Source organism: Oreochromis niloticus, linkage group LG16 (assembly GCF_001858045.2).
Source record: "Oreochromis niloticus isolate F11D_XX linkage group LG16, O_niloticus_UMD_NMBU, whole genome shotgun sequence".
Classification (NCBI taxonomy): Eukaryota; Metazoa; Chordata; class Actinopteri; order Cichliformes; family Cichlidae; genus Oreochromis; species Oreochromis niloticus.
The window spans coordinates 19,162,069-19,305,642 of record NC_031987.2 but is presented as its reverse complement, the minus strand read 5'-3'; the positions used below and the strand labels follow the sequence as shown (position 1 = coordinate 19,305,642).

The window sequence follows — 143,574 nt, the reverse complement described above, 5'->3', positions numbered from 1 at the left end:
TTTTATGTGTTGTGGGTAGTTTTGTGTTGTGTTTCAGAACAATGATGCGACTGCTGTCTCCAGGTAGAAAACAGGAGAAATGATAGACCGGCTGCTGTCAGGCCTGCAGGTATCAGGCTGTGATGTTCTCCTTTATAGTGGACAGAAATTCTTGGAGTGGCACATGAATGCAGAACAGCTGATTGTTATGTAAATAATTTGAAAGATTATAAAAAAAAAGGTAAAAGGTAAATGGCTGCAAATAACATTGTTGTTTGCAAAACTTGTGCATTTAAAAATTAACAATTTATATTTGCATTTAAAGTTATGAAATATGATTCAGTAAACATGTTTGTGGTTGTTACAGTAAAAAATGTGTTTTCATTTTGACATACTGTATTAACACAATTGGTCTAAAATCAGACAAAAAAAACCATAAAATCCAAGTAGAAAAAGTTATAACTATAAATTCAGACACGTGAGGTTGTGCTGAAAAGGATGATACCAAACAAGGCAAAGTAAATGGTTTTTAAAAGTGAAATGTAGAGGGAAAATCAAAAGTCGTTAAAAATGGGCAATTATACTCTCGACTGGGTTTCGCTCCAAGTCCAGCATCCAGGGTGAGATCCTGTGGGACTTCCAGATACAGACGTACAAACTGTTGATGGCTAACCAACCAGACATAGTAGTGGTGGACAAGCAGAGAAAGACGGCCATAGTGATAGACGTAGCAATACCAAATGACAGCAACATCTGGAAGAAGGAACACATAAAGCTTGTGAAGTACCAAGGGCTGAGAGAAGAGCTGGAGAAGATGTGGAGGGTGAAGGTAACAGTGGTCCCAGTGGTAATCGCAGCACTCAGTGCAGTAACCCCCAAGCTAGGTGAGTGGCTCCAGCAGATCCAAGGATCAACATCTGAGATCTCTGTCCAAAAGAGCACAGTTGTAGGAACAGCAAAGATACTGTGCAGGGCCCTTGAGCTCCCAGACCTGTGGTAGAGAACCTGAGCTTGAAGGATAAAGACCGCCCACAGAGGCGACAGGGGAATTTGTCAAAAACATTTACAATATTATTCAACCTGTTAGTTCAATTCCATCCATCCATCCATCCTTCTTCTTCTTCCACTTATCCAGGGCCAGGTCACGGGGTCAGCAGCCTAAGCAGAGAAGCCCAAACCTCCCTCTCGCCAGCCACCTCCTCCAGCTTGTCCGGGGGAACACCAAAATGGTAAATGGTAAATGGCCTGTATTTATATAGCGCTTTACTAGTCCCTAAGGACCCCAAAGCGCTTTACATATCCAGACATCCACCCATTCACACACACATTCACACACTGGTGATGGCAAGCTACATAGTAGCCACAGCCACCCTGGGGCGCAATGCATTCCACCAAGGCATTCCCAGGCCAGTCAAGAGATATAATATCTCCAGCATGTCCTGGATCTGCTCCGGGACCTCCTCCCAGTGGGACATGCCCGGAACACCTCACCCAGGAGGCGCCCAGGAGGGATCCTTGTCAGATGCCTGAACCACCTCAACTGGCTCCTCTTGATGTGGAGGAGCAGCGGCTCTACTCTGAGCTCCTCCCAGATGGCTGAACTTCTCACCCTATCTCTAAGGGAGAGGCCAGCCACCCTTTTACACTCAGCTCTCTCTTCACCATAATGGACCGGCACAGCGTCCGCATCACTGCAGCCGCAGCACCAATCTGTCTGTTGATCTCATGCTCCCTTCTACCGTCACTCATGAACAATACACCGAGATACTTAAACTCCTCCACTTGGGGCGGGAACTTGTCCCTGATCAGTCCACCCTTTTCTGGCTGAGGACCATGGCCTCAGATTTGGAGGTGCTGATTCTCATTCCCACCGCTTCACATTTGGCTGCGAACCATTCCAGTGCGAGCTGGAGGCCATCAGCCGATGAAGCCAACAGGACCACATCATCCGAGAAAAGCAGAGATGAGATTCTGAGACCACCCAAATAAAAGCCTTCTGCCACTTGGCTGCACCTATGAATTCTGTCCATAAAAATTCTGAACAGAATCGGTGACAAAGGGCAGCCCTGCCATCGCCCACTAGGAAAGTGTCCGACTTATTGCTGGCTATGCGAACCATGCTCTTGCAGCTGTTGTATAGGGATCGAATGGCCCATAGCAATGGGCCAAACACCCCATACTCCCAGAGCACCCCCTACAGGACACTCTGAGAGACACGATCAAAAGTCTTCTCCAAGTCCACAAAACACATGTAGACTGGTTGGGCAAACTCCCATGCACCCTCAAGTATCCTTGAGAGGATAAAGAGCTGGTCCAGTGTTCCACGACCAGGACGAAAACCACATTGTTCCAATTAGAGATTGACAGACCACGTGACTTTCGCGCATTGCATGCCGGTAACTGGTGGCAAAACAATCCAAGTACCGCATCAAATGCAAGCATTTGCAGCACCGCAAAACGTTTATTCTCCGGTTCCAGTACCTTCTTGGTTTTTCTTTCCTCACCAAAAAAGGAATGTACAAAACGAAGGAGAACAATGCCGGTCCGTACAAAGACACACTCAATGAAAAGGCAAAGAAAAGGTACGAGGAAAAAATCAAAGGAGTGAAAGGGTTAGACCCTTACGAGCACACAGAGTGGACAAAAGACGTCAGCGTGCTGCCCAACTTTCACCACTCTCAGATTTATAATTATATAGTTTTTGGAGTGAGTGCATACACTCATGAAGTTTAGTAACTTCAGGTCACTGCAACAAGCCCAGGTACAGTTTACCGACGGATGGGTACAGGACCTTGAAATGCACCGTGTAGAACGAAAGACCATCGTACGAACAAAGGTAAGTTTACCAGTCTCACAAATCGTCTTCATAAATACACATTCGTTAACCGTTTATTAATAGGACCTTTGAGCTCAACGGTAATTAATTAGTAGTAGAAATAATTTCTAGTACGCATTACAGAAATGTAGCAGTGACAATAATATTGTATGCTGTAATCGTACTGGGCAATTAGTGATACAAAAAAACTGTTTTATCCTGTGAATAAAAGTATATGTTTTTGTCAATGTACCATGGTAATAACAGAAGCGAAACGCAATATTCTGTCAGGACAATTCACTATTTATGCACAATAAACAAAGGAGCATAGTGCGACAATTTCTGTTCAGCGCCAGACTTGCTTGTAACCTATATCACCAATTATGTTATGAAAAATGACGCATTAACTACTACAAAACACTGACCTTTGTGGGAATGCTTGGAGCAGACTAACATGTGAGCTGGAGTGTTCTGGGACGTTATATTTGGTATATTCAGGCCATCCGTCGGCTCTTTGTTACTTCGGAAACATGGCTTAAACAATTCCTCTTCCACGACGTAATCTGATAAAAACCGATCTCTTTACCCGTCGGCTTCCCGTGGCTGTCATGCGACCAGCTATTGCAGTTAATAATACAACAGCTTCTTGCCATTTTTTGTGTTTCTTTTTATCGCTGTGTAACTGATTTCAATTGAAAGCCTGCGTGCGCTAGTACTTCTTGCCACCAGTTCCCAGAATCCTTTGCGGTTTTACCCCTGAATGACGTCACATTTTCAATCTCTATAGGTTTTTCAAGGGTGTGAAGCCGAGTCTTCAATTCAGTGATCCTGGCCTCCAGAGCTGCAAATAGGCTACATTTATTACAAGGAGGAGTAACTAAATATCTGACACAATGAGGAGGAAAGTGCAGGGGGGACAGGTGAAGAGGCCATGCTGCTAGCGAGTCGGCTATAAGTTAAGTTAAGCTAAGCTAGCGAAACAGCTAGCTTGGCTATAAGTTAAGTTAAGCTAAGCTAGCGAAACAGCTAGCTTAGACAGACACAGTGAGTGAATACTTTGGTTATAAATTAGCGAGTGAGTACACAGAGTGTGCTTCAGATGAAGCACGTGAAGATTATACTATGAAATAAGAAGTTATCTCAAAGTTTGTAATTAAATTTCTAAGCAGATAAGCTATTAAAAAACACCAGTGTGTTCGAACAGGAACAGGAAGTAATACTCTACTGCAGAGAGAGCGAACACCAAGTGACAGAGCCACCCAAAGGACAGGAATGATCATGCTATTCATGCTACAAATGCTATTAGTGATACTATATATTTGTGAAAACCCATATGTGGGCATTTTTGTTGAGAAGCACATACTTATTTTCACTCTTCAGTTTAATTCACATCTACAACAACAATCAACAACAATCTTTATTTATAGAGCACATTTAAAAACCAACGGTATACCAAAGTGCTTAACAAAGAGCAAGGAAATAACACAAGTATTATAAGGCCTTAATAAAAGTGTGAGATTATGTTCACAGGAAAATGCCACAAATACACAATGGTAATATAACATACACAGCACAAATAAAAGCATAATAAAACACCAGTCAAAGAATGAGTAGGAAATTTAAAAGAATAAATCTATGCAACAACTGCAAGCATTAACAGGTAGAAAAGGCAAGATTAAACAAATACGTTTTGAGCCGTGATTTAAAAGATTGAATAGAATCAGACGCCCGGATCCCAATCGGAAGGTTGTTCCACAACTCTGGTGCAGCCAGGGCAAACGCCCGGTCACCTCTAGACTTCAGCCGAGATCTAGGCTGCACCAATAGTAACTGAGTAGATGATCTCAGAGCCCTGGCAGGAACATATGAGTTAAGGAGTTCCTTAAGGTAGCTCGGTGCTGTATTGTTAGTGATTTTAAAAGTAAGCAGCAAAATTTTAAATTGGATACGGTATTTCACAGGCAGCCAGTGCAAATCGGCTAGGACGGGAGTGATGTGGGCAAACTTCCTAGTTTTGGTTAGAATGCGTGCTGCAGCATTTTGGACTGTCGGCAATCTATGAAGGAGGGCAGAATGGAGACCAAAATAGAGTGAGTTGCAGTAGTCCAGCCTCGAGGTCACAAAGGCATGGATGAGCTTTTCCAGGTCTTTATGCGGGATATACTGCCTAACCTTAGAAATAAGGCGGAGTTGGTAAAAACTGGATCTAACAACAGCAGACACTTGTTTATCAAGTTTAAACGAGCTGTCAAGTAACACGCCCAGATTCCTAGCAGTGTCAGAAAAGGAGCTAGTAAGAAAACCAAAAGCATCACGAAGTTGGCCACGAGGAACGTTACTGCCAAAGACCACAATTTCAGTTTTCTTATCATTAAGGATAAGAGTATTTGCTAGGAGCCATTCCTTGACCTCGCACATGGACTCTCGAAAACAATTCAAGGACAAAGCAAGGTCATCATTCAGCTCAAAGCAAATCTGAATGTCGTCAGCATAGCAATGGAAAGAGATGTGGTATTTCTCGAAGATTGCACTTAGAGGAAGCATGTACAGTGAGAACAGGGTAGGGCCTAACACAGATCCTTGTGGAACACCACAGCAGACAGGTGCAGCATAGGAAAAGCAAGTGCCCAGGTTGACCGAGGAAAGCCGATTGGAGAGGTATGATTTAAACCAATCCAAGGCAGAACCTTTGATGCCTACAGTATGCTCAAGCCTCGCTAATAAGATGTTATGATCAACCATGTCGAATGCCGAAGATAAATCCAATAGCACTAGGACCGCGGAGCGTCCATTATCAGCCATTAGTAGAAGGTCATTAAGGACTCGAAGCAGCACCGTCTCAGTGCTATGATGTGGTTTGAAGGCCGATTGGAATTTATCATTAATGTTATTCTCATCCAGGTATGCCTGGAGTTGCAGCAAAACTATCTTCTCAAGGATTTTGGCCAGGAACGGAAGCTTGGAGATCGGCCTGTAGTTCGCATAATCATTATAATCAAGGTTCCTTTTTTTAAGAACAGGTTGAACTATAGCATGTTTAAAGGCTGACGGGACACAGCCGGAGAGTAAGAAAGAATTCAATAGCGACAATATACTGGGTCCAATTACACTGAAGCAGTCCTTAACTATGCGAGATGGGAGAATATCATATATGGGATTAGTATTGTTCAGTTGTTCAACTAAACGCTTAAGAGTAGGAAGTGACACGGGTTCAAACTGATGGAAAGCAGACGAACAGTCAGGGATAAACGCAGGGCCTGTCATTAAAGGAAGTGAGGATTTAAGAGATGAGACTTTATCTAAAAAGTGATTTAAAAATTGTTCACAAAGAACTGGGGAGCACGGCAGTGGCATAATAGGGCAGGGGTTGACCACAGAATTAAAAATTTTAAATAGAATTCGAGGATTGTGACCATTGGTTGAGATAATTTTTGATAGAAAAGCTGCTTTGGCCATTTTGGCAGCAATTTGAAACTTCGAGCGGCTGGTACGTAGAATATCATAGGATGCCTGGAGTTTATCTTTCCTCCACCTCCTCTCATCACGCCAACACACACGTCGTAGGGCGCGAACAGAGTCGCTTAACCAACATTGTGAATAAGTTCTGGGGCGCTTCAATAATAGGTGCAACAATGTCGAGGATAGAGGAACATGTGGTTAACAGGGTGTTGGCAAAATTCTCAACTATATGAGGGGTAAAACAATCTAACGTAGTGAATGCAGAATTCAAAAAAGAAGCAGAAAAATTCGCCACAGTATCAGCATTAACTGTGCGCATAGGGCAAAGAAGGGCCTCAAGGTGCAATTCGGTATTACCTAGATCAACATCAAAGATGACCGGGGAGTGGTCAGAGAAACCAGCATTTCTAATGTCCTTGATGCACATGTCCACGCCATATGAAAAGACCAAATCAAGGGTATGGCCTTTAACATGGGTTGGTTCATTTACCCACTGAGTAAGATTAAAAGAGTCAGTCAGTGCAAGAAAATCTTTAACCAATGGGTCATTCATACAGCAGACGTGTATATTAAAATCACCATATTTAAAAAGAATATTCACAGAGGACTGCATCATTAGTGGCCCCTGTTGAAATCCAGCCAATAAGGAACTGGAGCACACACAACAGACTGTCTTGTGTAAAATTTTATGATCATCTTTTATTTACATAGGGAGTGTTCAGTATCTCATACAATTACTGTTTGTCTTTCTCCTGAGTTCCACACCTGAATAAATAATAACCTCCACTGGGCAGTTTCCATACAATCACTGCCAGTGTCCAGCATCACTCATCAGCCTTTGTGTTTTAACATCCTGCTGGGGTCAATTTCTTTATGTTATTTTAGAAAAGAGAACAGAAATAAAACTAAACAACAAAACTTTGGACCCTTTTGGACTAAATCCAAGAAAATATTAATTTAAAAATGTTTAAAAGTAGTTTGCACATTATAAGAAGCTACTGTATCACCTAACACATTTTTTTCACGCTCCTACAATACAGTGAATGAGATCTGAAGACCCTTTCGCGAACCACCATTATTTGTGTGTCCCGGGGATCCCAAGGGGTATGTTGTCTGTGGGCTTTTGCCCCCTGTCAGGGTCACCCATGGCAAACTGGTCCTGGGTGAGGAATCAGACGACTATGAATAGAACATTGAGTGAACAGTTTACCCTGCCCGGAATAGGGATACTGGGGCCCTGCCCTGCAGCCAGGCCCTGCAGCCATGGGCCCATCCTCCTTTAGGCCCACCACCCGTGGGAGCCGCCGTAGGCGTCAGGTGCAATGTGTTTTGGGTGGCCATATGAGCCCCTGAAACGAGACCCAGGAAGAGGTTACATGAAGAGGGTGATGGATTGCCTGAAGCAGTTAGAACAAGACAATGCTACTGACTGGACCTCATACCACAGGCTATATACCCAGGGAAATCTACACCAAGTCTGTAAAAAGAGTGCACCTTTAAGACCAATTGTCTGTATGATCAATTTGGTCACCTATAACATCTTCGATCCTCAACCCTTTGGTAGGCTGCTCTGACCACCACACCCAGAACACTTTGGATTTTGTTGAGAAGGTGAGAGATGTCATTATGGAGGCAGATGAAACAATGGTCTCGTACGTGGTTACATCTCTCTTCACTCGCGTTCCAGTCACTGAAGTGTTGGAGGTAGTTCATAAGACTTGCAGATGGCGCTGGAGTGACGGCAGCCTTTCCAAGTAGCTCTGCAACACCGCACCTTTTCTTAACTTTTAACTTTTTTTAGATTATGTCACGACTCGGCTGGTAGTCGTGTGGAGGTGAGAAAGGAGGATCCAAAAGCAGACAGTGGCGGAGATGCAAGTGGGTTTATTTACAGTGCACAAAACCCAAGGTGTGGGCAGGACCGAACAAAAACCTAAACTGGGAAAACTAATACAAAAAGGAGGACATGGAGCGAGGAGCAGCGAGACACAGAGAAACACGGAATGATGTTGAATACACGGAAGGTTCACAGAGAAACACAGACGACGCGACGAGGAGCACAGGCAGACACACAGTATAAATACACACACCAGGTAATTAGGAAATGGTAAACAGGAGGGGACACAGCTGGAACTAATGAACATAACGAGACACAAATCTACAAAGTAAAACAGGAAACACGCAGACTGTTTTACAAACAAAACTCGGGGACCCGAACAGAGCACAGAGGGAAGACACAGGTAGGGATGATGGAGACACAAAGAACAAATACAAAACAGAATAAACTAGAAACTAATAATAGAAACACAAAGCGCTGGGTCAGCGACCCAGGACCATGACAGTACCCCTCCCCTAAGGGCTGGCCCCCGACAGCCCCAGAACACAAATGAACCACCAAGCCCGGGCGGGTGGTGGGAGGCCCAGGATGGAGGGTCCGGACCAGGACCAAAACAGAGGCCTCAGAGTCCCAAACAAAATGTCCCTAACAAACATAGGGGAGCAGAGTCCAAAACAAAGTTCAGGTGGACGGCCGTGAAGAAGGCAGTGGCAGTGATAGAAGTCTGGAGGCCGGCCACGCAGAAGGCGGTGGCGTCGAAACAGTTCTGGGGGCCGACCGTGCGGATGGCAACGGCATAGAAACAGTTCTGGGGTCCGACCGTGTGCGCGGCAGCGGCGGCGGCCAAGCAAGTCCGGAGGCCGGCCACGCGGAAGGCAGTGGCGGCGTTCAGGAGGTTGTCCACAGTGGCGACGATCCCAACAAGCGGCCTGGCCGATGACCGACGATGCTGAGGCGGAAGTTGGGGACCTGAAGGCTGCGTGGCCCCGCAGCACCAGGCGAGGCGGAGGCTGGACTAGACGAAGCTGAAACAGAGGCTGGACCAGACGAAGCTGACGAAGATGAAGCAGAGGCCGGACCAGACGGAGCCGAAGCGGATGATGAGGCCGGACCAGGCGACGCTGAAGCTGAGGGTGGACCAGGCGTAGCTGAGGCTGGACCAGGCGTAGCTGAGGCCAGACCAGGCGAGGCAGGACTGGGCGGCAGCGTGGCAGCTGCGGAAGCCAATGAAGCTGATGCTGACGTTGCAGATGTGGATGAGGATGATGATGATGAGCACGCTGCAGGCGTGGATGAGGCTAATGATGATGAGGCTGGACCAGGCGAGGAAGAAGACACGGAGGCTGGACCAGGTGAGGAAGAAGACACGGAGGCTGGACCAGGCGAGGAAGAAGACACGGAGGCTGGACCAGGCGAGGAAGAAGACACGGAGGCTGGACCAGGCGAGGCTGGACCAGGCGAGGAAGAAGACACGGAGGCTGGACCAGGCGAGGAAGAAGACACGGAGGCTGGACCAGGCAAAGGCGAAGCTGAAGCTGATGCAGAGGCTGGGCCAGGCGAAGCTGAAGCTGATGCAGAGACCGGGCCAGGCGAAGCTGAAGCTGATGCAGAGGCCGGGCCAGGCGAAGCTGAAGCTGATGCAGCAGGCGACGATAAGGATGATGAAGCTGAAGCAGAGGCCGGGCCAGGCGAAGCTGAAGCTGATGCAGAGGCCGGGCCAGGCGAAGCTGAAGCTGAAGCTGATGCAGCAGGCGACGATAAGGATGATGAAGCTGAAGCAGAGGCCGGGCCAGGCGAAGCTGAAGCTGATGCAGAGGCCGGGCCAGGCGAAGCTGAAGCTGAAGCTGATGCAGCAGGCGACGATAAGGATGATGAAGCTGATGCAGAGGCCGGGCCAGGCGAAGCTGAAGCTGAAGCAGAGGCCGGGCCAGGCGAAGCTGAAGCTGCTGCGGCAGGCGACGATGAGGATGATGAAGCTGCTGCGGCAGGTGAGGATGAGGATGATGAAGCTGCTGCGGCAGGCGAGGATGGGGATGATGAAGCTGATGCTGCCGGCGAGGGCGAAGACGCGACTGAAGCTGGACCAGGCGAGGCTGAAGGCTCTGAAGCTGGACCAGACGAGAATGTCACTGCAGGCGGTGGCGTGGAAGCCGGAGACAAAGATGCTGCAGGCGGCGCATGGAAGCCGCAGGTGGTGGCGCTGCAGGCGGCGGCGTGGGAGCCGGAGCCGGAGGCGCTGCAGGCGGCGGCGTGGGAGCCGGAGACGGAGGTGCTGCAGGCGACGGTGTGAGAGCCGGAGACGGAGGCGCTGCAGGCGATGGTGATAGCTGGATGGGCTCCTCAGTCCCCCCAGCGAAAGCAGCAGGCTGAAGCAGTTCCTGAGACCCTTCAGCGGGAGCTGCTGATGACGGTGAAGACTGGACGGGCTCCTCGGTCCCCCCAGCGAAAGCAGCAGGCTGAAGCGGTTCCTGAGCCCCCTCAGCGGAAGCTGCTGCTGATGATGAAGGCTGGATGGGGTCCACGGTCCCCCCCAGCGAAAGCAGGTTCAAAACCAGTAGGCACGGATGCCTCTGGCACACATGATGAGCACTGCAGCTGCACAGAGCACTGACCCCGCTCAGGCAGTGACAGCCGCATGCAGTCCGTAGCTGGCGTCTTGGCCTCCAGGGGTCCAGAGTTCGCCGAGGGTTGCGACTCAGCCTCTGGGGAAGCCCTGGAGTGAGCAATAGTCTCTAATGCTGCCAGCTTTTGAGGAACAAGTTTGTCTCTCTGCTTAGAGTGAGCGCTCGGAAAACAGTCCAAAATGGGCAGTGTAGGCACAGCCTCTTGAAGAGGGGCGAGTGAAGACTGTGACTGAGCCATTAACTGAGCTACTGACTGAGCCATGGACTGAAATATGGGTTGTAGTGACTCTAGTGGTGAGGATAGCTGAGTAGCTGACTGAATGTGTGGCTGAACAGGTTGCACTGACAGAAGTGGAGCAGGTGAAGTAGGGAAATCACTAGGAGAACTGTCCCCCATCACAAAACACTCAGCCCCTGAGTACAAAGTCCCAAAGTCAGAAGCAACTCGATCAGTGTCCTGCACACACACCACAGCCGGGCGCACTGTAGTCCCAAACTCTGGTGGTGGGATGATGCGCCAACGGCGCGATTGTTGCTTCCTTGTGGAAGAGGAAGCGGGGTTGCCTGAAGGGAAGGAGGTAGAACTCCGTTGCGGCTGCTCCTGCTGCGGGGTGGGAACGTCAACCGCTCCCGTCAATACCACAGGAGTGAGAGGAGGTGTGGCTGGGTGATGACGGCGAGGGTAGCTTTTCTTCTTTAAAGGTGGATCGAGTGATTTAGACACAAACCTCGGTGAAAAATGCTGCTGACGCCGAGAACACCAAGCGGCGAGTGCCTCCAGAAGGGCAGCTGAATCTTCCTGCCCTGGGCCGCCCATGCCAAACAGTTCAAAACACAAACTGGTTCTCAGAGCTGTTACTACTTGTTTTAATCCTTTAATGTCCAGAAAGGTTATGGTGAAGGTAGGGGATGACAAGAAGTTGTCAAAAAACACTACCTCTGGAAGCCTCTTGTAGTTATCCACGGCGTGAATTATGCGCCGGCAATAATCCCACAGCTGTGCAGGGTACTTTCCCTCTGAGGCAGAAGGGGAGTCCGCTGGATCCATCTTGTGGTCGCGTCGTACTGTCACGACTCGGCTGGTAGTCGTGTAGAGGTGAGAAAGGAGGATCCAAAAGCAGACAGTGGCGGAGATGCAAGTGGGTTTATTTACAGTGCACAAAACCCAAGGTGTGGGCAGGACCGAACAAAAACCTAAACTGGGAAAACTAATACAAAAAGGAGGACATGGAGCGAGGAGCAGAGAGACACAGAGAAACACGGAATGATGTTGAATACACGGAAGGTTCACAGAGAAACACAGACGACGCGACGAGGAGCACAGGCAGACACACAGTATAAATACACACACCAGGTAATTAGGAAATGGTAAACAGGAGGGGACACAGCTGGAACTAATGAACATAACGAGACACAAATCTACAAAGTAAAACAGGAAACACGCAGACTGTTTTACAAACAAAACTCGGGGACCCGAACAGAGCACAGAGGGAAGACACAGGTAGGGATGATGGAGACACAAAGAACAAATACAAAACAGAATAAACTAGAAACTAATAATAGAAACACAAAGCGCTGGGTCAGCGACCCAGGACCATGACAGATTAGGCTTTCAAACTTTATTTCCCCTTCCTCTAGCTACTCTACTTCTACCTCTTAGATATAGCGATACGAGATGGATAATGCACTTTTTAAAACTTCTGGAACCAGCTCTTCATCTATTCGAGAGCGAAGCTGCTGGCACTAAGAACAAAGGCACAGACCGGCATGCGACACAACATCCCGGCTGAGATAAAGAGGAGCTACAGAGGCTGCAAGGCTGGAGCGAGGAAAGCGGATCACCGGAGGCGATTCAAACCATCAATCCCGACAGTGATAATGGGCAACGTGAACTCGCTACAGAATAAAATGGATGAACTGTGTGCTCTGAACAACCACCGACTATGCCATGAGTGCAGTTTGTTTATCTTCACAGAGACGTGGCTAACCGAGCTAATGCCACAGGCTAACGTAGACCTATGCGGTTTCACATCTGTAAGAGCCGATAGGGACACATAGGCCAGCGGAAAAAGCAGAGGTGGGGGACTCATTGTCTACGTTAACAACAGATACTGCAACCCTGGACATGTCTCCGTTAAAGTATCGGTATGCCGTCCGGACCTGGAACTGCTAGCTGTTAGTTTGCGGCCATACTATCTACCTCGAGAGTTCAGTCATGTGATGTATGTTTATATCCCTCCAAGGGCCAACGCAGCAGCTGCCTGTGAGAAAATACACACAGTTACAGCAAGACTGCAGACACAACACCCCGAGGCTTTCATTATTATATCTGGAGACTTTAATCATGCCACACTGGATTCTACTCTGGCTGCTTTTCACCAGTTTGTGAATTGTCCCACACAGAGCAACAGGACAACTGACCTACTGTATGCTAATGTGAGAGATGCATACAGAGCTGCCCCCCTCCCCCCACTAGGGAAGTCAGACCACAACCTGGTTTACCTACAGCCACAATACACACCCCTCATCCAAAGGCAGCCTGTTACAACACCCTCCATCAGGAGATGGACCCCAGAAAAGGAGGATACTCTGAGAGACTGCTATGACACCACAGACTGGGATGTCTTTCTGAGCCCACATGATGAGGACATAGAGGGGGCGACACACTGTCTGACAGACCATCTCAACTTTTGTGTGGACATGGTCGCCCCTGCTAAGACGGTACGGTGTTATCCTAATAACAAACCGTGGGTAACACAGGAAGTCAAAGCTGTCCTCAACATGAAGAAGAAGGCTTTCAGGAGCAAAGTGAAGGAGGAGATGAAAGCAGCACAGCGGGAGGTGAAACGCTGCCTGAGGGAAGCAAAGGACACCTACAGGAGGAAGGTGGAGCAGAAGTTGGAGAGGAACAATATGAGGGAGGTCTGGAATGGTGTGAAAACCATCACAGGCCACAACACCAAGAACAGCACAGTGGGGGGGACTGTGGAGAAGGCAAACGAACTCAACAACTTCTTCAACAGGTTTGACCAGCCCACAACCCCCCCACCGTCACCTTTACTACAGTCTGACACTACATCATGTCTGACACTGTGGTCAGCAGCACAGGAGCACCACAGGGAACTGTGCTGTCCCCTCTTCTCTTCACCCTGTACACCTCTGACTTCTGCTACAACTCTGAATTATGCCATATTCAGAAGTTTGCAGACGACACAGCCATCATGGGGTGTATCTGGGATAATCAGGAAGAGGAGTACAGAAGTCTGGTGAGGAACTTCGTCACATGGAGTCACACAAACCACCTGCAACTCAACACCTCAAAGACCAAGGAACTGGTTGTGGACTTCGGGAGGTCCAGAGCAGGTCCACTGGAGGTTCAGATAGAGGAAGAGGAGGTGGAGGTGGTCAACAAGTACAAGTACCTTGGGCTGTGGGTGGACAACAAACTGGACTGGTCATGCAACACAGAGCACCTGTATAAAAAGGAAGCTCCTGAGGATGTTTTACCAGTCAGTGGTTGCTGGAGTACTTTTCTATGCTTTGGTGTGCTGGGGGAGCAGCACAGTAAAGAAGGACTCATACAGGCTGGAAAAACTGATCAGGAAGGCTGGCTCTGTGGTCGGCATGAATCTGGACACTCTGGTGACAGTGGCAGAGAAAAGGACACTAAAAAATTGCTGGGCATTATGGACAATGCTGGGCATCCTCTGCACACGGCCATAAACAACCAGAGGAGTCTGTTAAGTGACAGGTTGCTTCTCCCAAAAACAAGAACCAACAGACTTAAAAACTCCTTTGTCCCACACGCCATCAAACTGTTTAACTCCTCTCTGGAGGGGAGAGGGAGGGAAACAGGAGGACAAAGGAGGGGGTAACAACTAAGCTGTAGTGCCTTTTCACTTCACTGTGTAATACTTTTTGTGCAATACTTTTTGTTAATAGCCAATGGTGCAATAGACTTCAATACTTGAAATGTGCAATTCCCTTGTATTCTTATTCTATATTCTATTTATCCCTTTTGTATATTTTATTTATATATGTCTCTGTATTTATATATGTGTATATATAGTATTCTGCTCACATTCTGTAACTTCTGTCGGTGTTGTGCTATTGGAAACCGAATTTCCCAGAGGAACCCACCCGAGGGATTAATAAAGTTTTATCTAATCTAATCTAAGAGATTACAGGATGACGACAACCTCAGCAACAGGATTACTCTCAGCACTGACCAAGTGTGTTTGCTTTTGGAACTGTGTCTTAATTCCACCTATTTCACATACAAGGGTCAGTACTACAGGCAGACACATGGGTGTGCCATTTGTACTTGGGAGAAGTGGAAATGAGGGCTTTGTTATCCTACCCTGGAACACCACCAAGTCAAGTTCAGGTATGTGGATTACACCTGGGTGAAAATCAAATCTAATCAAAATCAAATCTAATTCTAATAACAATTCACGGATCACATTAACTCGGTGGACCAACACATTAAATTCACCAGGGAGGATATGAAAGTGGCAGGTTAGCCTTCTTAGACTGTGAGATTTCAATCAGTAGTGGGGGACAGTTAAAAGCTGATATGTACCATAAACCAATGCACATGGATCAGTATTTAAGGTTTGACTCTCATCATCCACAAACTGGGTGTCATCAGGACGCTACAACATAAAGCAAACACCATCCCCACAGACTCAAGAAGGCCCTCAGTAAATGTGGTTATCCCAGCTGGACATTTGCTGGACTTTTCTACAGTCAATGGCATTAAGCGACAGAGAGGAAATGCTCCTCTTCAAACGCGTAAACTCTCAATGTTGATGGCGCATTTCAGAAGGAAGCTGCTAATAAAGTTACACAATTACACAGTGAATTCGTGTTTATTATTATATTTACAAAATACCACAGTTTTTGTCTTGGTCGTATCATTTTATTTTGTTGTATTTATCCGTGACACCTTAAAGGCCGGTCCACTAAGATATTGTCTGACATTAAACCGGTCCATGGCGCAAAAAAGGTTAGGGACCGCTAATTTAAAATAAATGATTTGTTAGTAATTGAGCAAGCGTTAAGCAGGGCAAACCGGATCAATGACGCTTGGTTGGTGCACTCAACAGCTGACTGCAGTGGCTCTTGAATTAAGCACCTGTGCACCTGTACACCTGCCATGCCAAGCGTTGACTCTGAAGTTAGGCGATGCTAATGTGCATGATGGTACATCGCTACTGCTGGCAAAACGGCGGACAGATGATGGACATAGGGTGAGCATGCTGCCATTAAGCCATGGATCCCAGGCTGCAGACTGAAGGGTGGCGTCCCCACCAGATGTCAATAGATGAACCGATCGCAGGAGCCAGGAATCTCCCCACAACCAAGAAGCTAATCTTCGGTGCCTTCTCAGTCTCACCTAGACACCGGCCCTGGTTCCCCTTTTCCTTTTTTTCAGATTGAATCCAACTGGTATGTACAGTAGCGTGCAGTCAGGTGAGGAACACACAAAAGGAGGAGGAAAAGTTTTCATGTAACTGTCCCAGCTGTCAAAGTAGCTCTCCATTGAATCTTTAATGTGCAACAGCGTGCCCCGATCAAAAAAAAAAAGAAGACTTATTTTGATCCATTCACTCTTAACTATTGAGAAGTATCTAGTAAGCACCCCCCCCGCTTCACACCCAGCATAACTGCAGCCAATTTCTCTACAAAATGGCTGGTTTAGTTAAACTATTTGGTAGCAGACACTAGTAAAGTAATCCAGTGACTTCAAATGTGTCTGTCACAACATGTGTTTGCAATTTTGAAAAAAGTTAGATCACTGATAGCAAAGATTAAAAACAAAATAAACAAAACAAAGCTATTACCAAATTTTCAAATTGACGTCCAGCTTTTGTTCAAAATAGTAAAGATGAATGTAGACTCATAAGTGACTGATGCTAAAATATCTTAAAATGGCTTTTTCTTCTTTACCTGTATTGCACTGGAAAATGTGACTGTAACTTGCCTTCACTTAAGAAAGGATTAATATTCATTCTCTCAAAAAAATGAAGTAACCTCAAGTGAATAAACTTGAATTTATTTTTTAAAAGTGCAGTAGAATGATTACAAGATTTTAAAGAGGGATTCATTTATATATCGTTCATAACTTCTTTTTTTATTTGTTTGTTTCTTTGTACTAATGGATGCTTCTTGTTTTGTCCTGGATTATGGCTTTCTCACTCACTAATCTGTGTCCTACAGCTCTTTCCCTTGCCTCTATGTTTCAGTGTGCTGAACACTGGATGGAATGATTGCGCCGTGAGGAGTTTGTGTTTTGACGTCAGTGGCCAGGATGTTCAAGCTAATATTTGATGTATTTGATGACCTGACGAGTAAAACTTGTTTTAATGTTTACAGTTGGCCACATCCTGTTTTGCATCTCTGAAGATATATAAGTCAAGGACTTCTGAACAGGGAAGCAGAGCACAAAAGTGCAAAGATGAAGTCATTTGCAGTCCTCATTCTGGCAATCAGCAGCTGTCTTTGTGATTCTCAAATTAAAAGCGATTGTGACAAAATTTGTGATGTCTGCTCTTTCACTCGTATAACTCAAGACCTGGGAGCTGTGGGAGAGAAAGTCACAAACATTGCGGATAAAATAACACTTCTAGAGATCAAGCTTCAAAAAACTGAAAAAGAAGTCATGGATCTGCAGAAACATATTGGAGGTAACACAAGTCAACTTGGTTTGATTAACTGTAAGATTGAAATTTAATTTTGTCCTGGAAATTCTTATTAAATTTGTTGCTTTCAGGCATTCCTCAGGTAGCCTTTTCTGTAGCCCTCCTTGATTCTGGCTTTGGAAATACTGGCCCTTTTGACAGTCCTACTCCACTGCGGTACAAGAACATTTTCTCCAACATAGGCAGTGGCTACAATCCTTCAACAGGTAGTATCTCTGTAACAGAGAAAGTGTTGCATGGAGAAAGAGAAAGTCATGAAAACCTGTGAAATCTAACCAGCTTTAATTTTTTGACAGGGATTTTCACAGCAATGACCAAAGGAATGTACTTCTTTCGATTCTCAATGTTTAACAACCTCAACTCTGTTCCCAACTCCGTTGTAAGCCTCATGAAAAATGGTAAAAGACTGACATCCGTCTGGGATACCAGTGGAAGTGATGCCAATGACATGGGTAGCAATGCTGTGGTCATCCCTCTCGAAGTGGGAGACAATGTGTATGTGGAGCTCCAGGCGAACAGGATTGTCTATGACGACAGCATGAACTACAATACTTTTAGTGGTTTTCTTCTGTTTACACTGTAATGTAAAGAACATGGTTATATGCTTGCATGACTTCTTATGCACGGTAAGATAAATATATGCATTTTCTCGGCTTTTTTCCAAAGGAGTTCAAAGTTTTCAATGTTTTATTATTATTATTATTATTATTATTATTATTATTATTATTATTATTGTTGTTATTATTACGATTCCTTATTTTGTTTATTGAGTAGTGGAGAGTTCAGATCTGTTCACTGTGTCATCTAGATTACATTTTTAGTTTTGCAAGTCATAAAACCCTTTATGTCAATGAGCTTGCCACTAATAGGGTGTTTAAATCATTTTAAATTTTTTGTGTATTGACAGTTTATGCAAGACCCACATTTGAAATTATCTTGTAGGTTATGACTTATCAAGGTTATTTCTGGAGTTTTAGGGTCCTGGAAAGCTTTGTCAAGCATATCTCTAATGTTTTTACCTCTCTAATCATTGGTGGTTCTTTAAAAATCCCTGGTAAGTTTGGATCACTTTGAAGGATATGCCAATGTTTTAAAATTATTTCTTTAATGTTCCTGGTGTTTGGTGTAAAGGTTGTGCAAAAGACAAGATTTAATTTAAGTTTTGGTTCTGTCAGTCTGAGAAATAACCTCAACATCTGGTTTGGGATTTATGAGGAAGATTGTGTGCGAGAATATTTTGTTTTTGCTATTTAATTTTCTTTTAGATTGTACCTATTTATTAGATAAGATTGAAATGGATGAATTAAGAACTAGAAACAGTTTCGGTGATTTGCATTGTAAAATGTCTGAACGGTTATTATGAAATAAACTAATTTTGTCTGAAAGGTTTTGTCTACTATCTGTCTAGCTTAAGTGTTTATATTTTAATGGTTGAAGAGGGTTACAAATTAAATTTATCAGAAGAATGCAAAATTCAATTCAATTGTTTTACTTTTTATCAACACAATGGCCTCAATGCAATATATGAAAAAGTAAAGACCCTACAATAATACTGAGAAAATTATCTATGGGTAGCTATCTAAGTCAAAGTTGTTGTTGGTTTTTTTTGAAGAAAGCGCCATCTCTTGGTGACACTCTGCAAATGAATGAAAGGGGCATGTTTATAGTGGAAAGTAAATATGCTCCAAGGGAAGGAGGGGAGACTCCCACACCTGACATGACACATACACTACGAAAAACATAACCCCTTTGGATGAGGTAGTAATAAAAATATAATAAAATGTAAAAAAAAAAAACATAAGTAAAAATAAATGTGAAGCAAGATCTAATGTACTCTTATTAATTATAGTCTTCTACAAAAAAGGTAACGCAATATTGATATTTATTATTTAAATGGTCTTCTTAATTCTTGATAAAGTAAACAAACCAACTAGAACAAAATGCTAAAATTTACATATCAGTGTGTACAGAAATATGGAGAGAGAGATAAATACACTGTAAAATGTAATATTGTGTTTAATTAAAAATATTAAATAGGCTGAACTCAATTTTTTCAATTTGTTCTTAGAACTCGATTTAAATAAGCTACCAGTACTTTTTATGAAAACACGCTGATAAACTCAATTTATTTGAGTTTTCCTAACTTAGAAAAACTAAGTAAGCTGGAAGTTTTTCTTCTAAGTGCGGAAGGATGAAAGATATGGTTTGATAATGCCACGTCACTACCGTCCTCCTCCCTAGCACGGATCAGTCCGCATTTGTTATGGAATATGTTGAGCAAACCTGGAGAAGCGTCAGCTCAGGATATTATTGTTGTCATTAGGGCTGAACGATTATGGAAAATAATCTAATTGCGATTTTTTGCCCCAATATTGCAATTGCGATGCCATATGCGATTATTTTTTAAGGTCTTTGTCTTCTGTAAAGACAAGCAATACATCATATAGTATGGCCAATAGTATATTACATTAATTTTAAACTGTTCTTTCCTGGAAGACAGACCTCTGTTATGATGACATGAGGTGATGCATGAATTGATGACTGACATTTTTATTTAACTTCTTCAATCACAACAGTATATTTGAACATACACAATAGTTTATTTTTAGCTTACAAACATCTGAGCATAAAGTGCTGACAAGGAACCCTGGTGTAAACATTAAAATGAAAGTCAGTACAATGTGCAGATTGCAGAAATATACATAAAAAAATCAGTGGCTTTACCACACTCAGTTTTTCGACATCTGTGAACTACTAGACAGTCATTAAATTAAAAAATAATATTAAATAAATAAAACTAATAAATAAAAAATACACACATCTTACTGATCTCTGCAGTCAGTAACATTACACATAAAGTGCAAACATAATAGCAATTGTATAAACACACACACAAACACGCCTTTAAATTAAAACTGGCTGAACATCTTGATTATCTGCAGTAAGTAACAGCAACACAGCACAAACTAAAGTGCACAATGAGTATGGCTCAGCTAGCCATAATCATCCTAGCTCACAGGTTTTTTGCTAGGAAGACCAGCATATCTACTTTTGCTGGCTTTAAGGATGAGCGAGTGCAGGTCACTATATTCCTTCCAGTGCTGAACAGACGCTCTGAGGGGGCACTTGTGGCTGGCACACACAGATATTTGCGGGCCATCTTGCACAGTCGTGGAAAGTGAATGTTGTGCACCTTCCACCAGGCTAAGGGATCATCCTCTCCGTCAATGACAGGGGTCAACAGGTAACTATTCAACTCTGCCTCCACGACATCTTCAAGTGGCAGAGGCAAAGCTGAAGAGGCCGCACTGGTTTTAAAAAGACTACCAAGAGTCTTCTTTGCCTTTCCCCCAGAGCAGGGCTCTAGAGTGCGACCAATATGGTCGCAAATGCGACCAAATTTTTCCGTGGTGCAACTAAAAAAAACATTTGGTCGCACCTGTTTGGGTAACAAAAAAAAATCTCTGCAACTCTCCATGTTGTCAACAGCAGACACACATTATGCCCCTATCGTGGACTAAACCAATCAGAGATAGTCAGGGGCGGGACCTCTCTGATTGGCCGTGGTCCAGTGGAAAGTGCAAGTAGAAGAGGGAGGTGAGTAGCTTTAATAAGGCGATATCAATTCATTAACGGATTCCACACAAAGACGTAAACACAGAGCGACCCGACGCATCAGCTTTGTCTTTCTCACCGGACGGCCCGCAGACGGACACGCTGTCGGAGCTTAGCGATTCTGATGCGTCGGGTCCGTGCTGTGTTTACGTTTCTTTGCGCTGATTCTGAGCTGCAGGTTTTGTCTCCAACCAAAATTCGCCGAGCCAAAAAGAAGCAGCAAACTGCGCTTCACATTTGATCAATGTCGTCATGAATTCCCTCTGACTTTTGCTGTTTTGCTTCCCCACGATAAAAATTACACTTCCTACACAGCTCCCTGTGTGTACTTCAAGAACAGTTTCCCGTCTCAAATCTCTGTTTTCTGGATTATTCATTCGCTTATTACCCACCAGTCTACCGTTGTTTACAGCGCTGTCTTTTTCTTTTTTCATGTAAATGACGTCCGTAAATGCAGAATATTGCAGAATATTTTTAAGGTTATCTGCTATAAAAAGCCAGACCAGGAAAATCTCCTTCATGTTTTTCTGTGTTTTATTCTCAGTTACTATGACACAAAGGCATCTGCTGTGATGTTCACAATTCTGATGAAGTCTCACAAGTGTCAGTACTGATAAATGATCAGAATTATAATATTTCTGACTGTCTGAGGCTAAATTGAATCGAATCAGGACTTTGAGAACCGGAATCGAATGGATTATAGAAATCAGTGATGATACCCAGCCCTAGTGAGCAGCCTAGGCCTGACAGAAGTGGATGTAGCTGTGGGTAATAAGAAAAGATGAAAAGAACTATTGATAACTTTTTTGTTAAGTTAAGGCCTGATCCGTCTGAAATTCATAGCCAGTGCTCTGACACAGTGCCATCAATCTTTGAATGCTGAAAAAGCAGCAGTGTATCCAGAAAACACACTTCATGCTGCAATAAATGCACTGCCCAAGTGTCCCCTCTCCCCACTGCCTTTCAGCAGCATGCAACAGCAAACAGGTCGTCAGAGGAGGCCAAGATGATGATTAAGTTTAACATTTTCTACAATATTGACAAAGCACTTTAAGCACAACATTGTTAGTTAATAATTTAGAAATGAATATTGTCTGTATGGACCTCCCTCCAAAGAAGGTGCACATGTAAAACTGCGGTGTTAAGCGAAGCGGTTGAAAAATTTGAGTGCGCCTAACTTTTGTGCCAGTACGCCTAACTTTTGTGCCGGTACGCCTAAATTTTTGAAGTTAGGCGTACCGGTGCGCCCATGTCAAAAAGTTAGTCTAGAGCCCTGCCCCAGAGGCCTGTGCACTTGGAGAATTTTGAGCAGTTTCAGTGCGAGACCTCTTCTCCTGCCAGATGGGAAGAGAGACATTAGTTTTGCAGTTAGCTTATATATAAATATTATGTGTTTGTGGAAATATAATTTTCAAGGATTTACCTGATTATGTGTACGTCTAGCCGATTCCACCATTTCTGTCTTCAGTCGGGCCTTAATGGCAGGAAGGTTGTCTGCGCTGATGTATTGCGTTTTGAACCTAGGGTCCATGAACGATGCAACATCCAAAAGCTCCTGGGTGTTGAGGTCACTATACTTGTCGTTGAGGTATGCCAGGACCTTGGTTTTAATTGATCTAGTCAGATCAGTGTCCTCAGCATCTTCAGCCAAGACTGATGTTGCCAGAAGATGGAGAACTGGCTTGAGGTAGGAGATGCTCACATACTCTTCTCCAGAAAGAGCATCAGTAAATTCGGAGAGAGGATGCAGTGCCTTATGAATGGACTCCAACTCTTCAGCATCCTGCCAGGTTGGGATGAGGGAGCGTGCATGTCGGTCACCTGTTAATACCTGCGATATGGCTTTCATCTGTTCCAGCACTCTGGCAATCATTTTCTCTTTGGACCCCCATCTTGTAGGGCACTCAGTAATGAGAGAGTGCTCAGGAAGCTTAAGCTCCTTCTGTGCCTCAGTGAGTGCTGCCTTTTTCTTCCAACTGTGCGAGAAGTGCCCCACCAACTTCTTGCACAGCCCAATTGCTCTTGATACTCTACCATCTTTGATTGCATTTTCTGGAGGGAAAAAAAATAAAGTAAAAAGTAAAATTAGTGTTAGACATACAATTGCAGTTATGATGCAAGGTTTCACCATTTCTCTCTCTCTCTCAAATTCAAAGTTGCTTTATTAGCATGACTATGGGAACAGTGTTGCCAAAGCTATTGTTACATACATCATGACATACAAGAACATAAGACCATAAGACAAAAACAAAAAAGAAAATACATAAGAAGAGGTGGGTACATCAGTGTGGGGTTGACATAACATATCTAGAATTAACAGCAGTAAAGAACAAGATAAATAATAGTGTGGTGTGTTTGTGGGAGAGAGTGATACACAGGCTCGCGCATACATGCATGCACACGCACGCACACACTCTCTCTCTCTCGCTCTCTCTCTCTCTCTCTCTCTCACGGCAGTAACTTACCAATAGCAAGATGTAATCTGTGTCCGAAACACTGGAGCCTGGTCCATTCGTTCAGCTGTGCTGCTTTCACCATATTTGACGCGTTGTCCGTCGTTATGCAGACAAGGTTGTCTTCAGGGAGATCCCAACACGCAAGCCCCTCTCTCAGGCCAGCAGCAGTGTTTTCCCCTGTGTGGTCTTCGGGGAAGTAGGCCGTTTGTAGGCTGCGAGCTTCGAGGTGGAGGTCTTCGGTAATGTAATGCACCGTCAGATTTTGATAGGGCTCTGCTGTACGGCTTGACCACATGTCTGTTGTCGCCGCAAAAAACTCAACAGCCTTTAACTCCGCTGCAACCCTCCGCCTACATTGCATATGTAGCTCGGGTATTGCAGTCTGACTGAAATACGTGCGGGAGGGCATTCTGTACCTCTTATCCAGTGTAGTTACCAAATTATTGAACCCAGGCTTGGTCACCGTATTGACGGGCATCATGTCTTTCGCGATGCAGTGGGTTACTGCTTTGGTGATTTCCACGTGCCGTTTTGAAGTGCGTTCATATGGCGTAACACCTTCAAACAGTTCGGTCAGTGATCCTTGCCGAGTAATGTTACTAGGTTTATTCTGCACACTACTAGATTTTTTTAGCCATACATCTATCATACTCTGTTTTGTGCTGAGTCTTAAGGTGCTGGTACAAATTCGTAGTGTTTCCCCAAGATGTAGAAACTCTACCAAGACAGGTTTTACACAGTACCTGACTCTGTGCGACATCATCTCTTTTAAACCCAAAATATTCCCACACGGCTGATGTGCAGTTCCTCTTTGGTACTAGCATCCCCGCAGGCTCTGGTTCTGTTGAACCTGAGGCCATTGTGTAGGCTACAGCTTTGCTTGCTAGTTCACTCTCGGTAGACTGTTTCAAAACTTTGCTCCCCGTGTCACGTGACCAGAGTGCAGCCTCTGTGGTTAGACAATCTCGTTTGATCATATCACATGTTTTACTCGCGCATGTCACGTAAACAGAGTATAATCGCAGCCTTTGCGGTTAGAAAATTGCACTTGATCATATCACGATATTATCGCAAATGCGATATATCGTTCAGCCCTAGTTGTCATTGCTGTGGATCTTTACCTGATACACTGACTTGGTGAGTAAATGTTTACTCTTATTCAAACTGATTTGTGGCTTCTCTTAGTTTAGCACCAGGTTTAAAATCTTGCTAGCTAGTTAGTGTTAGCCTAGCGTTGCTGCTGCCGCTGGGCTCATGTTACTTAAAAATTAACACCACAGCCTTAAAAACCTTACATAAAACTATGTCGGTGAAATTTTCTGTTGATTGTTTGAGAAAAGAGCCCAGACAAAATTCTTCGGGAGGTGGGTGGGGTAGGTGTGGGGGGTGGATAACAGAGCTCTCCGAAAATTTTGATAAATTAAGTAGATATTTAAGCATTACACAGCTACATTCTCGCCTGAAAATATCTTAAAAGGTTATTTTGTGACCCAGAAAGGGTAGTCTGGGGAAAAGGAGGATCGCATTTGTCGGCCACGGTTGTCGGAGCCTGTGTACTTGTAAGCGCGGCAATGGCGGAGGAGCGCCGCTGAAAAACTTATTACTTTTTCTGGGTCACAAAATAAACTTTTAAGATATTTTCAGGCGAGAATGTAGCTGTGTAAATTTCAAATATCTGCTCAATTTATCAAGACATCACATATTTGCAGTAGCGGTTTTAGATACGGGCGACACGGGCGGTTGCCCGGGGCGGCATCGTGATGGGGGGCGGCATCACGGGCATCGGCAAAAAAAAAAAAAAAAAATGCTCGTACTCATGCTGCCCCGACGGCAGCCAGCGCATATTGGGAATGTCATAGGGACCGATCGGTTTTCTATCGCCCATTTGCTGGGAGTAAGGGCGCCCTCCGTTTGCGAGGTGCGCCTGCTGCTTGCGGCACAGGGAGGAGAGGGCGGGGCGGCGGGGGATTCTCTGGCTGGCTGGAGCAGCATCTAATAACCAACTCGCAAAATAAAACAAAATAAAAACAAAACAACAAACACGAAAACACCGGACATTATGATACAGACTTATAATTTGTACCGATGTTTTTTTCGAAATTCTATACACGAAAACTGAGCGCGAGAGCCCTCGGTGCACCTGCACGCTGCTGAAGTCAAAGTAAACTTTATTGTCATCTCCGCTACATACAGTCCAGTATATAGAGAGACGAGACGACGAGGCTCCAGTTACAGCAGTGCAAATAAACAAACAATAAATATAGAAGAGTAAGAAAATAAATATACACTTTAGGACTCGGGGTAAAGGGATCAATAACAATTTAAAATTTATAATTTACAGTTTGATGATTTAAAGTCTCACACATAACCCGTCGAAAGGGGAGGGAGACCTGCTGCTTCCAAATAGAGCACATTTCATTCATAATGTTATAAATCCAAGCCCATTATGTATTCATGATTTGAATCCTGGGTTGTGTGAAATCTCAGAAATGCACCCTAGACAAAGTGAATCTGTGAACTAAGGTGTAGGTCTGTTAGATTATGTTGTGGTGATCCTCTGGTTGAGGGATGGGTGTTCATACTGGAGTGCAAAATTAAAACCAATGGAAGATGGACAAGAAAAGTTCAAAGCCATCAGGTGCTCAGTTTAGAAAAAAGAGAAAAGAAGAGGAGGAGAAATGAACAAATGATACAGGTAAACAGATGTGTCATTGGATAATGGCAGGTCATCCTGAAACAATCAGAATCAGAATACTTTATTAATCCCTAAGGAAATAATGTGGGTTACAGTTGCCCCAAGAAGAAATGGTAAAAATAGTAACAGTAACAGACTAAACTCCAAACAATACATTATGTTACAGATTTTAATATTAATTAGTCATTGTCAATTGTTGATTTGTCCTGTTCTCATTGTATGACGAATTATGATGTCTGTTTGGTAGCCGTTTGCATACTATGCATACTCTCTCTCTTCATATGTGTGTGTGGACAACAGTTTTATGTTAATGTACAATCCTTAACGTGTTTTGTGTGTGGGGGGGGGGGCGCCGCCAGAGGGAGTGTTCGCCCAGGGCGCCAAACAGGCTAGGACCGCCACTGCATATTTGTAAAAATGCTCCCACGTTTTCAGAGACGTCCATTTTTTTCATGCTTTGTGGCAGCTTTTGAACATCTGTGGCATCTATTAATGTCAAATCTAGCCTTTATTTAACAACATAAGCAAACTCTATGTTACAATGATTGCACAGCCATTAAGGATCAAATCAGTTTCTGAAAAGTGTTCTGTTTTTTCTCCCTCTGCTTGCTTCTTACTGTCTTTGAGGCTCGGGACCAGCACTCCTGTTGTTAGACAGAAAGACATCAGTAAGTATTTTGGTTTTCCAATATATTAGCAACTGTCAGTGACATTTATATTAATCAGGCTGAACTTTAATCATACTTTAGATCAGCCTGTTTTACTTATTGTTTTGTTTGTGCTTTGGTTTGGGGAAGTTGTTTCTTTACTGATCTTTTCCTGTCTTCTGTTATTAGACTTGAGATATGACTGCACTATGCTGTTGCTGGTGACCACAGTTAATTCTACAAGACATGCTGTGTAAGTAAACAAACAACAACAGTTTGTTCTGCATTTCTTGAAAGATCACATCCCCCAAACTTAGTTTAGAGGGTCTACACTGTATATAGTGAAGTCTGCAAGTTTTCTAACAGCAAAATTTGTTTTGTGTCCAAATCATTTTGCACATCATTAGAATGAAAGTTATTGGCCATGTTTGCATAGCCCTTTTTAAAATGATGCTTTCATGACATTATTGTGTGTCGGTTGGTGGTCAGGGCTATGCAGACTGACAAGTGGGACATTGAATGTCATCTCTCTGGTGGGGATGGGGCCTGAGATTGTTTAAATTGGAGTCTGTTTTATACCAAATGCAGAAAAAATGTTTTAAGAAAGCAATTAAGTTCATGTTCCAAAAATATGATTGTTTGCTTGCAGGACAACAGGAGAGACGAGTCCTCCGTCACAGATGGTGTGGTCAGTGAAGATGGTCGCCTGCAGGTTCAAGCTCATTGCATCTTCAACCCACATCCACTGCCACTGTACTTAAGGGAAGTTAAAGACTTTCTTCTGCACCTACATTTGGATCACCTCGATCCTTGACAGTCATTCAGGCAGTAATGCCTGGACTGGAAACAAGCATCCTTAAAATAATACAACATTCCAGCTCATGTGTTGGAATGGAAAACAAATGTGTTGTTTAAATTAGAGACTGCACTTGTGACAGAACAATAAATATTTTATTTTGATTATATAAGTAATGTAAGTACAAAACAAACTTGTGGTAGGCCTAAACTTATTTTCAGAATAATTAAATCTGAGACTTTGTTTCATTGTAAGATTATAATTGTTTGTTGTTCAGCAGAACATTGTCCAGTATGTTGGCTGTTATACTTTGTTGTGTTTGAAAATAAAAGTTGGGCTCATTTTAACATCATTACAAAAAGTGTTGTAAATTATTTTTAATCATATTCAGGTTACCACAAATTGTTTTTTCATTTAGTTGAACTTGAAATGTTTGTCAGTAGGTAAACAATTAGTATTGCACAGTCAGAGATATCAAGTTATTCTTAATACTGCAGACTTGCAATGTATAAGTTGTCCTAACAGTCATCTTAAGTAAGCTTTACTTAGTTTTTTTGAGGCAACGAGTTTCCATAATTTTTTTGAGTTCTGGGAACTAACAAGGCTGTACAGTGTACTCAAAATGAGTAAGTTGCCCTAACTTGGTCATCTTACGTAAACTTGATCCAATTTTTTTCAGTTCTGGGAACAAATGAGCTTGTACAGAGTACTCAAAATAAACAAGTTGTCCTAATTTAGTCATTTTTAGCTAAGCTTTACTCTATTTTTTTGAGGCAACGAGTTTCCATAATTTTTTTGAGTTCTGGGAACTAATTAGATTTTACAGTGTAGAAAAAAACTAAGAAAAATGACCAGAACTAACACAAAACGGTAGAACATGGTTGCAGAGTCTAATTACTAATACGTTAGTTATAAAACATTACGAGAAGAGAAAAGATAAGAAAGAAAGAAACTCAGAATGAGCAGAGCTGCTGTAACAGGCTGCCGCACACGGGGGGCGCCAGAAGACAAAAAAACCCCCAAAAACATCAACAACAAAAAAAAGCATGTAGAATAGCATATGTAGGCAAGTATATTTCTCCTCTTTTTATCAAGAAGCAAAGACAAAAAGGAAAAAAAAAAGTGCAGGGTTCGGTGGTTGAATCATCCGTCCCCACCAATGCCAAAACAAAATCTACGCCCTTGGGTGTAGAACAACATCAAAAAGAATTTACAATATGAATAAGTAATAAAGGTTAACATGACTGGCTTCAAATACCCACACTACAGACCTGCTAAGGAATAGTCGTATTTGTACGTTGGAGTATTTGTGCCACATTAACAAAAAGAATAGTGTCTATTCTCAAAACATTCAAATCATTTTTTTTCTGCATGCAACCTGAATACTCCTTTGTATATTTGACTGTACAAAAATACAAAGGATATATTTTGAATAATTCTTAAATGTGTCACAAGATGGCACTCCATCACAAGGAATGAAAGCATCTATACCGAGCAGTAGTCAATTAGTCAATTAGCCTCTAAATACCAGGAATATGACTTCATAACACCTCTGCTTAACACAGTCACATAATAAAATGCTCAAATCCACATTAAAGATTAAAAGAGACCAAAAAATTACAAAATAAATCCTGGACAATTTTAAGAATATAGTCATTATTCTTAAAATTGTCCTATCACCCAAAGGATTTATTTTGTAATTTTTTGAATAATGAGCCACGCCAAATATACACCAGAGTGGCAATATAGGAGTATTTTTAACATAATACAATCAAATTCATAGTCTTAAAGGGGACATGATATAATGATAATAATGATGATACAAAGACTGATACTGTTAGGATGCCTGGGTCGTTGACCCAGGGCTTTTGAGTTTATTATATTATTTATCATTTCTAGTCTTTGGTTTCTTAGAGTTCCGTCTTATGGTTTATGTCTCTGTGTTCTCTAGTTGCTGTCTCCCCTGTCAGCTGTATCCCCTTGTCTAGTTCGCGTCTCTGTGTATCCTTTGTTGCTATATCCCCGTGTCCAGTCAGTGTCTGTGTCTGCCCTGGTCCCATGTCTCTGTTCCCTCTGTAGTGCCTGCATGTGAGTCTGTGTCTTTAGTTCAGCCTGTGTATGTTTCCTGTTTTACTTTGAAAGTCCATGTCTGATGTTTATGTGTCTGGTTTTGCTTCCCCTTGTCTCGTTTGGCCTGATTTGCCCCAGCTGTGTTTCCCTCCTGTTACCCATTCCCTGATTGCTCCCTCTGTGTATTTAAACCCTGTGTTTCTTTGAGTCAGTGTCGTGATCTACCGTTCATCTTGCTGTGTGTTCTGTCTGTCCGTGTAAGTTTATTTTGGATTCTCAGTTTGGTTACTTTTTTGAGGTTAACATTAAAGCTGTATTTTAAGTTCACCTTAAAGTCTTCTAGCATCTGCACTTTGGGTCCTCCTTACCACCACTCCTGCCTGCACACAGCCTTAACCTAACAGATACTACTGAACTGAAATATGCAAAAACCTCCTCTTTCAAAACTACATTTTATGCAGAATTCATCCAAAAAACATCCAAAGTGCTGTTGTGCCACCACTGTTAAGGCCTTGCATTGAAATGTACTTCTTGCACACCCTAGCTACAGAAAGCTGGGGTGTGCAAGCTCCTCCTCACTATATAAAATGTTACGTTTTCCCTCTCTCAATATTTTTCTTACTACACTGCCTCAAACTGATCTGAGTTCACTGTAGTTCCATTATAATCACAGTTATGCTGACATCCTTTGCAGTTCAGTTATTTTTAACTTTGGTATTGCAAAATGCAATTCCTACATGACATGTTTCAGTATCTTTAGAGTCATCGGTTTTTGCACAGATAAGCCTGGAACAGGTTATCTATATTGTCCATAGAGAAATCTTTGCTACTTTTCCCTGTCAGGTAGTACATCTGTTACCTGTTACTATGTGTTAATATTACTGGCACAACTTATAACAATAGAAACGAATTAGAAGTGAGGAAGTGGTAGGATCAACTTCACCTCCAGATCTACAGTAGATGCCAATATTACCAGCTACATTTGGTGGTGATTTTGAATTTAAAAAATCAGCTGTAATATTAAAAATAAAGGCAAAAAAGGTCATGCATTTACAGAAAAATGATAGATGCAAAGTTGTGAAACCTTTCAGTAGCTTATACAGCTGTTTAAATGCTATTATTTCATCATAGGGAAGAGGTGAACCTTGTGTCATGGAGCTGATTTGTACAACAGAGATTATCTTGATGGTAAACAACAAAAAATTCCAAATCTTCAGATGTTAACTGTAGATATAGAAACTGATGGCTGTCAAAGCACAAGTTTTGTCCAGAGGTGTCCATAAATAAACAGCACTTCACTGGAAGATGCACAATATAATGTGAATGGAACCTGAGTTAGGCAAAAACTGTTATACTGGCCATGTAGGTGAAACTCCTCCTGATCAGGACAAAGAATCTGATGAGTCTGCAGAGAATATATTGTCATAATATTATCAGATAGTAAACTACAATTTAGAGATTCAGAAGTGATACTCATACAATAACTTTTTTTCCCCTTTGGTACATGTCCCAAGTCCTTAGAAAAAACAACAACAATAATAATAATGATAATAACATATTGTTTACACACAATGTTATAGTCACACACAATGGTCCAGTGAAGTTTAAAATAAATTAGTAACAGTTTTTTTCAGTGCAAGAATTACAGAGAAAACTATGAAAGGTTTTTATTATTATTTTATGTGCAAACCAGTGTGTCCTTGTACTCTCCATTTAAACTGTTTCTCGTTTTTCATTTAGCTTTTTTCAGAACTTTCTTCTTGTAAAGTCCACAGAATGAGCTGAGTCTCTTCAAGTGCTGCCTGTCATGTACACTGCAAAACTTTGGAGTTGTGAAGAGGCCATCTATGGATTGAAAGTGCAATTAAAATTAATTTGTATTTGTTAACAGAAATAAATTAACAGAATAGCAAGCAAACACAAAAACAGCAGTAAAGCAGTAAGGAGAGAACATGAATGAAAAAGTTACTCATTATATATTTTATTATCATCATCAGATTGCTATCTAAATTGTGGTTTGCTATCAGAATTATAAGATCAAGTCCCCTCTTTAGTCTTCTGTAAGTCATACACATGACATGCACACAAAGGCACCAACTATGGATTGTAAATGTAGATAACTTTATGGAAACTACAAGTGAGAATGGAAAGCAAACTGTAAAGTGAATACATGACTGAAAACACCGTGAGAAATGACAATCTGAATAATACAAAGTTATTCTAACCTTTCCTCCAAGCTGAACATGATGCACATGATACTGGACAGAAGTCAAGGTCCTGTTCTTGTAAAGGTCCTTTTTCAGGCACCTGGTCCGGCTTTTTCTGCAAAAGTAAAACTGTGACCATGCGGCATTTTATTTCAAATTGTTTATGAATAACACTAAACTTTGTTCTACAAACTAAGTTCTGATGCTGTTGGGATGCTTTTTAAATTTTAAATAAAAACAGGATGCAATAATTTCCACATCTCATAAACTCTGATTTTATTGACAGTAGAAAATGAAAAATCCAGCAAGTGTTTAAATGAATATTTTACTTTTTCATTTAAAAAACAGTTTTAAAAAACTCTTTTTGAATTTGATGGTAGCAATGTATTTCAGAACAACTGGGATAGGGCCACAAGATGTGACATACCTTCAGTGTTGTTTATACTGCAGTATATGGTACTAACAGGGTCTCGTGGCTCAAAGAATGGCATATGGCCAGACGGGGCGGTGGTTTGTGTTAATGAGTTTAGGTCTCAATTTTAATTTCAAGACGTTTTAAAACAATTCCAAGCAATCTTCATTTCAATAACATGATCTGAATTAAAGCTGAGTAGTGTAAGAATAGGTTATTGTAGTATTAGGGATTTAGTTGTATTAACGATAGTAAAGCATTATATTAATTTAAGTAGGTCATAGGTCAAGCTGCTAAACATTCACACATAGAGCACATAGAACTGGGAGAATAAGTCAGAGGTGTATGTGAGAAGCAGAGATGACAGAGCTGCCGTTGGTGGGATAAGGAGTTGGTAAACCAAAGCAAGGAGAAGACAGTGTGCGGAGAAGTGGGCAGCAAGGTCCTGTCCTCCTTCCTATAATGCAAACTTTCTTCTAATTGCCCGCTTCTTCTAAAAACAGGGATGTGAATGATTGAAACTGCCATGCTCGAAGCCAGAGGTGGGCCCTTGGCCTGAAGAGGCTACAGTAGCAGTGTTGTCCTCCCTCTGATTGTGTTCCCTTGCAGTTCCTGCTTTGAAACAGAAAAATGTCCAAGTCTCGGTGTAACTGTATATGTGGATGTCTCGTCAGCTCAGAAGTGACCATAGATTGAATTCTGCAACTCTGTATATTGACTCCTCCATGTGTTATTTTTCAAATGAGCAGTGGTACCCTGTGGTTAAGAGAGACCCACATACAAAGACAAAAAAATACAAATTAAAATCGGGGGAGATTCTAAGATAGGAATTAAGGTAGAGATGTAAGAGTGCTAAAGATAATAAAGATCTTATGACCTCTTCGGACTCAGGAGGAAATTGATCCTCGACTGGATCCTGATTCAGTGTCCTCGTCATACCTTTTCTGCAGAGAAAAAGCAGTGACCATATTAATGCTGTCCAGCAGGTGCTTCAGGACTTTATTCTACGAGATCTGGTTAGTAAAGGCACTGTACTTATTACAGTGTATAAGAAACACAAGACATCAGTCTCTTTGAAAAGTTGCTAATAGTGATAATAATAATTATTTATGGTTGTATTTTAATATTTAAGTAGAGGAATGAATTATAGACGTAATGTATGAAACCATGGCTGTAATTACACCCACCACGATGAAAATGTGAAAAAAATAAGTGTGTCTATGAAGATAGTGGATTTAAATAGTTGCAAATACAGCATGATTACTGTTCGTCAGTTCTTTTAGGTTTTTTTTTTTATTTTTATTGTGGTTACTGCAGTAATAGGGTTTAATTATGCAATATTCTGAAAGGTCTTGATGCATGCTCATTTATCCAGGTAAGGAAATCCCAGAAAGTTGATCCTGTTCTTCTAGATGTAACATTTTCATTGGGACAAACATTTTTTCACTCATCCAACTGACTTCTTCAGTCTGAGCTGACTGCAGGTTTCCCCAACCTTATAAACAGTACATTTGCATGATGACCAGAACTAGCATCACTGGTTAACACTGGTCTGTCAGTATTAATCAGTTAATCAGAAATTCAAATTATGATTTAATTGAATAATGGAGAAAAGATATCCAAACCTACTTAGTCCTGAGTGAAAAAGTAATTGACCCTCTTATTTAATAATGAATTAACTTTAATAAAACATTCTTTTGGAAAGCTAAGTTCTGTTTCACTAACCACACTCAGGCCTGATTACTGGCACACCAGCGTGAAGAAGGCTAAAGATCTCAACAGGCAACACAACATGCCACGATCTAAAGAAACGCCTGAGAAACAAAGTAACTGACATCTTTCAGTCTGGAACAGTTACAAAGGCATTTCTAAGGCTTTGGACTTTGGTGAACCACTGTGAGAGCCATTACATGCAAATGGAGAAAACTTGGAACAGTGGTGAAGATTCCCAGGAGTGACCAGCCTCCCAAATTTACTCCAAGAGGTTTTTTTTTTGTTGCTTTTTTTTTTTTTTTTTTTTGGCATTTTAAAATATGATGGCCAAAAGTATTTAGGTTTAAGTATGAAAGTCTTAAGCCTTAAAATAACACATTGGTGTACTTTTCTGGTTGTACAATGGAAACATGCAGGCTGGGGTACGGTTACCACAAACAAAAAAAAAATGGCTTCAGAGTCAGTGTATTAAAACCACATCAAACTATTTTTATGCTACTGGCATTTCCTCTTTGCACCTTCGACTCTATAGAGAACTAGTTTGCAGTACTTACAGAAATACCAACCAAACTATGTAATTACATTTTCTTTCCTTAATTGTCAAAAAAGCATTTAGGTTTTCTCAAACCTTTGATTATTTTGTAAACTAATAACTAATAAAACTAATAATGCAACTGGTTATGAAATAAAAGATTAAGTTTAGTAATAAAATAACCTTCTGAGCTCAGTGAATTCTTGGTCAGGTGTGAGCATTCAGCCTGTGACCACTAATGTAATGATTTTGTTATTGAACTGAATTGAAAGATGTCAGTTCATTTAGACTTTATGAATCTGGATTACCCTGCAATGCAGCATAAATTTCCTTTACTAAGATTACCTTGCAATTAAATGCATGACAATTTAAATCTTCAGCTCTATGAACACCGTCAACTAATTTTTTTCTCATTTGATGCACCCTTTCAATATTTGAACACCTGGACATTAATAAATTAAAACTAAACTGCATGGTAAACATAATAATCATGCAAGAAGACACTATAGAAAATGACATGTGAGTTTTATGATGAAATCTGTCTTCCCAGCACTGACAATAAATGTACAGCAGCATAAAAAAGAGTAACGTTCTTCAATCTATTATGAAGTTAAAAAGCATTTACTCACCTGCAGAGGAAAACAGCCAACATGATGCCACATAGAATGAATCCAATTGCAGGTGATAGTATGGATAGAAAATACTTTGAAATGGATTCTGTAAAGCAGCATAGATGTAATTTTCATTGGTTATTGAAGCTTTACTAAAAGTGATTGTGAGATGTTTTTGTTCTACCTACTTTTGGGCTTCTCAGACACAGTTAAATTCCACGTAATGCTGTGTAGGCCATCTTTGCCAGTTATGCTACATGTATAAAGTCCTTCATCCTCAGGCTGAGCACTAAAAACAGTTATCTCTGGAGGTAACTGATGGTTTATTTTCAGTTTGTAAAATGAGAAATTTGAAAAGGTGCGATTCAGCACAATTGAATGTTGAAAAACAGATCTGCCGTTGGTCCAGGAGATTTGTGTTGCATTTTCCTCAGATATGTTGCAAGTCAGGGTCACAGAATCTCCTGTGATCACCATCACACCTCTGTGTCCTTTTTCAACAAACTCTATTGTTTAAAGGGAAGAAAAATGATTTAAAAATATATTTCTGTATTTGATCTGCATAAAAAGACAAATATACTCTGTACCTGCAAAGACATGCCACACCACTAATAGCTGAGTGAAGAGCAGTGCTGCTTGGTTTGGTTTCAACACCATGATCATCAGATAGAGAGAGAAGCAGGCTTGAACTTCGCTTTGAACTTTATTTGTATCTGAGGAGGAGCCACAAAAAAGGAAGTGGTTTGTTGCTGTTTTGCTGAACTCAAACTCACGTGTGTGTATGCGTTTCATTTTCGTGGAATAAAACAATACGTTTTATAGGAATAATGGATTCAGGGCATTAGCTTAACAAGAAATTGCCACAATTTAAGTGATTCCCCACTTGAAATTTAGTCACTCATGTTATAAACGGATAATCAGATGCACCCGATTAAAGGAGAAATTTTCAATTGCAGTAAAATCACATCTGCATGGTTTATCACACGTTACCCACAAGAGTATTCACAACTGTACAACATGTTGCATACTTGATCACGTAGTTGAACCCGTTACACCTGGCCTATCCTAATCTTGGTGCAATAAACATTTTTCTTTTGATATCTTGCACCATATTTTTGACCGGAAGTGTTAACACAATAGATATCGTCTCGCTGTTTAAATGTATGGTCATCTTCAAAGTTTAGAGTTTCTGTTACAGCTTGATCACATTTCTAACGTCTTGCTATCATTTGGAAACTAGTTCCACTGAGGCAGTGTGTCCTGTAGAACAGCATTATTAGAAGGCTTGTGTTTTATGGACAAAATCGGCTTCAGTGCAAAAACAAATAAATGACACAAGTGTTGTTTTATTTTGAGCAGTCCACATTAAGATAATAAAGTGTGTGCTTCTTTGTTTTGAAGCTGATAATTATTTTACCCATTTTGCGGTCTTCACTCCTGCTCATTAAGAAGTATCTTGCAAGCACCCCCTGCTGTACTCCAGCTGAACTGCAGCTAGATTCTAGAAAAAAACAAAACAAAAAGGCTTTTTGGTTTTAGCTGTTTGGTATTAAGTTGTAACGAAATCATCCAGTGTCATTAAAGGTTTCTGACTGAACATATTTCTGCAAATTTGAGAAAAAAAGAGCTAGTTCACAGCAACAAAAGATAAAAAGGTGAAAGAAAGAATTTCACTGAAAAGTGTGATAACTTGCCCTCACTTAAGTATGTGTCATGATCCTGGGTCTATGACCCAGTGTTTTGAGTTTATTGTTATTATTTTCCAGTTAGTGCTGTTTTGTATTTGTTCTTAGGGTTTGAGTGGTGTTTCTATCATCCCTACCTGTGTCTCTCCTCTGTGTTCTGTTCGTGTCCCCAGTTGGTTGTGTAAAACAGTCTGTGTGTTTCCTGTTTTACTTTGTAGGTTTGTGTCTCGTCATGTCCATTAGTTCCAGCTGTTTCCCCTCCTGTGTGCTATTTCCTGATTACCTGATGTGTGTATTTATACTGCGTCTCTGCTTGTGCTCCTCGTCGCGTCGTCTGTGTTTCTCTGTGAATCTCTGTGTACTCCGCATTATCCCGTGTTTCTCCATGTCTCTCTGCTCCTCGCTCCGTGTTCTCCTTTTTGTATTAGTTTTCCCAGTTTAGGTTTATGTTCGGTTCTGCTCCACACCTTGGTTTTGTGCACTGTAAATAAAACCCACTTGCACCTCCGCCACTGTCTGCTATTGGATCCTCCTTTCTCACCTTCATACGACTGCTGCCCCAGTCATGACAGTATGGAAATACATTACCTCAAGAAAACTAAGAAACCTCAAGTAAACACATGTTGAATCTGCAGTACAGTGACTCCACAGTTTTAAAGAGAGGTTTACTCATTTATTGTTCAGAGCCTCATTTATAGACTATTAAAATAAATAAAATAATAAAAACCAGAGTGAAAATGCATGTTCTTCCCCCCCCCTTTTAAAAATAAACTTCCTGATGTCCTCATGAATGCTTCTTCCTTCATCCTGGGTCATGTTTGCTTTTTGATCCCGAGTGTCCTGGACTTTGGACTTTGGACGAAATGTTTGCACTTTGAGGAGTTGCTGTTTTCACATCAGTGGCGCCTTTCTCTTTTTCTTGCTCCTCTGTGGCCAGCTTTTTATTCAAGCTGACTTGTAAGACCAGAAGGATTTGCATTAGGTACTTTTTTAAATTTCCCCATCAGGAGTCAATTACATGGGCAGGTTTTAATGTTTACAGTAGGTGAGTCCTGTTTTGCATCTCTGAGTGCAAAGAGGAAGACATTTGCGATCCTCGTTCTCACAATTGGCTGCTGCCTTGGCGATTATCAAAGTAAAATTGATCGTGACAAAATCTCACTGCTAAGATTCATTCATTCATTCATATGTTGTGAATTTACAAACTTGCTTTTACAGACACACTATGCTTAAGATACCATACTAATCACCACCAAAATATTGGAATGAATTAATAAAGTGGTCATTTGTATAACAATCACACATAATATTGATAAAGAAGATTATAGGACTGTATTATCCATTCATCCATCCATTCCTCTTATCCGTATGAGAGTCATGAGGTATTTACTAAATAAGAATGTAGTACTGATGCTGACCCAATCAATCTTTGGATCTCATTCATTTTGTAAGAGCATGAAAAAATGTCTAAGGTAGCTTCTTATACTATGAAAACTAAATTTAAACACTTTCTTTATCAGCCTTTTACCGACTTTAGTAGACGGTGCAGTGAAGAGAGACAGGAAAGCGGGGGAAGAGAGAAAGAGGGGAAGACCTGCGGCAAAGAGCCTCCGGTCACATTCAAACCCTCAGCCATATGTTGCCTGCTCATCCCAGAGGGTTAAACCAGCGCACTACTTTTAAACACTATTAAACTAATATTTTCTTGGATTTAGTCCAAAAGGGTCCAAAGTTCTGTTGTTTTACTTTATTTCTGTTTTGTTTTCTAAAATAACATAAATTTACTCCAGCAGGATGTACACAGGCAGATGAGTGACAGAGCGGTGGTTGTAAGCAAACTTCCCAGTGAAGGTTATTATTTATTCAGGTGTGGATCTTAGGAGATAACCCACTGAAAGACAAACAGTAATTGTATGAGATGTTGAAACCTCCCTTTGTAAATGAAATAAAATCCTCAAAGTTTACACAAGACAATCTGTTGTGTCTGCTCCACTTTCTTATTGGTTGGATTTCATCAGGAACCACTAATGATGCAGTCTTCTTTGAATAGATGTCAATGAAGCTAAACAGCTATTATGTGCTTCTTATGTGCCTCTGGGATTTAAGAACATGATATATATATATATATATATATTTTTTCTTCTTTTTACTACGGCTATGGGACCCAGTTCATTGTTGATGATCTCATGAGCAGGAGTAAAATCAGCTTTAGGGTAAGAAAAACTAAATATTTTTTTTAAACATTTAGTTTAGGTTTTTTTTGGTGTTTTTTAAACAAGCAAAAAAAAAAAAAAAGATTTATTTCATGCTGTTCATATTAATGTCACAATAAAATGTGTGCTTTTTTGTTTCGAATCTGCTAAAATTCTGACAAAATAGTTGGTTTAGTTCAGGTAAACTGTTTGGTATTAAACTCTAGTAAAGTAATCCAGTGACTGTGAATGTGTCTGACAGAACATGTGTTTGCAATTTTGAAAAAAGTTAGATCACAGATAGCAACCAATCCTAGGAGTTTGTGTGTTTTGACAACAGTGGCCAGGATATTGTTCAAGCTGATGTTTAAGACCAGTAAAACTTGGTTTTGCATCTCTGAAGAGACAAAAGTTAAGGACTTCTAAACAGAGAAGCAGAGCACAAAAGTGCAAAGATGAAGTCATTTGCAGGCCTCATTCATGCAATCGGCAGCTGCCTTTGTGATTCTCAAATTAAAAGCCATTGTGACAAAAGTTGTGATGTCTGCTCTTTCACTCGTATAATTTAAGACCTGGGAGCTTTGGGAGAGAAAGTCACAAACATTGTGGATAAAATAACACTTCTAGAGACCAAGCTGCAAAAAACTAAAAAAAGAAGTCATGGATTTGCAGAAGCTTATTGGAGGTAACATATGCTGAAATGGAGCAGGGATGCAAGTTTGATCTGACATCCTTATCTACCTAATCTACCTGTTCACTTACAGTTTATTCATTTGTTCATTCTTTACTTTACATGTAAGGAAATAATAACATGTTAGATTTAAAAAACTAAATAAATAAAAGGTATTTTTGTGACGTCTCATTATGCAATCAAAGCAATATCATCAACATCATATGACCATCTCAACCTGAATCTAGGAAATGAAACAGGCAAAATTTGTGGGAAAGCATCTGAATCCTAAAAAAGGAATACATAAATAAACACATTATTAACGGTAGTTTTAATAATAATTGATGAATGAATGAATTTTGTCCTTTAATAATATTATCATAATCACAGATTTATCCAATTTTTAGATTACTGTTGGAATACCGTTTTTAAAAGTCTGCAAACTTTGTATCATCATATTGAATTTACAACATAGTTTAACTTAAAAATATTCAGAAGTAATTTCAACTTGGTGGAATGATGTTTTTAGTTTAGGTCAGCTCAGTCATAGAAACAGGTTTCAGCGCAGAGTTGCATTCATGAAATCTGCGACATCAGAATATCACTCCTTTTATCTTGGGGTGACTGTGTGAGGATGTACTCGGCTCCTTGAAACAAATTGTCAGTTTCAAAAGAAACAACAAAAACTGAAAATGAAGTAGGAAAACCCAAAATTTATAAAATTCACACAATAGTCTAGACAGCATTTTTTAGAAGTGTTCTAATGTCCCGTTTTCTGGAAGGGACAATGAGGTTGCTCCTGTTTCCTCAGTCCTGTCACATCAACCCCCATAAAAAGTCAGCCCAAACAGCTGATACGTTACACACTGTTGGGGTTCTCTTTATCTAAGGCAAAAGAGGGTCTCAGTCGCAATCCAAATTTTCACTCATTTATATTTATTGCCTCAAGCAGTTAGAAAAAAATTAATGAATATGGATCTCTTTCCCATTAAAAAAACACAGTATGAAGAAGTTTGCTGTAGCACACTTCCAGAAGACACATAGCCCCAATTTGGCAGTAAAAAAAAAAATATAAACAAGAATGTGCTTCTATCTGATTGGTCAAAAAACCATTGGGGAGGGCCATGGTTTAGACTTTAGCCCCCCTTATTGGCGCACAGGTTGACCCTAACCTCTTGGCGCTCTTCTTCTACTCCATTGGGTGCAGCTTCACCTAGGGACGGAAACCTGCCTCTCCTGTCACTGTCTGACTATCTGTTCTTACACACACACACACACACACACACACACACACACACACACACACCCACCCACACACACACACACACACACACACACACTGTCTTGCCTCTCCTTTACATGTTATCTAGTTTCATATGGCTGAGGCATACGCCTGAGGCAGCTATTGAGTGCTATTGAGCTATTGTTTGCTTGACCTCATCCTGGTTCACTCCTGCATTCTGCAGACAGCCTGTTTTTTTAATGTTCAGTATGCAGTTAACCAGTAAAGTGATGTAAAATTAATCACAGTCCCCATACCATTTGGCAATACAGGTTTTGTAAACCAAACTTTACTAGTTACTAAAGTTACTAAAGTTAACACTTTAATTTGTACAGTTGCAAGGTTAAAATAGCACCCCCCTCTCAGTTGCATGAACTGGACTTCAAATTATTTAAAAAGCAGCCATTGTCCAAATAACAACGTTGAAACTCCTTCATAAAGCCTGAAAGGGAAATAAGGAAACTGCACACACAAGGGAGACAGAACTGAACCTAATAAGCATGACGAGACAGGGAGAAAGGTGTGAACAGTTGTTTTGAAGAAAGCACCATCTTTTGTTGACACTCTGCGGTTGAGTGAAAGGTGCGTGTTTATAGTGGAAAGTAAATATGCCCCAAAGGAATGAACCAAACGGTTGGCTGAACGTGGCAATTTTGAGTGGTTGATGTACATGTTCACTCTGACGCTTCTATCTTTCTAATAGGTGGGACAGTAACTGCGTGAGTATTTGTAAAAACGTGTAAAAACTCCAGATAGTAACATTAACAGCAACAGTATTTTGTCTATGTCATTACAGAAATTCATCTCATGTAAACAATAAAGCACAGTGTGACGTCAAAAACGGCGCACACCTTTGACGTTGCGTGACAAAATTTCTGTTTTCCTGATCCACATCTAAACGCAAAGAATTAGTTTTCGAAAATCTCCACCCTGGCCGGAGTTTTTAAAAATCTCAGTTTTCACTGACCCAAAGCGCTGTTTAGGTGTGGACAAAAGGCCCAAGCGCATAGAAAAAGCTACGCGTCATATCCAGTCACGGATATGACTCTTCTTCCACAGAAAATGATATCATAACAATGAATCATAACAATGTACCAGTATAATGCAACACAGTTGTAAAAGGGTTGGGTTAATCCAGTGATTTAGCGTGTAGAACAGTAAATTAATATTTTACTACCAGTTAATGTTTTTAAACTTTCATTTTCACTTAATGTGGAAATCTTGTTAAAGTCTAACAAGGATCTGCCAGCAATTGTTTTTATCTGAAGCTATCTTCTAAAAAGTATCTGCAGCTTTCTTTATCTGGTCTTTTCTCATATTGCAGATCTCGCCTTAAATGTGAATGTGAATGAATGATTACACCTTGTGCTGAAAATTTGAACTCATATGTAATAATTAGCTATTAACAATAGATCCTTTTGGAAAATCTTACTATTCCTGTCTAAAACATAATGTAGAACTGTGTGTGGAAGAGGACTGGTGAGAGCTGTTATCTAATTATGTCCTGAAGTTTCTCTACCCTAACACCAATCATTTTGCAGCATATTCTTAGTAGCATCATCTCTACAGATGTGGAAGTAAAATACAACGATGCTACAAACACATCATTAAAAGAGATGTTTGCATTTCTGACATGTAGTAACTGTTAAGCTTAATGGTAAATGGATTGTTAAACACTATGAAACACATCATACAAACCTCTGGATGTTAGGAGACTACTATTTTCATATTATTAATTATTGTAAAGAGAAAGGAAGTAGGCACACAGTGACACCGAGCTGACGAATACCACTATCTCACCAAGGCCCTATTCTATGAAGCGAGCTCAACATATGCAGGGTATCTTTCTGTAATGTGGATTCACTTAACCTAACATTGTCGATCAGGATAAAGGGTCACTAAGTTAACCAAGGATTTCACTTTCACATGAATTATTCCAGAGACGTTACCAAATAGTGATTAAAAATCTATAAACGACATAAAAAATATACCAGTAAAATGTAAATGTCTGAAAACGTTGGACCACTTTTGTAAAAAGACTATGTTGAAAAATTGACTGGACATGTGAAGGTTACGACACTACATCCTCAGCTAAAAAATATTAATAGTGTATTTGGTAACACAAAGGCAGTAGTACTTCAAAAAGTTACCTGTAGTTTTGGTCCAAAAGTCTAAAATGGCTGTATGTATCGAGAAACGCCCACTACAAGAATGGCCACTACGCCAAACTAATGGCATTGACTTGATCAGCCTTAACCCTGGCCCCTGACTTTGATAGGTGAGATTGATAGATAAATTAATTCATGAACACTGCAGCAGAACAAGGAGTGTACAATAATTTATTAAGTGTGTTAATAATGAATTATTTTTTGTGCATCATTTCCTCTAGCATTAATAAAATTAAAGTATTCCAATTCTGATTTAAAATAAATAATTGAAAATAATTAAATAGATAAATAATTAATTTAATGTGTCATTAATGAAAATTACAAAAATGAGAAAATAATAAATTTGTTATGAGCAATTCAAATTGAATGAAGTGATACTAAATCAATTGTTTATAAATTTTGATTATTTTTTCCAATTTAGTAACACATTAAATTCATTATTTAGTGATCTACCTTAATTTATTTTGGTACTCATGGCCCTCCATACATAATGGCATCATAATAGTTAGATACTGACTGGCTAGGTAACTTGTCAGTTAGATAATCTCTAACTGCTATTCCCTAAATGTTTTATGGATGCATGGAACTTGTACTATATTGTAACCCTAAGAGGAACGCCTCACTGATTTCTATTGAACTCAGTTTCTAGCACAAATACACGTACACACTTCTGTGTTGACACAGTACATTCAAGGTGAGTTTCCTTGTGATTGTTCTTTAGGTTCACATAATATGTCTTTCATTTCTTATCAGCAACACACGTACACACACACACACACATTTGGTGAATGTATTGTTATCAATCCATCATCATCATCATCATCATCATCATTTATTTACAGTTGTGGTCAGAAGTTTACATACACTTGTAAAGAATATAATATAATGGCTCTACTGAGTGTCCCATTATTTCTAAAACTCTGATTTTTCTCTGATAGAGTGATTGGAACAGATACTTCTTTGTCACAAAAAACATTCATGAAGTTTGGTTCTTTTATGACTTTATTATGGGTTAACAGAAAAAAGTGATCACATCTGCTGGGTCAAAAATATACATACAGCAACATGAATTAGCAATTTTGGTGACTTAGAAAGTTGTCAGTGAACTGAGCTTCATAGCATGGCCTCTTAACTTCTTGTGAGTGATTATGAGTGACTACAGCTGGTGACTTCTCTTAGGCCAGTTAAATAGGGCTCATTGGATACAAACGCCCACAAACGCTACAATGGGAAAGTCAAAGGAGCTCAGCATGGATCTGAAAAAGCGAATTATTGACTTGAACAAGTCAGGAAAGTCACTTGGGGCCATTTCAAAGTAGCTGCATGTCCCAAGAGCAACAGTGCAAACAATTGTTTGTAAGTATAAAGTGCATGGCACTGTTTCATCACTGCCAAGATCAGGAAGAAAACGCAAGCTATCACCTGCTGCTGAGAGAAAATTGGTCAGGAGGGTAAAGCGTGAACCAAGAATCACCAAAAAGCAGATCTGCCAAGAATTAGAAGCTGCTGGAACACAGGTGTCATTGTCCACAGTCAAACGTGTTTTGCATCTCCATGGACTGAGAGGCTGCCGTGCAAGAAGGAAGCCCTTGCTCCAAAAGCGGCACCTTAAGGCTCGACCGAAGTTTGCTGCTGATCACATGGACAAAGATAAGACCTTCTGGAGGAAAGTTCCTTGGTCAGACGAAACAAAAATCGAGCTTTTTGGCCACAATGCCCAGCAATATGTTTGGAGGAGAAAAGGTGAGGCCTTTAACCCCAAGAACACCATGCCTACAATCAAGCATGGTGGTGGGAGTATTATGCTGTGGGGCTGTTTTGCTGCCAATGGAACTGGTGCTTTACAGAAAGTAAATGGGATAATGAAGAAGGTGGATTACCTTCACATTCTTCAACATAACCTAAAATCATCAGCACGAAGGTTGGGTCTTGGGCGCAGTTGGGTGTTCCAACAGGACAATGACCCCAAACACACATCAAAAGTAGTAAAGGAATGGCTAAATCAGGCTAGAATAAGGGTTTTAGAATGGCCTTCCCAAAGTCCTGACTTAAACCCCATTGAAAACATGTGGACAATGCTGAAGAAACAAGTCCATGTCAGAAAGCCATCAAATTTAACTGAACTGCACCAATTCTGTCAAGAGGAGTGGTCAAAGATTTAACCAGAAGCTTGCCAGAAGCTTGTAGATGGCTACCAAAAGCGCCTAATTGAAGTGAAAATGGCTAAGGGACATGTAACCAAATATTAGCACTGCTGTATGTATATTTTTGACCCAGAAGATGTGATCACTTTTTTCTGTTAACCCATAATAAAGTCATAAAAGAACCAAACTTCATGAATGTTTTTTGTGACAAAGAAGTATCTGTTCCAATCACTCTATCAGAGAAAAATCAGAGTTTTAGAAATAATGGGACACTCAGTAGAGCCATTATATTATATTCTTTACAAGTGTATGTAAACTTCTGACCACAACTGTATATAGCACTTTAAAAACACACCAATCCATGTACAAAATATCATTCGTTTGCAGTTGTTGAAGTTGTACATGGACCATTGGTGTACATTTACATTAGCACAAGTAGACAATGAAAATAGCAAGTACTCACAAACGAGCATTTCTCATGATACAACGTCAACAAATGCAAATGAATAATGCTTTGTACACAGACCAGGTCCTGTCTTCAGAACAGTATCTCTATTAACTCTCAACAAAGTTCTTGCATATGAGTTGTTTAGAAGTCATCAATACATTTTAGCTACAGAAAATGATGTAGATTACACAGTGATGTGTTATGTGGTAGCATACATTCAAATTATGCCATGACACTGTAATACCAACACTGCAAATATAAATCTGTTAAATGGCTGTTTACAAACTAACATGGAGCAGTGTAATACTTAATGTTGCTCTTAACTATTTAATATAATAATTAAAGGATCTTGTTCTTGAACCACTGATCATACAGGTGTGTATCGGTGTTATGCAAAAGCTTTACACCTTCCAAACTGGTCAAACGTTAAACAATAGACAATTAATATGAGCACCCTACAGCAACTTTCTGTCAAAACAGTTGATATATAACTAACACGAAATTGGAAATATATTTTTTTATACACACATCAATTTGTTACACTCAAGATCAGAAAAGGCAAACAGGTATTCACAAAGCCTTAGGAGGATTAGGAGTCTTTCACAGGCAAAACAAAGGTGTGGAGAAAACAAAGGCGTGGCTGCCTCACAGGTAAGTGACGTCACACAATGCCATGGTTACTCGCTCAACCCTAGAACAGACATAGGATGGGCTGTTAATCTCTGGAAAGCTTTAACACTCCTTGGTGCCTGCTCTAGTCTGTCCCTGTGAAACAAAATGCCTGAAGCGTTGACATGAATTTTTCAGCGAAACAGCATCTCCTCATTTTTTTCTTTGTACAACTGGAGAAGGGGGAAAGCTTACATTTGTAGAAAACTGAATGGTAACATCCAATGAAGGTATGTAATCTTTTTAAATGCATTTTTTGTCTCTCATGTCTTTCAAATAAGGGAGCAGCAAAAAGCAAACTAGGCACTGTCACTGGTTGAGAGATATTTCTATAGAACATTTGAAAAAATATGATCCTCAGGGATCAGCCCGTGTGAGGTAATAGCACTCTAATAACTTGCATTTAATCATTTGATGAATTGACTTGTTTGAAAGCAAAACCACTGACAGAAAGCTATCTCAATACCTTATCTCTCCTCTAGCCAAGAAATGGTGGAAAGTGAGAAGCCAGCAGAGGATGGGAGATGGTTCAAGTTTTCCCGGAACAAGTTTTTCGTTTTTATTTTGATATTTGCAGGTCTTTTCCTGATTTACAGCAGAAATACAATGACACCAGGCGGGAACCCAAAAAAGTGGATGCAAAATCAATCAGCAAAATTGATGAATTTCTTCAGTGGTCAGATACTAAATATATCCTCACTAAACACTACAGCTAATGACAACTCCTCTTCTCAGAATACAACTCTACCACCAACTCCTGTTCCTTACGTGTCACCTGGACCATATTTAGTCGAATACCCCTACGACTACCAGTACATCATAAATGAGCCACAGAAATGTGAACAGGAGAAGCCATTTGTGGTTCTGATCGTTCCTGTGGCCCCAAACAATAGGCAACACCGTGACATCATTCGCAACACCTGGGGGAGTGAAAGTCTCGTCCTGGACAAAGTGGTGAGGCTTTTCTTCTTACTGGGGCTGCACGCGGGGGTGGAGGTGGAGCAGGTCCAACAGCAGGTACTTCAGGAGAGCAAAGAGCATCACGACCTGATCCAGAGCAACTTTGTGGACTGCTACAAGAATCTCACCATTAAGACCATGGTGATGCTGGAGTGGCTAACTGCACACTGCTCCAGCGCCTCTTATGCTATGAAGATTGATTCAGACATGTTCCTGAATGTACATAATCTTGTCAGTATGCTCTTGAATGCTCAAAAATCAAACTATATGACTGGGCTTGTGGCAAATGGCGCTACAGTACTGCGAAATCCAAGCTCTAAGTGGTACCTACCTCATAACATTTATGCTCCGCCACAGTACCCCCGCTATGCTCTGGGCCTGGGCTACATTTTGTCTTTAGACCTCCCAAAAAAGCTCACTGAGGCATCCAGACATGTTAAAGCAGTTTACATTGAGGATGTGTATTTAGGGTTGTTAATGCAGCACCTGGGCATTCCTCCCACCGACCCCCCAAACTGGGGTTACTTCTATGTATTTCCTTTGCCATATAATCGCTGTGCCTTCTCCAGGATAGTAGCCACCACAACTTCTCCACACACTAACCGCGAGCAGATTTGGAATGACTTTAAAAAACCAGGCCCGTACTGCTAACCTGAAGCTGAAAAGATAAGATAAAAATGCAACATGAAACAACAGGGCAGAATTTCCTTGACTCTTTAAAAAATATATATTTTTATATTCACATATAGGCTATTATGATATTCATGTACTATCTCCTAATCTCAAATTTTATTGAAACTGAACTAGTATTGTTCCGCTGTATATTTAAACTACACAGTCAGCCATTTTATGTAGCTTATTATTTAAGGAGTGAAATTTTTATTATCTTTGTAAATGAAGGTTAAAAAAGTGTAATAGTGAAAACATGCAGTAAGACCTGTTCTTGAGCCTTTACAAAACATGATCCCTGACCATCTTCTCAAGTTACAGTCCTCTCCTCTTTGTTCACAATTTCTGGGAAAAAGGAAGGTACACATGAAAGAAACAGAAACTCTTAAGCATATTGACATTAAACACATATTTTGTAACAGGTCAGTTTATGATATAATTTATTTCTCACTGAGCCAGCGATTAAGAAGTTAATAATTTTCCAAGGTGCATGAATAACATTATAAACAAGCTCTACCTTTGAGGTCTGCTGCATGTGTCCTGTCAAACTGTACCCATGCGTTAATTATGGGAATATACATAACACAGGGAGTGAAATAAATGTATCCTTGTGGCCCTAATTTTTTATTACTTTTTAAACTTTAGTGTAGAAAATGATTTTAGACATGAGATTTCTGTTGATGTATGTAGAAAATAGTTTAAGGGTTGAAGGAAGTTCTTCTTTAATCACTCCTTCTTCTGTTCATGTTCTAGGCCCCATCTTCACTTACCATACTGTATATATAAAGGAAATGATGTCTTCCAAAAATTCCTTCTTTTAAGTCCTGTCTGAATTTTTCTTCCACTAAAAGACCGGCTACTATCAACCAGGTCACCATATCTAGAGTAAGGTTTTGTTTTATGTTTAATAAATAAACTGTCAGAAACTACATGTTACATTTTTTATGAACTTATTATATTTTGGATATTTTAGTGATCCAAATAGGATAAAACATAAGAAAAAAATGATAGAGGTACTCACCCTAACCCTGGACGTTTTGAAAGATTTTTTTTGCTTGTTGTTCTGTACAGTAAATGCACTAACTTTTGTCTACAACTTCTGTCAAAAACATTTTATTGAATTATAATATATAATTATAATATAACTTTAGCAGGTACACTATGTATACATTCCATGTGTAAATATGGTGTTAAAATGTATATAAAAAAAGGTTACAGGGCAATATTTGTTTACCGTAACTGCTATGAAAACAGGTTTTTTTCTGTTATTACCAGTTCGAAAAATACTGTTGACTATTATATTAGACTCTTCTGAATATCTGTCTACTTTATGCCATGCAATTAAATGACCAATCACTGCTTAATGTATTTTGAAATAAAGCTGTACATGAAGCAACTGAATAGATCTTTTTTTTTACATTTACACTTCTGACATGTGATGTGTGTAACAGTGAAAATCTTAGAAAGGTTAAATGCAGACACTTTGTGGATATTTTGTACACCACAATTAAACAATGGGATAAAATGGAACGAGTTGAACCTCTATGTTGACTGATTTGTGTGTGCAATAAATAATTGATACAGCTAAGTTTTAGGAAATGTGTCTATTATATGTATTTTTTTTTTTTTACATGTATGTGTGTACTTTCATGGCTCTTTCATCATCCACTTACCTTTCATCTGGAACTACTGTTATTTTTTTTGTAAAATGTGTCAACAGCTGTTAAAAATATATCTCTTTTCATTACAAGACTTCAAAATACCTATATAAACAAAATAAAACCACTGGTCTATCTAATCATAAATCCTTTGAAGAGTTCCTACATTGGACCATTTTAAAAGACATTTTGCCTAAATTAGGTGTTAGTGTTTGACCTCAAATATGAAACTGACTCCATTTGCTCCATTTGCTCCCTCGTAGGGTCTCGCAAGGGAAGTTGGTCCTGGGTGAAGGGCCGAACAAAGCGTTTTATAAATGAGAGAAAGATCAAGGGAACAATTAATCATGGCAGGGACTCACCATGGAGCCAGGCCTTTTCTCTCTGCTTCATAATGTATCAGTGGTTATTGGGGGCCCACCACACTGCATCGAACTTACAGGTCAACTATGTACAGACTTTGTTTTCACAGTGTTTCACACATAGCTTTTTCATCCATCTCCTCTGCTCTCCTTCCTTTTTTTGCTCAATGTCACCAGTCCCACCATTCTATTAAGATCAAATAGGGAGTCATGACTTGCAGCTGTGCCAGCCAGACTCTCCTGACTCCACCCCTGAACTCTCTGCTTCACCTCTCCCCTGCAGTTGAGCCGCAAACCACACCCTGCCACCACACTCTGCTTTGTGACTTTTCTTTCTCCTATTTCTGTAAGTCCATTTCTTTGTTTTTGTCTTTGCTTGGGTTTTGCCAAATGGGTCATTGTAACCTTGGGCCAATGGAAGAGAAGATTCTACACCCTGTAGTAAAACAGTAGACTCAGTAAACTCTGTTTCAGTAAACTCTGCTTTTCTCCTGAGTATATTTTTTTGAGTGGTGTTATTTTTTTATTTGGATAAATAGATAACACATTTCACCAAAACGTTAGGGAAGGCATTTTTACAATGAGCCAACACTGCTTCCATGGGGTCAAACTGGAAATTACAACATTCACTTAACTTGATTAGATAACTGATATTTCTTGTTCTTTCATTTACAAGTTTGCGTGCGTAATCTACACAGCACAGATTTCCAGACTTTTCTGCTTTCATCCTTTGCCATGTAACAGATTTGTGGACTCAGAATGATTTAGACCCCACTTATACAAGCCTCCTCAAAGAAGTCCTGCAGTTAATTAATGGTTCAATCTTAAATATGATCAACCTATCTCTAATAATCAGTTATGTACCACAGGCCTTCAAGCTGACAGTAGTTAAACCATTTCTTAAAAAGCCATCTCTAGACCCAGCTGTCTTAGCTAATTATAGACCAACCTTCCTTTCATATACAAAATGCTTGAAAGAGTAGTTGTCAAACAGCTAACAGATCATCTGCAGAAGAATGGCTTATTTGAAGAGTTTCAGTCAGGTTTCAGAGCTCATCACAGCACAGAAACAACTTTAGTGAAGGTTACAAATGATCTTCTTATGGCCCCCTCACAGTGGACTTATCTCTGTGCTTGTCCTGCTAGACCTCAGTGCAGCTTTGATACTGTCGACCATAATATTCTATCAGAGCGATTGGAGCACGCTCTAGGTATTATAGGTACTGCACTGCAGTGGTTTGAATCACATCTATCTAACAGACTCCAATTTGTTCATATAAATGGAGAGTCCTCTTCACACACTAAGGTTATTTATGGCGTTCCACAGGGTTCAGTGCTAGGACCAATTCTGTTTACATTATACATGCTTCCCTTGGGCAGTATCATCAGAAGACATAGCATAAATTTTCACCGCTATGCAGATGACACGCAGCTCTATCTATCTATGAAGCCAGGTAACACACACCAATTAGTTAAACAGCAGGAATGTCTTAAAGACATAAAGACCTGGATGGCCTCTAACCTTCTGCTTCTAAATTCAGATAAAACTGAGGTTATTGTACTCGACCCTGAAAATCTTAGAAATATGGTATCTAACCAGATTCTTACTCTGGATGGCATTACCTTGGCCTCCAGTAACACTGTGAGGAACCTTTGACCAGGATATGTGCTTCAGTGCACATATTAAACAAATATGTAGGACTGCTTTCTTCCATTTGTGCAATATCTCTAGATTAGAAATATCCTGTCTCTTAGTGACGCTGAAAAACTAGTTCATGCATTTATTACTTCTAGGCTGGACTACTGTAATTCATTATTATTAAAGTCCCTGAAAAGCCTTCAATTATTTCAAAATGCTGGAGCAAGAGTACTGACAGGGACTAGAAAGAGAGAGCATATTTCTCCTGTATTGGCTTCCCTTCATTGGCTACCGGTTGAATCTAGAATTGAATTCATAATCCTGCTCCTCACATACAAGGTCTTAAATAATCAGGCCCCATCTTATCTTAATGACCTTGTAGTACCATATCACCCCATTAGAGCACTTCGCTCTCACACTGTGGGCTTACTTGTTAAAAAAGTAAAGGCAGAGCCTTCAGTTTTTGTATGTATTATTGTAGGCAGAGCCTTCAGTTTTCAGGCCCCTTGTCAATGGAACCAGCTTCCAGTTTGGATTCAGGAGACCGACACTATCTCTGCTTTTAAGATTAGGCTTAAAACTTGCCTTTTTGCTAAAGCATATAGTTAGGGCTGGACCAGGTGACTCTGAATCCTCCCTTAGCTATGCTGCAATAGGTGTAGGCTCCTGGGGGATTCCCATGATGCACTGAGTATTCCTTCTTCACCTTTCTCACTCACTGTGTGTTAATAGACCTCTCTGCACTAATTCATAGTTGTTATTAATCTCTGGCTCTCCTCCACAGTATGTCTTTTATCCTGTTTTCCTTCTCTCACCCCAACCGGTCACAGCAGATGGCCGCCCCTCCCTGAGCCTGATACTGCCGGAAAACAGCCACTTGTGCCAGTCCAATACAGTGCTTTATAATAAATTGACTGCAGTACAGCAAGCTAAGGTGTTTATCCCATATAGATACGTCCATAAATATTTGGACAGAGACAAAAGTTTTTCTAATTTTGGTTCTGTACATTACCACAGTAAATTTTAAATGAAATAACTCAGATGCAGTTGATGTGCCGACTTTCAGCTTTAATTCAGTGGATTTAAAAAAAAGATTGCATAAAATGTGAGGAACTAAGCCATTTTTAGCACAATCCCTTCATTTCAGGGGCTCAAAAGTAAAGTTGGACAAATTAAATACCTCAGAAAATAAAATGTTCGTTTCTAATACTTGGTTGAAAACCCTTTGATGGCAATTATATTGTGAAGTCTTGAACTTATTGACATCACCAGATGCTGGGTTTCCAACTTTTTAATGCTCTGCCAGGCCTTTATTACTACTTATTAGCAGCTTTTAGTAATTTGACTGCATTTAGTTAGATTTGAGCAGACAGTATGTCTCTGAACACCTCAGAAGATACATGTCCTGTGTCACATCATCATTAAACACTAGTGTCCCAGTGCCACTGGCAGCCATGACTTGTTGGTTCATTACTGTATTTGAAGCACATGTGTGACTGCATGTATTTGGAATGTCTCACTGTTATTTATTAGGTGACAGAGGCAGCTCTGCCATGTTGTAGCTCAGACAGAGGTGAAGAGGCGAGGTCACAGGTATTTATTATCATGACAATTGTTAGGCTGCTGATGTAAATTGATTCATTAGTGTATATTTGAAGAATCTGAATTGACATGTCTCACTTTTTATATGGCACGAATCAATGTGTTATTTTATCAGGTGGCAATATGTCCTAGTGCAGTCAGAGGGGAAGAGCCAGGGCCAAAGGTGAGGCACATCAAGCACATAATAATAATTTTAATCTGAGGATAAAACGCATGTACTGAGGCTGAAAGAAGCTTCAGTGCTCTCAGAAGATTAAAAACATGGCTAAGGTCAACATTGACTCAAATGAGATTAAACAATGCTGCTGTGTGCCATGTACACCAGGAGAGACTGGACAGTATAGATGTAAAACAAATATGCCAGCAGTTTATCTCAGTTAACAAGAGGAGAAGGCATGTGTTTGGCTCCTTCACATAGTGGACATTGAGTTGTTGTGTGGGGCACCAGTAGTCCATGTCTGTTGCTGTAACAGTAGTTCATGTTTAGAATAAAAAATCCCAGCTCACTGATTTGATCGGGGCTATAGTGCCTAAACTAATTTTGCTGAGAGATCTTTTACTTTGTGGTAATCTTAGATGAGTAGTTTTATGGACAAAAGCCACCAGGTCATTCAGTGTTCCCTTAGTGCTAATGTATCAGAGATGTTGGTGTACTATAACTGAAGTAATGTTGTTAAGTCTGTAAAGTCATATTCTTTTATTGTCATGACTCTATTTTTATTTTTGTATGATACCTGATTTATATGGAATATGGCTCAAGTAAACTAAAGTCTTAAATACTTAAGTAATTTAACATTATATAATTCACATATAAAACTATGAATTGTAATTTTAAATGGTTTAAAAGCATGTAGAATAGCATATGTAGGCAAGTATATTTCTCCTTTTTTTTTTTTTTTTATCAAGAAGCAAAGACAAAAAGGGGGGGGAAGAAACAGGGCAGGGTTCGGTGGTTGAATCATCCGTCCCCACCAATGCCAAAACAAAATCTACGCGCTTGATAGTTTTATATGCATTAGTTTTCTTGTCTTAGTAAGTGCTAAAAAAAAAAAACCTAAACTATTAATTGGTAATATATGTTTTTTTTATTTTATGTCCAGCCAGATTGGTTCACATTTTAAAAAAAAAACTTGATAAACTGAGTTCAGCTGACATGTTGTGAGTTCTCCTAACTAGTGTAGTTTAATCCAAATTGTGTTATACAGCAAATTAAATGAATAAAATGCTTATAGCATCAACTAATTTGTTTAAGTATAGTTAATTTGAAGCTTTACAAAGCTATAACTTAATTCAGTCAAAGCAACAAAATCACTTGACTGACTCAAGTTGAGTCAACAAATCCTTTTTTTACAGTGTGTGTTCACAGATTGAATGAACACAATAATACACTGCTTCCTGTGCTTGTTATTTTTAAATTAAACAGTGCCATCCTGTGGTTGAGAGTGAGTTGCTGATAAAGATACAAAGTGAAAATAAAAATCAGTGGAGATTTTGTGGAGATATGTCCAAGTAAAGCTTATTCCTGTGCTTTTGCTCGTTTAAGGCGAGTCACTAACTCTCCTGGGTGATGTTAGTAACTTAATGTGCTCCACCTTACTCGTCAAGTCTCTACTCCTCTGTATAAATAAGATGTGTGTTTTTCTTATCCTCCTCCAGATTGTTTTTGTCATGTATTCAGTGTCCCAGCAATGCTTTCCTTGATCGAGTTCCTGTATGCTTAGCGCTGAGTAGTTACATAGTGTTCCACCTACGTACAGAGAAAGTACATTATGTTTTCTCGTAAATGCAAAATTCTCTTGAGCAAGTTAACACACTGTGGTATCTAAGCCGCAAAGACAGGCAACATAATGATGGGGGAAAATATGATGACCAGCAGAGTGGTGCAGGTAACCATAATTTCCATCACCGTGGTCTTGTGGAGAATGAGACATTGTAGTGCACTCTGCTCTACTGCAGGTTTAAACTAAGGAAATGTCTGAAATGTCTCTTTAGTTCCTCTAATCACTCATTAGGTAGAAAATTATGTGTTACAATTAACAAAATTCTATTTGGAAAAAATGTGTAGAAGAGTATCACCACATGATATTTCTTTTATTTAAGTCTACACACAGGGTCTTACAGACTTAGCTGCAAAGAAAGAGCGTGAACAGGAAACCCACATTTTTCAAAGGTGTCAGAGACAAACAGTCCACATTATCAGTACAAATTAAAGAGGAGAGACTCAGGATGGATCGCAGACATGCTAAACACAAAAATATCGTTTTCTTTTAACGTTTGTCACCTGGTGTTAATATGCAATCATTTCATTAGTAATTTACAGTGTGCACTGTAAATTACAGGCTTTGAAACTTTAAGTGGAAAAACAAATCTACAAAACAAATCTTCCTTTGGAAACAATATAAAAAAAACTCAGAGAAAATATGTTTAAAACAGTCTTGTGTTGGAGCAGTCAGGTCGTTGCACACAGCTAGTAGAATAAAGATCACATAACCACAGACAGATAAAGTGAAGCTTAACCACTACTTGCACATATCTTTGTCAAGGTAGTGACAATAAAAGGAAGTGGTTACTAGCAGATGAAAAGACGCCATTCGTTTGAGGGTGCATGCTGTTTAAGCACATGGAAATTTAAAGCATAATTAATATAATATTTAAATTATAAAATCATTGCATTAAACAAGAAGGTTGATTAAACAATTCATTCTCATTAAAGAAAATTATTTCAGTTTTGCATGAAAAGTGACATCAAAATACTGCAGGATACTTTCAGTGTATGCCTGTTTTGCAATGTTTAATAAGCAGGAGTTCACATAGGAGAAGGGTTTGAACAAACAAGTTTAAATACCTTTTAAATGACAAGACACTTTCAAACTATTTCAAGAAATCCTGACATCAATAAAACAACCTGGGCCAATGACACCACTCTGCATTTAACCATTAGTTATTAATAATCTCTGACTCTCTACCACTGCATGTCTTTGTCCTGTCTCCCTTCCCTCACCCCCAACCAGTCGTGGCAGATGATTGCCCCTCCTTGATCCTGGTTCTTGCAGAGGTTATTTCCTGTTAAAAGGGAGTTTTTCCTTTCCACTGTTGCCAACTCTTGGCTCATAAGGGGACGTATGTTTTCTCTGAATTATTGTAGGTCTTTACCTTAAAATATAAAGTCCCTGAGGCCACTGTTTTTGTGGTTTGGCACTATATAAACCAAATTGAATTTTAATTGAACAACATATAAAGAAGACTGCGGAGGAATGTAGCATTAATGAATTATAACTATTTGATTTCAAATACAAAAAGGAGAACATAATGAGACCGACATAATCCATATACTTCTACTCAAAAAAAGTGGCAAAGCATCTGGTTTTCTGAGAATATTCCATATGCATGAGATGAATATTTGAAAGAAAATGCTTTAGTGAGCTTAGTTAAATAAAAAAGTTCATAGTTAAAAAAAATAAAATAATTCAAAGTCACTACTCTCAAATACTCTTCTTATTAAAGACATCTACCTCTAAAGTCTGATTCACAGTTTCAGATAATCATTATCTAATGATGGGCTTTAGTGCAGGCCCTTTATCCTGTCTCTGAAACATTATGTTTAATCCCCTTCCCCTTTCCCTTTATTCTTACTTTTTTTAAATTGACTGCTTCATTTAAACAAAGTGTTGTGAATGACTGGAACTGCTGTGCTCCCAGCCAGAGCTGTGTGTCTGAGTTGAAGATGCTGTAGCAGCCCTGTTGTCCCCTTATTCCCTGTGACTGGAAGGCTTATAAGCTCAGAAGTGATCATAGATTGAATTCCACCTCTCCATATACTGACTCCTCCGCTTGCTACGTTCACAGTGCTGATTGGCACCTTGTGGTTGAGGGAGAGCTGCCTATAAAGACAGAAAGTGAAAATGAAAGCTAGAAAATTAAGCAGAAATATGTGATTGTTAAAGGTGACAAAGTTCTTCTGACCTCTTCTCCTGACTGAGGACTATTTTTGACTGGATCCAGATTTGGTGTCCTCATTGTAACTTTTCTGAAAAGTAAAAGAAATAAAACCTCTAATCTTTCAAGCACCTCAGCATATGAGCCTAGGTTCCAAAACACTGTAGACTTTAACGTGACCATAAGAAACACAAAAAATCTTCTTCATATTACTTCTTTCATTATTGTTGATTTAAATGAAACATATTCACATGCAACACAAATGGACAGTTGATAGCAATGGGAAATGTGCAAATTGTTCTGGTGATTAAAACAAATTTCAACCATTTTACAGCATATTTACTGTATGTTTTAATAAAATTATGTGTGATAGTTCTTAAAGCATTGTTATTATTGTGGTTATTGCAGTATTAGGATTAAATTTTGGAATACTGCACTATAAATTTTTATCCCAGTAACTCTGTTTGTGCTGCTTTAGCATAACAATTCAATCTTTACATTCACATACCAACCCATTCTCAACATTTCTCACGTTTATGCATCCACTCGGAGTCAAAGCAGAGCTACATGTGCAGGCCTGGAACATATTAGCAAGTCAGATCCTTTATCTACTGTGTCAAAACTGCCGCACCAAACAACATGCACAAATTTTCACTTTTTTCTTCAATTGTGTGATTTTTTTTAATTGAATGTGAACTTTATGTTGGTAGTGTTTGAATCTATTGAGTAAAAATCCCAGTTTTTGTAGGACTGGCTATCAAACCTTAATACTTTAACACTAAATAAAATATATGAGCACAGACAGTAAATCAAATGCCGTTTTATATTTTTAAGTAAGATTGACTTAAAATCTACTTTATTTATTTTGTTTCTGAATAAACTGAAAAATGTTTGGAACATTCTGTTTTTGTTACAGAATTTAATAACAATGTGACTTATTTAACACAATGAAAGTCTGATAGACATTACTGAGTCATTAAAACAACCTGCCCATACTGAAACACCACATAAGCTCTGAGACGAGTACTGAAGGCCTGTTATTTGTTATTTTAAAACTTGATCTTCCAATCAACAAAAACCATGATACGAGCCCCACGGATCATTTTAGAACCTTCAGATATTTCAAAACTTGGACATATGAATAAAACTGAAATGCATGGTCAACATGAAAAATACTCACTTGTACTGACAACAATTCTACAACAGTACAGAAAAGAGAGATGTTCATCCATTCATTACGAAAGAGGTTTTACTCACCTACAGAAGCAGATGGCTAGCATGGTGCCACATAGAAGGAATCCAATTGCAGGTGGGAGTATGTATAGAAAAGTCTTTGATGAAGTGGATTCTGTATAAAATCAGCAGTGAATTAATTTAAATGGCTTGTTTGGCCTTTACTAGAAGTGATTCATCTGCCTTTTTTGTTCTACCTACCTTTGGGACTCTCAGACACAGTTAAATTCCATGTAATGCTGTTTAGGCCACTTTTGTCTATTATGCTACATGTATAAAGTCCTTCATCTTCAGATTGAGCACTAAAAATAATTAGCTTTGTGGGGAACTCATGATTTATTTTCAGTCTATGTGATGAGAAATTTGAAAAGTTGCGATTCAGTGCAATAGAATATTGAAAAACAGATCTGTTGTTTGTCCAGGTGATCGATGTTGCATTTTTTTTGGATATGTTGCAAGTTAATGTCACTGAGTGTCCTATGGATGCAAACACAGTTCTGTTTCCTTCTTCAGCAACCTCTGAAAGTTAAAGGGAACAATGAATCATTATATAATTATATCTGGTTTTAATTTGGATAAGAAAGATGAATCACAACCCAAAATGTGCTCTTTACCTGCAAAAACATGCCATATCACTAATAGCTGAATGAAGAACAGTGTTGCTTGATTTAGCTTGAACATCATGACCTTCCCAGAGATATAGAAACAGACCTGAACTTCACCGTCGGCTTTATTTGCATCTGAGGAGGAGCTGCAAAAAAAAAAGGAAGTGGTTAGTTGCTCTGTTGCTAAGCAGATAACTCTTGTCTACATGTAGGTGATTGACCTTAACTTTAAATAATAATGTATGTGGAAGTAACATAGGCAATATTTCATGTCAACACAAAAAGACACGTCGTTGTTTTTTATTAAATAAAAAAAATAATAAAATAAAAACAACTGGGAATACATTTATAGTATATATATAATTTTATCAGATGCATGCTGAAAAAAAGCAGGGACATTTTGCAGACTCAATGATTCTTATAAATTCTGGGCGTTACAATGGTTTTTCTTATATTGCTCAGTTTGCAACAAAGCCACTAATTCTTGCACTTATTCTGCCTCATGACATTTTTGCTACAAACTTCCACTTTAACTTAGCCATTGTTGATTCATAAAAGAATGAAGACTTGTAAAAAACCAAAAATAGTATCTAGAGGCATCTCCATCCATTTTCTTCCACTTATCCAGTTTAGGGTTTAATTTTTGAACTGTGACATAAAAAAAAATATGTTAATTTATCTATCCACCTCATGTGCAGAGCAAAGGTCCATAACCACTACAAAGGGCCACACACATGGTCTTACTGCCCTAACTGCAAAGAAAGAGCATCAACAGGAAATTCACACATTTCAAAGGTGTCAGAGTCAAATTTCACATAATTGTTACACTTTAAACATTATAGTGTCAGGATGGATCACAGATATATATTGAACATCACATCACAAACATAACTTTTTTTCTCTTTAGAAGGTGTAGCACTGTTTATTAATACTTCTACAGCCAAAATCTCTTGGTAACAAAGCAACTGGACAAGAAGCCTCTTGGATCAGAGGACAACTGTCTTGGAGACATTTAAAGAAGTCTACTTGCTTTCTTTCAATTTGCTTAAACTGTTGTTCACTTTTTTTTAGTTGTAATTTCCTCTTTTGCACACACGGTGTCGCACTTTGTTGAATAGTGCTGAATTTGTTGATTACTTCTCCTTGTCTTTGCTTCTGCTACTCCATTCAGGTTTCCTGGAGGTTGTATGATTTCTTTAGACAGACAAAAGGAGGAAAGTCAGAAGGACAAAACAAATAACAAAGAACAACAAAAGACATACATTTACCCCACTTTGCTACTTATATATATATATATATATATATATATATAAAAAAGTATATCTTAAACAGCTTTAAAAGCATGTGCTACCAAAGAATTTTCACTGTTACTTTTATCCATACTTTTTTTCCCCAGATTTGCAAGATGTTGTGCCATGCCATTTTCAAACTAAGACAGAGAACAAAGAGAACAGTAGTGGTCATAGAAACACAAAAAGCTTAACTTTAAGGACTTTAAAGACTTTTAAACACTAATCAAAAACACTTCTCAAACAGGTTTCTATCCCGTTTTTTGTTTTTTTTCTTTCAGCAGTGTGCTATATCAGATTTTCTTTTAATGGGCTGCTATACCGTTTTTTTCTTCTGCAAGTCAAGCAATCAATGTGTTGTTCACTGTCTCGGCTGGACTAATCTTACCAACGTGGAGGGCTTATTAGAAATGCTATTCTCTCTTTTTCAACTCGAAACTTCAACTTTTAAAGTGTAAAAATCTAATATTCATAAACACCACAGCTCAAAATAATTTTAGCTCCCAATAGCCTCACCGATTGGTTTCTCACAACTTAAGTTTTACAGAACAAACAACTCCACACCCAGAAAGTACAGGGAGTGCAGAATTATTAGGCAAGTTGTATTTTTGAGGAATAATTTTATTATTGAACAACAACCATGTTCTCAATGAACCCAAAAAACTCATTAATATCAAAGCTGAATGTTTTTGGAAGTAGTTTTTAGTTTGTTTTAAGTTTTAGCTATTTTAGGGGGATATCTGTGTGTGCAGGTGACTATTACTGTGCATAATTATTAGGCAACTTAACAAAAAACAAATATATACCCATTTCAATTATTTATTTTTACCAGTGAAACCAATATAACATCTCCACATTCACAAATATACATTTCTGACATTCAAAAACAAAACAAAAACAAATCAGCGACCAATATAGCCACCTTTCTTTGCAAGGACACTCAAAAGCCTGCCATCCATGGATTCTGTCAGTGTTTTGATCTGTTCACCATCAACATTGCGTGCAGCAGCAACCACAGCCTCCCAGACACTGTTCAGAGAGGTGTACTGTTTTCCCTCCTTGTAAATCTCACATTTGATGATGGACCACAGGTTCTCAATGGGGTTCAGATCAGGTGAACAAGGAGGCCATGTCATTAGTTTTTCTTCTTTTATACCCTTTCTTGCCAGCCACGCTGTGGAGTACTTGGACGCGTGTGATGGAGCATTGTCCTGCATGAAAATCATGTTTTTCTTGAAGGATGCAGACTTCTTCCTGTACCACTGCTTGAAGAAGGTGTCTTCCAGAAACTGGCAGTAGGACTGGGAGTTGAGCTTGACTCCATCCTCAACCCGAAAAGGCCCCACAAGCTCATCTTTGATGATACCAGCCCAAACCAGTACTCCACCTCCACCTTGCTGGCGTCTGAGTCGGACTGGAGCTCTCTGCCCTTTACCAATCCAGCCACGGGCCCATCCATCTGGCCCATCAAGACTCACTCTCATTTCATCAGTCCATAAAACCTTAGAAAAATCAGTCTTGAGATATTTCTTGGCCCAGTCTTGACGTTTCAGCTTGTGTGTCTTGTTCAGTGATGGTCGTCTTTCAGCCTTTCTTACCTTGGCCATGTCTCTGAGTATTGCACACCTTGTGCTTTTGGGCACTCCAGTGATGTTGCAGCTCTGAAATATGGCCAAACTGGTGGCAAGTGGCATCTTGGCAGCTGCACACTTGACTTTTCTCAGTTCATGGGCAGTTATTTTGCGCCTTGGTTTTTCCACACGCTTCTTGCGACCCTGTTGACTATTTTGAATGAAACGCTTGATTGTTCGATGATCACGCTTCAGAAGCTTTGCAATTTTAAGACTGCTGCATCCCTCTGCAAGATATCTCACTATTTTTGACTTTTCTGAGCCTGTCAAGTCCTTCTTTTGACCCATTTTGCCAAAGGAAAGGAAGTTGCCTAATAATTATGCACACCTGATATAGGGTGTTGATGTCATTAGACCACACCCCTTCTCATTACAGAGATGCACATCACCTAATATGCTTAATTGGTAGTAGGCTTTCAAGCCTATACAGCTTGGAGTAAGACAACATGCATGAAGAGGATGATGTGGACAAAATACTAATTTGCCTAATAATTCTGCACTCCCTGTAAATGCTTTTTATTATTTGTGATAAACTGGACAGTAAGGTGATTGGTCAAAACAGTTTAGGGTGGCCTTAGGTCTTATGTCGCCTCAGGTATATTCTTCTGCAGCTTTGTGTCCACTTCACCCATCACCATGGCAATCACTTCTCACCTTCTGTCAGACATGCATAAAGACAGAGTTGAGTTTATTCCATAAGAGCACATTTATGACGGAGGCCCCATTCCTGTGAAGGGTCTTAGTCTTGTGTCTGTTAGTATGAGAATAACAGTCTACTTCCAAAACTTCTGTACAATACACTGTGTGAAAAAACCCCACACACAAATGTGTGATTCTAATTATGAGATATTAGCCTTACATATAAAAATAAATCCCAACACTACGTTTTTTATAAGCTACTGTGCTGTCCACAAATAAAGCTTGAAGCAGTTCAGACTATTATAACCAGCATGGAGCCGGTTATATTTATACAGTGTCAGAGCAATTGCTGCATCTTTTAACTCTTAGTATCAGAAACTAATGTGGACTAATGTGTTTAATGTCATCATTTTAAACTTTTTAATTTAATAAAAAGCATTTTAAGCATTTTAATTTTGTTCCCAGGAAAAACATTATTTACAAGAGCCAGGTTTAATCAAAGAACACAGCAAGCGAATAAGACTGTTGACTCGTTTGTCACCGCACTTTATGCTTTGGCTGAAAACTGCAGTTATGGTGCACTGCATGACCAGTTAATAACAAAACGCCTTGTCGTGGGACTGAGGGACATCAGCTTAGAGGAGAGACTTCAAACAGACAAGGATTTGACGCTGGAGAAAGCGGTTCATCAGGCCTGGCAGACCTTACTGTCAGAAACAACAAAGTTAGATTTAAGATAGACACAGGAGCTGACATCTCTGTTTTCCCTGCCCAGATGTATTACTGCATTCATCAAAATGTGACAGAGTTATGTAAACCAGAAAGACCATTGTTTGGACAAGGTGGTACTCAACTTGATGTGTTGGGTATGTGCAGAGAAACATTATGCACAGGTGAACAAGATTATCAGAGATTTGCACATAGCGGAGGAGAAGGAGGCGCTTGGGCTAACGTGGGGATGTGAAAGATTTAAAGATTTTCTCATTGGGAGACTGACAACAAGCCAATTGTCAACCTGCTAGGACAGCAAGCCCTAACTGAGCTTCCAACCAGAATCCGGTCCGGACTGAGGCTCATGACGCTCACACACTCCAGGCAAAGCACTCCAAGACTCTACACACACACACACACACACACCGACACACACACACATATATATATATATATATATATATATATATATATATATATACACATATATACTTATTGAGTACATTTTAAATATTATAGGGTCAGGATGGATCAGAGATGTAATAAACACAAGCACATCACTTTTCATTTACCAGAGCAGGTTTTCCATTTCTATAAATGTAATTTTTAGTAAATACCAATTTATCTTTAAAAAAAAAAAAAAATAAGTATCTGATATTAAGCTGAGACAGTCTATTACAGAATGAAGTACACTAAAGGAAAGGGAAGCTCTTTCATTGTACTGTGCACCAGCAGGGTCTGTTATGTCTAGTGTGTGTCTGTCTGTATACACTGGCATTAACGTGTTACTACTGTCAAGCAGAAAAGTCTATTGCAATGTGTTTAGATAAATACTGATCTATGTCACCATCAGCTAGTTAGTGAAAGCATGAAGATAACATAACTGTAGAACTGTAGAACAATTGATCCAGTGTGTCTTTTCTCTTGTACACTTTGTTTCCAATTCAACGTTTTAACATGTTGAAAAATATTGAATTGTTTATAACATAACATATAACATATTTTGCACAGAACACCAACTGAAAATTCATACCAATGGAAAACGTGAAAACTGTCCTTGAAAGCTTTCTTTTTTTATATGGTAACACTTAGTAATACAGTTCACTTTGTTATACGTAAGTTCAATATTCTAACTATATACTGTTAGACTCCTGTGCTTACTAACATGCTGTAATTTACCAATAAAACAACACATTATTTGGACTGTTTGTCTCTGACACCTTTGAAAACTGTTCATGTTCTTTCTTTGCAGTTAAAGATGTAAGACTCTGTGTCTGGGTGTATGTTTCTGTTTTACTTTTTAATCACCCTTGACTCTTATGGCTAGTCTTTCACCTCCTGTATTCCTGTTTTACATGTGGAATTCTACCATAATATGCTGCCACCATCGCTCCCCTCCTCTCTGCATATAAGCTGTGAGTTATCCTTGTCTTCTCTTAGATTATCTGAATTCATGAATTCAGCATTCCAATTTTGTTGTCCTTCTTGTTGCCTGAATCTGTTTTGTTTCCTGGTGCATTGTTGGATTGGTTACCTGTATACCACACTGTGATTTACAAATATCAGGGTTTTTTTGGGAATATATTTCAGGTTTTATTTTCCTCAAATTGAGACACGAAACTAATATCCAGACTCAAGACTTGTTCTTTTTATTTTAAAATTTGTTCTCCAAAACTTTTAGGTTTAAGTATGATGATCCTCTGCAGACTGGGCTCAGAATCTTTGAAAATAACCAGCTGGGATACTTTTCTAGTTGTAGGAAGTGAACATACAGGGTATGTTACAGATTTTAATATTAATTAGTCATTGTCAATTGTTGATTTGTCCTTTCTCATTGTATGAAAATTATGATAGCTGTTTGGTAGCCGTATGCATACAATGCATACTCTCTCTCTTCATATCTGTGTGTGTGTGTGTGTGTTTCTCTGGCGAAATTCAGTATGGTTCCGACAACAGTTTTATGTTAATGTATAATCCTTAATATGTTTTATGTGCGTGTGTGTGTGGGGGGGGGGCAAGAGGGCGTGTTCGCCCGGGGGCGCCAAACAGGCTAGGATTGATGATTTATTGTGGTATGCATTGCGGACCGTTCTCCCAAGCATTTCTAAGAAAATGAACGAAAACCTGTAGATTGAGTCCAAACGATTCTCATATTTCCTCATTTTTCCGATCTTGTCATTTAGGAACGTGTTGGGTGGCCGAAAACATAATATTGTAGCGACCGTGGGTTAGTAGAGCTGAACTGGCTAAACTGCTCACTAGCTAAAACGGCTAGCAGGGCGCTAGCAGCTATCGCTGAACTTCGCGGCGAATGGAGAGCGCTCGTGCCTCATACACCGCACGACCCCGAGCATCTCAGCAGCAGGCTTGTAATCCCCAAACGATCCAGCAGGAGGCAGTAGTGGTTCACACCAGTCATTTATTCAACAATTTTACAACCACTGTAACGCTGCTGACACCGAACCCCTATCACGCTCCCACCACATAGGGTCGCGGTGTCAGCCAACCATACCAACTCACTCCACAGAACACACATCAACTTCACTGTGGCTTACATTAACATAACACTAACACAACATGCGAATCAAACACATAGGAACTAGCAGAACGATAGAAAACACAGACAACACAATACCCAGAATGCACCTGGCTAACAACCCCAGCCAGGTCATTACACAGCCCCCCCCCAAGAGGTTTAGTGTCCCCACAACCTTAACTGTCCACTCTGTAGTCCAGCAAATGTCCGGGCTGGCGTCGAATACGCTTCGGCCTTGACTGGGAATCCATGGCGCCCCCATTTGGGCCGGGCGTAGGGGGCAAGGAGTCCCCAGGCTGCACACCAGTCTGTGGGTTGGGGGCAAGCGGATGGTATGGCGCCAGCCGGTCCTTGTGTAGCACCACCCGCCTTCCCCGCCCCGGCATCCGGACTCGGAAGACCACCTCCGATAGCTGTTCCAGGATCTCGCCCGGGCCTTGCCAGTGGCTCATGAGCTTGGGGGTCAGCCCCCGCTTCCTCTGGGGGCAGAACACCCAGACCCGATCTCCGGCCCCCAGCATAGGACCGTGCGCACGGGTATCGTACGCCCGTTTCTGGCGGGCCCCGGCTCCCTCCAATGTCCGTCTTGCCAGCTGATGCACCGTGTACAACCGCTCCCTGAGCCGCCGGAAGTAGTCCATCTCTGGTCCACCAGCAATCTCCGGCTCAGGGGGCGCCCCGAACACCAAGTCCACCGGGGTTCGGAGCTCCCTTCCGAACATTAACGCTGCAGGAGTACACTGACTTGACTCCTGCACTGCTGTTCGATACGCCCACAAAACAAGGGGCAGGTGTTGGTCCCAGTCCCTCTGATGTTGGCTGGTCAGGATGGCCAGCTGGGTGGCCAGCGTGTGGTTGAACCGCTCAACCAGACCATCGCTCTGAGGATGGAGGGGGGTGGTCCTCGTTTTTCTCACCCCCAGCCTCCGACACACTTCTCCCAGCACCTGGCTCTTAAAATTCCTCCCTTGGTCGCTATGGAGCTCCTCTGGTACACCAAACCGCGTGAACATCTCATCCACCAGGGTCCGCGCCGTCGTCACCGCACTCTGATCCGGCACCGCGTATGCCTCTGGCCACTTTGAGAAATAATCCATCGCGACCAGGACATACCGGTTGCCGGCATCAGTAACAGGGAACGGACCCAGGATGTCCACTCCGATCCGCTCCATTGGCGCCCCAACTAGGTATTGCTGCAATGGGGCATGGGAGCGCTGGCTGGGACCTTTCTGCGCCGTGCAGTCGTCACAGCAGTGGACATGGATCTCCACGTCCTGACGACACCCCGGCCAGTAGAACCGCCGTCTCAGCCGCCGCACCGTCTTGCCATTCCCAAAATGGCCAGTACCTGCAGCCCCATGAACCCAGCGGAGGACCTCAGGCCGCAAGGCCCGGGGAACCAGGAGCTGGAGTATGTTGCCTCCCCCGTCTGGCGCTCGCCACCGCCGGTAGATTACACCACCATGGAGCTCCAGGTTGTTCCACTGGGAGTACAGCGACTTCGTCTCGGGCCCCTGGGAAGACACGGCGGACCAGTCTGGCCGTGTCCCTGCCTCCATCCAGTCCCTCACCATCCCCAGCGCTGGATCGCTCACCTGGTGCTGCTGCAGCTCCGCCGCGGTGAAAGGTTCCTGCCCTTCATCCTCACCCTCGGGTTCTGCTGCTGCCGATGTCGGACCCCGGTCCAGCTCCTCCAGGCGCCTGCAGTACCAGCACTCATCCGCAGAACAGGGGCGCCTGGACAGGGCGTCAGCGTTGGCGTGCTACCGCCCTGGTCGGTGCTGGGCCTCAAAGTCGTACTCTTGTAGTATTTCCAGCCACCAGGCCACCTGACCCTCCGGCTGGCGAAAGTTCAGCATCCAGGTTAGGCTGGCGTGGTCGGTCCTGAGCAGGAACTTAGTGCCCAGGAGGTAAGGTCGGAAATGACGAACCGCCAGGACCACAGCCAACAGTTCACGCCGGGTAACACAGTAATTCCTCTCGGCCCGGCTGAGGCTGCAGCTGTAGTATGCCACCACTCGCTCCTCAGCCTCTCCTCTCTGGGAGAGCACAGCTCCGACCCCCACGTTGCTGGCGTCAGTGTCCAAAAGGAAAGGCTGGCTGGGGTCAGGATACGCCAAGACCGGGGCACTCACAAGGGCAGTTTTCAGCTGTTCGAAAGCCGCTGCACAGTCCTCAGTCCAACCAAACCGCTGACCCTTGTTTGTCAACTGATGCAAGGGGCTAGCGACGGTGGCAAAGTCTTTTACAAACCTCCTATAATAGGAGGCCAGCCCCAGGAAGCTTCGTAGCTCGGCGACATTCGATGGGGAGGCCAGTCCCCCACAGCAACCACCTTCTCGGGGTCAGTAGCCACCCCCTTTTCGCTCACCACATGTCCCAGGAACTTCACCTGGCGAGCAAGAAGGTTGCACTTGGCTGGGTTCAGCTTTAGTCCGGCCCCGCGGATGGCAGTCAGGACCTCTCGCAGGTTAGCAACAGCCTGTTCAAAGTCCTTGGCATGAGTCAGCAAGTCATCCAAATAGACCACGCAGCGGGCACGGGGAATGTCTTTGAGGACCCTTTCCATTAACCTTTCAAACGTGGCTGGTGCATTGCATAGTCCAAAAGGCATCACCCTAAACTGCCACAGTCCTTGCCCTATGGTGAATGCAGTCTTGGGCCGTGCCTCAGCAGCAAGCTCCACCTGCCAGTACCCACTGCGGAGGTCTAGCGAGCTGAACCAACTGGACCCAGCGATGTAATCCAGTGCGTCATCGATGCGAGGTAGCGGGTAAGAGTCCTTGCGGGTGACCGCGTTCAGACGCCTGTAGTCCACACAAGGGCGCCAACCCCCTGTTTTCTTCCGCACCATAACCACAGGTGCGGCCCATGGACTATCCAAGGGTTCAATGACACCATTAGCTGCCATCTCTTTTATCAGTTCCTCGGCAGCTTGGCGTTTGGCGAGGGGCAGGCGGTGGGGCCGCAGCCGGATTGGAGCAGCTGCTCCAGTGTCGATTGCCTGGCGGCAAAAATGTCCATGAACTCTGCCAAGAGGCTCTGCAGCTGCCGCTGCGGTGTCGCACCGAGGTGCACCCCACTCCGCCGCCCAAGCTCCTCTACTGCTGTGACAGTCCCAGGTGACGGGGAGACTGCCGAGCTAGGTGGCGACTCTGGCTGCGGGATGTTGGCCCTGCTTACGTTCACCCCTGGGTCCTCTTCCGCACCCTTGCCGCCCTCGACCCCTGGCTGTGGCTTGGAGCTGTGGGGCGCGAGGGCTTTGGGGGTGCTGGTGGGGTGGGGTCTGTCCCTGGCTACTGCGGCCCACTTGGAGCTGCACGGTCTCAGCACCAAGGTGGATGGCAACTCCGGGCACATCGACCCGTGCCCCCCAGTGGGCCAGCAAGTCCAGTCCAACAATGCACTCGTCTGTTATGTCGGCAAGCCAGAACTCATGGTTCACACTGTTCGTTCCCACCACCACCTGCAGAGTCTTTTTCCCCGGCATCACAGTCTTTTCTCCTGTGACAGTGTACAACGCTGTGTGAGTAGGGGTCCAATCTTTCGGCAATGAACCGCCCGTCTCCGGAAGCACCCCCCTCCGCAGCAAGCAGATGGTGGACCCCGTGTCCACCAGGGCCCGGCAAGACCGTCCATCAATTATACAGTCCAGGTATAGTCCACGGGTGGACCCACAGCGGCCCACCACAGGATGAGTGTCACAGAGAGGGTTTAATGATTGGGGTGGGGGTTCCCTCACTGTCCCGCCCCGTGGCCGTTTCCCGTCGGTGATGTCACTCGGGCCCGAGGACTAGGTGCAGGACAGTTCCGGGCGAGGTGACCGGGCTCCCCGCACCGATAACAGCAGTCCGTCCGGCGCCTCCGACGGGGGACTGCCTCTGGTTGGGCTCGTCTGGCCTCTTCCTCCTCATCCGACTGGGTCGCGCTCATCTCTCGCTCGACCCCCTGGCCGATCGTCGGGTCACTGGCTCGCCCCGCAGCACCTCCTCAGCCCGCTCAGCCTCCCTCAATGCCTCCTCCAGGTCTCGGGGGATGACAGCCGGACATGCTGTCGCAGCCTCTCCGGTGTGAGGCCCCTCAGGAAGGCGTGGAGACCCAGCTCCTCTCGTGCCGCTCCTGGGAACGTTGGATAGCCCCGTCGGGCATAGAGGCGGACGTCCGCAGCAAAGGACCCCAGGCTCTCTCCCTCGCGTCGGCGTCGGCGAGCCAGCTCCTCCCTGCTCTGTTCGGCTGGTGGTCTCTGTCCAAACCGTCTGCTGAGCGCCGTGGTCAGAGCCCGGAGGTCGCGCTGCTCCTCTAGGGGCAAGTCCAGCAGAACCTGGAGCGCTGGGCCCTCCAGTGCGAGCGCCAGGTGGGTGGCAGTCTCTTCTTGACCCCACCCGTTGTGAGTGGCAGCCAGCGTGACTTGGGCCAGGTACGGCTCTAGCTGCGTCGCCCCAGTGTAGTGCTGTAGCTTAGCAGCCGTCCTGCCAGGAAGCTGTGGTGCAGCCCCAGGAATCCCCTCCGGCCGCGGGGAGAGCAGGGGGTGGCTGTTCCGGGGCGCGCTGTGGCCCTCTGGCCGCCCCAGCTCGGGTCTTCTCCGCTGGGTCTCGGCAGCCATGCTTTCCAGAAGCGAGCAGTTGTCTCGGATTAGACGCTCTAATTCGCCTATGGTCGGCTCCATAGTGTCTGCTAGACACTCATGCATCCCACTTCTGACACCAATTGTAGCGACCGTGGGTTAGTAGAGCTGAACTGGCTAAACTGCTCACTAGCTAAAACGGCTAGCAGGGCACTAGCAGCTATCGCTGAACTTCGCGGCGAATGGAGAGCGCTCGTGCCTCATACACCGCACGACCCCGAGCATCTCAGCAGCAGGCTTGTAATCCCCAAACGATCCAGCAGGAGGCAGTAGTGGTTCACACCAGTCATTTATTCAACAATTTTACAACCACTGTAACGCTGCTGACACCGAACCCCTATCACGCTCCCACCACATAGGGTCGCGGTGTCAGCCAACCATACCAACTCACTCCACAGAACACACATCAACTTCACTGTGGCTTACATTAACATAACACTAACACAACATGCGAATCAAACACATAGGAACTAGCAGAACGATAGAAAACACAGACAACACAATACCCAGAATGCACCTGGTTAACAACCCCAGCCAGGTCATTACAATATGTTGACAATTTGTCACCTAGCGTAAAATGTTATGCTTTGGGATGAGAACGTGTTGGCATTGCGAACATATACAAAGTACCTCTGACCTCAAAACACTGATCTAAAGGTGGAAGTGATAAAAATGTTTGAGGTATTTTCCTTAGGACTATTCTCTGTATTGACAAAATACAGGAATTTAGGAAATGATATAAGGGGATTGTGAATATATTTTATTATTTTATTAAATTGCAGTAACCATTATAACTGTTTAAATACATAAATGTACAATCAGGGCTCTAGAGTGCGACCAATTTGGTCGCAAATGCGACCAAATATTTCAGTGGTGCGACTAAAAAAAAATATTTGGTCGCATCGCTGCGACCAACTGTTCGGCAGTGGCGTGTCCAGCGGGGTAGCCTGGGGGGCACAGGCCACCCCCCAACCAGACTGGCCACCCCAGGTGCCACCCCGAAGCTAAAACAATAAAATTCAATGAAATATCAAATGTACGATTATGTTTTCACAGTGAAGCTCAGATATCCGAGTGTAAGTGAATGCAGCATCGGCTTCTGCGCTATGAGCGTCATGTTAGCAAAGGTAGGAGAGCCAAGACGGCACCGCAGAAAACAATTTTTCGGCGAAAGATTAACAGGTCAACATAGCTGGACTGCGATGACCTATTTATTTATTTTTTTGTAATGAACAATGAGAGGTGGATGGATGCACCAGATGCTGGCCGATGTGTCAACATAACTCAGTTGTTTGGTGGTGGCTATGGCGGAGCTTCCACAGAGGCCAGCAGGTGGATGAGGGAAAGGGAGGCAGGAGGAGCAGAGACCCGAGGCGGCCGCCAGTCTGAGTGTCAGGTGAACTGAACTTCAGGTAAGAAGTTATGACCTGCAGTATATCCGGGTCAGATATAAACCAAGTTTAGGTGGAGTTTATTTTCGTTGTGCTGACTTTTTACAGTCAGTTACAATAACTCGTACTGCGTACTAGCTAGCATGACGGAGTTTCTATACAGCTGGGTGGGTGCTATGATGTTACTGATGTTGAACTTTATTTTATTCATAAGGTTAGTTAGTAGAGTTGCCAACAGCTCCTTAAAAATGGAATGGTCCCTGATTCAGAGAAAATATTACACGTTTCGTATTGAGCTGAGAAGAGACGCAGTTTGTCCCGTACTTCAGCTATAATGAAAAAAAAGACACAAAGCTGGATTTATTCTGTGTCTTTACGCTGTCAGCTGCCTCTTCTCCTCTCATTCTCTCCCCCTCTCTCTCCTGTTGCTACTTCAATCATGAAACTGATCAATGATCAGCTGATCAGCTTTTCTCTCTTGTTTGTTTATCTCCCACTTTGCACCAGAAAGAGGAAACCAGTGGATGTCGCACTAAACAACAGCAGCACCTATAAGCTTGATCAGCTGTTGTTAGAATTTATTTAATATTAATTTCTAGTATCAGCTGATGTTTGCTGGAGCCACAGCTGTAAAAGCTGCTGGTCATGATGTCGGTTTGGATATGTGGTGAGAGGGAAACATGAAGATGAAACCAGGAGATGTCCTTACTGAATCATCAGAGCTGAACAGGTGATGGAGAAACAGGTTTACCTTTTAGGTGACATGAATGAGTTGAAGGGAAGTTATGAACTGTTTCTGAGAGACAAATAACACCAGGATCCTTTTCTACGTAGCTGACAGCTGGTAACTGTGCAGGGGCGGATCTAGCAAAGTTATGCCAGGGGGCCAGGTAGGGCATTAACAGGGAAAGGTGGACACAAAGAAATACTTTTCTTTCTTATTCTCATTTAAAATATCTAGCTTTTAAAAAAATAATTATCTGAATCTTGCGAACAAAGTTTTTATCTGACGTAAAATGTCTAGAAATCATACATATACCAACAAGACTTTACATCACTGTCACAACAACGTTTGTTTTCATTCAAAGGCTTTATGGCTTTAATACCTGGTGGGCCGGTCTCTGGTCAAAATGCCCAATTTTTTGTCCCAGTCCAGCCCTGCAGGTTAATACTGGCAGTGTCACCATGCCAGCTGACTGTGTTTCATCATCAGCCAGTGTTGTTCTTTATACATCAATATTACCAAAGTTTACCATAAGGCAGCATAGAAAGTATTTACTTGCTTTCAGGTTTCATTCAAATGTTAGTCTTTTCATTTGTTTCCCCACTTTTTTCCTGTTTCAAAATCAAACACCAGTTTGTAAGAAGATTATCTTCTTTTTTTAATAGGCAGATAAAGTTTTGCATTGGCATCGGCTAATTTGCCAATTGTATGTTAAAAATGTTCGTATTTTAATATTCAAAAATGTTTTTGCCCAAAACATATGTGCACTATATGTCAGTAAAAATACTATGCAAATATTGCTGTCCTTGAATGCTGAATAAACACTGACAAAGCACTGATTATATCTCTTGTACTTCATCAACGCAGTATCTAAAAACTTTGCACTGTAGTGGTTCAAACCTCATTCTAATAAGAGTTAAAAGCGCATTCGGTTATTAGGTTTATAGGGTTATTGATTTATGGTTAACGGTTGGTAGAATTTTTTTTAACATTATCTGCCAATTACATCTGCCACCCTTCTCCAAATCTGTGCCCCTACCTGGCCATTTTCTAGACACACCACTGCTGTTCGGGTAGCAAAAAAAAAAAAATTTCTCCGTGTGGTCAACAACAGACACACATTATGCCCCTATCGTGGACTAAACCAATCAGAGATAGTCAGGGGCGGGACCTCTCTGATTGGCCGTGGTCCAGTTGAAAGTGCAGGTGGAAGAGAGAGGTGAGTAGCTTGAATAAAGCGATATGATCGATTCATTAAATCCTGAATTGACTTTGAAATATAACTGTGTTTTGCCAGAAACGCCAGATTATCACATTAAAGCTCACAAAACTATTTCAACAACCACCAAACAGCAAACGAGAGCAGGTACACGGATTCCACACAAAGACGTAAACACAGAGCGGACCCGACGCATCAGAATCGACTTTCTCTTTCTCGGCTTTCTCACCTGATGGCCCGTACACGGACACGCTGTCGGAGCTCAGCGATTCTGATGCGTCGGGTCCGCTCTGTGTTTACGTCTTTTTGCGCTGATTCTGAGCTGCAGGTTTTGTCTCTCCAACCAAAATTCACCGAGCCAGCAGCAAAAGAAGCAGCAAACTGCGCTTCACATTTGCTCAATGTCGTCATGAGTTTTGCTGTTTTGCTTCCACCACAATAAAAATCACACTTCATGCACAGCTCCCTCTCTCTCTCTGTACTTCAAGAACAGTTTCCCGTCTCAAATCTCTGTTTTCTGCATTTTTCATTCGCTTATTACCCACCAGTCTACCGTTGTTTACAGCGCTGTCGGCCGCTGTCTTTTTCTTTTCTTTTTCTTTTTTTCACTTAAATGACCTTGGACAAGAAAGCCTATTTTTTTCTGTTGTTCAATACTGAAGAAATTTAAACTTTTTAAAATTATGCAGAATATTGCAGAATTTTTATATATAATATTTCTGCTATAAAAAGCCAGACCAGAAAAATCTCCTTCATGTTTTTCTGTTTTATTCTCAGTTACTTTCACACAAAGGCATCTGCTGTGATGTTCACAATTCTGATGAAGTCTCACATGTATCAGTACTGATAAATGATCAGAATTATAATATTTCTGACTGTCTGAGGCTAAATTGAATTGAATCAGGATTTTGAGAACTGGAATTGAATGGATTATAGAAATCAGTGATGATACCCAGCCCTAGTGAGCAGCCTAGGCCCGACAGAAGTGGATGTAGATGTGGGTAATAAGAAAAGATGAAAAGAACTACTGATAACTTTTTTGTTAAGGCCTGATCAATCTGAAATTCATAGCCAGTGCTCTGACACGGTGCCATCAATCTTTGAATGCTGAAAAAGCACAGTGTATCCAGAAAACACATTATATGCTGCAATAAATGCACTGCCCAAGTGTCCCCTCTCCCCACTGCCTTTCAGCAGCATGCAACAGCAAACAGGTCGTCAGGCCAAGATGATGATTAAGTTTAACATTTTCTACAATATTGCCAAAGCACTTTAAGCACAAAATTGTTAGTTAATAATTTAGAAATGAATATTGTCTTTATGGACAGCAATTTCCCCCCCAAAAAAGTGCACATGTAAAACTGCGGTGTTAAGCAATGCGGTTGAAAAATTTGAGTGCGCCTAACTTTTGTGCCAGTACGCCTAAATTTTTAAAGTTAGGCGTACCGGTGCGCCCATGGCAAAAAGTTAGTTTAGAGCCCTGACAATTTTCCTGAATAAGTTTTTACTGCACTGAAAACATATTTAACAATGTTCATTCTGTCTCTGAAACAAGATGTTTAGTTCTTTTTTCCAGTCCTTGTAGAGCTGGGCGATATAAGATTTTTTCATATCACGATATGTTTTTTTCATTTCAGGTGATAACGATATATATCACGATATAAGCCAAATAACTACATTTGTAAGATTTAAATGTGCCGTTGCTCACAAGTAAAATGTGAAATAATTAGCAGGTTGTTTTAATTTAAATATTTATTTCCCATAATAAGTTCAACAGGGTAGATGTACTTAAGGAACATGAGACTTCAGTTTCAGATAAATAAAGGCAAATATTGCAAACTACACAAAATGCAGCCACTAAAGCGTTTAAGTTTCAAAATAAAACAAACAAAACAGACCACTAAATTGTCAATTCCACTTAGAAACAAAATTTTAATTCTAAAAATAAATCTTAGTTTGTTTTACAGAAGAACAGACAAAATTGACTAACTTTTGTCAATATCAAATAAACTGAGAACTAAAAGGAAATTCTCAATCTCTCCTTGTTGTATAGCTTAGCTTTTCAAACAGTTTTAACAGTTACTTTAGTCTGACAAAAGCAGAATGACGAATTAGCGCTTTCAGTCAGAGATTGAGCATGCACCGCTTTATTGTCTTTCCAGACTTGCTTTCGGCACAATTTACAGTGCGCGCTACTGTTTTTTGTCAGACTTGAAATAGCCGAAATACCTTCACACTACGGAACTTCTGTGGCCCTTCCGTTCGACAAGCTCTCCGGCACTGGAACCATCATCGGTTTTTTCTTCGGTAACCCTTCGGTCACGCTCTCGGTTGATTTTTCTCTAGTCGGCACACTCACTTCCTTTATTACCTGGGCAGCCTGGCTAGCTGCTTCCCAAACAAATACACATGTGCGCCTTGAGACTTGTGCTGCACGTAACAAGTCACGCGACGTGACGCTGTGGCTGTGATTGGTTCGGCTCTGCGCTACTTAATTTGGATTGGCGTTTTTTTTTTAAGAGGACAAGAGAGATGAGGTCTATTGCAATAGTTTAATTTTTTCTATCGAGAAAAAGTTATTTCGCAATACATATCGTTATCGTTCTATCGCCCAGCTCTAAGTCCTTGAATTCAAAATTTCTTCTAGCTGGCTGCTCCTTGTGAACAAAGGGATTGAATGGGAGTGGTTGGCTGTGCTCACAGCCAGAGCTGTGTTTCTGAGCTGAAGAGGCTATAGTAGCCGTGTTGTCGTCCCTCTGAAGTTGAAAAACGTCCATGTCTCTGTGTAACTGGAAGAATCATCAGCTCAGAAGTGACCATAGATTAAATTCAGCCTCTCCATATACTGACTGCTCCGTTTGTTGTTTGTACAAAGAGCAGTGCCACCCTGTGGTTGTGAGTGTGCTGCCTATAAAAGCCAAAAAGGATCAAATAAGAATTGGTGGTGATGCAAAGATAGAAATTAAGGCAGAGGCATGTGAGAGTGTTAAAGATGACAAAGATCTTCTGACCTCTTCTCCTGAATGAGGGGGAAACTGATCCTGGACTGGATCCTGATTCAGTGTCCTCATCATCATTTTTCTGCAGAGTAAAAGCAGTGACCAATAATGACACCGTACATCTTAGTTATATCCACCTGTTTTAAGCATTAGTAAATCTTAACAAACTCTAAGTGTCATAATGAAAACAGGAAATGCAAAATGTCCATCCCGCCATCATTTGCAGAAAATGAAAACAGTCACTATTTTTAGCTGTATTTTTAACAAGATAGAGTTTTGAATTATATATTAAATTATGTCTTCAATGTCTTCATGTCTTCAATGACACAACATTCACAGTTATTAACAATGGAAAACACTAGACTCTAATTTATCTTCTGGTGTTTTGTTGGACTGGTTTCCGATGTACCACGCCTTGATTTACAGCAGTAAATATCAAGTTTTTGAGGAGTGCATTTCAATTTGTTGTTTGTTCTGAATGCAAGGACCTAAGGTTTCCCCAAGGATTGTTTTCTGAGACACCATATTCTGTACGATACTCAGATTCAAGGCTTTTTTATTTTAAAATGCATTGTTCAAAAGCTGTTGGGTTTAAGTATGAGCCTCTGCAGAGTTGGCTCAGAGTCTTTGAAAATAACTGGCTGGCATTGTTTTCTAGTTGTAAGAAATAAACGTACAGGCTGTGGTAGGATTATCACAAAGAAAATGGTATCAGAGTCAACTTTGACTCTAATCACCTTTAACCACTTCTTCATTGGCATTTCCTCTTTTCACCCTCTACTGCATAGAAAAATAGGCGAGGCAAAAACCACAGAGGGCTGATTCACCGCTTTAAATTTAGAATAAGTTTGTGGTGTTTACAGAAATGGTGAGAACACAACATTCACAACAGACAGCATTTAGATGTTTCAAAACCTGGACATGTAAATAACATATAAATTAGATCAAAATAGTCATTTGTAATTTGAAACAAAGTGACTCTTTAAATGCAGGCAGACACCAAATAAAATGCAGTTTTAGCTTTATGATCGAATCAGTCTTGCAAGTGCTGCCAAATCTGCAGCAGGATCGAAAACGGACACATTCATGCATTCCCTGTGAAGTTAAAAGCTTTAACTCACCTGTAGAAGAAGACAGCCAGTGTGATGCCACACAGAAGGAATCCAATTGCAGATGGAAGTATGAATGTAAAATACTTTGATGAAATCGATTCTGTATAAAATCAGCAGTGAATTAACTTAAATTGCTTATTTGATCTTTGCTAGAAATAATTATTCCTGTTTGTTGTTCCACCTACCTTCTGGGTTCTCAGACACAGTTAAATTCCATGTAATGGTGTGTAGGCCATCTAGGTCAGTTATGCTACATGTATAAAGTCCTTCATCCTCAGGTTGAGCACTAACAATAATTAGCTTTGTAGGTAACTCGGGAGTTATTTTTAGTCTGTTAGATGAAAAATTTGAAAAAGTGCGATTCAGCTGGATAGAATATTGAAAAACAGATCTGCTGTTTGTCCAGGAGATTTGTGATGCATTTTTCTCAGATATGTTACAAGTCAGCGTCACTGGATCTCCTCTGAATGCCAACATAACTCTGTTGTTTTCTTCAGGCTTCACTAAAGTTCAGTGGAAACAATTAGTCAATATAAAATAACATCTGTATTTAATCTGGAATTTAAAAAAAAAGAATTTCAAACACAAATGTGCTCTTTACCTGCAAAGACACGCAGCATCACTAACAGCTGAATGAAGAGCAGCGCTGTTTGGTTCAGTTGTAATATCATGGCCGACAGTGAGAGAGTGAAACAGGCCTCATCTTCACCCCCAACTTTATATTTCTGAGGAGGAGGAGCTGATAAAAAAAGGAAGTGGTTAGTTGCTGCTAAGATCAGAGCTAATGTTGTCTTGCACGATTTGCAGAATGAAAGGTAACCTCAGAATAATGAATTAGTTTTATGACAAATTTGGACAATTCAAGAGCAGTCCGTCCTTCAGGAAAAAGAGATTCTAATACTAGAATGTGTTCCTCATGTTTCTCTTTAACTGCAAAGAAAGAGCACGAACAGGAAACTTTTCAAAGTGGAAATAATCGATACAGAAGTATGCACTGGGATGGATCACAGGTTTACTAATCACAATCATTCCACTTTTACCAGATGTGGTATTTTTATTGAAGTTTTATTTGCCAATTGCAGTCAGTCAGTAAGCACAGTTGTCTAAAAGTTTATAATTAGAGTACTGCACTCATAGTGAAAAACGTGAACTGCATTACAAAGTGTTACCATACAACAAAGGAAAGTTATTTTGATTCATTTCATTGAGTGTGTGTGTAGAAGTATTTTTGTTTTATAGATATATGACTGATATAAATCTGACACTTATTTGTACACCACACTGCATGTGTGTGTCCTTAATCATACCCTTCACTCTCAGTGTCACCATGTTAGTGTTGTATTAGAGTATAACAGTAAAACAGGTAAATAATATATGAACATAGTTAGGGTTGGACCCCAATTCCTCCCTCAGTTATGCAGCAATATGCGAAGGCTTCTGGGGGGTTCTCATGATGTACTGAGTATTTGTTCTTCAGTCACCTTAATAGTGCTAATAGTGTTAATACACCTCTCTGCACTGAATCATACTTGTTATTAATCTCTGGCTCTCTTCCACAGCATGTCTTTTATCCTGTCTTCCTTCTGTCAGGGCAGGCGGGACAGACTCATGCGCAGACTGAGAGATACAGTTAAACAGTTCTTTATTAATCCACACCGGGCGCACTATATACACGTGGGGGGGGAAGACCAGGGTTTCAGGGGTCTACAGGGTCAGGGAAAACCCACTACACCAACATAACTCTAACAATGATTCCCAGAATTTAATCCAAATACCTAATGGCAGTCATGGTGCTGTTGCCTTACCTGTCGAGGTCTGTCCATTCCTCTCTGGATATGCCTCCTCAGACCATCTCCTCCTTGCTCTTCAGACCTTCATGCAGTGTTATGTGTTGATGTGACATGCCAGAGGAGTTGGACTACCTGCGCAACCTCTGCATTTCTTTATTAACACGTGTTACTTATCAGCTCTTGCTACCACTGGTGACACTGACCCTCACCAAATGCAAAACTAGTGAGAAAAAACATAAAAGATGAGGAGGGAAAAAATCTCAGTTCCCTCCAACTGTAAAAACATTCCTGTTTAGGGGGTTGTTTCATTGTTGCCCCTCTAATGCGCCGATTGTTTATTTCATTAACATCAAAGCAGCTGGAACTGATTAACAACCTCCTTTAGTACTTACCAAATCATATCTGAGAAGTTTAACTGGTTTGATGTGTTTATTTATGCTTTCACAGTGTATATATACTAGATGCCGAGTGGATTTTAATACAGTTATACATATATATGTAGTGGTGAGTGATCAGCTGTCTGGGGTCTTCACAATAAAATAAAAATAAAAGCTGTCCATGTCTCTCAGTAACAGGAAGGTTCATCATCTCAGAAGTGAACATAGATTGAATTCAGTCTCTCCATATAGTAAGAAATAAAAATATTAATTATTGAAGGACTGAATATTAAACAGAGACACACAAGACCCCATATAAGCTTTGGTACCAAGACTCCAGGTCTGTTGTTTGTTATTTTACAATTTGTTGAACAAATCTATGGCCCCAAAGTCAATGACAGCTTTGACTCTTACCACCTATTTCTTTACAAGTGACATTTCCTTTTTTCACCTACTGCTATATAGAAAAATAAACCAAGCAAAAAAAAAAAAAAAAAAAATACAGAGAGCTGATTCACCACTTTAAATTCAGAATAGGTTACAGTGCTTAGTTTAAAAAAAAAAACTTGCTACTTGTGTATAATAATCGATCATTTTGTGAAATAAAATTTTTAAAAAAATAGCAATAAAAAGAAGTTCTGGCCTCAGAAGTGAAATGAGGAGTTTTGCAGATGAATAATTGGTTTGGTGTGAGCATTCAGCCTCTGACCACTAATGTGATTATTTTCTTATTTAACTGAAATGAACTGAGTCAGTTCATTTTGAGTTTATGAATCTACTTTACCTGAACTACAGCATATATTTTATTTAATGTTATCTTGTAGGTGGTTTCTTTTTCATGCTGTAAATACATGATGGAAATATAACAATTTAAATCTCCAAGTCCATAAACATCATGATAAAAGGCACACAAACACGTTTTCAGGTCCCTCTTCTCTTCTTATTTGATGAAGCCTTCAGATATTTGTAAACCTGGACATATAAATAAAACTAAACTGCTTGGTCAACATAAAAATAATCATTTGTAATTTGAGGTAAAGTGACACTTTAAATGCAGGCATACACAATAAAAAACTATGTTCAAGAGTATTAAGCAAACCAGTCTTGAAAGTACCGACAGCAGTTCTGCAGCAGCATAAAAAAGAGCAACATTCATGCATTCATCATGAAGTTATAAAGGTTTTACTCACCTGTAGAGGAAAACAGCTGGTGTGATGCCACACAGAAGGAATCCAATTGCAGGTGGGAGTATGTATAGAAAATATTGTGATGAAATTGAATCTGTATAAAATCAGCAGTGAATTAATTTAAATGGCTTGTTTGACCTTTACTAGAAGTGATTATTCCTGTTTGTTGTTCTACCTACCTTCTGGGTTCTCAGACACAGTTAAATTCCATGTAATGCTGTGTAGGCGATCTAGGTCAGCTATGCTACATTTATAAAGTCCTTCATCTTCAGGCTGAGCACTAAAAATAATTAGCTTTGTAGGGAACTCATGATTTATTTTCAGTCTATGAAATGAGAAATTTGAATGGGTGCGATTCAGCACAGTGGAATATTGAAAAACAGATCTGTTGTTGGTCCAGGTGATCAGTGTTGCATTTGTCTTGGATATGTTGCAACTCAGCATCACTGAGTGTCCTCTGGATACCAGCACAGCTCTGTGGTCGTCTATAAAGTGTCTGAAGTTTAACAGAGACAATTAGTCAATATAACATTACATCTGTATTTAATCTGGAACATCTAGGAAACAACAAAACCTCAAACACAAATGTGCTCTTTACCTGCAAAGACATGACACACCACTAACAGCTGAATGAAGAGCAGTGCTGCTTGGTTTAGCTTGAACATCATGATCATCAGACAGAGAGAGAAACAGACCTGAACTTTACTGTCAGCTTTATTGGTATCTGAGCAGGAGCCACAAAAGGAAGAGATTAGTTGCAGTATTGCTGAGCTAATAAAGTAATGTATGTGAAGGTGTCACCATTTGTGATGTATACACGCAAAAATTTACATGGATTTAATGTATGCAATGATTCAATTTAACTACATGTTGTCACAATTCAAGCACAGTTATTCAAGAAATTAAACACAATTATGTTGCAAATAATTTCACCTTGTAATTTAGTCACTTAGTCACTAATTCAGTCATAAATATAAGAGTAAAACCACATCTGCATAGTTTATCATGCTGTACGCATCAGATTCACACTGCTAGCTTACACTTCACAGTTGTGCTACATGTTGTGTACTTGTTCTCATTTTCAGAGAAGATATTTATGTATGTCTTAATCAATAGTTCACCTTCACATGGCTAATTACAGAATGTAATTATTATTAATATTAGTATGTTTTTCTTTAAGAGACATATATAAATATTCATTAGCAACTAAGTGATGACATTTAATTGCAGGAGTCTTTTGCTGTGTTGCACACGTTCTGGTGAGAATGTGAATGTTTTGACAGCTAAATAACTAAACTTTATCAACACCTTTCAGGCGCTAACTGAAACTTCCTAAATAAGCATAAAAGTTCCAAAAAAATAGCAGTTATCCAGAACTACCTGTGCACACGGTCAGAAAAGCGTGAGACTCCTAACCTCTCTGTCCATGCTCCTCCCCTTCCCTCTCACACAGGATTTCATGCTACTATTGCACTTACATACTTAAAGTGAGAGGTACCCCTTTTAGGTTCCAATCCCAAACATTGACTTAAAATTACTTTACGTAAGCACATATATTTTCACATTTATTAGTCCTGAAAAGATGACTTAATGAATCTATGAATTATAAAACAAACATGAACTCAATCGTAAATAAAAATATAAAGCAGACGTCTGGTGCTTACATGCATGTTTTCTATTAATAGAACTTATTAATCCTGTTTTATACTCTCGCTATCTTTGAAATTCTGATACACAGTTAAATTCCACATAATGCTGTATGTGACACATCTGTTAGGTGTACTACACGTAAAATGTCATTCACATCCAGTCTGAACTAAAATAAATTAGCTTTGATCTGTTTTCAATCTGTGTAATTTTTGAATATTGAAAATCAGATCTCTATCAGTTTCTGTCAGAATTATTATTATGTAAATAAGCAACTTATTTAACACAGTACAATTCTGATACTGCTCAGTCTCACCATTAAAACTACCAGCCCAATATTATTTAGCTCTTCCCCTTGTGCCACTAAAACATCTATGACCAGGACAGCTGAGTTTATTCTGGCACCTCAGACCTCAGTCTGATGGAGATCTGGAGGATCTTGTCAGGTTTGCTGCTACATTAATATCTTAGGTTCTTTCTTGTCTTCTTAATACAATAAATATGCCTGAATGCAATTTGCTGAGTAAGAACACATTTCTCTTTCAGAACTTTGCCACTGAAGAATATGTGTGAAAACTCCACAGAAAGCACAAATGACACTTATTTTTTTTCTTGGTTGCGTTATATCTGTTCTTCCTTTACTCTGGGCTCTTTGTGATCATCTCTAATTTCTGATTTTTCACTTCCTGTATTCCTATAGAACCACAGTAAGTTCCTGCTATAATGCACTCTAAACTTGCCCCTTTCTCTCTCATTCTCTCTGTATATAAGCTGTGAGTTCCCGTCTTCTCTCAAATTATCCGTCTCATGAAAATAAAAATTTGAAAATAACCAAAGGTATTTTTCTAGTTGCAGAATGGAAGCATGTATGTTGAAGAAGGGTTACCACAAAGAGAATGGCCCCAGAGTCAATGACAGCGTTTACTCTGACCACTTTAACCACTTTCACGCTCTCATTTCACTCGTTTCATTCTCAGCTGTACAGAAAAATAGGCCAACATAAAGAACAGAGGCTGATTCAAGCCTTAACATTTAGAACTTTGAAGTTCTTACATAAGTACTGAACAAAAAATTGCAATATATTTGTCTTTACTTAAAAAAAGTTTTAGCTCAAACTTGATAATTCAGGTGTTCCTTTAAATATTTTGACAGAAAAAACACAATAATGTATCTTCATATGAAATGAAAAGTTGGTGAGTAACAAAAGAAAGTACACCCAGACACATTTATTCTGTGTTTTATTTTTTATAACACACTCACTGTTGATGGATGCAGTTTCAGTATTTTGCTTCATCACAGTTTACCATGTTTACTGGCAGAGCTGGATGCAATAGAGATTTTGCAGCTGCATTCTTGGTCTGGTATGAACATTCGCCCTGTGTCTGCTAATATAGTGATTTTGTTATTTAACTGAACTGAGCAGGTGCAGCTAAGAGGTGCAGCTTGGTTTGAATCTGTATGCATTTTATTTGTTAACGTTATTGTGTACTTGGAATGTGGAATAGAAAGAGAAAATAGAAAGAATTTCAATCTTAAGCCAACGAACACCATGATATTTCCCTTAGTCTTTTTCATATTTGCTGCAGCATCCAGATGTTTCAAAACCTTGTCATAAAAATAAAACTAAACTGTACGGTCAACATAAAAACAGTAATTTGTTGTAAAGTGATTCTTTAAATGCAGTCAAACATTCATTATGAAGATAAAAAGTTTTTTTCTTACCTGCAGAAGAAGGCAGCTAGTGTAATTCCATATTAAAAGAATCCAAATGCAGGTGGGAGTAATTGTGGAAAATACTTTGATGAAGTGGATTCTATGTAAAATCAGCAGTGAATTGGTGGGCCTACCTACCGTTTTGCCTCTGCATGTCATGCAGTATAGGCCACTTCTGTCTATTATGGCACATGTATGAAGTCTTTCATCTTCAAGTTGAAAACTTAAAATAATTAGCTGTGTAGGCAACTCATGATTTATTTTTCAATCTGTGAAATGAGAAAATTTGAATAGATGCGTCACTGAGTCTTCTCTGGACACGAGCATAGACCATCAGACAGAGAGAAAAATACCTGAACTTCACCGTCAGCTTTATGTGTATCTGTCACGTCTGCGAGGGCAGATGGCGAGGAGTGAGCAGAATGCGGAGCCAAATGCAGTGAATGGAGGCAGAGTGAGGTGATGTACAAAGACAAGCCTTTATTTTGGACGACTGAACACTACAAACAAAATCAGAGGAAGATACGATATGTCCTATTTTACCTGCAACCAGTTAGTAACAATATTTTTTAAATCATGGAAATAACATCACTGTCAGATATTATCTGTAGATGTAGAAATTGTCAGCAGAGATTGCTGTTCAGATCTTTTTATTCCAAACTGTAGAGCGATTGATCCAGTGCGTCTTTTCTTTTGCACACTTTGTTTTCTGTTCAGTTTTTCTCAGAACTGTTTTCTTGTCAGCTCACAGCTTGAACTGAGCCTCTCAACGTAATGACCACAAAACATCCTTTAAAAAACAGAATGTATTTGGGGCGCTCACAGCGATGCAGAAAAACACAGAGCTAACTTAAACAGGTATATCAATTATCACGATTCTCCAATTCTGTACATCCAAGTATTCATCTTAGACATCACAAAGGTTTAAGACCATCTTTTAAATCACACTTATCCAGTTAGAGCAAACGAACGTATCAATTTAGTTACATATCGTGTCATAACATATAATCAACTGTCACCATCTGCTGGCTTTTTAAAAGCATTACATGTTCCACTGGTTCCACTATGTGTTCTACATTTATGCATTTAACTTTGTTCAAAAGAAAAAAATCTTGCTAATCAAATCTTCTTTGGCATTATGCATGTTAATATGCATGTTGGTCAAACTCATTTTAAACTATGTGTCACTTTTCTCAAAAAGCACAGGCACCACTGCTATCCCCACCCACAACTGGAAAAAGTTTGTACCATAACTGGTGCAGATAAGTGGGGCTCAAGATACAAAATATTAATAAAAATGTTGCATATAGAGAGTTTTTTGTCTTCAGGTTGCACACGAATATCATTATCTTGATTAATTTTCAGTCATTAAATAAAAATAATTTTATGGGTAGACGAAGTTTAAGCACACAATATTTTAAAATATAAATAATGGAACATGTCAGTTTTAAAAAATAACTTTACAATTAGAAGGTCCAATATCTAAAATCTCACCACTAGGTGTCAGTAGATTGCAGTTTGCAGTCAAATGAACTGTGTCTTCTTACTCCTCTCATTTCATCTGCATAATCGAGGGTCGGGCCAACGCTGTAGGACAAACAACTCTGACTGCTTATCGCTGTTCATCTCTAGTGAGTGTATCAGAATGGGATAATGAGATATATAAGTCAGATCTTACTTTGGTCCAAGAGATTATTATTTATTTTTTTTATTAATATGGTGCAAGTCAACATCAACAAGTCTCCTCTGGACAACAACACAGCTCTGTACTTATCTATACCAATCTCTAAGATCTCAAGAAAAATTACAAAATGTCAAAACAAAATCTGTGAGAAAACTCAACATACACTCAGTCTACATTAACATGAAAAAACTCTATACTGTATCTGGGAGTAGGTAGGTTGGTTAGACCTTAAAAAGTCATATAATTAATGGTAAATGAAGGTAACCCACATGACAATATAAATTATTTTAAAAAATACTGTTTAATTACTAAATATTGAAAGGAGGTTTCTTTTAAAATGAAAATGAAAAATACTGTACATTTCATATACATATTTCATCAAAAACAATTAAGCTTTGTTTCTATTTAATAAACCAGCCAAGAAACTAAAAACTAATTTTCACTGATGTTCTCCACTGAAATGATTAAAAGATTTAAAATCAATTTAAAAATAAAAAAACTGAAAACAACCACCTGTTGTTCCCTCAAGGGTCCAAGTGGATTCTGTTTGGTTCATCCATTATTGCCATAACATGGATATTTATTCACTTCACCAGGTAGGTTGTATTTTGATAGCATTTGTGTATGTGCATGTCATTCTGTCTGTAATCATAACCTAAAATGTGTTGAATGAATTTGATAAAACCTGTATGGGTGTAGAGTGGGGTCATGTTAAAAACACCATTAAATTTTCTCTTACATCCAGCAAGGCCTTCAAGTTCACTTAATGTTTTCTTTTTCACAAATTGACAAAAACCCTTATAACTTTGATGATTTCTTGTGGTATGCATTGGGAACATATAGAAAGTACCTCTTACCTGGAAACACTGATCTGAAGGTGAAAGTGATAAAAATGTTGGAGGTATTTTAAACCATGTTCTTTGTTGCCATTGTCTGTACTGAAAAAACAGTGATATATAGGGAAAGATATATGGGGATTGTAAATATAGTGTATTATTTTATTATGACTTGGTTATGTACCTTTCAGTAACCATTATAGCCTTTTAAATACATTAATATACAATGTTCCTGAATACGTTTTCACTGCACTGAAAACTTATTTAAAAATGTCCATTCTGTCTCGGCAACAACATGTTTAGTTCCTAGTTCTTGAATCCAAAATTTCTTGGCAACAGTAGCCCTGCTGTCCTCCCTATGATGGCTTTCCCCTGCAGTTTCAGCTTTCAAGTTGAAAAACGTCCATGTTTCTGTCTAACTGGAAGACTCATCAGCTCAGTAGTGACCATAGATTAAATTCAGCCTCTCCATATACTGACGGCTCTGTTTGTTGTTTTTACAGTGAGCAGTGCCACCCTGTGGTTGAGAGAACGCTGCCTGTAAAGACCAAAAAGGATAAAATAAGAATCGGTGGTGACACTAGGAAAGTGTTACAGATGACAAAGGTCTTCTGACCTGGTCCCCTGAATTAGGTGGAAACTGATCCTGGACTGGATCCTGATTCAGTGTCCTCATTATCATTTTTCTGCAGAGTAAAAGCAGTGACCAATAATGACACCGTACATCTTAGTTATATCCACCTGTTTTGGGTCCATTATCACATGAGAGTTGGTTAGTAAATCTTAACAAACTCTAAATCTTATAGTGACCACAGGAAATGCAAAAAGTCCATCACTGTGAGAATTTCCAGACAGTGAAAGCAGTCACTATTTGTAGCTGTATTTTTTAACATGATAGATAATGAATTGAATTAGATATTGAATTGTTTATATATTAAAACATAATTTGCAAACAACACCAAATGAAAATTCATATCAATAGAAAACATGAAAACTGTCCTTGAAAGCTTTCCTTTTTTGTATGGTAACACTTTGTAATACAGCTCATTTTGTTATATATAAGTACAATAATCTAACTATATACTGTTACACTCTTGTGCTTGCTAACGCGCTGCAACTTACCACTAAAAACAAGTGTTACGGCCGGTCTAGGAAACCCGACCGCAACAGGAAGAGTGATCCATCCCCTGCTCGACCCCAAGCAGCACATCACACCATAATTAAAACATGAAATAGTTTATTTACAAACACGAAACGAAAAATGGGTTCACAGGAGTCACTCAGGCTTCGGGGTGGACGCACGCCAAAATAACAAACAAAAGGGGAAACTAACTCAGAGGAGCGATTGCTTACCTAGCCCCAAAGAAACATAACCAAACAACAATCACTTACCTCCCTGACTAACTAAACATGAGAAAACTACCCAACTGAAAAGGCGATCCACCCCTACTTCCTCCTGGACCAGCAAAGCAACACAGGGCATGTCGCAGCCCCAGCCGGTTGGGGTAAAACCGAGGATGGATAATTGCCGTCCTCAACCGCGCCGTCTTATACTCCGCCTCCAGAGCAGCATCCAGTCCTGGCGTTCCATCTTCGGGATCCACCACTCCTGGAGGCGCACCTGCACACTCACATTTGCATGTCATAAACCCAACCGACAACGGCAGCCAAAAAAAAAAAAAAAAAAGTGCAGTATTTAATAGTAAACTGTTGTACTTATTATTAAATACTGCCCTTTTTTTTTCTTTTCTTTTTTTAAATCTGTGTGTATATTTATAGTATCCTTCTTATGCATTTCATGCAGGTGTTATTTTCAGACATATGGGGGTTATGTCACGCCCCCTCCTCCTCCTCATTAATGATCTAGTCCAGTATTTACTTGGGCGTGACCTACCTATTATATGTCAGCTGACCTATCTATGAAGTTTTGACTGGTTAATTAGAATTTTTTTGTTTCCTGTCTTGTATTTAAGCAATTTTCTACAATGTTTTACTATGACCCTGATGAAGGCCACAAGCCAAAACGCGTGGGTCAATTATTAAAGTTGTTCATCTTCCCTCAAGTGTTGCTGGAGTTCCTGCTTTGTGAATTCTTTCATCCTCTCCATGCACCTTGGAAGTAGGTGAAGTTGTGCCAGAAACTTTTGCTGCGATTTATCCTCGTCTTCTCTCAGATTATCCTTGTCATGAATTCAGCATTACAATTTTGTTGTCCTTCTTATTGCCCGATCTCAAACTGAGACATCAAACTAATATCCAGACTCATGGCTTGTTCTTTTTTCTTTGTTCTCCAAAAGCTTTTAGGTTTAAGTATGATGAGCCTCTGCAAACTGGGCTCTGAGAAAATAAACAGCTGGTATACTTTTCTAGTTAAAAAAGGAGCATAGAGGTTGTGGTTGGATAGAAAATGGCCCTAGACTCAACTTGACTCTGACTCTAACCACATTTAAACACGTCTTCACTACTGACATTTCCTCTTTTCATCCTCTATCGCATAGAAAAATAGGCCAAGCTAAAGCACACAGGGCTGATTCACCTGTTTAAATTTAGAATATATTTGTGGTGTTTGCAGAAATAGTGAACACACAAAAACTCACAACACGCTGCATTTAGATGTTTCAAATCCTGAACATGTACATAAAATTAACTGCTCAGTCAAGTAAAAAATAATCATTGGTAATTTGAGATGAACTAACTCTTTAAATGAAGGCATACACAATAAAAACTGTTGTTCGAGTTTAATAATGAAATCAGTCTTGCAAGCACTTGCAACAGTTCTGCATCAGCATAGAAAAGAGCAACATTCATGCATTGATGATAAAGTTATAAAGGTTTTACTCACCTGTAGAGGAAGACAGCTAGTGTGATGCCACACAGAAGGAATCCAATTGCAGGTGGAAATATGTATAGAAAATATTGTGATGAAATAGATTCTGTATAAAATCAGCAGAGAATTAATTTAAATGGCTTGTTTGACCTTTACTAGAAGTGACTCATCTGCCTTTTTTCTCTACCTACCTTTGGGACTCTCAGACACAGTTAAATTCCATGTAATGCTGTTTACACCACTTCTGTCTGTTATGCTACATGTATAAATTCCTTCATCTTCAGGCTGAGCACTAAAAATAATTAGCTTTGTAGGAAACTCGTGATTTATTTTCAGTCTGTGCAATGAGAAATTTGAATAGGTGCGATTCAGCACAATGGAATATTGAAAAAAAGATCTGCTGTTAGTCCAGGTGATTTGTGTTGCATTTGTCTTGGATATGTTGCAAGTCAGCGTCACTGAGTCTCCTCTGGGCACCATCATAGCTCTGTTTTCGTGTTGAAGCATTACTGAAGTTTAAAGGAAATAAAAAATATAAATATATCTTAATATAAATTGTGGATAGCTCTAACAGTGTATAAAGTTTAACGGAGACAATCAGTCAATATAAATATATATCGGTATCTAATCTAGAAAAAAATAATCTTAAACACAAATGTACTCTTTACCTTCAAAGACGTGACACATCACTAATAGCTCGATGAAGAGCAGTGCTGCTTGGTTTAGCTTGAACATCATCAGACAGAGAGAGAAACAGACCTGAACTTTACTGTCAGCTTTATTTGTGTCTGAGGAGGAGCCACAAAAAGGAAGTGGTTAGTTGCTTTATTGCTGAATTCTGAACTAATGTATGTGAAAGTGTCACCATTTGTTGAAACGATAATTTACATGGATGTAATGTATGAAATGAATCAGTTTAACTAAAAATTGTCAAAATCCAAACACAATTCAAGAAACTAAACACAGTTATATGGCAAATAACTGGTAGCACCACCTGTGGCAGTTCAGATGCCTCACAGTCTGGTGGGTCCATTTTCTAGTGACAGGAATGAAAAGGATGTGGTTTAAAGTTGCATCATGGAGCTGACAAATCTGCAGATACTTTTTGACGCTTTCACATCAGTATGAACCAAAATCTCTGAGGAATGTCTCCAGAACCTTATTGAATCTTTGCCACCAGAAATTTCATTTAATTTAATTTAATTTTGTTTCACACATGGAACAACAGTAATTCATTTCCTACACAAACCTTCCTTTCAGTTAAAATAACAAATTAAAGAAAAGGGGGTCAAATTCTGTACTCAGCTCACTGAGGAATTAAACTGGGATGCTATTATTCCAATGTAATAGATGAAGAACCAACTCAGAAGCAAAAACAAGACTAAATTCACTAAGTAGTACAAAACTAAGAAACATCATAAATATTAAGCAAACCATGAATCTCAAACTATTCAAATAACTAAGTTAGAAACAAAACTCAGAGAGCTGTGAGATCAGACCCAGGACCATCACAAATGTATCGAAAAGACTGAACAAGATTGTCTGTGTTAGGTTGATTTTGATAATAGTTTTCATTGTTGTGCTTAAATTTGTAAACCTTGTCCTTAAACTGTATGATTAGAGATTTTTCTGTTCCTGTCGGGGAGTCAATTAGTTATAGTGTTTAACTGCAGGCACATTCTATCTAAAGGTTCTGGTTCCTTATCTGGTAAAGGACGTTCACTCCCGGCCATTTAGGGGCTCGCCTGTGCTTGTATATGCTGAAACATTAAGTTAAGCCATATACGGTGAGGGGAGATGACCTTTGGATAACTAGGAAATGTGGTTAAAAAGTTGTAAGCATATATTGTGTGGGAGGAAGTCACATATACAGAGACACATACACACATGCACTCAGTCACGTGCACATACACACGTGCTGACACATGCATGCACACACACACATTGCCTTAGCTTTTATTGCACGCTATATGGGTTTTACATTGTGTAACCAGTTTAAACCAGTTTGACTGTGTTTGTGTAACCCACGGTGGTCAATAAAAGAGCCTGCAAGGGGAGTCTGTTTGAAGTCGGCTGAACATCTTGCCGGACTTCCCCTGCTAGTAAGTGAGAACCGTACGGAGTGTCTTGCTTTTGTTCACAATGATGAACCTCTGCACCAGTGAGGTCTGACATTAGACCTAACGATCTCTCAGTTAGCTGTTAAAATATCAGTTTGAATGAAGTGTCTTCATAGTGGCCGTTGAATTTCACATTTGGTATAATGAACATTTATCTATGCTAAACAAACTTCCAGAATCATGTCTTTCACCTTTATTTTTTGACTAAAAAAGAAAAAAAAAGAAAAAAAGACTAAAAACTAAGCAGCCACATTCACAACCAAAAGTAGTTAAGTTCAATTCAGTTGGTTAGAAAGGAGAAAAATGCAGTTTTATTTTTAGGTTGAACAATAATGATCTTGAAACAAGACAGGAAACAGAGAGAATCCAGAGTACAGGCAAATCTTTTTTTTTTTTTTTTGCCTGTCCTGTTTGGTTATATAATATAGTATATAATATGTATAATAAGTATAATATGTTTATTGCAATTTTCATATTTTACATTATCATTTGGAAAAACACAACAAAACAGGAAACTGCCTCAGGCTACAGTTAAATAGCGTCTGGTGACCGGGCCTTAGTCCGTGGGGCCCGGCTGGGCACAGCCCGAAAAAAAGGGGCTTGGGCTCATCTTCCTGCAGACCCACCGCTCGCAGGAGGCGCCGGGCAGTGGCCAGGAGGGGACGTCCTGGTGGATGGGACCTATCAAGACTGGCAATTGGGAATAAACAGTTTTGTTGTTGTTGTTTTAATCACTGAAAAGACATCTCTAGCAGTGTTTCTTTGACATCCACTTTCACTTCAAGGTGGGAATTGTGACACTGTGGCCATCTCCCAAGATGGCCACATGGACTGAGTCTCTCAGTGTGCTGCCTGTCCTGTACACTGCAAAACTCTGAGGTTGTGGAGGGACCACCTATGGATTGAAAATGTAAATTAATTATGTTACTTCAGTTTTACTAGAAAAAAGTAAAATAGCAAGCTTAAGGGTAGGTAAGAGAAGATATGAGTTAAAACTCTGTGAGAAATAAAAATCTGAGTAATAACAAAGTTCCTCTGACCTTTCCTCCCAGCTGAACATGATAATGGACAAAACTCAAGGTCCTGATATCATGAAGGTCCTGGTTCGGGGTCCTGGTGCAGCATCTAATGAAAAATAACACACAACTTTATTTTTGTTCCATATTAATAACTTGATTTAAGGAATATATTTCTGTCAGCTTATTTCAAAATGTGGCCACCAGGGGACGTTGGTTAGAGTGCAGATGTTCCTTTAATGAAAGAAATGTAAATTATGCTTCTGGTCTTGTTTCTATGTTTGTATGGTTTTCTAGCAGCTAACATCTTAACCATAAATCAGTGAATTAATTACATTTAATTGTTAATAGAACTTATTAGTCCTGGTTTTTAGACTGTCTACCTTTGAGATCCTTATATACAGTTAAATTCCACATAATGCTACTTCTGTCAGTTGTGCTACATGTAGAAAGTCAGTCACATCCAGGTTAAGAAGTAAAAATAATTCACTTTGTGAATAAGGTCTCTTTTAATTACAAGGCTGGTTATCTGAACCTCAGCTTACCCGGCCCACATGTCAAATCATCTTTGAGAGAAATACTGAACCCAAATTGCCATAGATGCGTCAATCGGCAGTGAGTGTGTTATATTTTTAAAAAGGTATATATAAAATATATATATGTGTGAATGCAGTATGTTGAGTAAGAGCACATTTCTCATTCAGCCTGAGGCCTTTGCCACTGAAGAATATGTGTGAAAACTCTGCAGAAACCAAAAGTTCTATTTATTGTTTTACATTATATCTGTTCTTCCTTTGTTTAATACTCATCATGATCATCTCTAATTTTGGATTTTTCACTTCCTGTATTCCTATATGACCACATATATCTAAGTTTCTGCTACAATGTACTCTATCCCTCTCTCTCCTCCCCTCTTCATATAAGCTGTGAGTTCTCATCTTCTCAGATTACCCTTCTCATGAAAAGAAATATTTGAAAATAACCAAAGGTATTTCTCTAGTTGCAGAATGGAAACAAGCATGTTGAAGAAGGGTTACCACAAAGAAAATGGCCCCAGAGTCAATGATATGTTTTACTCTAACCACCTTTAACCACGTTTTCACGCTCTCATTTCCTGTTTTCATCTTCAACTGTATAGAAAAATAGGCCAAAATAAAGAACAGTGGCTGATTCAAGCCTTAAAATTTAGAAGTTTAAGTTCTTACAGAATATTGAACAAAAAATTGCAATATATTTTTGTCTTTAGTGAAAGGAAAACTATTTCAGCTCAAACTTAATAATTCAGGTGTTCCTTCAAATATTTTTGAAAGAGAAAACATAAAAATGTATCTTCATATGAAATGAAAAGTTGGTGAGTAGTAAACAAATAAAATTTTTTACACAACAAACTACACAAAGACACATTTATTCTATGGCTTTTTTTTTAATCTAACACACTCGCTCTCGATGGATGCAGTTTCAGTATTTTGCTCCATCACAGTTTACCATGTTTACTGGCAGAGCTGGATGCAATGAGAGATTTTTCAGCTGCATTCCTCATTTGGTATGAACATTCATCCTGTGTCTGCTAATATAGTGATTTTGTTATTTAACTGAACTGAAGAGGTCCAACTTGGTTTGATGAATCTGTATGCACAGAAACTGTTTCAATCTTTGCCATGAAATCCATGATATGAGCCACATGTGGCTCATATCATAATTTCCATTTCCTTTACTCTTTTTCTTCCTTGATGAAGCCTAAACATGTTTCAAAACCTGATCATGTAAATAAAATTATACTGCATGGTCAACATAAAAAGAAGTCACTTGTATGAGTGACAAAACGTTTCTCCCACTGAAAACACGACTTCCAGATGAAAAGACTCAAACTTTTAGGATTTACTTACCTGGATGATTGAGCATGCATCAAGACATAAAAACAATAATTTGTCATTTTTTAAATGCAGGCAGACAAAAAAGAAATGGTGTATGAGCTTCATGATTAAATCACAGTTACCATTACTGACAACAATTCTACACCTGAACAGAAAAGAAAATAATTCATGCATTCATTAGGAAAATAATTTTTGTCTTACCTGTAGAGAAAGACAGCCAGTGTGATGCCACATAAAAAGAATGCAATTGCAGCTGGGAGCATATATAGAAAATACTTTGATGAAGTGGATTCTGCATAAAATCAACAGTGAATTAATTTAAATTGGTTATTGAAGTGATTGGCAGTGTTTTTTTGTCCTACCTACCTTTGGGACTCTCAGACACAGTTAAATTCCATGTAATGCTGTATAGGCCACTTCTGTCTGTTATGTTACATGTATAAAGTCCTTCATCTTCAGGTTCAGCACTAAAAATAATTAGCTTTGTAGGAAACTCATGATTTATTTTTAGTCTATGAAATGAGAAATTTGAAAAGCTGCGATTCAGCACAGTGGAATATTGAAAAACAGATCTGTTGTTGGTCCAGGTGATCAGTGTTGCATTTGTCTTGGATATGTTGCAAGTCAGTGTCACTGAGTCTCCTCTGGGCACCAGCACAGCTCTGTGGTCGTCTTTAGCGATCTCTATAGTTTAATGGAGACAATTATTCAATATAAAATTCTATCTACATTTGTATCTGGAAAAAAGTGAATCTAAAACATAAATGTGTCCTTTACCTGCAAAAACATGCCATGTTACTAATAGCAGAATAAAGAGCAGAGCTGCCCGATTTAGCTTGAACATCATGACCATGAGACAACGAGAGAAACAGACCTGAACTTCACCGTAACTGTAAAAATCCAAAGTTTTAATATTAACAAATCATATTCAGATATTTCAAAATCAAAATCATTATATTACCAAAGACCTGCCCTATGAGCCTGTGGTGCTCTTTCAAATTCTTCATCCCATCACGACATGTATTGAATGTGTTTTATATTTATTGTTCAATAAAAGTTTGATATTAAAAGCACATCCATTTTTTGAAAAACAACACAAACTGCACACAAACTTCCTATCTGAACACTTTTTTTTTAGCAGGTCAGGATTTCTATTTCTATGACTATAATTTTTTTTAAAATCAGTATCTGATATTAAGCTCAGACAGTCTATAGTACATTAAAGCACACAAAAGGCAAAGGAGGCTCTTTCATTGTACTGTGAACCAACAGGCCCTGTTATGGCCAGTGTGTGTCTGTATACACTGGCATTAACATGTTACTACTGTCGAGCAGACAAGTCTTCTTCTTACACAAATACTGATCTATGCCACCTACAGTCAGTTAGTAACAATATTGTTTACATCATGGAGATAACATCACTGTCAGATATTACCTGTAGATGTAGAAATTCAGCAGAGATTGTTGTTCAGATCTTTTTAATCCAAATTGTAGAGCGATTGATCCAATGTGTCTTTTCTCTTGTACACTTTGTTTCCTGTTCAACTTTTCTCAGAATTTTTTTCTTGTCAACACACAGCTTGAACTGAGCCTCGCAAAGTGATGACCACAAAACACTTTTTTTTTCCACTTTGTTTTTAAAACACGTGCTGCCACGGTGGGCTCTAAATGGGTTCTATAGAAAAATAGGCCAACACAAAGCATAAATGGCTGATTCATCCTTTAAAAAATATAATTTGTTTTGGGTGCTCACAAAAATGCAGAAAAACACAGAGCTAACAGGTGTACCAAAACAGGAGATGGAAGTTTTTAAGTTTTTCTTTCAAAGATGTCACAGAATATTCGCTAAATATGTAACTAAACACATAAAATGCTTCTCAGTTTGTTTGAATTTAGTCGTCACATTTTCTGTGATGTTAGCAAACAATAATTATCTGAATTCTATACATCCCAAGTATTCATCTTAGACACACAAAGGTTTAAGGCCACCTTTTAAATCACACTTATCCAGTTAGAGCAAACCAACGTATCAATTTGTTTACATATCGTGTCATAAATGAAAATCATTACATGTTCCACTGGTTCCATTATATGTTCTATATTTATGCATTAGAACTTTGTTCAAAAGGAAAAAATCTTGCTAATCAAATCCTTTTTGGCATTATGCACATTAATATGCATGTTGGTCAAATTAATTTTAAACTATGTGTCACTTTCCTAAAAAAAAAAAAAAAAGCACAGGCACCACTACAAAACTTTGTACCATAACTGGTGCAGGTAAGTGTGGCTCAAGTTACAAAACATTGATGAAAATGTTACATTTATAGTCTTTTGTCTTCAGGTTAAGCAGTAAAAATCAACACACACAACATTTAAAAATATAAATAATAAATAAATAATAATTAAATAATATAATATGTCAATTTATAACAGTCACTTTAGAATTAGAAGGCTGATTTAAAGTTTAAAGGTTGATTTAAAAATATGTAAAATCTCACCACTAGGTGTCAGTAGATTGCAGTTTGCAGTCAAATGAACTGTGTGTTCTTACTCCTCTCATTTCAGCTGCATAATCCTGGATTGGGCCAACGTTGTAGGACAAACAACTCTGACTGCTTATCACTTTCATCTGTATCAGAATGGGATAATGAGATATATATGTCAGATCTTACTTTGGTCCAAGAGATTATACTTTGTTTGTTTTTTATGGATATGCTGCAAGTCAACATCAATAAGTCTCATCTGGACAACAACACAGTTCTGTACTTATCTATACCAATCTCTAAGATCTCAAGAAAAAGTCCAAAATGTCATAAACAAAATCTGTGAGAAAACTCAGCATACACTCAGTCTACATTAACATGAAAAACCCTATACTGTATCTGGGAGGACATAGCAAACAGGTATGTGGTTAGAGTTTTAAAAGTCATATGACTAATGGTAAATGAAGGTAACCCACATAACAATATAAAATATATATTAAAATATACAATTTAATTAATAAATATTGAAAAGAGGTTTCTTTTAAAATGAAAATGAGATGGTTGGAACGGTTCGTCTTCAGTTTTAGCTTTCAAGTTGAAAAAGGTCCATGTCTCTGTGTAACCTGAAGGCTCATCAGCTCAGAAGTGAGCGTAGATTAAATTCAGCCTCTACATATACTGACTGCTGGATATGTTGGTGTTTAGTATACCTGTGATTCATCCCGATCCATACCTGTGTGCAGATTATTTGGACTGTTTGTATCTGACACCTTTGAAAACTCTTCATGTTCTTTCTTTGCAGTTAAGGATGTAGACCCGGTATCTGTGTGTGTGTTCCTGTTTTATTTTTTAATCACCCTTGCCTCTTTTGACTAGTCCTTCACTTCCTGTGTTCCTGTTTTACCCCCACCCATTCTATGCTGCCACCATCTGCTTAATCACCAGCATTACAATTTGTACTTCTTCTTGTGTTGTCTCCTGGTGTGTTGCTGGATTGGTTACCTGTGCACCACACCTTGATTTACAGCATCTATATTAGGGTTTTATTTTGCGGGAAGGGTGGGGTTCAGGTTTTATTTCATTTTTAGGTTTAAGTATGATGAGCCTCTGCAGACTGAGCTCTGGGAAAATAACCAGAGTGGGATACTTTCTAGTTAAAAAAGGAACATATAGATTGTGGTTGGATAGAAAATGGCCCCAGACTCAACTTTGACTAACCATATTTAAACACTTCTTCACTACTGACATTTCCTCTTTTCATCCTCTACTGCATAGAAAAATAGGCCAAGGAAAAACCGAGGGCTGATTCACCTCTTTAAATTTAGAATAAATTTGTGGTGTTTGAAGAAATAGTGAACATGCAAAATTTACAACACACACATGAGAGTTGGTTAGTAAATCTTAACAAACTCTAAATGTTATAGTGACCATGGGAAATGGAAAACATCCATCACTGTGAGAATTTGCAGACAGTGCAAATGATCACTATTTGTAGCCGTATTTTTTTAACACAATAGATATTGAATTGAATTATATCTTGATTTTTTTAAATATTAACAATTTTGCACACAAAACCAAATGAAAATTCATACATGAAAACTGTCCTTGAAAGGGTGGAATACAAAACAGAAACCAAAACACTTGCAGTCATAAACCATGATGAGAACAAAAATAAAAGTACAAAACTTAAAACACTGGGTCAATGACCCAGGTACCCTAAACGACCCCTTTAAATTTAGAATAAATTTGTGGTGTTCGCAGAAATAGTGAACACGCAATGCACAGCATTTAGATGTTTCAAAGCCCGAACATGTAAATAAAACTAAACCACATGATCAACTTGAAAATAATCATTTGTAACTCGAGACAAAGTGACACTTAGGCTACGGCCACACTAATACGTTATCGTTTGAAAACGCATCGTTTTCTCTCCGTTTTGGCCTACCGTCCCTCAAGGAAAACACAGAGTTTTCAAAACGCTCTCGAAAACACATAAATTTGAAAACGGTGCTTTCGCGTCATAGTGTGGACAGCGAAAACGCAGGCTTTCTAAAACGGTGACGCATGTTAGTCATATGACGCAGTCATGTGACCAATTAAACAAAGATAGCAGAGAGCATTACACAGCAGTTGTTTTGTTTGCTCTTAATTTTGACAGCCCTATTAAAGATTAATATCAGTTTGTACATGCTCCAGATAGCTTTTACTCAAATTCTTTCATTCTCACTCGCTTTTGCAACTTTGTCCTTTTGTGTTACTCGCAGCAACAACTCCACCACATTGTTAGTCCATTTAAAAAACTCGGTGCTTTTTCTCAACATTTTGCCGCGATGTTTCAAAGAGCCGGAAAGTAAGTAAGTGGCAGACAGAAATGAGGCAGGTTGAATCTTCTTGCGTTTCATGCATGCGCGGTACTAGAATGTAAGCGTCTTCAGCCGCTTCAATGTGGACACACAACTCTGTGAAAACGACTGAAAACGCTAGTGTGGACGAGGAGCGCTTTCAGATGAAAATGCCGTTTTCAAATCTATCCGGGCTAGTGTGGACGTAGCCTTAAAATGCAGGCAGACACAACAGAAATGGTGTTTGAGATTTCTAATCCAATCAGTCTTACAAGTACTTACAACAACTGTACAGAATAACTGAAAATCACATTTATGATGAAGATAAAAGCTTTTACTCACCTGCAGAAGAAGCTAGAGGGAGAGGGGCAGAGGGAGTGTTCGCCCAGGGCGCCAAACAGGCTAGGACCGCCACTGCTACCACACACACATTGATGCATGCTTTGACTCATGCAGTAATTCTTTTTCAATAGAAATTCATTCATTCATTATGAAGTTGATACACTGAAAATTAAAGGAAATAATAAATATATCTTAGTATAAAATCTGGATAGTTCTGTGGTCTTCTTTAACACTGTCTTAAGTTTAATGGAGACAATCAGTCAATATAAAATTATATCTGCATTTAATCTAGAACAAAAGAATCTTAAACACAAATGTGCTCTTTACCATGGCTGCTTGATTTAGCTTGAACATCATAATCATTGGACAGAGAGAGAAACAGACCTGAACTTTGCTGTCAGCTTTATTTGTATGTGAGGAGGACCTGCAAAAAAAGGAAGTGGGTAGTTGCTGTATTGCTGAGCTCATAAGAAACTGAACACAATTCTATTGCAATTTAGTCCCTCATGTCATAAATATAAGATACACCAGTGTAAAGGAGAATTCTTCAGCTGCAATTAAACCTCATCTGCACAGTTTATCACACTTTACCCACCAGATTCAGACTGTTAGCTGACACTTCACAGTTGTGCAACATGTTGTGTACTCGATGATTCTGACCTATCAAAACAGGGACTGGCAATGACTTTTCTTGCGTGTGTTGCTCAGTTTGTGACACAACTTTGATTGGTTGTGCGCATGTTGATATTATTTGTTGCTGTATTTCATTATTTACCAAATTAGGGGTGAATTATGGTTGATATGTATGAAAACATAGAACATCTTAGTTCTATTCAAGTCTTTCAGGTCCATTATCATATGGGAACTGGTCAAATAAATCTTAACAAACTCATATAATTTATAAATAAATATTACAATGACCACATATGTGGATCTAGCAACCCTTGTTCTTGGCATGGGTAAGCTATGAAACAACAGCCAACCTAGGTGTGAACACTAACATGTGCCTGGTGTCCAGGTATCCAGGTGGGATCACAGAACCTCACAGGTGAACCAGAAATACTGTACTCAGCTCACTGAGGAATTAAACTGAGATGTTATCATTCAAATATAACAGATGATGAACCAAAAGAGAACAAAGAACAAGACTGAATTCACTAAGTAGTACAAAATGTTTTGGTCAGTGAGGAGCTAGCTGTAAAAATAGCAGCTTGAATAAAATGTTTTAATGGTGTCAGTAGTCCCTAGCCGGTCTTGTTAATGATATGGCTAAGGGGATTCAGGCCTATGCAGAACAGCAGTGGGGACAGTGCATCTCCTTCGTAAATCCCACATATGACCACGCACTTGGCTTCAAGTTGGCCTCTAGCATAGTTCAGCACATCCCCACTGAGTTCCCGATGAAGGCTCCTGTTGTTCTTGTATAGTTTTAGGCATTCCAGAATCCGTGTGTGAGTCATAGGCTTCTTATACTGAATGAATAGGTTGACAGTACATAGGTTGGTGAACCTGGTCTTATACTCACAGATGAGGAAAAAAACTTCTGTCAAACTAAGTGCTCTCAAAGTTATTAAAGCAAAGATCCTTGAGATATAAAAGCTCCTTGTATGGTGATGGATGGTTGGAACTGCTGTGCTCACAGGCAGTCATTTGTCTGAGCTAAACAGGCTCTTGTAGCCCGGATGTCCTCGCTCAGATGGAGTTCACTTGCAGTTTCTGCTCTGACACTGTTCATGTCTGTCAGTAACTGGAAGGTTTTTCAGTTCAGAAGTGATCATAGATTGAATTCAGTCTCTCCATATACTGACTCCTCTCCCTGTTGTTTTTACAATCAGTGCTGCCACCCTGTGGCTGAGGGAGAGATGTCTATAAAGACAAAGTAAAACTAAAAATCAGTGTAGAGTGTACAGAGGCAGGCAGGCAGGCAGGAAGGCAGGCAGGAAGGCAGGCAGGAAGGCAGGCAGGAAGGCAGGCAGGAAGGCAGGCAGGAAGGCAGGCAGGAAGGCAGGCAGGCAGCCTGAGACCCCTGCTCAAAAGAGTGACCGTTGTCCTTTAGATCAGGGGTAGGGAACTCAAGGCCTCGAGAGACTCCTGCAGGTTTTAGATGTGTCCTTGATCCAACACATCTGATTTAAATTGCTAAATTATCTCCTTAACATGTATTGAAGTTTTCCAGAGGCCTGATAATGACCTAATCATTTGATTCAGGTGTGTTGACCCAGGGTGAGATCTAAAACCTGCAGGACCCCAGCTCCCGAGGCCTGGAGTTCCCTACCCCTGCTTTAGATGCAGTTGGACAGCCAAGTCTTGTCCCGTCGAGGTGGCTCTTCTAATGCAACTGTCTTTGACTGGAAGAAATTGTTTAACATTTAAACCTATTTTCTGCATATTCCATCATATACACTCACTCTTTCAAATAGATGCAAGTAAAACACAGCAAAAAATGAATAAAATCAAAGATTCACCAGCACTGAGTCCTGTCGCTCTTAAATCTATTTTCACCTGTTTAGCAGGAGTGGAGCTGATGGAGGTTTGCCCGGTGTCACAGTCATGTCAGCGGAGGAATCCGGGGGTTTCTCTGTGAATTTCACATTCCCATGGCGTTGTGCTAGATGGTTGCTCAGATTTGAAGCTAACTTTTTCGCTGTAGAAAGAAGTTTTCTTCCCACGCAGAGTGTAAAGCAGACGCTGTTTTTGTCACTTTTTCAGACTAAAACTTAAAGTAATGTAAGTATATCCACGCTTTATACGCTGCATGGTCACACTCTCTCCCGCACTCCATATTATCCATTGTTGATCTACACATGTCTCTTGCTGCCACGGATGTCGCACGTGCTTACGTCATTGTCATAAGACACTCTCACAAATGACGGTTTAGTAACGCAGTAATGCAGCGTGCTTATGAGAAAGTAACAGTAATCTGATTACTTTTTTGCAATAGAAAAAAAGTAATGGGGTTACTGCCCATCTCTGATCCCCACCCACAACTCAAAAAAGTTTGTGCCATAACTGGTGCAGGTAATATATAAAGTATTTGGTCTTCAGCTTAAGCACTAAAAGTCATTATCTTTGTGGGTAATTCTTGATTCATTTTCAGTCATGAAATAAAAATGCATTTAAGGGTATATGAAGTTCAAGCACATAATATTTCACAATATAAATCATATAATTGTCAAATTCAAATTTTATACACAGTACAACATATAGTGAACTGCTTGTATTCGAGCTGCGGACAGGCTGCAGACGTGGCCGTTCCAGGGCTTAGTTTTAAAATGGGGGGTCTAGCCAGGTCCCTTACCGGATACAGGGTGGGAATTAAACTTGCCATTCCCACTCCAAAGGTGTATATTCTTACCACTACACTACCCAGCATAGTGTGATGATAGGCTGTGTGCAGAAATAGAATTTAAACACAAAATGCTGGGCAACACCCAGGACCACGACAATAATAATAATGTCAGTTTCAACCAATCAGGTTGATTTATACGATGTATAAAACAATGTATAAAATCTCACCACTCAGTAGATTACAGACTGCCCCTAACTTTTTTTCTTAGGTGCACCAGCACAAATGTTAGGTGCACCCAAATTTTTCAACCACATCGCTTAACACTGCAGTTTTACATGTGCACTTTTTGGGGGTGGGGGGAATTGATGTTCATACAGACAATACTGATTTGTAAATGATTAACTAACAATCTTGTCAACACAAATTTTTTTAATTGGAGCACCGTTCTACTAGGAAGATAAGTTACTGAAAAAGTGCTTGTGCTTAAAGTGCTTTGGCATGTTGTAGACAATGTTAAAGTTAATCATCATCTCGGCCTCCTCTGACACCTGTTTACTGTTGCCTGCCACTTAAAGGCAGTCTGGAGAGGGGACACTTGGGCAGTGCATTTATCGCAGCATATAATGTGTTTTCTGGATACACTGTGCTTTTTCAGCGTTTCAATTCGAAACGTATTAGCACCAGTCACAAATGCAGTATTGCCGGCCATGGTCTTTCCACACTCACAACAGTAAATGCAGTGCATCATGTTATCAGCTTTACTGTATCTTAGCTAGGGAAACTGGTCAAGCCACTCTGTTTGAAATCTATACACTTTCCCCCTTTTACTTTCAGTGGGCTCTGGCTCGGAGTCAATCATATGTGGCTCATTATGTGATGCCGTCTCCGAACCAGTGTTAGACATAACCTGTACATACACTGAGCCATTGAGAGGTCAATGGCTCAGTGTCAGAGCACTGGCTATGAATTTCAGATGGATTAGGTCTTAACGAAAAAGTTATCAATCATTCTTTTCATTTTTTCTCATTACCCACAGCTACAAACACTTCTCTCGCGCCAAGGCTACTCACTAGGGATGGGTAATGTCAATGATTTCTACAACTGATTCAATTCAATTTTGAATCACATCACATCAGATACCTTTGTGTCAAAGTAACTGAGAATAAAACACAAAAACATGAAGGAGATTTTCCTGGCCTGGCTTTTTATCACAGATAACCGCTTTAAAAATTTGGCATCATTTTAAGAAGTTTAGGTTTTATTTCTTCAGTATTGAACAGCAGAAATGAGGCTTTCTTGTTGGAAGTAATTTTGGGGGAAAAAAGCAAAACAGTGGCAGCGCTGTCGGCTGTTGCGTAATAAGCAAATCAATAATGCAGAAAACAGAGATTTGAGATGGGAAACTGTTCTTGAAGTACACTTTGATGGGAGAGGGACAAAACCTGCAGCTGTCAACTTTCAGCCCCGACGGCGTGTCTGTGTACGTGCCGTCGGGTGAGAAAGCCGACATCTAACTGATGCGTCAGGTGTTTATATCTTTGGAATCGGTTTACCTGTTCTCATTTACTCTTTAAGCTGTTTGGTGGTTGTTGAAATAGTTTTGTCAGCTCCTGGCATTTCTAGCAAAATACATTTCTATTTAAAAATCGATTCAGGATTTAATGAATCAATATCACGTTATTCAAGCTAAAATCAATTTTAATCGGAAAAACAATTATTGAAACCCACCCCTACTACTCACCTCTGTCTATCTGCCTGGACTTTCAAATATACATACATGTAGGCCGACAGGAATATCTGGACCACGGCCAATCAGAGAGGTCCCATCCATGACTATCTCTGATTGTTCTAGACCACGATATGGGCATAATGTGTGTTTGATTGTTGTTGACCACAGGGAGACTTTTAGACTTGCAGACACTTTTTCTTTTTACTTGAACGGCTGGTCGCACTGGTGTGACCTAGGATTTTTTTACTCACACCATTGAGAAATTAGGTCACATTTACAACCAAACTGTTCGCACTCTGGAGCCCTGCCATGTATATTTATCACCTTCACCAAGGAGATTGTGTTTTGATAGCATTTGTATGTGCATGTCATTCTGCTGTTATCCTGATAACTTAAACTTTTTTACATGAATTCTGATAAAACTTTGTATGGGTGTAGATAGAGGTCATTTTAAAAGTCTTGTTCACAAAGTGAAAAAAACTTCTAACTTTGATGATGATTTCTTGTGGTATGCATTGCGAACATATAGAAAGTACATCTGACCTCAAAACACTGATCTAAAGGTGAAGGTGATAAAAATGTTTGAGGTATTTTCCTTACGACTATTAATAATAATGGATTGCATTTGTATAGCGCTTTTCGAGACCCTCAAATTGATTTACAACTCCACTATTCATTCACTCTCACATTCACACACTGGTGGAGGCAAACTACAGTTGTAGCCACAGCTGCCCTGGGGCAGACTGACAAGATGAGCTTTTGGTTACCAGATGAGCTTCCCAACCCCCTGAACCACGTTCACCCCTGTTGGCTGCATTGACAAAATACAGGGATTTAGGAAATGATATAAGGGGATTGTGAATATATTTTATTATTTTATTAAATTGCAGTAACCATTATAACTGTTTAAATACATAAATGTACAATGTTCCTGAATAAGTTTTTACTGCACTGAAAACTTATTTAACAATGTTCATTCTGTCTCTGAAACAAGATGTTTAGTTCTTTTTTCCAGTCCTTGAATTCAAACTTTCTTCTAGCTGGCTGCTCCTTGTGAACAGAGGGATTGAATGGAAGTGGTTGGCTGTGCTCACAGCCAGAGCTGTGTTTCTGAGCTGAAGAGGCAATAGTAGCCTTGTTGTCGTCCCTCTGAAGTTGAAAAACGTCCATGTCTCTGTGTAACTGGAAGAATCATCAGCTCAGAAGTGACCGTAGATTAAATTGAGCCTCTCCATATGCTGACTGCTCCGTTTGTTGTTTGTACAAAGAGCAGTGCCACCCTGTGGTTGTGAGTGTGCTGCCTATAAAAGCCAAAAAGGATCAAATAAGAATTGGTGGTGATGCAAAGATAGAAATTAAGGCAGAGGCACGTGAGAGTGTTAAAGATGACAAAGATCTTCTGACCTCTTCTCCTGAATGAGGGGGAAACTGATCCTGGACTGGATCCTGATTCAGTGTCCTCATCATCATTTTTCTGCAGAGTAAAAGCAGTGACCAATAATGACACCGTACATCTTAGTTATATCCACCTGTTTTAAGCATTAGTAAATCTTAACAAACTCTAAGTGTCATAATGAAAACAGGAAATGCAAAATGTCCATGCCGCCATCATTTGCAGAAAATGAAAACAGTCACTATTTTTAACTGTATTTTTAACAAGATAGAGTTTTGAATTATATATTAAATTATGCATGTCTTCAATGGCACAACATTCACAGTTATTAACAATGGAAAACACTAGACTCTGTTTTGTCTTCTGGTGTTTTGTTGGACTGGTTTCCGATGCACTCCTCAAAAACTTGATTTACAGCAGTAAATATCAAGTTTTTGAGGAGTGCATTTCAATTTGTTGTTTGTTCTGAATGCAAGGACCTAAGGTTTCCCCAAGGATTATTTTCTGAGACACCATATTCTGTAAGATACTCAGATTCAAGGCTTTTTTTATTTTAAAATGCATTATTCAAAAGCTGTTGGGTTTAAGTATGAGCCTCTGCAGAGTTGGCTCAGAGTCTTTGAAAATAACTGGCTGGTATACTTTTCTAGTTGTAAGAAATAAACGTACAGGCTGTGGTAGGATTATCACAAAGAAAATGGTATCAGAGTCAACTTTGAGTCTAACCACCTTTAACCACTTCTTCATTGGCATTTCCTCTGTTCACCCTCTACTGCATAGAAAAATAGGCCAAGCAAAAACCACCGAGGGCTGATTCACCTCTTTAAATTTAGAATAAGTTTGTGGTGTTTACAGAAATGGTGTGAACACAACATTCACAACAGATTCCAAAATAGTCATTTGTAATTTGAAACAAAGTGACTCTTTCAATGCAGGCAGAGACCAAATAAAATGCAGTTTTAGCTTTATGATCGAATCAGTCTTACAAGTGCTGCCAAATCTGCAGCAGGATCGAAAACAGACACATTCATGCATTCCCTGTGAAGTTAAAAGCTTTAACTCACCTGTAGAAGAAGACAGCCAGTGTGATGCCACACAGAAGGAATCCAATTGCAGATGGAAGTATGAATGTAAAATACTTTGATGAAATCGATTCTGTATAAAATCAGCAGTGAATTAACTTAAATTGCTTATTTGATCTTTGTTAGAAATAATTATTCCTGTTTGTTGTTCCACCTACCTTCTGGGTTCCCAGACACAGTTAAATTCCATGTAATGGTGTGTAGGCCATCTAGGCCAGTTATGCTACATGTATAAAGTCCTTCATCCTCTGGTTGAGCACTAAAAATAATCAGATTTGTAGGTAACTCGGGATTTATTTTTAGTCTGTTAGATGAAAAATTTGAAAAAGTGCGATTCAGCTGGATAGAATATTGAAAAACAGATCTGCCGTTTGTCCAGGAGATTTGTGTTGCATTTTTTTCAGATATGTTACAAGTCAGCGTCACTGGATCTCCTCTGAATGCCAACATAACTCTGTTGTTTTCTTCAAGCTTCACTAAAGTTCAGTGGAAACAATCAGTCAATATAAAATAACATCTGTATGTAATCTGGAATAAAAATAAATACATTTGAAACACAAATGTGCTCTTTACCTGCAAAGACACGCAGCATCACTAACAGCTGAATGAAGAGCAGCGCTGTTTGGTTCAGTTGTAATATCATGGCCGACAGTGAGAGAGTGAAACAGGCCTCATCTTCACCCCCAACTTTATGTTTCTGACGAGGAGCTGCTGATAAAAAAAGGAAGTGGTTAGTTGCTGTTTTGCTAAGATCAGAGCTAATGTTGTCTTGCACGATTTGCAGAATGAAAGGTAACCTCAGAATAATGAATTAGTTTTATGACAAATTTGGACAATTCAAGAGCAGTCCGTCCTTCAGGAAAAGAGATTCTAATACTAGAATGTGTCTCTCATGTTTCTCTTTAACTGCAAAGAAAGAGCACGAACAGGAAACTTTTCAAAGTGGAAATAATCGATACAGAAGTATGCACTGGGATGGATCACAGGTTTACTAATCACAATCATGTCACTTTTACCAGATGTGGTATTTTTATTGAAGTTTTAATTTTTTTATTAGCAAATTGCAGTCAGTCAGTAAGCACAGCTGTCTAAAAGTTTATAATTAGTTTATAAAAACTGCACTCATAGTTAAAAACGGTTTACTAATCACAATCATTCCACTTTTACCAGATGTGGTATTTTTATTGCACTTTTATTTGCCAATTGCAGTCAGTCAGTAAGCACAGTTGTCTAAAAGTTTATAATTAGAGTGCTGCACTCATAGTGAAAAACGTGAACTGTATTACAAAGTGTTACCATACAACAAAGGAAAGTTATTTTGATTCATTTCATTGAGTGTGTGTGTAGAAGTATTTTTGTTTTATAGATATATGACTGATATAAATCTGACATTTATTTGTACACCATACTGCATGTGTGTGTCTTTAAATTTACCCTTCATTCTCAGTGTCACCATGTTAGTGTTGTATTAGAGTATAACAGTAAAACAGGTAAATAATATGCAAACATAGTTAGGGTTGGACCCCAATTCCTCCCTCAGTTATGCAGCAATATGCGAAGGCTTCTGGGGGGTTCTCATGATGTACTGAGTATTTGTTCTTCAGTCACCTTAATAGTGCTAATAGTGTTAATAGACCTCTCTGCACTGAATCATACTTGTTATTAATCTCTGGCTCTCTTCCACAGCATGTCTTTTATCCTGTCTTCCTTCTGTCAGGGCAGGCTGGACAGACTCAGGCGCAGACTGAGAGATACAGTTAAACAGTTCTTTATTAATCCACACCGGGCGCACTATATACACGTGGGGGGGGGGAGACCAGGGTTTCAGGGGTCCACAGGGTCAGGGAAAACCCACTACACCAACGTAACTCTAACAATGATTCCCAGAATTTAATCCAAATACCTAATGGCAGTCATGGTGCTGTTGCCTTACCTGTCGAGGTCTGTGCATTCCTCTCTGGATATGCCTCCTCAGACCATCTCCTCCTTGCTCTTCAGACCTTCATGCAGTGTTATGTGTTGATGTGACATGCCAGAGGAGTTTGACTACCTGTGCAACCTCTGCATTACTTTATTAACACGTGTTACTTATCAGCTCATGCTACCAGCTGTGACACTGACCCTCACCAAATGCAAAACTAGTGAAAAAATGAAACAGAAAAGATGAGGAGGGAAAAAATCTCAGTTGCCTCCACCTGTAAAAACATTCCTGTTTAGGGGGTTGTCTCATTGTTTCCCCTCTAGTGCTCCTGTCGTTTTTTCATTAACACCAAAGCAGCTGGAACTGATTAACAACGCCCTCTGGTACTTACCAAATCATATCTGAGAAGTTTAACTGGTTTGATGTGTTTATTTATGCTTTCACAGTGTATATATATAAAAAACACCCAGCACGCCCCTACGGGCAGTTTATCCTTCAAGCTCGGGTCCTCTACCAGAGGCCTCGGAGCTTGAGGGTCCTGCGCAGTATCTTAGCTGTTCCCAGGACTGCGCTCTTCTGGACAGAGATGTCCAATGTTGTTCCCGGGATCTGCTGGAGCCACTCACCTAGCTTGGGAGTCACCGCACCTAGTGCTCCGATTACCACGGGGACCACCCTTACCTTCACCCTCCACATCCTCTCGAGCTCTTCTCTGAGCCCTTGGTATTTCTCGAGCTTCTCGTGTTTCTTCTTCCTGATGTTGCTGTCATTTGGAACCGCTACATTGATCACTACGGCCGTCTTCTTCTGTTTGTCTACCACCACTATGTCCGGTTGGTTAGCCACCACCATTTTGTCCGTCTGTATCTGGAAGTCCCACAGGATCTTAGCTCGGTCATTCTCCACCACCCTTGGGGGCATCTCCCATTTTGACCTCGGGACTTCCAGGTTATACTCGGCACAGATGTTCCTGTACACTATGCCGGCCACTTGGTTATGGCGTTCCATGTATGCCTTGCCTGCTAGCATCTTGCACCCTGCTGTTATGTGCTGGATTGTCTCAGGGGCATCTTTACACAGCCTGCACCTGGGGTCTTGCCTGGTGTGATAGACCCCAGCCTCTATGGATCTTGTACTCAGAGCTTGTTCTTGTGCTGCCATGATTAGTGCCTCCGTGCTGTCTTTCAGTCCAGCTTTGTCCAGCCACTGGTAGGATTTCTGGATATCAGCCACCTCCTCTATCTGCCGGTGGTACATACCGTGCAGGGGCCTGTCCTTCCATGATGGTTCCTCGTCTCCCTCCTCTTTCTTGGGTTTCTGCTGCCTGAGGTATTCACTGAGCACTCGGTCAGTTGGGGCCATCTTCGTGATGTATTCGTGGATGTTTCTTGTCTCATCCTGGACTGTGGTGCTGACACTCACCAGTCCCCGGCCCCCTTCCTTCCGCTTAGCGTACAGCCTCGGGGTGCTGGACTTGGGGTGAAACCCTCCATGCATGGTGAGTAGCTTTCTTGTCTTTATGTCAGTGGCTTCTATCTCCTCCTTTGGCCAGCCTATTACCCCAGCAGGGTACCTGATCACGGGCAGGGCGTAGGTGTTGATGGCCCGGATCTTGTTCTTACCGTTCAGCTGACTCCTCAGGACTTGCCTGACCCTCTGCAGGTACTTGGTGGTTGCAGCTTTCCTAGCGGCCTCTTCATGGTTCCCATTCGCCTGCGGGATCCCCAGGTACTTGTAACTGTCCTCTATGTCTGCAATGTTGCCTTCTGGTAGTTCAATCCCCTCAGTTCTGACTACCTTCCCTCTCTTTGTTACCATCCGACTACACTTCTCCAGCCCGAATGACATCCCGATGTCAGCCTGGTAGTGTGGATCAGTGAATCGATGCCTCGTTCACTCTTGGCATACAGCTTGATGTCATCCATGTACAGGAGGTGACTGACAACTGCTCCGTTCCGTAGTCAGTATCCGTAGCCAGTCTTGTCAATTATCTCACTGAGGGGGTTAAGGCCTATGCAGAACAGCAGTGGGGACAGAGCATCTCCTTGGTAGGAGCACTTGATGGTGACTTGTGCTATGGGCTTGGAGTTGGCCTCTAGTGTTGTACGCCACATCCCCATTGAGTTCCTGATGAAGGCTCTTAGGGTCCTGTTGATCTTGTACAATTCTAGGCATTCCAGTATCCAGCTGTGGGGCATTGAGTCATAGGCCTTCTTGTAATCAATCCAGGCAGTGCACAGGTTGGTCAGTCTGGTCTTGCAGTCTCGGCTGACTGTCCTGTCTACCTCTGGTATTCTTGCCAATCCCTTTCTGTGCCCCGCTCATGTATTGAGCCATGCGCCTGTTCATCTTAGCTGATATGCCTGACATGAGCTTCCATGTAGTACTGAGGCAAGTCCCTTCTGGGGGTCCTTGAGGATCAGGACCATCCGGCCTTCGGTTAGCCATTCCGGGTGTCTCTCGTTAACTAGCAGCTGGTTCATTTGTGCTGCCAGGCGCTCGTGGAGTGCAGTCAGGTTCTTCAGCCAGTCGGGCCCTGGTGCTGTCCAGGGCCCGACTGGGGTGCTGTCCAACTCTTCATACTGGAGACCCTTTCTTGGATATCTGCAACTGTGATGCAGATACACTAGCCCCTGAGCATTGCCGTTATGGGTTGCGTCCTTCTCCCATATGCTCTTCCAGTATTGCTCCGTCTCCAGCCTTGGTGGTGCTGTTCTCTTATTGTTCCCTTGCCACTGAGAGTACACCTTGACTAGTTCTGTGGAGAACAGCTGGTTTATTCTCCTGCCTTCTAGCTCTCTGGTGTACCTCCTCAAGCGGCTGGCCAAGGCTGTGAGTCGTTGCTTGGCAGTTTCCAAGGCCTCAGGTATGGACAGCTTGCTGTATTTCTTTGTCGCACCTTTCTGCAACTCCGTTAGTTGGCTACCTTGTGGTTGTTCAACTTGTAGCCAAGCATCTCACTGATCACTGCTGCCGTAGTGTAGATCAGCTTGTTAGTAGGTCATAGATATCGTCCGTAGTGCTGCATTAACATCATCTAGCAGACCTTCTGAGGGTACTTCACGTAATCTTGGTAACCGGCTACGGGGGATCCAGGTTTCAAGCTTGGCCATGATCCTATCTTTCAGGTCAGTTCCTCTCGCACTCAACGATCCTTCTCCTATCGCACTGGGGGCTATGTACCCAATCTCGGGTGGGGGTGATGATATCTCCCCCCTGACCTGGCGTCCTGACTCCTCCTTGCCGTAGCATTTATGTTGTACCTTGTCAATCTCTAGCTTTGAGAGCAGTCCCTTCTTTCGAATGTTGGAACACTGAGCTACTAGTTGTTTCGCCGTCATTGTGGATGTTAGGTATCGAAGAATCCATAGGTCCCTCATCTTATTCAGTTCACACCAGAAGAGCGCAGTCCTGGGAACAGCTAAGATACTGCGCAGGACCCTCAAGCTCCCAGGCCTCTGGTAGAGGACCCGAGCCTGAAGGATAAACCGCCCGCAGGGGCGAGATGGGTGTTTTATATATACACACATGAGTAGATTTTAATACAGTTATAACATGTAGTGGTGGGTGATCAGCTGTCTGGGGTCTTTACAATAAAAAATAAAAGTTGTCCATGTCTCTCAGTAACAGGAGGGTTCATCAGCTCAGAAGTGAACATTGATTGAATTCAGTCTCTCCATATATTGACTCCTCTGCTTGTTATATTTACAATCAGTGCTGCCAGCCTGTGGTTGAGAGAGAGCTGTCTACAAAGACAAAGTAAAAATAAAATTCAGTGGAAAATGTAAAATAGAAAAGGAAGAGAAATGTGACAGTGTTAAAAATGACAAAGATCTTCTGACCTCTTCTCTTGACAGAGGAAGAATCTGATCCTTTCTTAATCCTTTTTTTCTGCAGAGAAAAGAAGTGACTGATAATGAAATCTTAGTACTCTCCAGGTGATTAAGATACCTGAATATAAGCCAGGGTTAGTGATTTTGTGCACTACAGAGGACATAATAGACTGGATCTCAGGAGGGTAAAGCCTGGAATATAACAGAATTTTGGTGTTTTGGCTACAGTGTTAAAACTAGGTAACAAATAATGTTCTTAGTTCCATTTTCCTTCAATTATATTAAACTATCTGAAAACTATTGTGCAAAAATATTAATTATTGCAGGACTGAATATTAAACAGAGACACACAAGACCCCATATAAACTTTGATACCAAGACTCCAGGTCTGTTGTTTGTTATTTTACAATTTGTTGAACAAATCTATGGCCCCAAAGTCAATGACAGCTTTGACTCTTACCACCTATTTCTTTACAAGTGACATTTCCTCTTTTCACCTACTGCTGTATAGAAAAATAAACCAAGCAAAAAAAAATTACAGAGAGCTGATTCATCACTTTAAATTCAGAATAGGTTACAGTGCTTAGTTTAAAAAAAATCTTGCTACTTGTATATAATAATCGATCATTTTGTGAAATAAAATTTAAAAAATTAGTAATGAAAAGAAGTTCTGGCCTCAGAAGTGAAATGAGGAGTTTTGCAGATGAATACTTGGTTTGGTGTGAGCATTCAGCCTCTGACCACTAATGTGATTATTTTCTTATTTAACTGAATTGAACTGAGTCAGTTCATTTTGAGTTTATGAATCTACTTTACCTGAACTACAGCATACATTTTATTTAATGTTATCTTGTAGGTGCTTTCTTTTTCATGCTGTAAATACATGATGGAAATATAACAATTTAAATCTCCAAGTCCATAAACATCATGATAAAAGGCACACAAACACGTTTTCAGGTCCCTCTTCTCTTCTTATTTGATGAAGCCTTCAGATATTTGTAAACCTGGACATAAAACTAAACTGCTTGGTCAACATAAAAAAAATCATTTGTAATTTGAGGTAAAGTGACACTTTAAATGCAGGCAAACACAATAAAAAACTATGTTCAAGAGTATTAAGCAAACCAGTCTTGAAAGTACTGACAGCAGTTCTGCAGCAGCATAGAAATAAGCAACATTCATGCATTCATCATGAAGTTATAAAGGTTTTACTCACCTGTAGAGGAAAACAGCTGGTGTGATGCCACACAGAAGGAATCCAATTGCAGGTGGGAGTATGTATAGAAAATATTGTGATAAAATGGAATCTGTATAAAATCAGCAGTGAATTAATTTAAATGGCTTGTTTGACCTTTACTAGAAGTGATTATTCCTGTTTGTTGTTCTACCTACCTTCTGGGTTCTCAGACACAGTTAAATTCCATGTAATGCTGTGTAGGCGATCTAGGTCAGCTATGATACATTTATAAAGTCCTTCATCTTCAGGTTGAGCACTAAAAATAATTAGCTTTGTAGGGAACTCATGATTTATTTTCAGTCTATGAAATGAGAAATTTGAATGGGTGCAATTCAGCACAGTGGAATATTGAAAAACAGATCTGCTGTTGGTCCAGGTGATCAGTGTTGCATTTGTCTTGGATATGTTGCAACTCAGCATCACTGAGTGTCCTCTGGATACCAGCACAGCTCTGTGGTCGTCTTTAAAAGTGTCTGAAGTTTAACAGAGACAATTAGTCAATATAACATTACATCTGTATTTAATCTGGAACATCTAGGAAACAACAAAACCTCAAACACAAATGTGCTCTTTACCTGCAAAGACATGACACACCACTAACAGCTGAATGAAGAGCAGTGCTGCTTGGTTTAGCTTGAACATCATGATCATCAGACAGAGAGAGAAACAGACCTGAACTTTATTCTCAGCTTTATTGGTATCTGAGCAGGAGCCACAAAAGGAAGAGATTAGTTGCAGTATTGCTGAGCTAATAAAGTAATGTATGTGAAGGTGTCACCATTTGTGATGTATACACGCAAAAATTTACATGGATTTAATGTATGCAATGATTCAATTTAACTACATGTTGTCACAATTCAAGCACAGTTATTCAAGAAATTAAACACAATTATGTTGCAAATAATTTCACCTTGTAATTTAGTCACTTAGTCACTAATTCAGTCATAAATATAAGAGTAAAACCACATCTGTATAGTTTATCGTGCTGCACGCATCAGATTCACACTGCTAGCTTACACTTCACAGTTGTGCTACATGTTGTGTACTTGTTCTCATTTTCAGAGAAGATATTTATGTATGTCTTAATCAATAGTTCACCTTCACATGGCTAATTACAGAATGTAATTATTATTAATATTAGTATGTTTTTCTTTAAGAGACATATATAAATTTTCATTAGCAACTAAGTGATGACATTTAATTGCAGGAGTCTTTTTCTGTGTTGCACACGTTCTGGTGAGAATGTGAATGTTTTGACAGCTAAATAACTAAACTTTATCAACACCTTTCAGGCGCTAACTGAAAGGCAATAATGTCTAAGCGGATGGATTATCCGCTTAGACATTATTATCATAGATTGAACTTAGCCTGTACATATACTGACAGCTCTGTTTATTGTTTTTACAACAAGCAGTGCCACCCTGTGGTGAGAGAGTGCTACCTATATCATGACAAAGAGTTCCTGATCTCTTCTCGTGACGGAGATGGAAATTGATCCTGGACTGGATCCTGCTTCAGTGTCCTCATCATAATTTTTCTGCAGAGTAAAAGGTGTGACCAATAATAATATCTTAGCACTCTACAGATGTTTCAGTTACCTGAATATATCAGACTGGATAAGTAAACACTGCATTAAAGTGACTAGTATAAACACAAAACATTGGTTTTTTTCTGTTTCCTTCTCTTTGAGAATTTGCTGATGATTTTTATGGTGAAAATAATCATTACTTTTTGCTTTTTACCAAATTAGGGTATTATTGATAGCTGGGATAGGCTCCTCAGATTGAACAAATTTGTATCTTTGAGCTGACAAATCTGCAGATACTGTGTGATGCTCTCATATCAATGAACAACCAGGGAACGTCTGTTAGAGTACAGATGTTCCTATAATGAAAATAAATGCTATAAGTTATACTTCTGGTCTTGTTTCTATGTTTGTGTGGTTTTGGACCAGCCAACATCTTAAATATAAAGTTGTGAATTAATTTCAAGTGCATGTTTTCTATTAATGAAACTTATTAATCCTGTTTTATACTCTCGCTACCTTTGAAATTCTCATACACAGTTAAATTCCACATAATGCTGTATGTGACACATCTGTTAGGTTTACTACACGTAAAATGTCATTCACGTCCAGTCTGAACTAAAATAAATTAGCTTTGATCTGTTTTCAATCTGTGTAATTTTTGAATATTGAAAATCAGATCTCTATCAGTTTCTATCAGAATTATTATTATGTAAATAAGCAACTTATTTAACACAGTACAATTCTGATACTGCTCAGTCTCACCATTAAAACTACCTGCCCAATATTATTTAGCTCTTCCCCTTGTGCCACTAAAACATCTATGACCAGGGCAGCTGAGTTTATCCTGGCACCTCAGACCTCAGTCTGATGGAGATCTGGAGGATCTTGTCAGGTTTGCTGCTACATTAATATCTTAGGTTCTTTCTTGTCTTCCTTTACACTGGGCTCTTTGTGATCATCTCTAATTTCTGATTTTTCACTTCCTGTATTCCTATAGAACCACAGTGAGTTCCTGCTATAATGCACTCTAAACTTGCCCCTTTCTCTCTCCTCCTCTCTGTATATAAGCTGTGAGTTCCCGTCTTCTCTCAAATTATCCTTCTCATGAATATAAAAATTTGAAAATAACCAAAAGTATTTTTCTAGTTGCAGAATGGAAGCATGTATGTTGAAGAAGGGTTACCACAAAGAGAATGGCCCCAGAGTCAATGACAGCGTTTACTCTGACCACTTTAACCACTTTCACGCTCTCATTTCACTCGTTTCATTCTCAGCTGTACAGAATAATAGGCCAACATAAAGAACAGAGGCTGATTCAAGCCTTAACATTTAGAACTTTGAAGTTCTTACATAAGTACTGAACAAAAAACTGCAATATATTTATGTCTTTACTTAAAAAAGTTTTAGCTCAAACTTGATAATTCAGGTGTTCCTTTAAATATTTTGAAAGAAAAAACACAATAATGTATCTTCATATGAAATGAAAAGTTGGTGAGTAACAAAAGAAAGTACACCCAGACACATTTATTCTGTGTTTTATTTTTTATAACACACTCACTGTTGATGGATGCAGTTTCAGTATTTTGCTCCATCACAGTTTACCATGTTTACTGGCAGAGCTGGATGCAATAGAGATTTTGCAGCTGCATTCTTGGTCTGGTATGAACATTCGCCCTGTGTCTGCTAATATAGTGATTTTGTTATTTAACTGAACTGAGCAGGTGCAGCTAAGAGGTGCAGCTTGGTTTGAAGCTGTATGCATTTTACTTGTTAACGTTATTGTGTACTTGGAATGTCCTTTTCTAACTTTGTTTTAAAAACAAGACAGAACTAGAATAGAAAGAGAAAATAGAAAGAATTTCAATCTTAAGCCAACGAACACCACGATATTTCCCTTAGTCTTTTTCATATTTGCTGCAGCATCCAGATGTTTCAAAACCTGGTAATAAAAATAAAACTAAACTGTACGGTCAACATAAAAACAGTGATTTGTTGTAAAGTGATTCTTTAAATGCAGTCAAACATTCATTATGAAGATAAAAGTTTTTTTCTTACCAGCAGAAGAAGGCAGCTAGTGTAATTCCATATTAAAAGAATCCAAATGCAGGTGGGAGTAATTGTGGAAAATACTTTGATGAAGTGGATTCTATGTAAAATCAGCAGTGAATTGGTGGGCCTACCTACCGTTTTGCCTCTGCATGTCATGCAGTATAGGCCACTTCTGTCTATTATGGCACATGTATGAAGTCTTTCATCTTCAAGTTGAAAACTTAAAATAATTAGCTGTGTAGGCAACTCATGATTTATTTTTCAATCTGTGAAATGAGAAAATTTGAATAGATGCGTCACTGAGTCTTCTCTGGACACGAGCATAGACCATCAGACAGAGAGAAAAATACCTGAACTTCACCGTCAGCTATATGTGTATCTGTCACGTCTGCGAGGGCAGATGGCGAGGAGTGAGCAGAATGCGGAGGCAAATGCAGACAATGGAGGCAGAGTGAGGTGATGTACAAAGACAAGCCTTTATTTTGGACGACTGAACACTACAAACAAAATCAGAGGAAGATACGATATGTTCTATTTTACCTGCAACCAGTTAGTAACAATATTTTTTAAATCATGGAAATAACATGGTAAATGGTAAATGGCCTGTATTTGTATAGCGCTTTAATAGTCCCTAAGGACCCCAAAGCTCTTTACATATCCAGTCATCCACCCATTCACGCACACATTCACACACTGGTGATGGCAAGCTACGTTGTAGCCACAGCCACCCAGGGGCGCACTGACAGAGGCGAGGCTGCCGGACACTGGCGCCACCGGGCCCTCTGACCACCACCAGTACATCACCGTCAGATATTATCTGTAGATGTAGAAATTGTCAGCAGAGATTGCTGTTCAGATCTTTTTATTCCAAACTGTAGAGCGATTGATCCAGTGCGTCTTTTCTTTTGCACACTTTGTTTTCTGTACAGTTTTTCTCAGAATTGTTTTCTTGTCAGCTCACAGCTTGAACTGAGCCTCTCAACGTAATGATCACAAAACATCCTTTAAAAAACAGAATGTATTTGGGGCGCTCACAGCGATGCAGAAAAACACAGAGCTAACTTAAACAGGTATATCAATTAACACGAACCTTCAGTTCTGTACATCCAAGTATTCATCTTAGACACACAAAGGTTTAAGGCCATCTTTTAAATCACACTTATCCAGTTAGAGCAAACGAACGTATCAATTTAGTTACATATCGTGTCATAACATATAATCAACTGTCACCATCTGCTGGCTTTTTAAAAGCATTACATGTTCCACTGGTTCCACTATGTGTTCTACATTTATGCATTTAACTTTGTTCAAAAGAAAAAAATCTTGCTAATCAAATCTTGTTTGGCATTATCCATGTTAATATGCATGTTGGTCAAACTCATTTTAAACTATGTGTCACTTTTCTCAAAACGCACAGGCACCACTGCTATCCCCACCCACAACTGGAAAAAGTTTGTACCATAACTGGTGCAGATAAGTGGGGCTCAAGATACAAAATATTAATAAAAATGTTGCATATAGAGAGTTTTTTGTCTTCAGGTTGCACACGAATATCATTATCTTGATTAATTTTCAGTCATTAAATAAAAATAATTTTATGGGTACACGAAGTTTAAGCACACAATATTTTAAAATATAAATAATGGAACATGTCAGTTTTAAACAATAACTTTACAATTAGAAGATCCAATATCTAAAGTCTCACTACTAGGTGTCAGTAGATTGCAGTTTGCAGTCAAATGAACTGTGTCTTCTTACTCCTCTCATTTCAGCTGCATAATCGAGGGTCGGGCCAACGCTGTAGGACAAACAACTCTGACTGCTTATCGCTGTTCATCTCTAGTGAGTGTATCAGAATGGGATAATGAGATATATAAGTCAGATCTTACTTTGGTCCAAGAGATTTTTTTTTTTTTGTTATTAATATGGTGCAAGTCAACATCAACAAGTCTCATCTAGACAACAACACAGATCTGTACTTATCTATACCAATCTCTAAGATCTCAAGAAAAATTACAAAATGTCAAAACAAAATCTGTGAGAAAACTCAACATACACTCAGTCTACATTAACATGAAAAAACTCTATACTGTATCTGGGAGTAGGTAGGTTGGTTAGACCTTAAAAAGTCATATAATTAATGGTAAATGAAGGTAACCCACATGACAATATAAATTAGTTTAAAAAATACTGTTTAATTACTAAATATTGAAAGGAGGTTTCTTTTAAAATGAAAATGAAATATACTGTACATTTCATATACATATTTCATCAAAAACAATTAAGCTTTGTTTCTATTTAATAAACCAGCCAAGAAACTAAAAACTAATTTTCACTGATGTTCTCCACTGAAATGATTAAAAGATTTAAAATCAATTAAAAAAATGAAAACAACCACCTGTTGTTCTCTCAAAGCTCCAAGTGAATTCTGTTTGGTTCATCCATTATTGCCATAACATGGATATTTATTCACTTCACCAGATAGGTTGTATTTTGATAGTATTTGTGTATGTGCATGTCATTCTGTCTGTAATCATAACCTAAAATGTGTTGAATGAATTTGATAAAACCTGTATGGGTGTAGAGTGGGGTCATGTTAAAAACACCATGAACAATAAACAAGGCCTTCAAGTCCACTTAGTGTTTTCTTTTTCACAAATTGACAAAAAGCCTTATAACTTTGATGATTTCTTGTGGTATGCATTGTGAACATATAGAAAGTACCTCTTACCTGGAAACACTGATCTGAAGGTAAAAGTGATAAAAATGTTTGAGGTATTTTAAACCATGTTCTTTGTTGCCATTGTCTGTACTGAAAAAATACTGACATGGGGATTGTAAATATAGTGTATTATTTTATTATGACTTTGTTATGTACCTTTCAGTAACCGTTATAGCCATTTAAATACATTAATATGCAATGCTCCTGAATAAGTTTTCATGGCACTGAAAACTTTTTAAAAACTTTTTCTGTCTCTGAAACAACATGTTTAGTTCCTTTCTCTAGCCCTTGAATCCAAAATTTCTTGGCAACAGTAGCCCTGCTGTCCTCCCTATGATGGCTTTCCCCTGCAGTTTCAGCTTTCAAGTTGAAAAATGTCCATGTCTCTGTCTAACTGGAAGACTCATCAGCTCAGTAGTGACCATAGATTAAATTCAGCCTCTCCATATACTGACGGCTCTGTTTGTTGTTTGTACAGTGAGCAGTGCCACCCTGTAGTTGAGAGAACGCTACCTATAAAGACCAAAAAGGATAAAATAAGAATTGGTGGTGACACTAACAAAGAAAAGGAGGCAGACGCATGTGAGAGTGTTAAAGATGACAAAGATCTTCTGACCTGGTCTCCTGAATTAGGTGCAAACTGATCCTGGACTGGATCCTGATTCAGTGTCCTCATCATCATTTTTCTGCAGAGTAAAAGCAGTGACCAATAATGACAGCGTACATCTTAGTTATATCCACCTGTTTTGGGTCCATTATCATATGAGAGTTGCTTAGTAAATCTTAACAAACTCTAAATAGTGACCACAGGAAATGCAAAACGTCCATCACTGTGAGAATTTCCAGACAGTGAAAGCAGTCACTATTTGTAGCTGTATTTTTTAACATGATAGATAATGAATTGAATTATATATTGAATTGTTTATATATTGAAACATATTTTGCAAACAGCACCAGATGAAAATTCATATCAATAGAAAACATGAAAACTGTCCTTGAAAGTTTTCCTTTTTTGTAATACAGCTCACTTTGTTATATATAAGTACAATACTCTAAATATATACTGTTACACTCTTGTGCTTGCTAACGTGCTGTAACTTACCAATAAAAACAAGTTAAACACAAACATTTACCAGGCCATACCTGGTAAATGTTTGTGTTTAGTTACACCTATGATCCAGTTATCCTTGAGTTATCCTCGTCTTCTCTCAGATTATCCTTCTCATGAATTCAGCACAACAATTTTTTTGTCCTTCTTATTGCCCAATCCTGTGTTGTTTCCTGGTGTGTTGTTGTAGTGTTGGATTGTAGTGTTACCTGTGTACCACACCGTGATTACAAAATATAAATATATATATATTTATATATATATATATATATATATATATATATATATTTATATATATATATCAGGGTTTTTTCATTTTAGGGGGGGGTTACAGTTTTTATTTTCCTCAAACTGAGACATCAAACTAATATCCAGACTCATGGCTTGTTCTTTTTTCTTTGTTCTCCAAAAGCTTTTAGGTTTAAGTATGATGAGCCTCTGCAAACTGGGCTCTGAGAAAATAATCAGCTGGGATACTTTTCTAGTTTAAAAAAAGAAACATAGAGGTTGTGGTTGGATAGAAAATGGCCCTAGACTCAACTTTGACTCTAACCACATTTAAACACGTCTTCACTACTGACATTTCCTCTTTTCATCCTCTACTGCATAGAAAAATAGGCCAAGCTAAAGCACACAGGGCTGATTCACCTGTTTAAATTTAGAATAGATTTGTGGTGTTTGCAGAAATAGTGAACACACAAAATTCACAAGACACAGCATTTAGATGTTTCAAATCCTGAACATGTACATAAAATTAACTGCTCGGTCAAGTAAAAAATAATCATTGGTAATTTGAGATGAACTAACTTTAAATGCAGGCATACATAATAAAAAATGTTGTTCAAGTTTAATAATGAAATCAGTCTTACAAGCACTTGCAACAGTTCTGCATCAGCATAGAAAAGAGCAACATTCAGGCATTGATGATAAAGTTATAAAGGTTTTACTCACCTGTAGAGGAAGACAGCTAGTGTGATGCCACACAGAAGGAATCCAATTGCAGGTGGAAATATGTATAGAAAATATTGTGATGAAATAGATTCTGTGTAAAATCAGCAGAGAATTAATTTAAATGGCTTATTTGACCTTTACTAGAAGTGACTCATCTGCCTTTTTCCGCTACCCACCTTTGGGACTCTCAGACACAGTTAAATTCCATATAATGCTGTGTAGGCCACTTTTGTCTGTTATGCTACATGTATAAAGTCCTTCATCTTCAGGCTGAGCACTAAAAATAATTAGCTTTGTAGGGAGCTCATGATTTATTTTCAGTCTGTGCAATGAGAAATTTGAATAGGTGCGATTCAGCTCAGTGGAATATTGAAAAACAGATCTTTTGTTGGTCCAGGAGATTTGTGTTGCATTTGTCTTGGATATGTTGCAAATCAGTGTCACTGAGTCTCCTCTGGGCACCATCATAGCTCTGTTTTCGTGTTGAAGCATTACTGAAGTTTAAAGGAAATAAAAAATATAAATATATCTTAATATAAAATGTGGATAGCTCTAACAGTGTATAAAGTTTAACGGAGACAGTCAGTCAATATAAATATATATCGTATCTAATCTAGAAAAAAAGAATCTTAAACACAAATGTACTCTTTACCTTCAAAGACGTGACACATCACTAATAGCTCGATGAAGAGCAGTGCTGCTTGGTTTAGCTTGAGCATCATCAGACAGAGAGAGAAACAGACCTGAACTTTACTGTCAGCTTTATTTGTGTCTGAGGAGGAGCCACAAAAAGGAAGTGGTTAGTTGCTTTATTGCTGAATTCTGAACTAATGTATGTGAATGTGTCACCATTTGTTGAAACGATAATTTACATGGATGTAATGTATGAAATCAATCAGTTTAACTAAAAATTGTCAAAATCCAAACACAATTCAAGAAACTAAACACAGTTATATTGCAAATAACTGGTAGCACCACCTGTGGCAGTTCAAATGCCTCACAGTCTGGTGGATTCATTTTCTAGTCACAGGAATGAAAAGGATGTGGTGGAAAGTTTCATCATGGAGCTGACAAATCTGCAGATACTTTTTGACGCTTTCACATCAGTATGAACCAAATTCTCTGAGGAATGTCTCCAGAACCTTATTGAATCTTTGCCACCAGAAATTTAATTTAGTTTCATTTTGTTTCACACATGGAACGACAGTAATTCATTTCCTACACAAACCTTCCTTTCAGTTAAAATAACAAATTAAAGAAAAGGGGGTCAAATCCTGCACTCAGCTCCAGGGCCGTTGCTAGCCATTTGGGTGCCCTAAGCACAAATGCTTTATGGTGCCCCCCCCCCGCCACTTAAAAAAAAAAAAAAAACATTAATACTTTTGAATTTCTCAGTGGAATTTGTTTAATTAAATAACAACAAACATGACAGTTAAACAAATAAATAAGGTTAAAGGAGGTTAAAAATACTGTTACAAATAAATACTCAGGCCCCTTTGGAAAATTAAAATCAGAGCTGACATTAAAAGGACCTCTCCGCACAATTTCAACACGATCAGCATCTACAATGTGAGCTGGCCAAAGAGCAGGATCGGTTGAAGGGGGCACACATGTCTCCACAGTGTCACTTTCTGATAGTCTCTCAGTGACAGGACTCTCAGTGGTACTTGTGTATGGAACTGTACCTGAACTGGTGGTTGATGGTTCTTGTTCTTCTTGGCTAGGGATTGTTGCAGGGTCTACAATGGCTGGTGGTTGATGTCCAGGGATGGCACTACTACTGGATGGTTCATCCTGTCCTTGAGATCCTCCTTGAACATATTTAAGCATTGACCCTGCATACAAGAGAAAATATTCAGGGATTTTACAGAAATACAATTTTGAATCTACAGTAGGCCTACGAAAAATTGCATTATAAGACTAATAAATTAAGTAAGTCACTGGTACATTTAAAAATTACTAACTATATTTTACATGTATAGATTTTCATAATGGCAAATGGCAATATAAACATGCTGTACATAATTTGATATAAATGCGCAAGTAGGAAATCTATATTACTGGAAGATATAGGTTTCATATTACACTGTAATATGAAACCTATATCTTATTTATGCCGCATAAATAAGATATGCGTCTTTATAGATATCCTGAAATGCAGCAACATACAAAGTAATCTTGTCTAATCTGATAATAATACTTGACTGCATCACTGACCTATCCCAAAGTTAAGGTTAATCAGTAGCATGCATGACGTTAGCCAGCTAGCAACCTGAGGAGGGAAATGCTAGTCTCACGATTGCTAACGTTATCTGAAAACCGTCAATTGAGTGACCATGATGAGTTGCTTTTAGTAGTCCATTCTATATTCATATCCACAACGTAAACAAACTACCCAACATCAATCATTTGCAACATTTGTTAACACAGTATGAACACTGCTAACAGGAGCTATCACAGAGTTGACGGACATGAGCGTGCAAGCAAGGGCTACAATAATGAACTTTTTTTATTGTTATTATTTAAACATTGCCTTACCGGCAAGCGACGCCTGAGTTTCATCACGCTTCCTCTTCTTCTTTCTTTTCTCCGCTCCCGACTCCTGTTGCCGTTTCGAGGCCATGTTCAAACAGGTGTTTACCAATACCGAATTGAGGCATTATAGAACAGACCACTGGGAGTGGGGGGGGGGCACCAGGAGGAGACTGGAGACAGGGCACAAAGCAGATTCACCCCTTTTCTCGGGAAAATTGTTTTATGTTGCTTTTGTATTGTTTAACCATATTAATGCATATGATATTTATAGTATTAATATGGTTTACTTTTTTTTTTTTTTACGACCCTGATTTTTTTGGTGCCCTACCGGCCATTTGGTGCCCTACGCAGTGTGCGTTATGTGCGTTTGCGGAGCTACGGCGCTGCTCAGCTCACTGAGGAATTAAACTGGGATGCTATTATTCCAATGTAATAGATGAAGAACCAACTCAGAACCAAAAACAAGACTAAATTCACTAAGCAGTACAAAACTAAGAAACATCATAAACATTAAGCAAACCATGAATCTCAAAATATTCAAATAACTAAGTTAGAAACAAAACTCAGAGAGCTGTGAGATCAGACCCAGGACCATCACAAATGTATTGAAAAGACTGAACAAGATTGTCTGTGTTAGGTTGATTTTGATAATAGTTTTCATTGTTGTGCTTAAATTTGTAAACCTTGTCCTTAAACTGTATGTTTAGAGATTTTTCTGTTCCTGTCGGGGAGGCAATTAGTTATAGTGTTTAACTGCAGGCACATTCTATCTAAAGGTTCTGGTTCCTTATCTGGTAAAGGATGTTCACTCCATTTAGGGGCTCGCCTGTGCTTGTATATGGTGAACCATTAAAGTTAAGCCATATACGGTGAGGGGAGATGACCTGTGGATAACTAGGAAATGTGATTAAACAGTTGTAAGCATATATTGTGTGGGAGGAAGTCACATATACAGAGACATATACACACATGCACTCAGTCACGTGCACACCCACACACACACGTGACTTCCCTGCTAGTAAGTGAGAACCGTACGGAGTGTCTTGGTTTTGTTCACAATGATGAACCTCTGTGCCATCGAGGTCTGACATTAGACCTAACGATCTGTCAGTTAGCTGTCAAAATATCAGTTTGAATGAAGTGTCTTCATAGTGGGCGTTGAATTTCACATTCGGTATAATGAACACTTATCTATGCTAAACTAACTTCCAGAATCATGTCATCCACCTTTATTGTTTGAGTAAAAAACTAAAAAACTAAAAAAAAAGAAAAAAAGACTAAACACTCAGCAGCCACATCCACAACCAAAAGTAGTTAAGTTCAATTCAAAGGTCCAAAATGCAAGAAACAAACAGTTGGTTAGAAAGGAGAAAAATGCAGTTTTATTTTTAGGTTGAACAACGGGGTGGCTGTAGCTCAGGCGGTAGAGCAGGTCATCTACTGATCGGAAGGTTGGTGGTTCGATTCCTGGCTTCCCCTAGTCTGCATGCCAAATATCCTTGGGCAAGATACTAACCCCAAATTGCTCTCCGATGCATCCATCGGAGTATGAATGTGTGTGAATGTTACTTAGAAAGCACTTAGAACAATGTGCTTGTGTGAATGGGTGAATGCACAAGTTGTGTAAAGCGCTTTGAGTGCTCAGATGAGTAGAAAAGCGCTATATAAGAACCAGTCCATTTACCATTACAATAATGATCTTGAAACAAGACAGGAAACAGAGAGAATCCAGAGTACAGGCAATTCTTTTTTTTTTTTGGCTGTCCCGTTTCGTTATATAATATAGTATATAATATGTATAATAAGTATAATATGTTTATTGCAATTTTCATGTTTTACATTATCATTTGGAAAAAGTCAACTAAACAGTTTTGGGATTTAAAGATTCTTTTATTGCTACGATATAATCTGTCTTATGATAAATGCATTAATAACATGTTCTACAGTATTATTTTATCAGTAATATTTCTTACAGGGTTCATATTGCATTGAATATGTTTGTCATCACATTCATTCTATTCACAGGTAGAGTTCATTTTATACACATTGCATATCTGTGCTTGTTTAGAGTTGATGTTCCGTCCAAGAGGGTTTTAAGCTTCACTGGTGAGAGTGTCCAGGTGATACATGTTGAGGGAAGATGAGAACATAGCAGGTTAATTGCATGCATGCTTACAATACACATAAATCTAGTAGCAGGCCTGAGCGAAGGCCCAAGTGTCTTCTGCTTCTTATTTGAGACCTGCGCCAATTCAGTCTACTTAGAGATTGAGGACGAGGGTCAATTATTAGCCCTTAGAGGCCCTGAAGCTTGAAGTTATTACCTTAAAAGGAAGGTGTTATCAAAAAGAGAAGTTATATGTCTGTTTATAGTTATTAGAGATGTACAAGATGTACCCTTGTCTGTAAACAATGACTGTACACAATGTATTTTTGACCTGTATTGACGTGTATGTGGGGGTGTGATCTTCTATGCTATAAAACCAGAACCCAGTGTATTTTTATCAGAGCAAATAAGCCATATGCTGATGATTGTTCTCCGTTGTCAATAAACTCATCTTTTGATTGCACTTTTCTGGAGCCTCCGTCGTTTGTTGTCTGATCTGCAGTTGATCGATCTCGCTTCAACAGGAAACTGCCTCAGGCTACAAACAGTTAAATAGCGTCTGGTGACCGGGCCTCAGGCCATGGGGCCCTGTCGGGCACAGCCCGAAAAAGGGGCTTGGGCTCATCTTCCTGCAGACCCACCGCCCGCCGGAGGGGCCGGGCAGTGGCCAGGAGGGGAGGTCCTGGTGGATCGAACCTATCAAGACTGGCAATTGAGAATAAACTTTTTTTTTTTTTTTTTAATCACTGAAAAGACATCTCTAGCAGTGTTTCTTTGACATCCACTTTCACTTCAAGCTGGGAATTGTGACACTGTGGCCATCTCCCAAGATGGCCACATGGACTGAGTCTCTCAGTGTGCTGCCTGTCCTGTACACTGCAAAACTCTGAGGTTGTGGAGGGACCACCTATGGATTGAAAATGTAAATTAATTATGTTACTTCAGTTTTACTAGAAAAAAATAAAATAGCAAGCTTAAGGGTAGGTAAGAGAAGATATGAGTTAAAACGCTGTGAGAAATAAAGAGTAATAACAAAGTTCCTCTGACCTTTCCTCCCAGCTGAACATGATAATGAACAAAACTCAAGGTCCTGATATCATGAAGGTCCTGGTTCGGGGTCCTGGTGCAGCATCTAATGAAAAATAACACACAACTTTATTTTTGTTCCATATTAATTCATGAGTTTATCAATGATGAAATAGTAAAAGTTGAATGGTTTCTGCATTATTAAATCAGCTGATTTTTAAATTTGATTATTTATTATTATTTCTGTTATTAACCCTTTCATGCATGAATTATGACAATCTCAATCAGGATTTTTCTCTTAAGAATTTTCATTCGTCTTTAGGCATGAAAAGATGAATAAAAATACTTACGAAAAAAATACTGATTGAGGTTGTCATAATTCATGCATGAAAGGGTTAAATAACAATAATTACAATGAAACGCATCATACAGCTATAGTAACATTAAACAACCAGTGGGTGGCAGGGTACGGAGTGACACATCAGTATCCAATTTAGCGGTTTATGTGCAACTATACCAACACACTGACACAAATACAAGAAAACAGCCTTTGAATATCTGTTCACTGTAGTGACCACTATGCGTCAAAGGGTTAATGTGATTCCTAATAGTTTGATTTAAGAATCAAAGAGTGGGATTGTAGAGGAATTTATTTTATTTATGTATTATTCACATTATTTTATTGTATAATGCTTTGATGCCACTGGGTTTTAGCATGTCTCAATGCCTCACACCTTATTCATGCCATTGAACAACCGGGTGATTGTATCTCAGGAAGTTGGGGGAAGCAGACAACTCCACAGGAAGAGTCTTTTGTCTCTTCAACAACTGTAAGAGGTAGCAAGGGAGTGTGAACCTTTCTTTGGGGGGAAGACCAAAGGTGTGAAACAGCTGTAAACTGCCTCATGTTCCTGTAGGAAGTATTTAAACCCAGGGCCATGCGGGGCTCAGGTGGAGACTCTGCCGATCGTCTTGTCCAGCGATGATGGCTTCTCTCACCAAGCTTGGGTTTTCGTTCTTTTTTAATTAAAGGATGTTGGCTATCGCTCACCGTTTGTCTGCAGGCTTTATTACATGGAAACTTCCACAACACCTCCCTCTGAGCTTTGAGCTTTTAAGTTGAAAAATGTCCATGTCTCTGTGTAACTGGAAAACTCATCAGCTCAGAGGTAACTGTAGATGAAATTGAGCCTCTCCATATACTAACTGCTCTGTTTGTTGTTTACAGTGAGCAGTGCCACCCAGTGGTTGAGAGCGCTGCCTATAAAGACCAAAGAGGATAAAATAAGAATTGGTGGTGACACTTAGAAAGAAAACAAAGCAGAATAATATGAGAGTGTTAAAGATGACAAAGATCTTCTGACCTCGTCTCCTGACTTAGGGGGAAACTGATCCTGGACTGGATCCTGATTCAGTGTCCTCATCATCATTTTTCTGCAGAGTAAAAGCAGTGACCAATAATGACACAACACATCTTAGTTATATCCACCTCTTTCATATCCATTATCATATGAGAGTTGGTTAGTAGATCTTAACAAACTCTAAATGTTCTAGTGACTGCAGGAAATGCAAAACATCCATCGCTGTGGAAAGTGAAAATGGTCACTATTTGTAGCTGTATTTTTTTCACATGATAGATATTGAATTCAATTATATATTGAATATATTATATATTAATATGTTTTAATATATATTTATATATTAAAACATATTTTTCACACAACACCAACTGAAAATTCATACCAATGGAAAACATGACAATTGAAAGCTTTCCTTTTTTGTATGGTAACACTTTTTAATACAGCTCACTTTGTTATATGTAAGTTCAATATTCTAACTATATACTGTTAGACTCTTGTGCTTACTAACTCACAGTAATTTACTAAAAACAACTTTAATACAAAAATACCAGGCCATACCAGTTAAAAGTGACATGTTTCTGTTTACTATAACTGTTCATACTCTTTCTTTGCAGCTGTGAGACCTTGTGTGCTGGGGTATGTGTTTCTGTTTTATTTCTTAATCACGCTTGCCTTGTGTCATCCATTTAAGCATTTAACTCTGTGTGTACCTGCAACTGTGAAGTTACACCCATTTGTTTGTGTCCACGATCAGAGTGGTGATATATTTACAGTCCATCCGGAAAATATTCGTCGCACTTAACCTTTTCCACATTTTTTGAGGCAACAGCCCTTTTCCAAAATATATTAAATTCATTTTCACCTCACATTTCTACACACAAAACTCCATGTGGACAAAGTGTTGTTATGATATTAATCTTTTTCTTTCTTTTGAACAAGGTTTAAATGCACAGAGTAACTTCACAATAGATGATTCAGCAGTGTGCAACAACTGCATGTAATGAGGTCAAATATCCAACAGATGGAGACAGTTTATGGGTTATAATATATTACTAAAACAATAAGTTAGTAATCTTTAACTAGTTAACTGTAACCAAAACTGTGCATCATGTTAAAAAGCACAGGAATGAAAAAATACAAAATGTCAAAAGAAAATAAGCTCAGAGAAAATACATATCAAGAACAAACATGACATCTAGCTAATGTGGAACAAAAGCTTCACCATCAGTTTCAGATGTACGTGTTGAGGTGGTCGCAGGAAAAGGAAGTGGCAACTTACAGATGAGAAAAAAAGCCATAGACTTTACAGTGAATGAAGTTAAGTCACTTGACAATTTAAAATATAAATAATGTCAATATTTCCGTTATGAAATATTTGTAGGAGGTTAATTTAAGGTTTTATTCTCTTTAAAGATAAGCTGTGAATTATTTTAGTAACTGTAATAATTTGTATGTTTTTGTTCTACAGGAAAATCCCCTTTACTCTTGAAAAGTGACATTCAAAAACTCATATGTTTTTACCAGCATACTATATACTACTACTACATACCAGGAGCGATAAACTTAAGAGCAATCCAGCCCACTCTCTGTTGTTGGAGAATGTAAAGGAGGGCAACAGAACAGGAAACTGTCTCAGGCTACAAACAGTTTAATATTAAAGGCACATCATATATTTTCCACAAAATAACAAATGCAGTCCTGATATGAATATACAAATATTCTGTCAGTGTCACAGCAATAGCCAAAAATGTCAAATGTTCAGATATGATTTGAAGAGAAAGTGATAGTTGTAGAAGCACAAATGTTAGTCCAGATCTAATTGAAAATCACCAGCAAGTTACCTGAAGATATTTACACAACAGACATAATCTGAAAGAGTTTAGTTTTACACTTATTGAAAAATTTACATATATCCAATTTCCGCTTTTATGGAAATGATCAAGTTACAGAAGCTTAACTTAATACTTTTATGACAAAAACTAATACATTTGAAACAGAAGAAACAAGCCAAAAAGAAAGTCAAAATTAAGACCGAAAATCTTTTTTTTTTTTTTACACAAAAGTGTACATGTACAGAAAAAAGGGAAAGTAAGTCAACATGAGGTTTCCAAGAAATGTGTAACATTTTCTTTTCCAGTACAAGAATTAAACAGAAAACAATGCGACCTTTCTCTTGAGCTCTCCTTCCAGTCTGTACCTTGTTTCCTTTTAATCTTGTTTACCTGGACTTTCTTCTTGTCAGCACACTAGAAGTCACAGATTGAACTGAGTCTCTCAGTGTGCTTCCTGTCCTGCACACTGCAAAACTTTGAGGTTGTGGAGTCACCACCTATGGATTTAAAGTTTAAATTAATAATGTACCTTAAATTTTACTAGAAAAAGTTAAATAGTAAGCATGAGGGTAGGTAAGAGAAGATATGAGTTGAAACGCTTTGTGTGACAAATAAAAATCTGAGTAATAATAAAGTTCCTCTAACTTTTCCTCCCAGCTGAACATGATACCAGACAAAACTCAAGGTCCTGATGTCATGCGAGCTGTTTTTCAGGGTTCTGGTGCAGGACCTAATGTAAAATAACACAGGACGTTATTTTGTTTAATATTAATACGTGAGTTATGAATGATTAAGAATTTGCTGATTGCAAAAATAATCATTAGTCTATAGGTATTTTGGGTTGTTTTTTTATCACAAAGTAGAGGTAAAAAGTTTGGTGAAACAAATTAAAACATATTTTGAGTTCATGAAAAGTGAATGTAACATTCAGTTTTGTGTTACATTCTTTAAATAAATCTAAATATTTAACACAGTGAAATTCTGATAGATACTGCTCAGGCTCACCATTAAAACTACCAGCCCAATAGTGATAAGCTCCTCCCCTTGTGTCACTAAAATATCTTTGACTGGAACAACTGAGTTTGTTCTGAAACCTCAGACCTCAGTCTGATGGAGATCTGGGGGATCTTACGACGTTTGCTGCTACATTAATATCTTAGGTTCGGTTAGGTTTATAAGTAGCTGTGACTCAGGAAGTAGAGTTGGTGCACTTTAGTCATGAGGTTAGTTATCTAAACCTCAGCTCACCCAGTCTACATGTAAATCATCTTTGAACAAAATACTGAACCCCAAATGGCCCAGATGCATCAATCAGCACTAAGTCTTAGTGTTATATGCTTTTCCTTTATGTAGTACTCATCATGATCATCTCTCATTTCTGATTTTTTACCTGCTGTATTTCCATATGACCACACCAATGTAAATTCCTGCTATTACACAATATTATTTATAATTAAGGGGCAAGGACAGCTCAGTAGGTAGAGTGATTGCCCCATGACTGCCCCATGCTTCACTGAGTGAATGGGTTAAATGCAGAGGACTACAAAATTTCCCAAGTGTGGGACTATATTCTTTTTGTCTTCTATCAGATTATCTTTCTCATGTATCCAGCATTCCAGCTTTGTTATCCTTCTTGCTGCCTGACCCTGTTTTGTCTCCAGGTGTCTTGTTGAACTCATTTCTTGTGTACCAAACGTTGATTTAGAACAGGGGATATCAGCTATTTGGGGAGTGCATCTCAGTAATTTTATAGGTTCTCAAAGTAAATTCTTCACCGGGTTTCCCAAGGATTATTCTCCCTAAAATGAGACATGATGTAAGCTCTGGTACCAAGACTCAAGTCTTCTTCTGCGTTTCTAATGCTTAAGCATGATGAGCCTACACACAGTGAACCCAGAATCTTTAAAAAAAAAAAAAAAAAAGGTACTTTTCTAGTTGCAGAATGGAAACATGCACGTTGGAGAAGGTTTACCACAAAGAAAATGGCCCCAGAGTCAATGATAGCTTTCACTCTGACCACCTTTAACCACTTCTTCACGACTCTCATTTCCTCTTTTCACTCTCAACTGTATAGAAAAATAGGCTAACATAAAGAAAAGAGGCTGATTCAAGCCTTTAAAATTAGAAGTTTGTAGTTTTTATAGAAGAACTGAACAAAAAGGCGCATTTTTTTTACTTAAAACATAGAAAGAATAATTATAAAATAAAAGCATAAAAAATTGCAGCTCAAACTTGATAATTCTGCTGTTCTGCAAGCCTTGAATATATTGGAGGAAACATATAATGTATCATATGAAGTGAAATGGTGAAATGGAGTAATAAAAGAAACTACATCCAGACACATTTATTCTGTGTTTTATTTTTTATCTAACACACTCACTGTCGATGGATGCAGTTTTAGTATTTTGCTCCATCACAGTTTACCGTGTTTACTGGCAGAGCTGGATGCAATGAGAGATTTTTCAGCTGCATTCTTAGTCTGGTACAAAGATTCACCCTGTGTCAGTGATTTTGTTATTTAACTGAACTGAACTCAAGATTTCCAGCTTGGTTTTATGAAAATAAATGCAATTTATTTGTTAAAGTTATTGTGTACTTGGAATTTTCTTTTATCATAATTTGCTTTGAAACCATCATAGAAACATGACAATTTTAATTTTTAAATGAATTACCCTATATTAGCCATATCAGGGCTCTAGACTAACTTTTTGCCACGATTCCACTGGTGCGCCTAAGAAAAAAAAAGTTCGGTGCACCCAAATTTTTCAACCACATTTCTTAACACCGAAGTTTTACATGTGCACTTTTGGGGGGAAAATTGATGTCCATACAGACAACATTGATTTGTAAATGATTAACTAACAGTCTTGTGCTTGTGCTTAAAGTGTGTTGGCACTCTTTGGCAATGTTGTAGACAATATTAAACTTAATCATCACATCAACTCCTCTGACGACCTGTTTGCTGCTGCCTGCCGCTGAAAGGCAGTGGGGAGAGGGGACACTTGGGCAGTGCGTTTATCACGACATATAATGTGTTTTCTGGATACACTGTGCTTTTTCAGCGTTCAAAGATTGATGGCTCCGTGTCAGAGCACTGGCTATGAATTTCACGATGGATCAGGCCTTAACTTAACAAAAAAGTTATCAATCGTTCTCATCATCTTTTCTTATTACCCACAGCTACATCCACTTCTGTCGGGCCTAGGCTGCTCACTAGGGCTGGGTATCATCACTGATTTCTATAATCCATTCGATTCTGGTTCATGAGGTCTCGATTCAATTTTGTCTCAGACAGTCAGAAAATTTTAATTTTGATCATTTATCAGTACTGACACATGTGAGTCTTCATCAGAGGTGTGAGCATCACAGTAGATGCCTTTGTGTGAAAGTAACTGAGGATAAAACACAGAAAATTAGAAGGAGATTTTCCTGGCCTGGCTTTTTATAGCAGATAACCTTAAAAATATTCTGCAATTTTGCATAATTTTAAAAAGTTTAAATTTCTTCAGTATTGAACAGCAGAAATTAGGCTTTCTTGTCCGAGGTCATTTAAGTAAAAAAAAAAAAAAAGAAAAAGAAAAAAAAGACAGCGGACAACAAGGCTGTAAACAACGGTAGACTGGTGGGTAATAAGTGAATGAATAATGCCGAAAACAGAGATTTGAGACAGGAAACTATTCTTGAAGTACACAGAGAGAGAAAGAGCTGTGCATGAAGCAAAACAGCAAAAGTAAGAGTGAATTCAGACGTGTCCGTCTACATGCTGTGAGAAAGCCGAGAAAGAGAAAGCTGATTCTGATGCGTCGGGTCCGCTCTGCGTTTACGTCTTTGTGTGGAGTCCGTTTACCTGCTCTCATTTACTGTTTGGTGGTTGTTGAAATAGTTTTGTGAGCTTTAACCTGAGATTCTGGTGTTTTTGGCAAAATATATTTATATTTAAAAGTCGATCCAGGATTTAATGAATCGATATCGCTTTATTCAAGCTACTCACCTCCCTCTATCCACCTGCACTTTCAACTGGACCACGGCCAATCAGAGAGGTCCCGCCCCTGAATATCTGTGATTGGTTTAGACCACGATAGGGGCATGATATGTGTCTGTTGTTGACCACATGGAGACTTTTTTTTGTTTTTTACTCGAACAGTTGGTCGCACCAGTGCGACCTAAGATTTTTTTTAGTCGCACCATTGAAAAATTTGGTCGCATTTGCGACCGAATTGGTCGCACTCTAGAGCCCTGCATATAAATTTATTTTTACGCACGCACAAATTCTTTTTACACATACAAATCCTGATTTACAAGTACAAAATATCTATGACCACATTTTGAGCCCATACATTTCCCATTGTCTTTTTCTTATTTGGTGCGGCCAAAGAAAGAAAAAGAACATAAAATCATCACATTCATGTATTCATTATGAAGATAAAAAGGTTTTACTCACTTGTAGAGAAAGACAGCCAGTGTGATGCCACACAGAAGGAATCCAATTGCAGGTGGGAGTATGTATAGAAAATACTTTGATGAAGTGGATTCTGTACAAAATCAGCAGTGAATTAATTTAAAATACTTGGTTGACCTTTGCTAGAATTGACTGGATCTGCTTTTTGTCCTACCTACCTTCTGGGTTCTCAGACACAGTTAAATTCCATGTAATGCTGTTCATGCCACGTCTCTCTGTTATGCTACATGTATAAAGTCCTTCATCTTCAGGTTCAGCACTAAAAATAATTAGCTTTGTAGGAAACTCATGATTTATTTTCAATCTATGAAATGAGAAATTTGAATGGGTGCGATTCAGCACAATGGAATATTGAAAACCAGATCTGTTGTTGGTCCAGGTGATCAGTGTTGCATTTGTCTTGGATATGTTGCAAGTCAGCGTCACTGAGTCTCCTCTGGACACCAGCACAGCTCTGCGGTCGTCTTTAGCGATCTCTATAGTTTAAAGGAGACAATCATTCAATATAAAATTATATCTGCACTTCATCTGGGAAGAAAGTGAATCTCAAACACAAATGTGCTCTTTACCTGCAAAGACGTGCCACACCACTAACAGCTGAACGAAGAGCAGTGCTGCTTGATTTATCGTGAACATCATGATCATCAGACAGAGAGAGAAACAGACCTGAACTTTACTATCAGCTTTATGTGTATCTGAGGAGGAGCTGCAAAAAAACAGAGGAAGTGGTTTGTTGCAGTTAAACTCAACACAAATGTATGTGATTCACCTTTTTTGAGAAAATATGTTACATGGGAGTAATTTATACAATATTTCAGATTCACAACAAACTGTCACAGTTCAAACATAGAAAGTGAAGTGGGAATATAATTATATGACAAATAATTGTCTCCTATATTTTAGTCTCTCATGTGACTCACTTGTGTTGAGAGGCAACTTTGAACTGCAACACTACATCACCACCTCTGAAAATGACACCTAAATACTGTGGTGTGCTTTTACATTGTAAAGTTGGACTGATTGGTTTAATGAAGTAAAGACTCTGTATTTGGGAAATGAATTTCAGAAAGTTGAAGATCTCAAAGCAAAATGCAAGGACCCAAGATTTCCCAAAGTTAGATATCATATCAGTCACCTCTACCTTACTACTGACATTTCTTCTTTTCAGTGTCTTCCTTGGCTCATTCATTCTTTTAAAAATACAAATAGTTTGGGGTGCTCACTAAATTAATATCTTATTTTCTAATTGAAGAATTTCTCAAGTTCGAATCTTTTATCAATAAAATGAAAGTTCAATTTACCCATTTTGTCTGCACTTAATCATACATTTTATTTATTAGAATTTTTATTTCATTGTAAAGTTGGAGGTGCTCAAGAGTTTATTTCTTTTAAATCTTTCACAAAATATTAACTCAATATATTTCACATAAAATGCTTCTAAGATTGTTTAAACTCAGTCATCACATTTTTGTGATGTTAAAAACCACTAATAATAAACATCTCGGTCTGTAAATCCCAGGTATTCATCTTAGACACACAAAGGTTAAAGGCCACCTTTTAAATCACATTTATCCAGTTATCACTAACCAACTTCTCAATTTAAAAATATATTGTGTCATAACAAATAACCTACTGTCACCATCTGCTGGCTATTTAAAAGTATTACATGTTCTTCTGGTTCCACTATATGTTCAGTATTTATGCATTCACACTTCATTCATAAGAAATAATCTTACAGATCAAGTTTCAAAATATGCCAGTATGTATGTTAATATGCTAATGTATATGTTGGTCAAACTTATTTTAAACTATGGATCGATTTTCTGAAAAAGCACAACTTAGCTTTAGCTACTGGTACATAACATAGCATAACTGGTACAGTTAAGTGGGGCTCAAGTTCAGTCATATTATTTAAATATAAAGTAGCAAAAGGTTCTTAGATTTAGAGAGATTTACTGAAAAAAAATGGACAACATTGGTACTCAGTGAGCAGAAATTTGTTAAACTAAAAAGTTTAAATGAAATGTCTTTTAAATCTCGGTTGGACACAATTTCAAGGATCATCCTTTTCAAGAAGCAATCCAATTGTAGATTGATTGATTGATTGATTGATTGATCATACTTTATTCATCCCGAGGGAAATTGGATTAAGGCTGCCAGCCGTGCCAGCGCCGTCTTACCCATCCGACCATACATACATTACACAAACATCACATGGGGAAGACAGGTCAGAGGGGTATAACATGGAAAAGCACAACATGAGGAAAGATAAGGAGAAAAAAATAACTCCCCCCAGACTGAGCTCCAACAGGGAGATCAGTTTGAGAACAGAAAAAAACACCTCTGCACATAGCACATGAAAAAAACTCTAATACACCAAAGAACACATGACAAGCAACAGGGATGGGTAAAGGGTGAGAGACAGCCAATGTAGACAGTACATCCGGGCCTGCAGCCTATGTGCTGGTCTCCATGATCCACCGTCAGCATCGGAAGGGAATAAGCGTCGAAGGCGTTTGGAGGGGGGAGGGGGGATGAGTGTACATCTGCATGTGTATATACAGTTAAGCCCATAATTATTCATACCCCTGGCCAATTTTGACTTAAAGTTACTTTTATTCAACTAGCAAGATATTTTTTGACTGGAAATGACACAGGCGTCTCACAAAAGATAATAAGATGATGTACAAGACGCATCATTGTGGAAAAAAATATTTCTCAGCTTTTATTTACATTTGAGCAAAAAGTATCATGTCCAGAATTATTCATACCCTTTACAAACTGTCACAGTCTCTGGGAAAATCCAAAGTTCCATACCATTCCAAATAGTCAAAGCTGTTCTAAAGCATCCTAATTACCCTGATTAATTGGAAATAGCTGTTTTGATCAACTCAAGAGTTGAAAAACAGCAGCTCTCTGCAGGTGGTCTGTGGACATTCATGGCTAAGACAAAGTAACTCAGTGAGGACCTGCAGCTGTGCATTGTGGCTGCTCACAAGTGAGGAATGGGCTACAAGGCCATATCCAAATGTTTTCAAGTTCCAGTGGCTACAGTGCAAAGTATTATTAAAAAATACAAGATGTTCCGCACTGTGGAAAACCTCAAAGGACGTTGTCGGAAGCCAAAAGTGAAACCTGTGCTGGCCAGGAGAATAGTGAGAGAGGTGAAAAAGAATCCAAGGATCATCACCAAGGCCATTCTGGTGAATCTGGGCTCTGCTGGTGGCAATGTCTCAAGGCAGACAGTCCAACGGACACTGTTGGGTTCCACGGATGCAGACCAAGGAAAACGCCACTTCTCCAGGCACTTCTAAGGCATGCAAAAGCCCATTTGGCCTTTGCAAATGCTCATCTGGACAAAGAAGAAGGTTTCTGGTCTTCAGTGTTATGGTCAGATGAAACAAAAATTGAATTATTTGGTCACAATGATGTTGCCTTCATTTGGCATAAAAATGGAGAAGCCTTCAACCCAAAGAACACCATCCCCACTGTCAAACATGGTGGTGGGAACCTAATGCTTTGGGGGTGTTTTTTAGCCAATGGACCATGGAACCTAATCACAGTAAACAGCACCATGAAAAAAGAGCAATACATGAAGATTCTCAACAACAACATCAGGCAGTCTGCAGAAAAACTTGGCCTTGGGAACCAGTGGACATTTCAGCATGACAATGACCCAAAACATACAGCAAACGTGGTGAAGAAATGGTTAGCAGACAACAACATTAACGTTTTGCAGTGGCCTAGCCAGAGTCCTGACTTGAATCCAATTGAGAATCTGTGGAGGGAGCTAAAGATCAGGGTGATGGCAAGAAGACCCTCCAACCTGAAAGATTTGGAGCTCATTGCTAAAGATGAATGGGCAAAAATGCCTGTGGAGACATGCAAAAAGCTGGTCTGCAATTATAGGAAGCGTTTGATTGCTGTAATAGCCAATAAAGGCTTTTTTCTATTGATTATTGAGAAGGGTATGAATAATTCTGGACATGATACTTTTTGCTAAAATATAAATAAAACCTGAGAAATATTTTTTTCCACAATGATGCCTCTTGTACATCGTCTTATTATCTTTGGGGAGACACCTGTGTCATTTCTGCTCAAAAACGAACTTGCTTGTTGAACAAAAGTAACTTTAAGTCAAAATTCGGCAGGGGTATGAATAATTATGGGCTTAACTGTATGTCTGTGTGCGTGTGTGTGTGTGTGTGTGTGTGTCCAGAGTTCAGCTGAGACAGTGTCCTTCGCCCTGCCAGGCTAAGTAAACAATCTTCCAGCCAACCCAGGTGGCCTTGCATAGAATGGGAAGAACAGTCTCAACACAGTCGTTATCAGGGTGTTGTTGTTCAGCTCCAGCCTTGAGACCGCAGCTGGCGCCAAGGGGGTATCCGCATGAAGTGATGGTGGTTTTAACTTTAGTGCGAACAACTCATATGAATTTCAAAGCTGTTCTAACAGTCCCACACTGGTCACTCAATCTCCCGTTGGAGAGCCGCGAGCTTCTCCATGATGTTATCAGACTTACGCTCCGTGATGTTGTCATTCTTGTGCTCAAAGAGCCGATTCTGAGAACTCACGACCGCAGTGAGCTTCTCCAAGATGTGATCCAATTTGCACTCAGAGGTGTTATTCCGAGCGAGCCCCTCCAGATGTAATCCAGTTTGCATTCAGAGGTCTTGTTATTCACGGCAGCCGTGCGGTTCTCCAAGATCTTATCCGTGCTGCACTCAATGAGCCCATTTTGAGAAACTCACGCCTCGTCCCATCGTTTCAATCCCAGCGGGCAGCCTTGTGGGTGTTTGAACAGCCGGTTCCGCTTCCTTAATTCTTCGATAAGCCAGGGCCAAGCCAGCCACGATCAGCAAGAACCCTGTTACCATGGTTCCGAATAGGTAGATATCTTCAGCAGTCAGGCTCACCCGAGCCCAGACTTCTCGTTGAGAAAGGGGTGTCAATTGCATTCAGGGACCAGTTGATCAAATCCATAATTCCTCTTTTTGGTTTTAGAGAACAGACTGTGAGAGAGTGTTCCAGGGAAAAGTAATACAAAAAACACGAGACTAGACAAGGACACAAGAGGCTAAGCAGGGAAGCTAAGGGAGAGGAGAGTAGGAGGAAAAAAAGTGCGACCGCCTTCACCGAGAGCAAGAGAAGAAAAGAGATGGGAGTGTGTATAGAAAATACTTTGATGAAATGGTTTCTGTGTAAAATTAGAAGTAATGAAGGACTGTAGGCCACTTCTATTAGTAATGTTACATGTGTAAAGACCTTCACTAAAAACATTTTAACTTTGTGGGTAATTCTTGATTTATGTTTAGTTAATGAAATAAAAATAAATTTGAGGGTTCATGAAGTTTAAGCACATAGTATTTCAAAAAATAAATAATATGATATGTCAGTCTTAAAAAGTCACTTTAATATTGGGAGGTTGATTTAAGGTACAGTGTAGCTGTAATCTCACCACTAGATGTCAGTAGATAGCAGATTGTAGTCAAATTAATTCTGCGTCCTTACTCCTCTCATTTCAAGTGCAACTGCAGGGGTAGTGTGAATGCTGTTGGACAAATACTCGACCGCTGTTCATCTGTACTGATTCTGGAAGAAGGAAATATTGAAACTCCAAGAGATTATTGTTTTATTTATTTTTTTTATTGGATATGCTGCAAGTCAACATCACCAAGTGTCTTCTTGAGAACAACACAGCTCTGTACTCGTCTGTACCACTCTCTGATGTAAAGAAAAAAAATACAAAAAAAGATACAAAATATCAAAACAGAATAACTAAACTCCAAAAATGTACATTTACATGAAAAAAACCTTTGTTCATTTTCTATGTATTACTAAATATTTAAAGAAACCTTACTAAACAAATATGTACTACATCCACATTAATGAACAATAATAAAAAAAAAATTTCTGTGGGGCAAATAGCAAAAGTCTGCACTTTGCACTTAACTTTTTCTGCAGTGAAACTTCTTTAAAAATGCTTAAAAACAACAAAGAAAACAAAATTAATGAATACAAAATAGAACACTATTACCTAAAATGCTGCTCAGAGAGTGACCTGCCTTGGTGGAGGTCTGAATTTCCTGAGTGTTTTTTGTTGGAAAATGGTTCAGAGAGCTTGAAGTCCTTAAAACCCTAAAGACATCCACTATGCCCATTCCCTGCTCACATTTTAATACTTGGACTCTACTGAAACCAGATTCACAGTTTCAAATAATCATCATTTATCTGACACTGGACTTTGGTGCAGACCTGCAGTTTATTTAGTTTAGTTCTCTTCCTTCTTCCTTTGATGCAAACTTTCTCCTAACTGGGTGCTCCTTGTGAACACACAGATTGGATGGGAGTGGTTGGAAATGCTGTATTCATGGCCAGAGATGTGTTTCTGAGTTGAAGAGGATATTGTAGCCCTGTTGTCCTCCTGCTTCCCTGAAAAACATCCAAGTCTTTGTGTAACTTGAAGGCTTTTCAGTTCAGAAGTGACCATAGATTAAATCCAGCCTCTCAATATACTGACTGCTCTGCTTGTTATTTTTACAGTGAGCAACTCCTCGTGGTTGTGAGAGCGCTGCCTATAAAGACAAAAGGCTAAAATAAAATTTGGCACTGACTCTGAGATAGAACATAAGGTAAACAAATTTGAGAGTATTAAAGATGATGACGATCTTCTGACCTCTTCTCTTGACTGAGGGAGAAACTGATCCTGATTCAGTGTCCTTATCATTAATTTTCTGCAGAGTAAAAGCAATAATGGTACTGACCCTCACTAGTCTCCTTCATTCCGCTTAGTGTGAAATCTCAGGATATGGTGAAACCCTCCATGCATGGTATGGATGGACTTGTAGCTGTGCTTGATGTCTGTATTGTTGCCTTCTGGTAGTGCAGTTCCCTCAGTACTGACTACTTTCCCTCTCTTTGTTACCACCTCACTACACTTCTTCAGTCCGTATGACATTACAGCGTCATTGCTACCTGTGACTTATTACCAGGTTTATTGTTTGACCTTGAGCTCCCTGAGTCCACATGTCAAATTGTCCTTGAGCAAAAGACTGAACCCAAATTGCCATGTAGGTATCGATCAGCAGTCAGTATATTATTGTAGATTTTCAATCATTTGTTTGCATTGCATTTTATTTTTCTGTTCCTCTTTTATTTTGTAGTCATCACTGGCTCTCAATTTTGACTATTTCACTTCCTGTATT

The 143,574-nt window shown here is 39.6% G+C and overlaps 6 protein-coding genes and 4 long non-coding RNA genes across 12 annotated transcripts; 2 read left to right on the top strand and 8 right to left on the bottom strand.

Annotated features, from left to right (window-relative positions):
• The first annotated feature begins 17,167 nt into the window (after positions 1 to 17,167).
• Positions 17,168 to 18,792, top strand: LOC102077496 (complement C1q-like protein 2). The gene is made up of 3 exons (XM_005457877.1): positions 17,168 to 17,403; positions 17,490 to 17,624; positions 17,715 to 18,792. The coding sequence occupies exons 1-3, from the start codon at positions 17,175 to 17,177 to the stop codon at positions 17,999 to 18,001; spliced, it is 651 nt and encodes a 216-aa protein (XP_005457934.1). The 5' UTR covers positions 17,168 to 17,174; the 3' UTR covers positions 18,002 to 18,792.
• Positions 18,793 to 22,298: 3,506 nt separating this feature from the next.
• LOC109197437 (zinc finger BED domain-containing protein 1-like) lies at positions 22,299 to 24,573 on the bottom strand. The gene is made up of 3 exons (XM_019352434.2): positions 23,499 to 24,573; positions 22,457 to 23,085; positions 22,299 to 22,367 (listed from the first exon to the last, which is right to left on the bottom strand). The coding sequence occupies exons 1-3, from the start codon at positions 24,250 to 24,252 to the stop codon at positions 22,299 to 22,301; spliced, it is 1,452 nt and encodes a 483-aa protein (XP_019207979.1). The 5' UTR covers positions 24,253 to 24,573.
• Positions 24,574 to 32,165: 7,592 nt separating this feature from the next.
• LOC102077997 (uncharacterized) lies at positions 32,166 to 37,034 on the bottom strand. The gene is made up of 7 exons (XM_019352349.2): positions 36,995 to 37,034; positions 36,590 to 36,673; positions 35,760 to 35,885; positions 35,361 to 35,678; positions 35,191 to 35,278; positions 33,194 to 33,260; positions 32,166 to 33,072 (listed from the first exon to the last, which is right to left on the bottom strand). The coding sequence occupies exons 2-7, from the start codon at positions 36,615 to 36,617 to the stop codon at positions 32,992 to 32,994; spliced, it is 708 nt and encodes a 235-aa protein (XP_019207894.1). The 5' UTR covers positions 36,618 to 36,673; positions 36,995 to 37,034; the 3' UTR covers positions 32,166 to 32,991.
• Positions 37,035 to 46,121: 9,087 nt separating this feature from the next.
• LOC109197392 (uncharacterized) lies at positions 46,122 to 50,257 on the bottom strand. Its single transcript, XR_002058515.2, has 4 exons — positions 50,080 to 50,257; positions 48,328 to 48,404; positions 47,877 to 48,048; positions 46,122 to 46,452 (listed from the first exon to the last, which is right to left on the bottom strand). It is a non-coding gene; the product is annotated as an uncharacterized LOC109197392 (long non-coding RNA).
• Positions 46,483 to 48,329, top strand: LOC100703099 (beta-1,3-galactosyltransferase 1-like). Its single transcript, XM_013276208.2, has 2 exons — positions 46,483 to 46,660; positions 46,913 to 48,329. The coding sequence occupies exon 2, from the start codon at positions 46,920 to 46,922 to the stop codon at positions 48,039 to 48,041; it is 1,122 nt and encodes a 373-aa protein (XP_013131662.1). The 5' UTR covers positions 46,483 to 46,660; positions 46,913 to 46,919; the 3' UTR covers positions 48,042 to 48,329.
• A 5,175-nt stretch (positions 50,258 to 55,432) lies between the features above and the next one.
• Positions 55,433 to 59,205, bottom strand: LOC102078442 (uncharacterized). Its single transcript, XM_005457885.4, has 5 exons — positions 59,104 to 59,205; positions 58,691 to 59,008; positions 58,514 to 58,604; positions 57,284 to 57,347; positions 55,433 to 57,201 (listed from the first exon to the last, which is right to left on the bottom strand). The coding sequence occupies exons 1-5, from the start codon at positions 59,171 to 59,173 to the stop codon at positions 57,100 to 57,102; spliced, it is 645 nt and encodes a 214-aa protein (XP_005457942.2). The 5' UTR covers positions 59,174 to 59,205; the 3' UTR covers positions 55,433 to 57,099.
• A 16,899-nt stretch (positions 59,206 to 76,104) lies between these two features.
• Positions 76,105 to 78,800, bottom strand: LOC106097607 (uncharacterized). The gene is made up of 5 exons (XM_013268010.3): positions 78,571 to 78,800; positions 78,155 to 78,472; positions 77,979 to 78,069; positions 76,870 to 76,939; positions 76,105 to 76,766 (listed from the first exon to the last, which is right to left on the bottom strand). The coding sequence occupies exons 1-5, from the start codon at positions 78,638 to 78,640 to the stop codon at positions 76,665 to 76,667; spliced, it is 651 nt and encodes a 216-aa protein (XP_013123464.1). The 5' UTR covers positions 78,641 to 78,800; the 3' UTR covers positions 76,105 to 76,664.
• A 13,632-nt stretch (positions 78,801 to 92,432) lies between these two features.
• LOC102077684 (uncharacterized) lies at positions 92,433 to 114,884 on the bottom strand. Of its 3 annotated transcripts, none has more exons than XR_002058452.2 (5): positions 108,274 to 108,704; positions 107,859 to 108,176; positions 107,683 to 107,773; positions 93,191 to 93,275; positions 92,435 to 93,045 (listed from the first exon to the last, which is right to left on the bottom strand). It is a non-coding gene; the product is annotated as an uncharacterized LOC102077684 (long non-coding RNA). The 3 variants fall into 3 exon arrangements; XR_002058453.2 differs by lacking the exons at positions 92,435 to 93,045; positions 93,191 to 93,275 and adding exons at positions 106,099 to 106,526; positions 106,630 to 106,699; XR_003216912.1 differs by lacking the exons at positions 107,859 to 108,176; positions 108,274 to 108,704 and adding an exon at positions 114,847 to 114,884 and having other exon boundaries at positions 92,433 to 93,045.
• LOC109197341 (uncharacterized) lies at positions 95,371 to 96,810 on the bottom strand. Its single transcript, XR_002058456.2, has 3 exons — positions 96,476 to 96,810; positions 95,818 to 95,930; positions 95,371 to 95,724 (listed from the first exon to the last, which is right to left on the bottom strand). It is a non-coding gene; the product is annotated as an uncharacterized LOC109197341 (long non-coding RNA).
• A 9,847-nt stretch (positions 114,885 to 124,731) lies between the features above and the next one.
• On the bottom strand, positions 124,732 to 125,972 carry LOC112844195 (uncharacterized). The gene is made up of 2 exons (XR_003216913.1): positions 125,588 to 125,972; positions 124,732 to 124,884 (listed from the first exon to the last, which is right to left on the bottom strand). It is a non-coding gene; the product is annotated as an uncharacterized LOC112844195 (long non-coding RNA).
• Positions 125,973 to 143,574: the final 17,602 nt, after the last annotated feature.

Bases quoted from the DNA above. Each gene is read 5' to 3' on its own strand.
- LOC102077496 (XM_005457877.1), top strand. From the start codon at position 17,175: ATGAAGTCATTTGCAGTCCTCATTCTGGCAATCAGCAGCTGTCTTTGT. The intron at 17,404-17,489 runs GTAACACAAGTC...TGTTGCTTTCAG, and splicing joins TCTGCAGAAACATATTGGAG to GCATTCCTCAGGTAGCCTTT. The intron at 17,625-17,714 runs GTAGTATCTCTG...ATTTTTTGACAG, and splicing joins TGGCTACAATCCTTCAACAG to GGATTTTCACAGCAATGACC.
- LOC109197437 (XM_019352434.2), bottom strand. From the start codon at position 24,252: ATGATGTCGCACAGAGTCAGGTACTGTGTAAAACCTGTCTTGGTAGAG. The intron at 23,086-23,498 runs GTAAGTTACTGC...TTTTCCCTCCAG, and splicing joins CAGATTACATCTTGCTATTG to AAAATGCAATCAAAGATGGT. The intron at 22,368-22,456 runs GTAAATCCTTGA...CCCATCTGGCAG, and splicing joins CTAGACGTACACATAATCAG to GAGAAGAGGTCTCGCACTGA.
- LOC102077997 (XM_019352349.2), bottom strand. From the start codon at position 36,617: ATGAGCAGGAGTGAAGACCGCAAAATGG. The intron at 35,279-35,360 runs GTAGGTAGAACA...GCTGCTTTACAG, and splicing joins TGTGTCTGAGAAGCCCAAAA to AATCCATTTCAAAGTATTTT. The intron at 33,073-33,193 runs GTCATAAGATCT...TCTTAACCACAG, and splicing joins TTCCTCCTGAGTCCGAAGAG to GGTACCACTGCTCATTTGAA.
- LOC100703099 (XM_013276208.2), top strand. From the start codon at position 46,920: ATGGTGGAAAGTGAGAAGCCAGCAGAGGATGGGAGATGGTTCAAGTTT.
- LOC102078442 (XM_005457885.4), bottom strand. From the start codon at position 59,173: ATGATGTTCAAGCTAAATCAAGCAACACTGTTCTTCATTCAGCTATTA. The intron at 58,605-58,690 runs GTAGGTAGAACA...GATTTTATACAG, and splicing joins TGTGTCTGAGAGTCCCAAAG to AATCCACTTCATCAAAGACT. The intron at 57,202-57,283 runs GTCAGAAGAACT...CTGTCTTTATAG, and splicing joins GTCCTCAGTCAGGAGAAGAG to GCAGCTCTCCCTCAACCACA.
- LOC106097607 (XM_013268010.3), bottom strand. From the start codon at position 78,640: ATGATATTACAACTGAACCAAACAGCGCTGCTCTTCATTCAGCTGTTA. The intron at 78,473-78,570 runs GTAAAGAGCACA...ACTGAACTTTAG, and splicing joins GATGCTGCGTGTCTTTGCAG to TGAAGCCTGAAGAAAACAAC. The intron at 76,767-76,869 runs GTCAGAAGATCT...TGGCTTTTATAG, and splicing joins CCCCTCATTCAGGAGAAGAG to GCAGCACACTCACAACCACA.